The sequence below is a fragment of the Ptychodera flava genome, chromosome 15 (assembly GCF_041260155.1).
Source record: "Ptychodera flava strain L36383 chromosome 15, AS_Pfla_20210202, whole genome shotgun sequence".
Classification (NCBI taxonomy): domain Eukaryota; kingdom Metazoa; phylum Hemichordata; class Enteropneusta; family Ptychoderidae; genus Ptychodera; species Ptychodera flava.
In genome coordinates this window covers 28,853,505-28,997,683 of record NC_091942.1, presented here as the reverse complement: position 1 = coordinate 28,997,683, position 144,179 = coordinate 28,853,505, and the positions used below count along the sequence as shown (strand labels likewise).

Genomic DNA, 144,179 nt, shown 5'->3' with positions numbered 1-144,179 from the left:
TTTTGCTTTGACGTCATCAGGTGGATTAGGGGCAAGCTGTCGGCTAGAGCCAGGATCCACAACAACCCCTCTCACGCTTGAGAAAAACATTGAGAAAGATGAAAAGAGTACTTCTCAGTTTGCCCGTCTCTCGCCTTTGTCCACTGACTCAATAACTTTATGGTTGACCGTAGGGCTTGGTGTGTTTTTGGGTCGTTGGATGCCCTGTCACGTGACACGAGGAGGGGCGACCTCTTCTTTGCAGCTGTTTCAGTTGTCTATTATTTACTGCCCAGACTACACCGGATGTGAATGAATGGGCGGAAAATATCGAATCCACGAATGACGTTTTGCTTTCAAAAAGAGGTATTTACTATTCCAAAGGAGAGCACAGGGCACATTCGAGTGACGTTGTAAAAATGTGGCCATCTTGCTTGTATTTGTGTGTATGTCAAAAGCTACACGACCAGAAGCTCGCCCTTGCAACGCTCACTACCACCATCCGCCTTCAAAATTCGCAATCTGGCGGATAGTGGTTTTCGAAGTTTCGTAATACTTATCAATATTTTGGATACACGGTTCAACACTATGACCGTGTACTATTCTCAATATTCTGTATCGACTTGGTACACCTTTGTAGTTTGTTTAAATTAAACATCCAGCTTTTTTCTTGAAATCACTTCGGTCGAGACAGATCAGTCGGATATATTTTTGAGTTGATGCCCTAGAATTAAAACACCACACCTTGATTATAATGCTCAGTGAATCTTCATTTGTATCTTGTATCAATTCTCTTTAGCCTAATATGAAAATTTGCCAGTTTCTAAATAATTGTTGTCTAGTTAGACCTGTTCGTGTCGTTGATGTCACTTTGAAGTCCATAGGCAGCGTTGGTCCAGTGAGCCTCGAAGAGCTTGCAGCCTGTATCAGACTTAGTACAGGGATTTAGCATATACTGACTGTCCTTATTTCAAAACCAAGTCATGTTTCCTATAGTTCAGAAACACTGCATATCCTAAACAAGACACTTGGCCCTTTGGGCTGTCTGGAGATCGGATCGAATAATGGACGAAATATTTTGAAATGAGGCCACCACGTGAGCCCTACTTGTTGATATAGATTTCGGTCATTATTTGTGTTGGGTAAATTCAGACGTTTTGGGACAGTGCGTTGCTGCATTCTAATTATTGTTTCTATGTGTAAACCATAGGGGAAAGAAATCAGTCCCTGGGGTGGGGAGGGAGGGTTTTTTGTGCAACGGTTTACCTTATTTGATTTTATTAATTTTGACTGTGATATTTCAAATAAAGAGTTCAACTCCACACCGTCTGACTGTTTTCTTTATTGCTACAAGAAGCCTAATTTTATTATTTTGACTTTGATATTTCAAATAAAGATTTCAACTCCACACCGTCTGACAGCTTTATATATTACCGACAAGTCCTTATCTCCTCTCCAACTTGTGTATACACCACTGCAATTGCTCCTAAAACATTGCCAACTTGCTAATCCGCTGTCCGTATCAGCGGATTAAGTGATTGAGTCAACACCACAGCCGTCCCACACGCATTAAAATATTATTTTACTACGTGTGTGACGGCTGTGGTGTTGACTCAATCAATTAATCCGCTGATACGGACAGCGGATTAGCAAGTTGGCAATGTTTTCGGAGCAATTACAGTGGTGTATACACAAGTTGGAGAGGAGATAAGGACTTGTCGGTAATATATAAAGCAGTCAGACGGTGTGGAGTTGAACTCTTTATTTGAAATATCACAGTCAAAATTAATAAAATCAAATAAGGTAAACCGTTGCACAAAAAAAACCTCCTCCCCACCCCAGGGTCCTTTCATCTGTTCCCTGTGGTGTAAACCGCAGTTATCATCTCTACATCGTGAAACAATTGTTAAAGCATTAAACTTTTCGAAATAAGTGTTACATGCAGAGCCGTTCGGACTGGCAGAAGTTCAGAGAAATACGCATGCTCAGTAGTGTTTCAGCCTGACTGGTGGTGTGTATAAGCTTGAGCTTCAAAATTAGGTCAGGGTGTGGTTACAGAATCTTGACAGAATGCAGTTAACGGCCACTATCTACTGGAAAGGATGCAAGGATAACGATACAATTTATATTTCGTTTATATGGAAGAGAATGAAACCCGTCGGGCGCTTATATTCGACTTTTTACAAATGTTTCCTTCGTAACAATATTCTGACGCAGTGTTTCAAGCAAGAAAGAAGATTCAATTCGGAGAAAACAACCTGTATATACCAGTGTTTAATTTTTTGTATTTTTCTACTTTAAACAACTTTAAAGCATTTTATCTGATTATTTCATGCCATTGTGTGCTGTCAAACACCATAACCCGATGATCGATATACGATAAATATGTATACATTGAAATTTCATAATATTATTACCTGGTTCAAGAAACTCCGTAGGGAAATCTGTACATAGAAGATCATCAAGCATTCAACATGCATTATTTGAACTTGTAATGTATACCACGTGTAGAAGGCTATGTAATAAATGGTTCTTGCCATTCCAATACCTGAAACGGGTCTTCGTTTGTCTGTTATTTATAGAACAATCTCGTTTATAGTTAGTGATATTTTAATTTGTTTGATGTCTAATGATGCTCATAAATAATAGTAAACATTAATAGCAGCATTAAATCTTGCTTTGCGGAAAAAAAAACCAGGAAAAAGTCAAGGTTGATTCTTCACATGACTATTTTCCCTCTTCGAGACACTGTCTTGGATTCACCTCTACTATGCACGGCTTTCATCGTTTGTTTCTCTACGAGAAGTAATGTCAAGGGGATTTACTTGAATTACAACATTATTACATATAAAATACGTAGAAACAAACTTATATTTCAGTATTCAATCAGTTATTTTTTTTACTTCGTAATTAAAGTGAGTTTGACGGCCGGCCTGCGAACACTAAATAAATACAGTAAAATATAAACTGCAATCGGAGAGCAATCCAATAAGAAAAATATAATGGTCACAGAGTAGTTAATTTTATCGTTGAAAAACGACCCTTTTAGCTCGTTCTCAGAAGTATATTAAAGGTAGTATCTGCGACAATGTAGGTAATATTTTGTCTCAGACAGAGATTATTGATTGAACTTGAAAAATGCGCAAAGGAGCAGAAAAGGCTTTTACCTAAATCATTCACATAATTCATATACAGTCATAATGGTTATTATATTGCACTTTGAATTCCCTTGGGGATGCGCCATAAAATGCAGTTAGAGGCGTAGGGTTGTCGGAATTAGAATATGTAAATTTGTTGTCACCACTTTCCTTCTGTTTGGCATGACTTCCCGGAGGCGGTAGAGCATGCGCACTCTTCGTTGTAAAATCCAATTACAAGGGCGAAGCATACTTTATGAATACTTTGCAACCAACATGGCACACCGCTTCACTCGAGGACGCTAAGGCAGGCGTGATGTCATTGTCCGAAAGAACAGAATGTGACAGAACGTGGATTCGCTAATTAGATTAGTTTTCATGAAATTAACTCTTTTCATCAGTACCGAGCTAATTACCGAATAACGTAGCGGGTGGCGAGTATAAAATGCAAAATGAACAGGAGAACATGCCAATGCATAGGTAATTGCATCTGAAATCATCATGATGGGTTAATTAAATCGCTGAGAAATTTAATAGAAAATATTAACAAAATTTTCAAATAGAAGATAATTAAGTTTTATATAGTACGTTTATTGACGTAAAGACCTTGATTGCCGTATTCCCGATGAAAGTGCTCTCTCTCTCTCTCTCTCTCTCTCTCTCTCTCTCTCTCTCTCTCTCTCTCTCTCTCTCTCTCTCTCTCTCGTTTTTATCGATTGTCACGGTTCAATAGGATAAATGTCTTAGCATCAATTCAAAGTAATTAAATTCTGATCGCTTATTTTTTTATATTTTGACAAAAGTCCCTCCCGAACAAACAATGTTTCATCGGACATCTCACGATTCTATATACTCTATTTTCTGATGTATTAATAATGTATAAATAGATAGCCTGGACAGTGGTATTTCTGTCGTGAAATGTTAGGCCGGGAAGGTAAACGAGCGGCAATCGACCAACAAAATAACATAATCTTTACATCGTTGATTTTCTTGAAAGTTCGAACTAATTACACGCTCTGGAAAAGTGTTTGCGGCTTCAATACTTTAAGTGATGCGACATTTTCACCAGGCACGTTCATTGCCAAGGCCGCAGATCACTGCTGGAGGAACCACTGATAATGTAAATATGAAAAAGAAACAAAGTGTGCACGGAGTTTTCAAAATGTGAGCAATCTGATGAAACAATTCGTGAGCAAAAAGTTCTACAGTGCAACGAGACAGTATAGCGCCCTCCACGGTTCCAACTTCTTCTCTTCCTGCTTTTGTAAACGTACTCCCGTATTTTCAATTTGCTCTATAAAATCATGTTGCTTCTTCAGATAAGAATTTTATTATTTCACCGGGATGAAAAATTCAGTGATTTTCTTAGCTTGAGCGGTGTTAATGTCATTTTGGGTACTTTGCAGGTATTTCAAAATTATGCGATTGAAATGAGCTGGCAGTTGGGACAATTACTCCGGTACAGCTCACTACAGTGCTTTTCGAATCTTTTTTGAAATCGCTTTTAAAGGTCACAAAATTAATAAAAATAAAATACATAAACATCATGAACGATTGGGTATGAATCTATTGGTTATGGATACGGAATAAGAAACCCACCGGCTTCTGGCATAAGTCCAGCAACAGGTAGTTCAGGTGAATAACAGTGAGGACCTTTGAGGTGTTATATCTCCATTGGTTGCTTGGTTTCAACTTTAATTTGAAATGTTTTTTAAAGATAATTGTCCGTTTGAATCAAAGTGTACACCGTTGTGAAAGATGGCTGTAGCATTCTGTGGTAATATAGGTAGTAAATGATCGTGGAAATAGTAGCAATGAGCATAAATTTCTGCAAAAAAAAACCACTGGGGGCGCTATTTCGTAACGGACTCAAAATTTCCGTGGACATGCCCCTAAGGGAAATTAATGTGGCCCTGTGCCTTCTGATTTCAAAACAATGAGTCTTTAATGTGACGACAAAATTAAACCTTATGATAAAAGAAATTTGTACGATCAATTGCACAATTTAGCATGTACTCTCGGAGAATCCTTTGCTGATATGTGGAAATTAAATCTCAACGAAAACCTTTTGCCAAATTTTTTTAATTTTCTGTTCACTTGACACTTTTGGCTGTCATTTCAGAAGGAGAAAAAATCATCAATATGTATGTCGCCTAGGGAGAAAAGTTCATCGCATATCTGGGGACGTCAGCTTTTAGGACACTCAACTCACTAGAAACTAACCACTGGCCAGGGAACTCATGAAAGTGTTAATTGCCGCTAATGATTTGTATTGAAACTTACACTGGTATGTTATTAACTGATCGTGAATAGTGTATTGTGAGAGGACCTGCCACCATTGTCCCTCGGACAGCTGAGGAGTTCAATAACATGGAGGAACGACTCGGATCTGATTGGAATGATCGCTACGTCCAGGGAGAAAAAGTTTTACTAAGCTTATGTTTGTGTCGTTACATTGTCAGCCAACTTTTATCGTTCCCTTCCATTGTACACAGGGGGAATTAACTTTGAAGCCCCCTCTATTAGAAGAAAATTGCTCTCTACAATGATATTTTCTTTACATGTTGTATTTGTTTTGCTGTGTCCTAAAGCAACCATCCGTAGGCCTATATGCTATAGATAGCAACTCTTTAAAATTGAAACTGCCTAAATTTGGCAATAAGTTCCATTGGAAAGACACACAAAAGAACAATCTTAGCGGTGAAAACATCGTATTAAAATTACAGGTTTATTCTATGTTAGTCTCAAAACTGCCCGTGTTGTATAGTTTGAACACGGTCCCTCTACCAGTTTTGTTACTAGTTTGAAGTATTACACATTAAAGCTCCCTGTGTTCTCCAACTTCATCTTTTTGCGATCCCATTTTGTCTCCACGCCCTGCCGGTAATTCAGTTTGTTCCCTCGATTTTTTAAACCGAATCTATCATATAGTTTGGAAGAAGACTTCAACTGCACTGTAATAAAATATTTCACATACTTATGAAGAGCGCCCTCAATAATGTGCCCTTTGTCGAAATCCGAAGATTGGCGAATGTTTGCCGAAGGTACAGCTGATGATTAATGCTCCGAAATGAACCAGGTATGAGTCATCACCAGTCACCACGTTGTTATGAATGAAACGGTTGTAAAGCTTGCACATTGCTGAAAAACGGGGAACAAGTCTTGTAAAAATTCTAAATCCCGACCAAACCGTTGAGAGTTTTGGGGAGAAAGTAGAAGGAGGCGCTTTGAAACGTACGTCATATCCGGTGGGGGACACCCTTCGCTGACTCACTGCGTACCCGGAACCAAAAGTGCGAACAGAGGGCTGTGGCTCAAAGACGAAGGTTGCTACGTTTTACAGTCCTGCCGGTTTTTAAGGTCGTTTAAAATTCTCGGACGACTGAAAGCTCGACTGATCAATATACACTTGGAGTTAAGTATCATCTGTGTCAAATGTGACCCGCGGATGACAGTTTTTCCAACCGGACCCGGTCTTGTCATTTCGTCCGGTTGACAAGTGCAAATATCGTGCAGCAGTGACATATCACTGAACGCAGTACCCAAGTTGTTTCCCCCAATCCGGGCATCTACCCGTGATCGGCGAGGTTTATTCCTGCCCAGGTCAGCAGGTTTTGCGCCTCAGTCAGCAGAATTTCTGTACCGGTAGTAGCACAGCGATTTGACCTGGGCGTTCGTCATGTCTGCCGGTAGGACAGGTAAGTCACACGTCACACGACGCGATGTTGTTCATTTCACCGCAACGACGACCCTGACCCCAACATGCAACACAGAACAATGTCAACTGATTATGGTGCTGTCTTTCGTTTTCGATTTTTCAAGGAGTTCCTTCGCCGTTTTGTTTTTGGCAGGTATGAAAGGTGTGGTATCAAGACTATTAGTTGTTAAATTGTAGGGGCACAGTTCGTTGAATTCCTAGAGTCTAACCACGATCCAGTTAATTAGCCAATCAATGAATCATCTACATGTACTTTATCTTACAGACCATCATCGTTTAGATCATGGACTACGGTCTATGTTTAGATCAATTTGTCAACTACAACAATGTACAAGCATAGAGGTACCAGGTACCTCCATGGCACAAGATATCCATTTGTACCGCCATGGTATGTTGAAATCGCTCACACATAAACAGACAGTTGATAACAACAATTTGCACAACTCTCAATGGAGTTGAACTTCGTTTTGATGCACAGCAGTATTCCCGACCTTTCCGTTTCAAAACGTTGAACATACTCCATTTTGTTTGAAGGGCAGGGACCAAGCACGGTCAATCTGACAAGTGAGCGATGGTAACGATTATATGGGAAACCCCACAGAAGTGTCAAGTAGTGCAGTTGACCACTCCTCGTGATAACCAGTTTAGTATAGCAGTACATAGCTGTTCCTAGATTACATAATATTATTGATATGCTCTCAAGAGAGGGTATTCTGTCCTGAGTTCACTATAACACGCAAGGCATTGAAATATAGCTGTACAGAATTCTACATCGTAGGACACCTGAGAAATATTTTAAACCAGGCATCTAACTTCCCCAATGTTTTCAAGAGTTACTTGGTTGTGTGCCAGACATCATTTCATTTCTTGGCCGTCTCTCAACCAGAAACCTTTGGAATTTCCTATCTCCTGGTGTCCATGAAGTATTGTAAAGAAAAAAATAGATGTAGACATATATCTACCATTAGCATTTTCCCCCACAAACCCATTTGCTTGTACTGGAATCCCCAGTATTTACATTATACAATGGTTTGATCAAACTGATAGAGATAAATTTTATCACTGGACTGACCTGTTTTGACAAATAAATTTTGTGTCATTGTGGCAGGGCTTTGTAACACATCAATTTAATAGTTAATAGATTAAATAAATAGTTACAAATCAATGTGAAACTTCAGCCCAGTATTTGGCATTGAAAAAAGAACGGCAACCTACTGTTTTGAAAAGAGAAAAATTGTATGGACAAATACAGTACATTTAGGGAATGACCTAGAGGAGAAGATGTAGGTCCCTCTCGGAAACTATTTTCTTGGAAGATGATCATACATTCTTGGATTATTAACTGAACATTAGGACATTGTTACAAAAATCACTGAAAATTTTGTAATAAGTGTCCAGTAAGGTACATGTAGATTGGCCTGTTTCAATTCTCAAAGAAAGTGTTTTATGACATACATCATAATATACGCAGCTAAAAGTTTTATTGAAAAATGAAAGGGTATCTGTGATGATTTGAGTCAAGTATGAGGATACATGTACATGTATGATGGTCGACCAATGGTCAAATTTAGTATTTCTGAGTACAGTGGGTTGTCATTTTCAGGTAGGAGTTCACCCTTTTATCGCCATGGTTGGGCCCAAACCCATTGCCATTGAGTGTGAGTTTGGGCCAGTTTACAGGGAATCGGGGATGAAACGGTTGAAAAATCGACCTTCAAACTAACAATATCCCAAATAAACTTCTCTATATGGCGTGCCCCCTTCAGTGTCTACATTTTGCAATAAATTTTTTCTTAAAGAATCTCCTGAAGTCTCAATCTTTTCCCTTGTTTCAATGAAGCACAAAGCAAAACATATAAATTTCAATGTAATACATAGTGAGAACTACCGGTAGATGAAGTTGATGGCATCCTCAAACAGAGATTAAATCTTATTCTTAGTGAATACATTTGCATGAATGTTAAAACTTCCTTAGGTACATTATGTCGGAACTGGCAACCACTTGTTACTCACATTCTACCAAGAAACCTTGGTCGTTCAACTGATGTTGACAAGATTAATGAAGCCTGTGTACATTAACCCTTTGCTCAAATCAACAAAGCTTTATTCATTCAAAGTCTGTTGTGGAAATCTAGGACAGTGTAGGGCAGCAGTCGGGAAATTATGGCCACACAATGTGAAGTTGTTTTATGTGTTTTACGAGAGTTGTATAGATCATGTTTTTGTTGGCGCTATCAGTTTGGTGTTTGGTCCCACCGTATGTTGGCAACTGTTGTTCTGAAGGGCATTGGTGATAAATGATCCATTGTAGTTAACTCTCATGGACCATGATTATCTTTATAGTGGTAAACTGTTACTTATTTTGCTGTTTAAAAGTATATATATTTCAATTTCATATCAACTCTCTGACTGCATGTAAGTTTCGCTGATTTACAATTTTCGTTTTACTCACAAGGAATACCTACTGCTCTGTAGCAGTCAATTTATCATACGCATTTCCTGAAAATATGGAGAAGTTAAAAAGATATCGATCATCTCTCCTGTGACTGTTTCTTCTACACCAGGACAAAGTCCATCATTGTAGACAGAGACTGCACCTTTTTTGACAAATATGCAACTTAATTTCGTCAGAATTGTGTGACTGTTGTCACTTGTGATAAAAACCGAGCTGTGCAGTGTGGCTGATTTTATTATAGTTTATCACATTTATCCATTAATACTGTGAGCATTTTTTAAGATTACTGTGAAATAAAAAAAAATAGATAGCAAAATTTCAAGATCGATAGCATGGTACACATAGTCATTAGTGGCAGCGTGATTCAAAAAGTGATTTTAAGTGTACAGTGGGTATGTCTGATTTATGTGGAAGTCCAGATATTTAAAATGTAAAATTTTCAGTCACAAAGTGAAACAAACAAACCTGTAGCCACACCAGAACTGAAACTGACAAAGTTGTCAATTTTGTGGACGAGAACCTTTTTATTGTGCTCAGTGTCGTTTTGTGCATTTAAATGTTGTCGGGGGTAACTAGCAACTGATTGGTTCTGAATTACCAGGATAAAAGATTTATAAGGGTGAGGTCAGGCCTGCCCTCTGTACATTGTATGGTGTCGTGAAGTGGGTCACCTGACCTGATAATACCTGCTGCACGCTGCTGAGGCAACCTGACTTTCCCTGTGTATGTCAGCTGTTGTAAATGCATAGATATCCAGGAAGGGTCACCTCTCACCTTTCAACTTTGATATGCATTAATAATGGATAGATGTAGGCTGACTTCTCTGTGATTGGTAAATTTGTTTATGGATTTATGCATTTTTTTTGTATCATTCTTTTCAGGGAGGCGAAAGCCGGCTAAATTACCAGGATTCAGGTTTGATCAAGTCCAAATCGACCAACCCCCAAGGTAAGACACTGTCTCTGAAACTTTTCAGTAGTTGGTCAGGAAGAGGTTGGCTTGATAAGTGATTCTCAGAAAGAAGGAAGTGGGAATTGGGTGAATGAGTCTGAATCATAGGCCGGCTTAATACTTTATCTTCGGCGGTGCTTTTCAACTTCTCAAGTACACATACAATCAGACTTTCCCTGATTGATTGGCTGATTGTAGATTTGTTTTTCATAGCTACATTATACATCCATGATGAAGTATGTTCCATGGATGAATAGAGTTTTTAATAAAATAGATGTGCATCCATTATGAAAGGGGCGATTTTTTTTATCATGATCGTAAGTCAAGAAGCTATTTAACAAGAGAGGGCCAGAGTGCACTGTTATGACTCAGTATCTCACAGTGATGACTCAGGTGCTAGGTACTGCAGTCACTTACTAACTTCAGTTATTGTAAATACGGAGACAATTTGAGTCGCTGCCGTCATAAATCTTGTAGATTGTGTTGTAATAGTGTGTTTTCCAATACCGTGCTTTACAATTTAATGTGCAAGTTGTTGGTTACAGTTTAATATCAGGGCTTGTTGGAATGGTGTAGAATTACTGTAGTGACGGGATTTTTATCAAAATATGACCCATTTACAGGAGATGCACAAAGCATGTAAAATCTAGTAACCTTTGAATTGTTGATAACATCTGCCATTGCTCAAGATTTCACTAATCACATATTTTAAACGATTCTGGTCCAACGAAATCACATTTCTTTTTTCCACCTTTGTTTTTGGTTATATGTATTGTTCAGCATTTTTCTAGTCTTTGTAATTATATCTGTGACGTTTCTGGATATATTTGATTGAGCAAATAATAAGTTGGAAGGGTACAAAATTTGTGCATAATTATTGCAGTAGCAGCTTGTCTCAAAGCTGTAACCCTCATATTTCGAATCCCTGTCTGTTAGCTTTCCCTTACATGATAGTTCTAGCAGTGATCATTGTAAATGCTACAGGGGCAAGGCAAGCCACCACGACACAAAAAACCTGTATAAGCAAGACTAGCATGTCAAAATTTAAACTGAAAAGCGAGAGTCATAGATGGGATATCATGTTATGAATTACAATTTGTTTAAGCCTCAACAAATCTATAAAATAATTCATTAACGTTTTGAATGGATTACAAGCAGTGTACTGGACTTTTTGAAAACACCCACATATAACTTGTTGATGAGGAAATGACATTGTTACATCATGTCAAGGCCAAACTTTTGTACAGCATGTGATCACACAGCTATTAGGACACAGTGACCCCTTTTGTGTCATTGGCAATGAAAATTTCCAATGTCATTCTTGATGAATGTTGTGGTGACCAGTACATATAAACAAAACAAAACAAATGGAGTTGTGTTGTACCAGTACTGTATTCAAATCCAGTTTCATTTCTGACCGACGTTATATGTCACTTCTTATTCTTGACAGACCCCCAGAAAACCTTCCAGCAGAGAACAAGACAACGCTCACAATAGGGGGCAAAGAGTTCATGGTCAAGGCAGATGACCTTGTGCATATTAGTGAACTAGGGCAGGGTGCATACGGCTATGTGGAGAAGGTCAAACATGGGCCAAGTGGGACTTTGATGGCTGTGAAGGTGAGACAAACCATTGTATTGCTACTTGTATTCTGTCAACGTCATAAACTGCTCATGCAATGTTTAAATATGGGTTTCCACCCAAATACATTTGTTTATCTCTTTTTAATTTAAGCAGAATTAGGAATCTGTGGCGAACTTTGTGTAGCTACTAGACTTTTCAGTTTGCATCACATTCTTTATAACTTAAGTGGTAAACTTGCTAGGTCCTCCGATTGTACCAGTATCAGTCTTAGTCTTGTAATAATATTTATGCTGTACATCTTACGTATTTGACCTTCAAAAGACTGCAGCAATGTAGAAATATTCCCTTCATTTGGTCAGTGTGTCTCAAAATAGATACTTTGATTATCTCTCCCCTCTAATTGGGTCTTGGATAATAAATACACTTACACATGACATACAAAATTCATTGCGTTCAGTAAGGGAGGGTGTATGACCTTTATACAAATCAGTACTATGTTCCAGGATTACGCCATGGCTACCATGAAATTTACAACACTCAATCACTGTTCAGATTTTATGAAATGCACAACATTCAATCACTGTTGATATTTTGTGCTGAAATGTTTGTTTTCAAAAATCTGTCAGCAGTTTCAACTTCCAACAACCAATTTTAGCATTTTGTCATGTTTGGCATAAGATCATATCAGAATTTCATTGTCAAGTATTTACATTTAAATATTTTTTTTTTTTTTTTGGGGGGGGGGAGAGAGAGGGTTTGTTGTCAGTAGCAGTGAGGTTTGTTTGCCATGCATATAATTTAATTATCCAAGGTCACCAATAATCATCCACATTTTCAATAGCTGCAATCTGTGCAATGCAGTTTACAAGAGAGTACATGATTTTTTAACAAAAATTGTTTCCAAATAACCGTACTAATGAGATTGTAAAAGATTGAAGTAAACATGCCATATTGCGTATTTGCAGGATCTGTATCCCTAAACTGATCTCAGAAATGGTGACTTTTTACGGTTTGTTAATCTTGCAGAGAATCAGAGCTCAAGTGAACAGTACAGAGGACAAGCGTATTGTGATGGACATGGATGTAGCGATGCGTAGCTCTGACTGTCCATATACTGTTACTTTTTATGGTGCTATGTTCCAAGAGGTAAGGGAATGTGTATGTACGTAGAGCCATCCTTTCAATGCTCTAGTATGGTACAACCCCTATTGTTTTCTGTGCCCGAGATGAACATTCAAGTTCACCGACAAAGATGGGGAGTGACAAGACTACATTAGGCATCTGTGTAGGTCATCAGCTCATGACTTTATTATGTGGTAATTGTGTCTGCATCACAGGAGAACTTTATTTCTGATTATCATGCTTTGTTTTTTCACTGCACGGAGGAAAGATGCAGGAAAGTTGCATCCCCTGAATGCAGATTACTGTTGAAATCTTTTCTCTCATAACAAGTGTGCCCATTTTGTTAAAGAACTTTAACAATATAGACACATCAAGAGGATTTAGGATAATGGTTTCACATCTTGTTTCTTTTATAGAACAATTGAAAAGTGTCAGTGGTTATTGTAATTAATTTAGGATTATTTACTTTGTGTTCACAACTCATCATGCTGTCTTAAGCATGGACAGTGTATGTTTGAAGTACTAGACTTTTTGAAGAGTGATTGGTTATCAGTAATATTTCAAATATTTGTCAAAGTTTTGCTCAAAAGAGGATGCAGTAGGAAAACGGGAAGCACAGGAATATCAGTGAAATTCCCTCTTTGCTCTTGTTTGCCTGTCCTTGGAGAAAAGGATTTTTGAAAAGAAACGGTGAAAATAGGGGAACTTTTTCAATGATTAATGGGCCATGAATCATGTCAAAGGGCTAATTGGAGTTGGTTTTGTCAAATAAAAAAATATACACAGGTACAGAAGTTTCATGCAACCTGACACTTTGGTTTCTGAACCAAACAGTTCGGTATTTCTCTTTGAGCTTTTACATGGAACTACTTGGAGTGTTTAAAGAGGAAATGGAACCAAGCTAGACACTGATTTATACATCCGTACACACGTCTAGGTCCTCTTTCATAGAATCAGAGAGACATTCTGGAAAACCCACTCCTGCTGTCATAATTTTAATGAGGCCACCTTTTTTTTTTATCAAATTTAATGTTGTTGAGTGTCTATGTCATCCTCATCACAGCTCTGAAAATAAAAGACATTCGAATTTCAGATTTTTCAAAAATTAAAGATGCATATTCAGGCTATGGATGGGCATCAAACAGATAACTTATCAATCAAATAGACTTTGTGTAAGAGTTTGATATGCAGGTCTGCATTATAGCCAGTACTGTGTTTCCTCTGGATTCTGAAATGTTTTAGTAAATTTACGAATTGGGTATTGAAACTTTTCGTAAATTTTGAAATTCATAAGTAAAGTTAACCGTTCCAATACGGAATATCATTCAATCAAATGCAAATTAAGTACAACATGTGCTTAGACAGAACTATTTTGAGGTTTTGGGGCCTTCAGCTCTCAATAAACTAGCTGCTTCCTTGCATTCGTATATTTACGAATCAACAATGAAAAAGTTAGTAAATCATCTAAAAAATTAGTAATTTTACGAATTTGAGAGTGGCAGAGGAAACACAGCAGTATAAACTGTCAACCCTCCCCATTCCTGGGAGAAAAAAAAATTAAAGTAATGGTCAAACAGATTTTGTTATAGCAGTACTTAATTTTGAGATGTATTTCATCAAAAGGTGCTGCTTTTTTAGCATTGTTCACATTTATCTTTTGGTTCTTTTATATTATGATTGTATTAGATTAACCAGGGTGCTGGATTTTGCGAACACCTAACACAGAAAATCTAAAATTCCTTGATCCACAAAAAGGACAATATTCTAAATTACAGTATAATAAGTTCCATTGGCTGTTACTAGTAGTATTTTTGTTCTATTTGTAAAATACAGTGTCTTTATCTAATCCCAAAGCCGTGTCAATATGCGTGATGTCATCAACTCATCTTGTACATGTGTGTAATTGTTATCGTCAACAGCTTCATTTTAGTCCAGAATATAATTCCGTTATCAACAGTGACATTGCGAGTTGTACAAAATGTGTTAGCTAGAACATGGACATCCATGGCTAGAACAATACTGTACATGTACATAATTTGTATATCAGCACACTTCAGAAAGATGACAAAATTACACTGTTCTGTAAAACAAAGATGATGAAAATATTGTGAAAAGTTGCAGCTTATTGTCTGTAAGTAGCTACCTCCCCAACCCACCCCATTCAATTTATACCAGTACTGGTATATTGGTAGACTCGATCATACCATTATAGGCAACTGCTTTGTATGGAGATACTGTAGGCAATGTGCGTTATGGCCTACATGTACAACATTTGCATAAAAGTGTATCCTGATTTCTCAAACACTAGCTGATGTCCTTTTACACAAATGTTGTAGGCCACACTGCATGTTGCCAATCCTCCGCACAAACTAGTTGCCTAAAAATATATCAACTAGCATTTGAGAAATCAGGATAAAGTTTGCATCCTGAGAGAATTATTGCCCAGTGAGTAATTTGTAAAACATGCTGGCTAGATTCATGAAAGACTTCACTGTACATGTTAAGTCAGCAATCAGTCATTTCTTATCGGTCGGTCTCTTGTTATATGGCTAAGTGTTTCATGGCCATGCCATCTGTGTGTTAATATTTCACAATGCATAAAATTTTTTGTACCCCGTTGTCTTTTTTCCTCAGGGTGATGTGTGGATATGCATGGAATTGCTAGATACATCCCTCGATAAATTTTACAAGAAAGTGTATGAGAAGAATGAGACAATTCCAGAAGACATCCTTGGATACATCGCGTATTCTGTGAGTTACTGAAATATTTGGCCAGGTGTTCCATGATCGTACAATATGTTACTGCTCAATTTGTGATTTAATTACCCTGTTATGTTTCTATACAGATAAAGGTACATTGTACATGTAGAATGTGTGCCCCAGGGACAAATATTTGAACTATCAAATTATCACAAAGCTTTCCTATTCTACCTCTTGTGGGGGCTCATTTTAAAGCTTTTGGAGTGAGAAAAAATTTTCACTGTCCTAGCTTTTTGAGAATCAAAACTTGTATTTTTCCCAGTTGGGTTAACACAGGGGTGGCAGCAAGTTTGAATTTCAAATATTGGTAAATGTTCAGTAATTTGTTTCTCTAGTACCAAACTTGCATGGTAACCCCTGATATTAATATATAAATGATATTTGATTTGTTAAGAGAAGAGAAGAAAGTTTCATTTAGGAAAGTTTAAGCACAAGACAGTTCAAGTCTTTGACTTTTAAAGTATGTGCTCCTTTAATTAAAATTTACCCACATGAAACCTTAATATTGCTGTGTTCATGAAACTCTGTGCATAATTTCCTGTGATCATAACAAATAAAAGAGGTGTGCTACGTGCGTTATTAGGTAATTAAGGACTGTAAGGCTCACAACTTTGATATTTAGAAGACAAACCAAAGTCACATTAGTCATGCAATAAAAATCTGTTTGTGTCCTCCGGTACATGTGTAATCTTACCATACACGGAATGCACATCTCATAAAACTATCCAGCCATTCATTGTAAAATATTGCTTGGACATTGTCAGTGCGTAAATAAACAGAGTAACCAATGTCAGGCTGGCAAAATAATCCATTATTTATTTGGTGACATTTGAAATACGGGGACAGTTTTTTTTTGTAATCCACTTCATCCTAGGGTCATTGATCATTATCAGGTCAGTCTGTGAAATGGAATCCAGTCAAGCATAAATTCCCATATTCTGTTGTATGTTTTAAATGTCTTGACCGTTTGAAGACCCCGAAAACATGCACAAACATTATTTTCACTGACCCGCCTTTCAAAGATGTACACAAACGTGGTGATCTTTACTGGCTTGACCTTTCAGTAATAGTGTACGTCACAGCGCAGTGGTGGTTATAACCAGTGATCTAAAGGGTACCTTGAGATTATGGTTTTCAATGACATTATGTTAAATGATTTAATAGGAAATAATGGACCCCCTAGGCCCAGAGTTTATGGACAACCTGAAAAAAATATAGAAATAAGTGATTGTTTCTATGTATAATTTGTTATCAAAATTTATTGTCTTCTACCGGGGTATAAGCACTTCATTTGTCATTCATTGAGTTACATTAACAAGTGTAATAATGTGCCGTGAAATACAGAAGCTTTTAATTTTTTGCAAAAATCTTCACTACACACAAAGAATGGAAAAAACCTACCAGATGCCAATGTAACACAGTGCATGTACCAGTAATGTTACATCTGATAAGCTGATAAAAAAATTTTCTTGACACAAGACTGCAACTGTTTCGCCACATTCATATTATTTGTGCATTATGAAGTTTTTTCTACCTTTCAGTTGCGAAATGGGGCGACGGATGAATAGAGATTTTTCAACAAATGTGCATCAGTTGATGTGTGATTCAAGGTCAAAGTGTCAGCGCTTTCATATGGTTCAAAAGTTGACACCAATTTTGGCAGAATAAAGTCTGCAGCAAATACAAAAATAAAATGAAAGTATTGAAATACAGAGTCATCAACTGGCTTGCATCTGATTCAAGATCAAAAATGTAAAGTGTTGGGGTGGTTCAAAAGTTCACATGAATTCCAGCAGTGTGAGCTCTGAGAAAGGAACAGACACAAAGTGAAATCATTCAATATTAGATTATAATATTAAATATTAAATTAATTTAGTCTGAAGTTTCTAAAGTGTTTTCTAAATATTGACATAATAGTGTGTTCAGATAGCAATTTGTCATGAATAGAAACTTTATCTTGAAATTTGTGAAAAATATTTAAAAAATCATTGTGAATACGTAGGATGACTTTAGGAAATACTTGACAGTGGACCGGCTGTGTCATACTTCAACCCCTTCACAGGTAATATTTTGTGTAGTCTTTCCACTTTGCAGTGGCATAGTTGGATTCCACCACTGGCAAATGGGGATTGTATGGGATTGTGAAACCAGTATAGCCTATCGGCTGACACTACGGTGTACAGACTGTGGCGTCAAATTTTCATCATCCTGTTTGAACTTTTCCCTCCGTAGATTGTCAAAGCCTTACACTACCTACAGACTCAACTGAGAGTCATTCACAGGGACGTCAAACCATCCAATGTACTCATCGACAGACAAGGACATGTGAAAATGTGCGACTTCGGAATTAGTGGCCATCTTGTAGATTCGGTGGCCAAGACGATGGATGCTGGCTGTAAACCCTACATGGCGGTGAGTTGACACACAAATTTCATGTCAGTGTAAAGCTATCTCCGGTTCTGTTGACTAGATTTTTTGAAAGTTCCAGTACACAGCTACATTTCAGGGTTAATATCGTATAGTATGTCAGTTTGTCAAAGTGCTATATGGTGTTCCAGTAATAGAACAAAGAGAAATGTCGCTGGTGTTTTAAAGGCATTCATGTTTTGTTATCACAGGTAGAATTTTGTTCATATAACCCTTTGAGCACCGAAGTCTCTTTTTGTCGCCTTTATCATTTAATACATCACTCAATTTTTTTCTAAATTTTGCTAGAATTTTGATAAAATTCAGTAGCCAATGAAATGTGATGTCCATTTGGTCCAAAATAATGAAAAAAATTGCAGAAAAATTTATAAAATTGGTAAAATGTTGCACTAAAATTTTTGTGAGAAAAATTACAACACTCACAAGGTTAAACTGGTATTCAACCTGACATTTTTGTCATTCACAAATGCCAACGGTGCAACTGACTTACCCTACTGGCAAGAATATTATCCCTGTTCTCAAACTGAAAGTATGCCACTCAATGACAATGCAACAGCAAGATTAGATTCTGTCAGTACACAGGTCAAAGGTTATGCTTTCATCTGTGTGTGAGTTTTTGTGTAGGGGTTATGTAGGCGTACCGTTTCAATGCCCCAGCTTATAAAAATGAGGAACTTTCAATCACTTGATTACCGTAGTACTGATCGCACTGTAAATTACGGGGCCATATGTCTCGTACACGTTCCTCACATCATACAGCTGAATATTTAGACATTTCAATCCCGAATTTCAATAGGGGGAAGTGGGGCTAGATCTTCAGAAAATCGTCATTACTGAATTACAGTAGTTACACCCACTGTGTTGTGGAATCTACTTTAATCCTGACACGAACCTAGTACAATAGTGTTTGAAATAGTTGTATAAGATGTGGAAATTGGAATGTCCAATAGTAATTCATCACTTCCTCTTTTTTAACTCTCTGACCGTTTATACAGATAAGGGCTTTCAAGCTATTTTGTGATGCATTTCAGGAACAATGTGTTAGAAATTATGACTTGTGGTGATAATAAAAATAATGGCATTCAGTATCAAGGTCAAGACTACAATCTCATGTCACACACTCGCTGCAGTACAGAAGCTTGAAGCTTTGCCCGGAGATGTTGGTCCGATGGCAAACCTGGTATTGCCATCTGACCCACAACCCTAGACAATATCTCAAGCTACTGTACTACAGCACTTTCACATACATGACACACTCAGTCTTTTTCACTCACAACAAGAAAAAACCCAAGGCCTTGACTGGAAAAAAATAATGATCAACACTGCAGAAGGTTAATTTCCATTTTTAGCTACTATAGACTATAGTCTATAGAAGCTATTGGGATGGGTATCCGTCCGGCGTCAGTCTGTATGTATGTATGACATTGGCCCTATGTTTACTCATGTTCTGAATGTTACCAAAGAAATTGGAGGAATGTAAATGTTCATAATTTAACATGTTAATTTTTGACCCCCAGCCTGAGCGGATTGATCCTGAGATTACGCGGATGAGAAAGGGTACGACATCAAGTCAGACGTCTGGAGTCTTGGCATAACCATGGTGAGTTTTTAACTGCATTTTACACCTATGTCTGATCATTGAATGTAGTCAAGGTTGTTGGTGCCTTGAAAATAGAAGACTTAAACTTCTGCCAAAGTTTCTCAAGTAAACTTTCAACAATTCTTTTTCAAAATCAAGAATATAAATCTGGAGTCACTTGAAAAATTTTGATATAAAAGAAACAAATTATTTACCAGTATTTCAAATTCATTTCAAAATGTTAACAATGTTATCTCTTTAGGGGAAAAATTCCTGATATTCACAAAACCAAACTAGCGGAAATTTTTTTATATATTGAAGGCCAAAAATATATTGTAAAACTTTCAGAGTCTGAATATTTGTCCCCAAACGCATTCTACCTGAATTTCACCCAGTAATGTATAACAGACCCAACCAAGTAAAGATCCCTTACATAGAACATACATAAGGATGATTTTCACTGACTTTGCTTATTAGTATTCATATAGAGATTCATATTTTGTACTGACTTTACCTGGTAGCAATAACTCTGTCTCAGGGTTATTTGTGACAGTGATGTTGTGGCTACTTTTATTGTTGCTGATCTTAAGAAGTATAAAAAGGTCATACTTGTTAATACCAGGTTGATATGTAGCTATTGTGAGATGCAGAGTTGTATCGTTTGTATTTGGAATTTTGTCATCAAAGAGTATTTCAACTCGGTTTATCAATCTGTTGCTGATATTTTGATCAGATTTTCATGCAGGACACGTTGGTTAGTACTTTTATTATCTCTTTCAACCCTGACCCAGACCCCTCATGACCCATGGCTTCACACAGAAATTTACCCCCAAATAGTGTTCAGAGGGGGGGGGTTAAATAGACAAAGAGGCTGGTTAGGTCTGACTCATTTCAAGTGTCTTCTACAAGTACATGCCATTGAGTGAATGACTGTTATAGCAAATACTAACCTTAGTGTAAAGGACAGCATTGGTATATTGGACTCTTATATCATGTATGATCAACCGTTGCTTGAGTTCATTGTAGATTTTGAAAATGTATTTTGTGACAATAGGAAAACATACCAATATTGTTTCTTTGTCCTGAGCAGCTTTTGTGCCAGGTGAAATACAGCCATTATCATGTGTTTTGGACATCATGTCTTGTCTTTACCAACGGAAATTCGTAACTACGATATTCAGTAATGTTTGAACCAATTGGAAAATGGAAAGTATTATAATATTGATAGAGCTACATGTCACAGATTTAAGATAAAATTCCAGCACGGAGTTGTTCAACGTACCCATCTTTTTCCTTTCTTACACAGTTATCTTTTTTTCAATTTCCAGGTTGAATTGGCGACAGGGAAGTTTCCCTACGAGTCATGGGGCACACCGTTTGCCCAGCTGAAACAAGTCGTGAAGGAACCGTCGCCCAAACTGCCAGACGGCCAGTTCTCCGACAACTTTGTCGATTTCATCGATCTATGGTGAGTCTGAAACCGTTTATGCCTTCTTTGTGAGAGATTGTATGTTTTGAAAGCAATGTTAAATTTCATGACTCTGCAACATGTGTCCATGTTGGACATCTAGCATTTTTGTGTAAACAATAGAAGTGTGATACTGGCGTGGGTTGGCTCATATACTAAGACAGTTTAGGACTGAAATGTCAAATGAGATTGTCACTTTTCAATCACTTTGTAGTACAGTGAAATCATTCCCAAAACCCATTCATTTTTAATTGTTATTTTTAAATTCAACTCAGTACTATTACACCTGCTAAATTCCCTCCAATCTGTGATACCGAAATTAGACTCATCAAAACTTTCCACTTATCTTTTTACTGCAGCCTCAAGAAAAACTTCCGTGAGAGACCAACATATCCAAGCTTGATGGTAAGTTTCTGCTGAATTAACGATATATCAAACATGAAAAATTGACTGCAAGGTTATCAACCGTGAAACAATTTAATCACATGCTAAATAATTAGTCTATAGAGAACACTGTGCTGAGAAAAGTACTTAATGTGCCGTCAGCCGTCAACTCCCATTTTATGCTCAGATCAATAGATCGACAATCAACTTCTTGTCGTATGATAGACCTGTTTAATAATACTGTTGAAACTGCATGATAAAAAATGAACAGAGGACAAGTGGATCGTATTCCAAGACTGCTGAGGGTCAGTAACTGTATCCTTTGATGATATTTTTCACTACTTTTGTTTTGTATGTCAACTGTACTTCTTGTAAGTTGTACCCCCAAAAAAATGTCCAAATACTGACTATTTAGCTTGTCAACACAGCGTCTATAAATTGAAAATGCTATGCTGCTCACGTTTGAATTCTAATCCTATCAGAATTCACTTGTCAACAAAATCTATGCAGTTTCAACATGTACAGAACAGGGTTTACACACTGAATAATGTGTACCGGTATATATTACCACGCTTTGGGGAAGTGAACAGGTAGTTGACGTTCAAAATCAACAAACTTGACAGCTTCTGGCCCTATAATGTATATGCTGGCCTCATGACACAAATCAGCAAACCAAACAACAGTGATTAAACATACCAGTGTTACAAGAAACTTGGCTCAGAGTACGTGAATCCATACAACAGCACCCTCAAACATCAAGGTACCTGGCACTCTTGTTTTGCGAATGGAGTACATTACTTAAGGTTCCAAGACAAGAAATTGACCATTTTAAACCAACAATTCTCTAGTGTTTAATAAGCTCAGAACCCCCGTCAATTGTATATTTTCGGAAAGCCTGGATATAGGGGAACATTTTGGGTCACAATCGTTTACATAACTATCACGTGACAGGTAATTTGCATAACCTTTCAAAAATCGGTTTCCCTATGTTTTATTTCAATGCTTTGAGATATATGGCTTAAATTTGTGTGAGTGCAAGCTGTCCTAAGGGTCTTTAAAAGTGTGTCTCAGAAATTTTTTAAACCTTCTTAAACAATTTTATGCCAGAAAAACTTCCAGGGCAGTGAATTTAACCGTAGTTGATTTCTTTAAAATTGTTTTAAAAAAAAACTAAGCAAGATATAAAAAATCTGAGACATACTTTGGAAGAGCGTTGTCACAGCTTGCATTCCAGCAAGTTTGAGTCAGATACTTCAGACAAAACATAGGGAAAACCGTTTTTGAAAGGTTTGCAAATTACTGTGTCACGTGATAGTTATGTAAACAATGGTGACACTGTGGTAACCAAATTGTTCCAGATTAAAAAGGTCAAATTTCTTGTCTTGGAACCTTAAATGACCTTTCATGAACATTGAGTCATAGGGTCCTGAGTAGATAGAAAGTTAGCAGTGATAATATTTGATTTCATGCATTTGGTGGAATTTAAATATTTGTTCAATTCTTCACTAAATATTCATTTCACGTTTATAATGAATCAAAATTTGTAATTTTACCAATATTTTTTTTTCTTCCTTACAGGAACATAGCTTCATTAAACCATACGAGACAAGGACCCCGGAAGTTGCTAGCTATGTACAGAGAATCCTACCAGCAGAATAGAAGACAAGACAAGACTTGGATGTACAGGACACGACGTTGACGACTTTTTAAAGGAACTACGACTACCATGACAACACATTTAACCTTGAGTTTCTAAGTTTACAGGGATTTTTTAAAAGCATGAACCAGTGTATTTTAGGGTTTGAACAGCAATCCAGGGTAAAGACAATTGAGTTCCCATGCAAGGTTCCAATATTTAAAAAAAAATGATTGGAGGAAAGAATGTATGAATGCACATTTTCAAGATGGCTGCCATCTGTCAAGGAAAATAGGCAGTTGTAAATCTTGGAAAATGGTGACTACTGTGATATCAACAGGTGGTGTTTATCATAAATAATGCTACTATCACCAAGATTTGGAAAGACTCCACAATTTAAAATGGGAGGTGTAACGTTATACACGGAAATGGGAGGAAGTGGCAGAGAATAAGGGATTGTTTAAGGACAGCCTTACGGACAATCATCCATGTTAATCATGTGGTTGCAAATTCATGCTGTCAATTTCAATGGTGTACATTTATCGAAAGAGAGATATCATTTTCCAGTGGTATACATTTACTCAGTAGGACACAATGTCTATGAATATGAATCTTTGCCCAAATAATAATGAAAGACAGTAAATTTTTTTTAAAGAATGTAATGTAAGAAGATGTAAAGAGACACTCTTTGCAGTTAATTGCATGTGTTCCAGTGAGCATGTGTTATCCATAAATCTGCATGCCATTTATGTGCATGTCCCTGTAGTACCAAGATGTAGACGGAACATCCAGTGAAACCTAGTTTAAGTGATTCGTGTATTACTCAGTATGAACTTAGACTTGATCTGATAACAAGAAAATTTGTTCACTGGAGGGTGATTTCCGAGTAACTATTGACTTCAGTCTTTGAATTGCTGCAGGTACTACTCAGAAAATAGGTTCCATAATTATCGTCACCAATGTGTAAATACACTGTCCAGTTTCTAACACTAGACCAAAAGTAAAATGCATGACCTGCTGGTCCAACATTAACATCAGAGGTGCACAGTCTGTACAAACTTGCAGAGTTTTTATGCCAAAGGTTTTGTGGGGTACAACTCAGGATCATTATTTTCTTTCATAAATCAGGGGCAAATACATTAAAATTGACTCCCCTGTAGCGTCTTCAGAGGTGAAATGGCTGTATTTATTATCATGTTGACCCTTGACCTATAGTAACCATGGTAGCATCATCCTGTGCCACTCCCAAGGGTAATTTGTATTTCAATACCTCTATTCTTTTGTTAATGTCACATAAGACTGCTTGATGTATGGGTGAAAGTCAATTCTGGACAAAATATGCAATGATTTTTTAACTGAGGTTCGAAATAAGTATTTTTATATATAAGCTAGAACTGAGAGACACGGTAAGAATTTTTTTTCAAATAAGCAATAGAGTAAGGAAATGCCAAAAAAGTAGCAGAGATTAGGTGTCTTCCGACAGTGCAAATTAACAAAATCAGGTCAATTTCCTTGTCTATATTCAAGAACTATTGCGTTTTTTTGTATCTTTTGAAGTGGATTATAACCAAGAAAATGAGAAATATTTTCATCTGCAACGTGTACTTCATGTTAATTGAATAGGAATTTTGGATGCACTGTATCCTATGTAATGGACCTTTGTTAAGTAGCTACTGTCATGTAGCAAAATGTCATTATGGCGTTCCATATTTCTTTGTCTTTATTTAGTGCTAATATCATGTGAGAAGGAAATTAGTTTTCAGTTAAAGTAGTGAAAGCTGTTTTAAATAAAGTCACATATTGAACAGAGCATGTTTGAATGTTTTTTTTATTGTATTGTTGTGTTTTTGTGGATCTTGTCTCTGAGAAACTGGTCTTTCCTCCTTTCTCTCTCTCTCTCTCTCTCTCTCTCTCTCTCTCTCTCTCTCTCTCTCTCTTGCAACTTGGGCTCACTTTCTCTCTCAGCGTTTCAATATGTAAATGTTTGGAAGTGTCAGATCTGTCTGGGATGGAGATTCTCTCTTTACCTCCACCTGTCTTTGTTGCTGACGATATTTTGGTGCTTTCCACCAGACTGCATGAGCAGTACATTGTAGCTTGCCGCTTGTGGATTTATGATCATGTGGTGTCACTAAGTAGTGAAACAACTGGTTGAGTAAGTTATCGTCTGAGACTTTTAATACCTTCAGCAAGCCGAGAATATATCAGACAATGCCCTCGCTCACGATAAATACCAAATGATCCTTTGTTACAGACATGAAAAAAGTTGGTTTTTAATATTGGCTGAAAAGTGCAACTGCTTTCCATATTTTCTGTCATATTAATTCAGTATAGGGATGGCTACTTATATACCACTTGAAACTTCCGGAAAATTATAATATGCTTGCTCCCACACTCTATTATCATTTTCATCTACATTCAAACGTCCAAAGAACATGAACTGGTTTATAACTACACAATGAAAATCAATGAAACTCCTTTAAAAAGGGCTGTACTTTCGGAGTACTTGAATAGCCTGATTAGATGAAACAGCATCTCACACTTCAAACTGTGGTGGCGCTGTACATGAGGCTGATTTAAACTGTCAAAACTAATACCAAAGATAAGATGGAACAGCATCGCACACTTCAAGGTGTGGTGGCGCTGTACACGAGGCTTACATAAAAGCATAGACAGTAGCACTGATTACCTCAGTTCCAATCATCATTATACCAAGAGGTTTCTATCACTTTCCTCATACATCTAACACATTTTCTCAGTAATAATTCAAATATTTTTTTCCTGTCATATCATATAATTAAAATGGAAAAATTATGCTGAATAACGTATTCAAGCCACTTTCCACCACCATGATAGTAAACAGGTGAAGTGAGGTTGTTTGTGCGCTTTTCTTATGCCTTGATCAATACTTTGATTAACATCTTAGAACACAAATGCTTGGTAACAAACATGCAATGCTGCTTTTTGCTGCACAAGCAAGTATAAACCAGTTTTCCTACATTTATGACCATATTTTGGCCAATATACCTGAACAGATGTCACTCATAGATGGAGCCAAAGGTTTAGTGTGGTAAGTGTGAAAACAACAGAATTTCACCACAAAATTATTCTAAATTTGCATCATTGACCTTGCTGATGAACATAAGACACGTGCCAAAAATTGCGGGTCAACAAAATTTTCTTTTCCTGGAGATGAACAAAATTTCTCTCTGTGGACAGTTTTGAAAGTTCTTGACAATGGCCTCAGGCAAAGTAACAAAAGTGTAAACAAACAAATACTAACGACAAACAGACAAGAGAAATGAGAAACTGAAATGAAACAACAAACAAGGTGACAATACATTTGTTGATCAGCAGTCTATCAATTGCCTCACTACAGACATTTGTCATCTATTTTACAATTTCTTTGCATGTATTTATGCTGGTTTAAACTCCTTGTCTAATTTCTATTAAACTTCTCATTTCCTTTGCACGTTGTTTGTCATTTTGTTTACTTGTTTGTAATACAAGCAGACGTCCAATTGTTTGTTTTCTTGAAAAGTCATTATATTGTTCCACACAAAGAAGCATGGAAAGAGCAGTTAACAGTGCATCTTCAGCCTTCACGCATCGTCGTAAACCACGCGCCTCTTTACGGCAACAGCCAAGCGCTTCTTGATTTTTGCGTAGGTCAGCGGAGCGGAAATTATACTGTGGCTTGCAAGAATGCCCTCATGAGGCAGCTGATGACAACAGCAGTGACATGATTTCTGACATCTGCATGAAATACAGTTCTCATCAGCAAATGACTGAATAGTAAAGTGTAGTCAAATGATAGTCTTGCCGCAGTCTGCCCAGTCGCTAGGCTTTTCTTGGCAGACCAGTTGCATGTAGCAGTGGACTCCACTATCGTGTTCACCCCATGATCTACGCGAAAGCCTCCCAGTAAGGGATCGTTCAGTTTTTACGGCCGGGGGGGGCGGCAAAATCTTGTCACCGGTGTTCAAAAAAATGATGACCCCCCCTGCATTTTTCGCGAAAAAATGATGACCCCCCTTTGTCAGACGAAAAAATTTGATGACCCCCCCCCCCCCCCACTGAAAAATAGCCAAAACCCATATGTCAAATTTACCCGCACGGTTTGGATTTGATCTCCGGTACGCGGCGCACTTTATTCGTGTAGCAGAGATGCCAGTGTACAAACTTTTCAGCCACATCCATGCAAACGTCTGTTAATTAGGACGACTGTAAGGCAATTTTTAACTTCATTTCCATAGACAACTTATGTCCATGGACATTGTATAAAGTAAACTTCATTGGAGTGGTTCGCCAAAGGCAGCCCTCCGGTTAAGAGGGTCATGGGCCATTACGTAAAGTCAACCTTATTCTAGTGGGCAACCAAAGGTGGCCCACTGGTAAAAAGAGGGTCGATCATGGCCATTGCATGAAGTAACTTTACTGAACAGGGCCGCTGAAGGCGTCCGGCTGTTAAGATGGTCATGGGGTATTACAATAAAGTCAATTTATTGTAGTGGGCCGCCGCAGGCGGCCCGCCAGTAAAGAGGGTCGATCATGGCCATTGCATGAAGTAAACCTAATTGGAGTGGGCCGCCAAAGGCGTCTGCCCGCTAAGAGGGTCATGGGTAATACATAAAGTATATTTATTGTATTGGGCCACCGAAGGCGGCCCGCCGGTAAAGAGGGTCAATCATGGCCATGGCATAAAGTGGACTTTATTGTAGGTATTATGTTTTTGAAAATGTGGTGACCCCCCTTTCCTACCAGTGAAAAAGTGATGACCCCCCCTTCTTGGATTCCGAAATTATGATGACCCCCCCCCCTGGATTTTGCCGGGCCCCCCCGTAAAAACTGAACGGTCCCTAATGGGTTGACCAGTTGATTTCGGGGGGGGGGGGCTGGAGGAAATGGGGTTATGGCAACATTTTTTTTCACTCATCCTGACAGTATTTTATTTTTCCAAAGGTTACTTTGAGAAAATTGTTTTGTCCAGTAGCGTCAAAGTTATTTTTCACATAAAACAAAATCGCTGACTGTCAAACATGGTATCATCATTCCAACTTTTCCCCACACAGAAACTGGGCAGTTTGGATTATTCATACCTATCTTAATCCTACTGTTCGTAATGTTTATGTCGTAAACACATCTATCGCACACTTTTAACACCTTTCCCGGGTTCTTGAACCCGGTTGGTCAAAATTGGCTGTTCTGGCCTTTTTGATCACCGTGCCTCTTAAAATGCTTGGATAGTTGACTTGGAAAACAAATTAACATCAAAAGTTTCATTAGCAAACACCGGAGACATCATGAGACACGAACAATCGCAACAACACCAATTCAAAGAAAAGTCAAATTGGACTCCACGAACAGCAAAAAATACAAAAACCTGAAAGCTATCTGAAGCTGCTAAACTCGCACTTCTAGAGATACCCTTTCAAACAAGGAAACAAAACATGTCGCGTGCCCAAAGAATCGCGATAAACCACCTAACAAACAGGAGACAAATTACCATAAAAACCCTTCGACAAGGGTCGGGTTTTGTCTTTGTCAACACAAAAGATTACGTACACAAATGCGAAAGGCAATTACGCAACACTAAGTATTATACACAACTAGCCAGTGACGACACAGAACAAACAGTAAACAAAGTACACGAACTATTAAACAAAATGTACGAGAACAAACACATCGATCATGATACTTGTAAGTATCTTGATCCAGAAAACATAAAATCCGTACCCCGCAGTGGTACTTATTGCCTAAAAATTCACAAACCTCGGCAAAATAGTTAAGAAAAAGTTGCCCGTACAAAATTAAAAGTTCGCGGTGGAGAAATAAAATATCTTACAAATATGAAACATATTGTCTAGAAAAATTAGAGTTTATATTCAAAAGTAATAGAGTTCCGTGGCGTGTAGGGGCCACCGTACCATTGCTAGTCAAGACGAAGGTAGCAGCTCCCTATCACAACACTTTACCAGGTCCAAAAGTTGTTCGATAAAACAAGGAAAGCAAAAATTCTTTGAAATCCATGGTGATTTACGAAATTTAGTAGGTGACATAACAAACTATCATCACAATACTAAAACTTCTACATCGCATATTGTTTTGCTGAAATCTGGACTACAAATACCAATTTCTGTCAGTGCCTGTAGTACGATACGAATACAAAATTAACTTCAGCATCGTCAGGAGCTCGGTGGCTGGACCTCAAAGGCCCGGGGGGGGGGGGGTACTTCCATTACTTGCCAATATGTATACGTGCCGCCCAATGGGGGGGGGGGGGTATTTCAGCAACTTGGTCTAAAATGGGGTATCAATTCACTAGTAAACCAGGGTCTAAAATGGGGTCGATTTTTGAGTGCCACACAAGAACAAATTCCAACTGTCAGTTCCCGTCTTCCTAGCACAGGGTTTTCAGTGAGCTGCACTCAATAAGCATCGATATCTTTTTGTGTGGCAGGGGAACCATTAAAGAGACCCCCTGGCTTTAGCCAAAATAAATGTAGACTTTGTTTTAAAACACTGTCACTAATTGGTCAGAATTCCAAATATGGAAGAATTTTGCTCAATAGAAAATATCGAAACAAAGTGGCTCTACTACTACTCTCATAACAGGTCGACCATGGGAAAACTAGCAGTGCCTTATTGAAGTACGGCGACGCTGCTTGTAGGCCTAGTTTGGAATTTTAAAAACCACCAGTTTATGGAAGACCGGTCACGACATGCGACATGCGAGTTTTTAAAACTGCGATCTGCGGTTAGGGTTAGGGTTAGGGGTTAGGGTAGGGGTTAGGGTTAGGGTTAGAGGTTAGGTTTTCTCTGGTAAAAAGCCTTACTTCGCTCTCAACCCTGGAGGTTAGGCCAAGGGAGGGAAAAATTGTAACGGCATAACTTAGGGTTAGTTAGCGTTAGGGGTTAGGGTTAGGGTTAGGGTAGGATTAGGTCGCAGATCACAGTTTAAAGACGCAGGTCGTATGTCGCAGGTCGTGACCGGTCTTCCATACATGTCTGAGTCCTAACGTGGCCGCTATTTCTCTCACGGTGTATTCATTGTACTAGAAGTATGCAGAAATAAGCTCGTCTCTACCTCTGTAATCCATCGTTAGGAGGAGAACGAAATGACATGTATGCAAACGCCATATTAGTTTTGCAACTCGCATGTCGCAGTTTAAGAACTCCCAGGTCGCAGTTTAAAAAAAACTCGCATGTCGCATGTCGTGACCGGTCTTCCATAACTATTATAGAACATGCTGTCACAGTCCGACTGTGATGCTATACACAAATTTTACCTTAATTACCCAGAATGCATTGCGACATGCTTATGACGTCATCGCTCAGCTCGTACGGGTTTTACGGGCATTTCTTGTGTGTTTATTTATTTATTTTTTATTTTGCATTGCTCAACTATCATATTGCGTTCAGCTATTAATAATTCTAGCTTTCTTACGCTTTGTTTTTTGTTGCTTTTTGATTTTATTTTCTCTAAATACTCGCCATACGTGGCTATACTGTTTCGCCCGAATGCTAATGAGATAACAATGGCGGCGGTACGATCGCTTCGCTCGCATAGAGAGAGAAAAGTAGGCTTTCCGTAATTTTACAAGCGCGGCTGGGCACATCGTGTACCTAGGCGAGGTGGGTGTGCTCGAAAACGAAGATCAATGCAAAATTTGGATTCAAAATCGGCTGTTTTGGCGGAGAAACTGCCCGCCGTATTTCTGAGGAGCCACCAGCGGTTTTTCCTATATCAGTCTGCGAGGCCGTTTAACGCCGGTAACACAGCCCTGCCTGCCATGCAGAGCTAGGCATTCATAGTCAACTGTCTGTCACCGCACCGGCGCGGCATGCGTTGGCTGCACATAAAAGCACTGGGTACACGGGCTTGTTGTTTATTTGTGTCTGTTTGTTTGTGTGTATGTTTGTGTTTGTTTATTTGTTATTTTTAATAAAATAACAGCGAAAAGCTGTTTTGTTAATATTTGTCAATAAAGAGCAGTTTATTTGTTTATTTGTTTGTTTGTTTATTTATTTGTTTGTTTGTTGATACGTATTTCCGATGGTTAGGGTTAGGGTTAGGGTTAGGGTTAGGCTTAAGTTAGGGTTAGGGTTAGGGTTAGGCTTATTCACTCCCTAGAGGGAGTGAATAAGCCTAACCCTAACCCTAACCCTAACTTAAGCCTAACCCTAGGCTAACCCTAACCCTAACTTAAGCCTAACCCTAACCCTAACCCTAACCCTAACTTAAGCCTAACCCTAACCCTAACCATCGGAAATACGTATCAACAAACAAACAAACAAACAAATAAATAAACAAACAAATAAACTGCTCTTTATTGACAAATATTAACAAAACAGCTTTTCGCTGTTATTTTATTAAAAATAACAAATAGGCCTAAACAAACACAAACATACACACAAACAAACAGACACAAATAAACAACAAGACCGTGTACCCTGTGATAAAAGCAGCCCAACTTTCCAAGATCAAACGGTCAGTATCTTGTGAAAACAGCGACATAGCAATGGAAATTGTTTTAGTCTGTGCTTTTAACCAAATGAAAATGCATGTGGCCTCGGTTTTCAATTTCAACGGCCTAGGTCCGATGTTTTCTCTCGTCTGATCATCGTCGTAAACTACGCGCTTCTTTACGGCAACAACTCAGCGCTACCCGTCAAGCGATTGATTTTTGCGTAGGTCAGCGGAGCGAAAATTATTGCTCTGGCTCGCGAGAATGTCGTCTGATATACATTTCCATGCGTTGTCTCTCCCGTTATGCATTGCGTTCTCACCGTATTATATGTAGGCATTTGTAATCTGTGGACTGCCTTGCTTTTAGTTGTATTATGGTGTTTACTGCTAGCAGCCCTAACTATAGGTACGTGCTTGAATATTAAAATCCAAAGCACTCTTTCATTCTGCACCTATCTTTGTCACACATTCTCTTGTTTCTTCTGCTGCTCTGGTCTCTGGAACTTCGCTTTTGCTTAATTTTGTGAGGCAGGGCCGGTCACCCTGTTTTCAAAGTTTGGTAATGGGGTCACCCTGTTTTGTAAAGTTGGAATAGAGGAGTCAGCCGCTTTTGGACGTCGGCAAAATATCATTCACCCCCCCCCCTGCCAAAGAAAGTGACCAGTCCCTTATGACAGGCCATTGCTGCAACAGACACAGAGTTCACATCGAGACCACGCACGCGTGCATGTGCATCGAGACAGCATCGAGACATTATCCCCAACGAGAGCGCCCTCTATGTGTGTCTTGACCAAGAGTGCACCCTCGGCCCTCCATTCAGACTACTGGTACAGTCAAGATGACTCTCTGGCACAACACTTTACCAGGTCCCAAAGTTGTTCGATGAAACAACAAGGAAAGCAAAATTCTTTGAAATCTATGGTAATTTACGAAATTTGGTAGGTCACATTACAAACTATATTATCACAATACTAAAACCTCTGCATCGCATATTTTTTTACTAAAATCTGGACTACAAATACCAATACTACTATCAGCTTAGCGCCTCCAGTACGATACAACTACTAAACAGAATACGAATACGAAAATAACCTCAGCATCTTCACAGGATCTAGGAGCTTTGTGGCCATGGCTGGACTTCGAAGGCAAAGCAGTAACAGTACACTTCAACATAGGGCGAGCAGAATGTCAATCTGCACTCTGTTGTGATATCAATCATGTATTACTGATGGTACGGATGCGACCAATCTGATTTTACCGCAATATACGATAGCCTAAGACCGACCAATCACCAGACTTCGGATTTAATCGGATTTTGTTCAACCCAGCTGTATCGTGTCTGAGATTGGAAAACATGGCCATGCAGTGATCAACTGTTGAACTTTTTTGCTGATAAAGGTATCAGTCAATTCTGTCATTATCGTTAATATATAACACAGTGTCTTGTGGCGAGTATCGAACCCCCGGTTGCATGGCATGTCAAATTCCGCTCAGTGCGCCTACACGCTCCATAGACATGTGTACCGGTACATGTCCCCACTACACAAAAGTGATATGCCCGAAGAGACATATGTACACACATCTCCGGGACACATCTATGGAGCGCAGAGTGCAGCAGGCGCAGGCTAGGCGCTAGACGATTATGATCGAACAACAAGTGACTGGGGTGTTTAATTAATATGTACAATTTGTTTCATTAGTACAGTGACAGGATATCAGGAATTTATGTTTCATTTATATGGCATGTTTTACTTTAGGTGAAGCATTACAGACTTCTGACCAGAGAGATGAAGTTGTCAAATTTTTGCAATCGACTAGTAACAGAATACTTCAGGATTATCAAGATGATTCACTTTCTGTTAATGGTGAGTTATATGTCATTTAACTTTTGAATATTTTTATTTTGACTCTGTGTACATTTAATCAATGTAATTATGACAACGTACTTTTTAGTCATACTGTGTATTTTACATGTGGTCACCAAAGTGTTAAGGATTGGGGTTCCTCTAACTTACAATCAATCAATCTTGCAATACTTAGATATGCCTGGCCTGATTTCATTCTAACTTGGTTCAAGGACAATGATATATTATTCCCCAATATTTTCGATCGTTCAACAAATGATAAGACGTGTGACGTTATGATTGTGTCACCACGAGTTGAAGAAGTTGGTGACACGGTGAATACTTTCGTTAGTATTTCCTGAGCTAAATGAAGAAAGATAGGAAGAATATTCTTATCACATACACAAGCCAAGAATATGTTGGTTTTTGTAAAATAAATGTAGATTTCTTAAACATTTTGGAGCTTTAACTTTTATACTTCATTTGGAATAATAAGAATGCACCATTGGCAAACTGTCAAGACTTCAACTGGTCATTTAAGTGAGCAAGTTGAGACAGGAATGTATGGTAATTGGTATGAGTATGAGCTAAATGTCAGTCATTATCTCAGTTGTCCATGCACCTCTTACAAAGTTATACTCAAATGCAAAGATAGTATAGGCTCAGAAATTTACCTTGGACAATGATAAGGTATTTTTCAGGAACAAAAATCAACTGAATTCCAATGTCATGGACACTTATACATAAACCAGGCCATGCTCAAAACTCATTCTCATGCTTACGGAACCATTCTAACACAACTGTTTAATGTTTCTGAAAATTATTCATGTACATCATGTATTTCTTTTGAAAAATACAGGGTTTTACACCCATGTGAAGACTTTGTTCAAGTTGGTGACATTTAAAAACCAGATATGAATTGAAAATGCTCACGTGTTTCATTATATATTGCATTTATGTGCAAATTTTAACCTTTGCCACATGTTTGCAACTTCATTGAAAGTGTTATGATCAACATAATGAACAATATTCACCTTAGATCAATTCTAAAGGTCATTAAGTATTCAAATATGTAATTAGCTGAAATAAAAATAGTTAATTTTTCTGAGTAATGTCATTGTATCGCCGCTTAATATAGCATGTGTAATTGCCTTTGGTCAAGTCCTTCAAGCTATATGCCAAACTGTGAAAGCTTATTAGATATGCAAGTTATAAATTAGTTGACATGAAAATGCAAAATGACTTTCAATTTTGTTATAACCTGGTATAATCATCAATGTACATAGCATGTTTTGCCAACTTTGATCAAGTAAATCCCAGTATATATCCCTAATTAGGAAAGTTCATTACATATGCATATTAGGAATTGGCTGCAGTAAAATGTTTAATGACTTTCAATAATATTATATCATAGTTTCTTTAATGTACATAGCAAGTTTCATGTATTTTGGTCAAGTCAATTCAAATATAAATCCCTAATTTCAAAAGTTTATTTAATATGTACATCGGGAGTTGGATGAAGTAAAAGTGCTTAATGACTTTCAAGAATATTGTATCATACTGGTAGTATCTTCAATATATTGTATGTAGCAAGTTTCATTAGCTATGGTCTAATCAATTCAGATATACTAGTATATCCCTAATAAGGAAAGTTCATTAAATATGCATGTTAGGAATTGGCTGAAGTATAAATGCTTAATGACTTTCAAGAATATTTTATCATAGTATCTTTAATATACATACCAAGTTTTGTCAATTTTAATCGAGCCAATTCAGATATATATCCCTCATTAGGAAAGTTTATTAAATATGCAAATTAGCAGTTATCTTTCATGTCAACCCTAAATATCTTTCATGACTGATACATTTTGGTGTGATCAACATTTGTAGCAAATCTCATCAGATTGTGTTCAGTCATTCTCAATATATATGTTTTTTTCTAAAATCATTAATTATGCAAATGATCAAAAAGTAAGCAAGCCACACCCACCAAAAACTAATCAGTTCTTGCCATTTACAAACTGAATGGCAGTGAATCTATGTATTTGATTCTGATCTGACGAGCCGTTTTTGAGATATCAAGCCCACAGACAGACAGACACACACACACACATAGACACAGACAGACAGACAGACATCGCTGCGACATATGCTCATGTGTGTAAACACGTGAGCAAAAAATCATTTTCAAAGTTTCCCTTGTTTCGCTTCTATTTCAAATAAACCTACTTGAAATTTGGTAGCCCACATCAGGTTTTCCTTGTGATCAAATTCATTATGAGTTAGCGCAACTAACAGTGAGGTAGTTTCTGATGGATTCACTGATTTGGCACCCTTGCACTAACTATACCAGCAGCAAGATTGGCTGTGTACACAGTGATGTACAGCAAATACAAAATGAGAATCAAGGAGAATGCATGCTATTTGTAACCATGTTGTGTTTGATCTAGAGTGCGCCATTGCGCATTTTGCGCAAAAAAATCAGCTTTGGCGCTATTTTCACAGGCCATTGCGCCATTTCGGGCGCAATAATTAAAGGCCGGCGCCCGGCAGTTTGTTTTTGCCAGGCCACTATGTTTTACGCCCATGCTCTACGACAACACGAGGATTTACCGTAACGTGGTATATATTCAATCACGACATTTTGCGACAATGACGTAAGTTGGGATGACGTCTTTGACGGGACGTGTGCAGAAGGCCATGCGTAGCTATGCCAGCGGCTGCAGGCTGTACAATGGTTACTATGCCGTGACTATATCTGTAAAGCCGTCGGGTTGTCTCCTCACCCACGCCCGATGATGAAGGAGGTACAAGGATGGAAGGGTCAGAAACTGACATGCAGACCGATGCTGCCGGTTCGCAACACAACCGCATCCCGCAGGTGAATACAGTTTTGGAATTTTACCGTTGACTTCGATATGTAAGCTTAGACTGTAGTACGTTATGATCAAATAGCAAGCAATACGGTATACTATTTTACACAATGGAGTGGCCGGAACTGGTATTCAGTGCATGGTGTTGTGGACGCTAGTTTCTGACATTTCTTGGGTTGATCAAAATATCCGAGTGGTAGGAATGGTTATGTTTGTAAACTGGCTGCGAGTTTCCAAGGACAAGTCACTAATGATTATTTATTCGTTTGGCAGTGACTCGCATACCAGGGTGGTAGCAACGTGGGTTTCCAGTCGTACAAAAACGTTTAGATATTTCATATTTCTGTCATCAAACAAATATAGAGAAGAGAGTGTGTTTTTTTTGTCTCGGTTTAAGTTTTCTCTAGTATACGTAAATCTAGTATTTTACAGGTTTGATAATTTATCGTTTTCAACTTCTTACTGTGAACCCCCAAATTTTATTTTAGTCCTTTACTCTAAAACTTGAAATTTTTAAGAAATATAAGATAAAGGACACACTCTCAAATCTAAGTTTATTATTTCTCTGGATACCGAAATGTAGTATTTAACATTTTTAATAGGTTATTTTTTTAATTTATTTACCCCTCTTTTTATTTTATTCCTTTACACTTTACTGAAAATTAATTCAGAAATGTTACATGTTAGGGTGAAATCAGGTATTGCATTTCAGTGTTTACAGCTCAATAAAAAAAATAAATCCTATTTTCTTCTCTCAGGTGAAGTGGCTGTCACAATGGCACTGGCTGTACTATGGACATGATGGATGGTAGCTGATGGTACATGTCTGCAATAAAATATATGCATAATCATCAGTATTGAGTTGAGAAAATGGTCAAAATTTGAAAAAAAACGAATAAAACTGTGTTATTAAATGTTGACTCACCTGTACATCTGTCCTTTTGTAGAGATCCTTCTTGGGGGTGAACTGCCAGTCACTTCAGTCACTTCATTTTTTAGCTCACATTTGGTTATACCAATGTGAGTTTATCGTATAGGCTGAAGTCGATGGCGTCTGTATGTATGTATGTATGTATGTATGTATGTACGTACAGTATGTCCGTCAACATCAAAAACACGCAAACTGCTGCACGTTTCAGCTTGGTATTTGGTGTGTTGATGTACCCTGGCAATAGATGGGATTTTGTTCAAATGAAGTCTGCATTGCCAAAATTATGCAAATGAGCTTACAAAATGTGAAAATGGTTAAGAATTAATAACTCAAGAACCGCTTTTTTGATTGCTTTGAAAATTTGTGTGCAAGTACCTTAGGTGAACCTTATACAGTTTTATGAATATTGTGAAGATATCCTTAATTTTGTATTTTTGCTGAATTTTTTTGTGATTTTTCTCATTTTCAGTAAAAATTCTTCTTCTCTGAAACCGCCAGCCCAATCGCTCTCAAATTTTGGTTGACTCTTTGCAAGGGTGTTACTCTTCTAATTTGTTGAAATTATGACAAAATTGGGAAAATTACTATTTTGGAGCAATTTTGTCATTTTTGGTCAAAAAATCCTAAACAGTATTTCCTTTTTAAAACCCCTGGACAGACAGCTTTCATATTTGGTACACAGACGTACAGAGATGACAATAGTTCGATATGTGGAAATTGTCCTGAAACATTAAAAATTTGTATTTTTACGACAATATTGTCATTTTTGGTCAAGAAAACTTTATCTCAAAATTACTTGTTTGATAGCTTTGTAATTTGGTATAAAGTCCCATGTTTGATAGCTTTGTAATTTGGTATAGAGTCCCGAAAGATGTTATGAGATAAATTTTCTGCTCAAAGTGTTGGGAAACCCCCAAATTTGTATATTTTAGGTAATTTTCTCAGTTTTTGACCTTAAATGACCTACACCAACCCAGGATATGTTGTGTGACAATTTTGAAGGCTGTGAACATAATTTTGTCATATTTGGTATCAATTTGTAGGAAACTTTGATCCAGAAAACAAAGCTGAGGTGATTTTTTTCATTTTGGACCAATTTTTGCAACTTTTTTATGTAAGACATACAAGAACTGATGAGAAATTTGGATCCAGGATAATTCCAGATGTTGTAATCACCGCCCACAGTAGAGACATTTCACTATCTGTAACTAACTTAAGTGCTGTTCACATTAGAATGATAACACTCATGGCATTAATTAAAAATCTCAAAGGTTGTAAATGTACTTCCTGTCATTTGGTCTTATGTAATACCAAGGGATGGAACATTTGATATTCAGGAGGGGGTAGGGTCTAGAAGATTGATGATGTAGCATTACTTTTTTACCAGATCCCTTGTGCATTTTTTGCCCACTCCCACCTTTTCTTTTAATCAAGCCTTCTCTGTTTTTTGTTGTTGACATTTGCTTATGTATTTAGGATCTGCTTCTCCCATTGCTATAGAAGTTGATATGCATGTTCCTAAAGATGACCTCCAGTACATGTACCTAAGTTGGAGACCTTATTTGCTTTTGTCATTCTTGTTTTTCCTGGTTTAAATATTTCTCAAATGGACCAATTCAAACCGAATGTGAGCACATAGTGTCCTTGACGGTATTTTTAGCTCATATTTGGTTTTATATATAAATACCAAAAAGAGCTTATATGATGAGTCTGAGTGGCGTCTGTGTCTGTATATTTGTGGGTATGTGCGGATGTATGTCCGTCACACACAAAGGCTCCCATACCGCCAAAGCTACCGTCTCAGTATTTGGTGTACAGGTAGATGTAGGGGTTTAGATGTGAATTTGTTCAAATGAACACATCAGTGTCAAAAATGTGCAAATGAGGTAAGAAAAAGGGAAATTCTGCAAATGTAGGAGTGGTGACATGCCAGCATGCTACTCCACTGAGCTTGAGTCATTTCCTGTCATTGTTTATGAACTGTTACATATTATTAACAGACCTGCTCAAACTAAGGGATGGACCATTAGATCTTGGGAGGGGGTGGTCACAATGAAATTGTGAACATTTTTTACAATTGTAAATTTCTAAATAAAATTTTTTTCAAAATGAGAAAAGCTGTGCTAATTTTTTTTTCTGAGTAAATTTTCAGATTTATAATTTATTTTAGTTCGATGCTGTCTGAGGATACAATGTACATCCATATCACTAGCGCAAATAAGATTGCGTGCTGTAACTACAACATACATATGGCCCAGTGATTTATATTGCTGATAGATTTCGCGAAATGTTGCAGATCATCTTTTGACAAGCTGAGAAGCTGTTTGCAAAAAATGTGGTGAAATTTCAATATTATTTGTGTTTTTAGGACAATTTTGCCCTTTTTTGATCAAAACATCTATTTCTCTGCAGCAGCGTGTCCAACTTTTGTCACTTCTTTTTCTGGTTTAAATATTTCTTGTTGTTTTTCTGGTTGTACTGTGCAGAATCCATTGTCATAACATTGAACGTAGAATTTTCCTGCACTGAACAGATAGAAACAACATTTATTGTTGATCCTTGGTACCCATACTGGTATGTACCAATTCTGATCAAATGTGAGCGACACCGTATAATTGCGGTATTTTTATTTATTATTAGGGACAGTAGCTGTCACTTTTAATAGGCTGCTTTCAGTGTTTTTATTCTGAGTATCAAAATGGTTTTTGTAATTCTTAAAAAGTCAAGTTTGTCAACAAAATCTGTATATCCACTCTATTTCCAGCAATATTTCTAGCAGTGGTATTGTTGACAATTTAATCTAAATTAAATTGTTAACAATAAGGGTTTACTTTACAACTAAAACATGTATAACTAAAACGTAGTTGACAAATTGAATGCTAGTGAAATAACTTGAAGTTCAATAGAAAACTGCCGTTGTTGGGTGGCACACAGAAAGAAAAATATCAATAGTTACAGCTACTGCACCTTTTTGTCAATTCCTTCAGCACAGTGGAATCTGTCTTTGCAAATGTTGCCTGGCAACCCAATCTATCCATTATAAGCCTTTTAAAAACAGTTAATTGCAATTTTAATTTGATTAATAATTTGATTAATAATAACCACTTTTTATCCGCTGGTTGGGATCAACAAGGGCCCTCTTTAAAAATTGCAAGGGGCCCACCATGGCCCCCTTTTTTTGCCAATGGCCCCTTTTTAGTCCCCACGGACACTGTCCGGGGGGACTTATAGGTTTGGTCATGTCCGTGCGTGCGTGTGTGCGTGCGTGCGTCCGTCGCGTGCGTGCGTGCGTGCGTGCGTGCGTCCTTCCGTTCACGCAGATATCTCAAAGACGCCTTGAGCGATTTGATTCAAACTTGGTACAAGGATTATCATCTATACCATACATATGCACGTCACTTTGTTTTACGATCCGATTCAAAATGGCCGTCTGGCAGCCATTTTGTTTCCTGTATTTGATGACGGTGCGTATGTTCACGCAAATTGCTCAGTGATTCTAAGAGCGATTCCATTCAAACTTGGTACATAGATTACTCTATATGTTATACATATGCACATTGATTTTTATTTTGATCTGGTCTAAAATGGCTGCGTGGCGGCCATTTTGTTGCCTATATTTTACGACTGTACGTTCGTTCACGTAAATTTCTCAGAGATGCCGGGCGCGATTGCATTGAAAGTTGGTACCTATATTAATCCTTATCACATATATGTGCACGCCGATTTTTGTAATGATTCGATCATAAATGGCTGTGTGACGGCCGTTTTCTTTCCTGTATTTGATATCCATCCACAGGGTCCCCAGGTATGATCCACAGGGGTTCCAGGATGAAATTAATACTAATGCTGTGTCTATGCATAGGGGCTCATGAATGCAGATATCTGAGATATTCCTGTGCCAATTCTTTTTAAACTTGGTACAAGGATACTACACTATGGCATACACATGCAGGTCTATTTATATTGGTGTGGCATGCATAATTAGGTCTAATTTGCATAATTCAAGATTAGAGCGCTGTTTCTGGTACAACTGTACCAAATTTGATGAAACTTTGTGCAGATGGTTTTAGTCCCCACAGACACCATCCGGGGGACTTATAGGTCATGTCCGTGCGTGCGTGCGTGCGTCCGTTCACGCAGACATCTCAGAGATGCCTGGAGCGATTTCATTCAAACTTGTCACAAGGATTACTTCATATGTCATACAGATGCATGTCGATTTGTTTTGTGGTACGATCCAATATGGCTGTCGTGTGGCCATTTTATTACGATTTTTTCATGTATAGAGCCATTACTCAGGCATGTTTCAACTGATTTTATTCAAAGTTGGTACAAGGACATATACCGATGACATAGATATGCACACCAATTTGTTTTGTGATGCAATCCAATATGGCTGCCTTACGGCCATTTTTTTTCAATTTCTTTCATGTACAGAGCCATAACTCAGGCATTTCTCAACCGATTTTATTCAAAGTTGGTACAAGGACATTGACCTATGTCATACATATGCACGTCAATTTGTTTTGTGATACAATCCAATATGGCTGCTAGGCGGCCATTTTATTACGATTTTTCATGTACGGAGCATTACTCAGGCATGTTTCAACAGATTGTATTCAAAGTTGGTACAAGGACATTGACCTATGTCATACATATGCACATTGATTTGTTTTGTGATACGATCCAATAAGGCCGCCATGTGGCCATTTTATTACGATTTTTTCATGTCCTGAACTACAGCTCAGACATGTATCAAGCGAATTTATTCTAAAGTATTTTTATCTCAGACCTAATGAAGAGGACTCTATCCTCTCTGAAGACCTGTAATCAAAGTACCCATTAACAAGTGGGGACTGTGTCATCAACGATGACTTGTTTCCAAGGGAGTGAGCCCACAACGGCCCTATTTTTGAAGTCCTAGATCAAACACTGACCATGTTGTATGGAAGCCACTAGTACGCTATGCAGTGAGCAAATGGCATCTGGTTAAAGGCATTTTAAAGTTGTCGTAGAGGGCAGAGCACCGAGTAGGCAATTGGCAGATTCAGCAGACGATCTGTCATTTGATCAAACAGACTACCCAGCCCACAAACACCTGTGCATCTAGTTCATATATCAACAGCATTTTCAAACTGATGGTTGACCATTGTTAATCATGTGAGATTACCAGAGTAAAGTCAAATTCAGACAAAAGATGTGTTCATTTACACAACAACTGGCAGCGGTAAATCACTGATGTTCGAAGTTGCCCCAATTTGTTTGGATTTTCATTGTGTCAGACACGTAAAAATCAGGCTAAAATTGTAATAATTATAGTATCCCCACTTTTTGCTCTGATGAAGTAGCAAGTCCAGAAATTGAATGAAAAAGGTCTGAAAGCTGTGTACATCAAAACCAATAAGGTTTGACCAGCGAAGTGAAAGGCGGGTTCAGTTAAATGTTGTTAAGTCCTGAAAGCAACATTAGTCTCTTTTTAGCCCCACAAGCAACCCAGAGATGTTTTCACGCATTTTTGGTGACACATCAGAAGTTGTACTGACATTTGTGGAAATAACAGACACCAGGTTGCGCATTTTACATGCGCTCAGGTCATGGAAGTGCATTATTACTTTTTCCAGATTGTTATTTTGTATTTCTGTATTGTGTAATTTCTTTCCATATTGAACTATCTTTAGACAGTTTACTGTAGCTAAAAATTTTTTGACTGATCATTCATATATTTAGTTATTCTTGGGTCCGTATCCCACCCCATGACGCTACAATCATCTACATGACATGTACTTCTTGCCAACAACTCCATGCCAACTACCAATTACCTGACCTGGCCATGTACACTGGAGGAGCTACAGCCTTATTGGCATGATTTTTTTTCTATTAGCGATTTAATAATTTGCATTATTGCTGAACAGTCTCAATTTAGTCATATTTAACTTGACCAAAGTTGATAAAAGACGTGAGAGTATAAATAATACAGACATATAAGGTACCGGTAGTAGTGAAAGACATGTTGCATTGTTACGTCAGCTAATTGTTAATTTGCTTATTTAATCCCTTTTCACAGTTTGGCATATGAAGCTTGAAAGTCAGTGTCAAAAGTGATTATTTAAACTTGCTATGTTTAGTGATGGTGTGTAATGAGCTGTCAGCAGTGAAAATAATTTTGCGTTTTCATTTTACAGCAAATTAGAAATTCATATACTTAAGAATATTTCCAGTTCCAATTATTATTATTATGAACATTGGTCATAAGTTTAATCTTAACAATTTTAATGAAAGTTGCAAACTTCGAGCTATAATGTCAGAGAAAAGTGTCAGTTTACAGAAAACTTTTAGATATACTGAAACATAAAGAAGAATATTTAGTTCATATTTAGGCTGCATTCACAAACACCTTGGGGAGGAGGGGGCGCAGGAGATTCCCCAAAAAAGTTCTGAGATTTTTTGAATGCCTGTCTAACAAACCTGCAGTGTCTGCAAGCCCCCCTCCCTTATGACTTGCTATAATTTTGAAAAACCCCCCCCCCCAAAAAAAAGGAAGGCAAAATGTGGCCGATATAGTGCTTCGTCCAAAGATATCGAATCATAATACATAGAGTCTATTGGGCAAACAATTAACATTTGTCCGATAAAAACAAGTTACCGGTATATCTCTACGGTACATTTATACGTGTATGGTAATTCATGTAAATGTACTTTGCTTAAAGTAGCAGGTAAAAAGTGCATGTCTGTACAAAAAAATTTGATTTTTGATTTGATCAATATGTTACATGTAAATTCACTATACCAGTACATTGTAGTCTGCAAGAAAACTATAAACGAGTATTTTCCAATATAAAAACTAGCAATATCTGTTCATCTATAGATGTTTGATAACTGACATGAATGTAATTGATTGGCATTTAGTGTTAACATGTGCATGTGTGTACAAGAAATTTGATTTTGGAATTTCGCAGAAAATGTGATCCACTATACATGGGAATCTATGATAAAACTGAATGATTTTTTCCCAATTTAATGTAAAACTTGCAATATTTGAGCATATATGGACCCCGAATAACTGAAATAATGTACTTGATAAGTAAAGGATGGTTACATGTGCATATCTGTACAAGAAATTTGATTTTGGAATAATTTCACTGAAAATGTTCAATGATCCACCATACATGGGAGTCTATGATAAAATTGTGAATAATTGTTTCCCAATGTAAAACTTGCAATATTTGTGCATATACAGACCCTGAATAATTGACATAATTGTACTTTATAAGTAATGGGTGGTTACATGTGCATATGTGTACAAGAAATTTGATTTTGAAATTTCATTGAAATGTTGATCCACTATACATTGTAGTCTATGAGGAAACTATGAATAATTTTTTCAATACAAAACTTGGTAAATCTTTTTGTTTATATATACTTGATTATTGATATTGGTGTACTTGATTCAGACTTATAGAGGTTACAAGTGCATGTGTTTGCAAGAAATTTGATTTTGGAATTATACTGAAAGTGTTGATTCACTATACATTGTATGCTATAAGTGTGGAAACTACGAATAACACATACATGTAGGTTATCATCTCCCAAATTGTTATTCAAAGGTTGTTTGACCTGAAGCTTCCAGATGTTATTGACGACACTACCGGTATGCACTATAGAGTTTGTATTCTGTCAAAGTACTCAAAAAATAAAAATGTACATACAGCAACATGAATGTTTAACACTGACCAAGACCCCATGTATTGTCAATGGGAGAATGTTATCAAATAAGCCCAAATTGTTATTTAAAGGTTAAGTTGAAACTTTTAGTCATTATAGAGGCCGAAAGGCACACCGAAAATGGAAATGGCAGGAAAAGAAAATGCCAGAAGGAATTTGAAAAGGAATTTGATATTCAATAAATTTTCAAGTTCCCTCTTTGCAATGTCAATTTTTTCCAGATATCCCCCCTCGCATGTTGTAAATTTTTTCAAGTCCCCACTGAAATCTCCTGCAACCCCCCTCCAGCAGTGTTTGTGAATGCAGCCTCGGTGTTATAAGTTTTTCATGTCCAGAGCCATTAACCAGACAGGCGTGACCCATTACATATAAATGTTAATACCAGTACAAGGACTTTCAGTATACTTTGACATGCATGCTGGGTATGTAAGCCAGACATGTTGAAATAGATCAATTTCAATCAATCTTGGCATTAGGACAATGTACTATGATGTACATTTACATTTGTGTTGCAAATGATGAATGTCAAGTGTTTTAACACAAGCCAGACTTTGCGATACACTTTTCATATGTCAGAATGCCTGAAACAAAATGTCAACAAAGTCATAAGCATTTCAGCATTATGTGATTTGTTATCATTGTTTCACACTGTGTATCTGGAGAGACAATGGCCAATTTTAAATTTTACTCTGATCTCAAAGTGTAACCAGGAACACATTGTCAGTGATTCACCAATCATAGAAAAGAACTTATACAATCCAAACAGGGATCAACACTTCCCATAAACAGTTAATTAAGTGGGGACAATGCCATCCATGATTACCAGCTGAAACTTTCACACATCAAATAGGATATGTGGTATTTTCATATTTAATTTAGATCACTGTCTTTCTCCCTTCAGCTGTGTCAGATATTAAAGGTCATTGTTGTTCACATGGAAACAGCCCTGGAGATAAGGAGCATCACCCCTTGAGAGTAGAGCTGTATTCAAAGATAGTAGACTCTGGCAAAGTATATGGGAAAACATCTATCAGATCAAATTGTCATCAAGAATGCAAAGAATGTGATAGTGCATTCAGAGATCAATGCACACTGAAGATTCATATGATGAGCCACACAGGTGAAAAGCCATTTGTACCGATATATAAAGAATGTGATAAAACATTTAAACAGCTATCCTCAATGAACAGGCACATGTAAACCCACTCAGCTGAAAGACCATTTGAATGCAAAGAATGTGGTAAAACATTTAGCCGTCAATGCCATCTGAAGATTCATATGATGATCCACACAGATGAAAGGCCATTGGTGTGCAAAGAATGTGGTGGAACATTTAAAGAGCTATCCTCACTGAAGAGTCACATGCAAACCCACTCAGCTAAAAGGACATTTGAATGCAAAGAATGTGGTAAAACATTTAGACATCAATGCGAACTGAAGATTCATATGATGATCCATACAGGTGAAAAGCCATTTGAATGCAAAGAATGTGGTAAAACATTTAGACGTCAATGGAATTTGAAGATTCATATGATGATCCACACAGGTGAAAAGCCATTTGAATGCAAAGAATGTGGTAAAACATTTAGCTGTCAAGACTATCTGAAGAATCATATGATGATCCACACAGATGAAAAGCCATTTGTGTGCAAAGAATGTGGTAAAACATTTAGACGTCAATACCATCTGAAGATTCATATGATGATCCACACAGGTGAAAAGCCATTTGTATGCAAAGAATGTGGTAAAAAATTTAGACATCAATGCTATCTGAAGATTCATATGATGATCCACACAGGTGAAAAGCCATTTGTGTGCAAAGAATGTGGTAAAACATTTAGTTGTCAAAAGGATCTGAAGAATCATATGATGATCCACACAGGTGAAAAGCCATTTGCATGCAAAGAATGCGGTAAAGCATTTAGACGTCAATACCATCTGAAGATTCATATGATGATCCACACAGGTGAAATGCCATTGGTGTGCAAAGAATGTGGTAAAACATTTAAAGAGCTATCCTCGCTGAAGAGTCATATGCAAACCCACTCAGCTAAAAGGACATTTGAATGCAAAGAATGTGGTAAAACGTTTATATATCAATCCTCGCTGAAGAGTCACATGAAAACCCACTCAGCTGAAAGACCATTTGAATGCAAGGAATGTGGTAAAACTTTAAACATAAATACTCACTGAAGAAACATACAAGAATCCACATATGAAGGCCATTTTTATGCAAATAATGTGGTGAAACGTTTAGACATCAAAGCCATCTGGAATGCCACATCAGAATCCACACAGATGAAAGACTATTTTGAATCAAAGAATGTTCTGAAACATTTATTTATCGATTTCAACTTATGAGACACTTTAGAATCCACACAAGTGCATGGCCATTTCAATGCAAGTAATGTACTGGTAGCAACACATACCGAAGCTAGGCACATGAGAACCCACTCTGCTGAAAGACCTTTTGATTGCAAGAGTGTGGTAAAATATATAGACATCAACCCACCCTGTAGTATTGTATGAAACTTCACACAGCTGAAAGGCCATTTAGATGTACAGAATGTTATGGCACCTATAATCGTAAGGACAGTTTGAAGAGTGACATGAAACCCCTCAGCTCTAAGACCATTTGAATGCAAAGAATGTGGTAAAACATTAAAACATCAACTCACACTGAGGAATCATATGAAAATCCACACAGCTGAAAGACCATTTGGTTGCAAATAATGTAGTAAAACATTTAAACGTCAACAGTCACTGAAAAATCGTATGAGAATCTACTCTGGTGAAAGGCCATTTGTATGGAAAGAATGTGATAAAACAATTCAACCTCAAAGTGCTCTGAAATACCTCATCACAATCCACACAGGTGAAAAACCATTTGAATGTAAATAATGTGGTAAATCATTTGGACATGTAGGCCATTTGAAGGACCATATGGGATTGCACTCCGGCAAAAACAATTTGGATGCAAAGAATATTTTAAACATTTATTTATCAATTCCAACATGTTAGACACTTATCGGCATAGCGGTAATTGTTGGTACACTGAAACCCCAATATACATGGGGAAACCGCTGGGAATATCCCTATGTCGCAAAGAGATTAGCTGGCAGCACTATCGCTATGTGCATGAAGTTTGGCAGACCATCTTTCAGTCTGTTTATCAAACACTGTTGTGTATCACTGTGTATCACCACGTCTGCGGTAAATTTCATTGATTTCCTATTTTCCTGAAGTTTTGGTGACCGTTTCGCATGAATGACAATTAACTCACACTTTCTCCAACTTGAACAGCCCTGGGAATCAACTCGCCCGAATCCAACTCGCCCGTTGTTTGAGAGTACATGTTTGTACCGCCTACCTTGTTAACTCCGCTGTCAGCGACGCGGAGCTTATCAAATAGGTTGATTTTCCGTCGTCGTCCGTCAACAATTGCCTTCTCCTCTGAAACCGCAAGTCCAATTGCTTTGAAATTTTATATGCAGTTCACTTGGGGTGACCTCACTTAAGTTTGTTCAAATTGTGGTGATATTTGCATATTTATATTTTTGGGGCATTTTTTGGTGTTTTTGGTAAAAAAATCTTCTTCTCTGAAACCGCTTGTCCGATTGCTTTTAAATTTGATATGCAGTTTACTGAGGGTGACTTCAGTCAGATTTTTTCAAATCGTGGTGAAATTTGCATATTTGTATTTTTAAGGCAATTTTTGTCATTTTTGGTAAAAAAATCTTTAAAAATCTTCTTCTTCAAAACTTCAAGTCAGATAGCTTTGATATTTGGTACATATGTCCCTAGGGATGATCTATTTCAGATTTGTTCAAATTGTGCAGAAATATGCAAATTTGCATTTTTAAGGCAATTTTTGCCATTTTTGGTCAAAAAATGTTTTTTTAGCTCATATTTGGTTTTATATATAAATATCAAAAAGAGCTTATATGATGAGTCTAAGTGGCGTCTGTATATTTGTGGGCATGTGCGGATGTATGTCCGTCACACACAAAGGCTCCCATACCGCCAAAGCTACCGTCTCAGTATTTGGTGTACAGGTAGATGTAGGGCTTGAGATGTGAATTTGTTCAAATGAACACATCAGTGTCAAAAATGTGCAAATGAGGTAAGAAAAAGCGAAATTCTGAAACAGGCTTGAAACAGGCTTACTCCCCTGACTTGAGTCATTTCCTGTCATTGTTTATGAACTGTTACATATTAACAGACCTGCTCAAACCATAGACAGTAGAGGGGAGGAAGACCGTCAGTAGAGGGGAGGAAGACCGTCTATGGTCAAACTAAGGGGGGCTATGTATGCTATGCATGTTGCTAAAGTTCTCCAGTACCTAAAGTTTCAGACCTTAATTACTTTTGTCATTCTTGCTTTTCTGGTTTAAATATTTCTTGTTGTTTTTCTGGTTGTACTGTGCAGCAATCATTGTCATAACATCAACGTAGAATTTTCCTGCACTGAACAGATAGAAACAACATTTATTGTTGATCTTTGGTACCCATACTGGTATATACCAATTCTGATCAAATTTGAGCGACACCGTATAATTGCGGTATTTTTTCAAAAAGTACTGGTCTGATAGTTTTGAAATTTGGTATACAGGTTCCTATAGATGAACTTAGTAATATGTATTGAATTTCTGATGAAATCTGTAATTTTGTATTTTTTGGGGCAATTTTTGCCATTTTTGGTCAAAAAATGTGTATTTCCAAAATTGCTCATCTGATAGCTTTGAAATTTGGTATACAGGTTCCTACAGATCACCTTAATGATATTTATTGAAATTATGATGAAATCTGCAATTTTGTAATTTTGGGGCAATTTTTGCCATTTTTGGTCAAAAAGTGTGTTTCTCAAAAAGTACTGTTCTGATAGCTTTGAAATTTGGTATACAGGTTTCTACAGATGAGCTAAGTAATATATGAGGTATGTAAGGGTAGCTCAAACCCCCAACTGGGACCGCCAACTGGGACTCCCAGTTGGCTTAAAATGCACTCTGTGACCGGTCCCAGAAGCGAACTGGGACCAGTCCCAGTTGGCCTCTAGGACCGGTCCCAGTTCGCTTCTGGGACCGGTCCCAGAAGCGTACTAGCTCAACGTAACTGGGACCAATATGATTGCGGAGAAACACACTTGTATCGAATGAACTGTACCATGGAGGTAAAGTACCTCCATGCTGTAATGATGAAACCATAATATTAATGGGAAAGAAGTTTCCCTTCCCACTATATGCCTTTTGTAGCAATTTTATGCACTTGTTTTATTCATATTCTCTGTGCTGTTGTGAAAATTATGTATGTTTTTTGAGTGGGAAAGCTAACATCTCCCTTTTTCATGTAGGACAGTCAGGTCTCATTTCAATTCTGGGACTCGTAGCTACATAGAGCTATGACAGACATACAGACTGAAATAGAAAACACTGAGACAGCATATCAAAACCCTTTGTCTTAAAATGTAATGGGACTATTATCACCTCATTGATGTCTATTTTTCCTCGCATAACAATGAAATGATTCTGCTGTACCAGTACATGCATGCACTGATGGTTGCCCCTCTCCTATTTATGTCTATCTGTTCAGAAATATAACTAGGTCCAAATTAAGATATCAGTCATATACTGCAAGTGAATTGCAATTCTATTAAAACACAGCGGGTTTTCGTTAAATGTTTTGTTTGCTGTTTATAATGTAATGAAAGCCTTGATGAGTTAATTGCTAGTCTTTCACAGTTATTTTCATCTCCTTTTTCATCTGATTCAGTACACAGTCTCTCTATCAACGTGATCCGTGCAGTAAGATTTCAACACACACCATAGCACAGGACATACCAGTGCTAAAAATGAGTACATCGCAGTAAGGCCAATGTAATCAAAGTCTTTGTTTAGCGCCCACTCAAATGTTTCGAAACATGAGCGGGAAGGCAGTACTAAAACACATACAAGAAAATCAAAACGCACGTTATATTTTCTTGATTATTTCCATGTAACAACATAAGTGTCTATACAAAAATCATCAGAAATTTCCTTTCATTGTGATCATCATAAGTTATACTACAAGATGTGAAATTTTGTAAACAGGAAAGCTACTCAGTAAAATCCTATTCAAGCCATTAGCAGTAGAAAAAACCCTAGTATGTGCACACAGATGCAAAACAAAGAATTAAATTACTTTTGCCTTTAGTAGTTGGGATCTATTAAATGTCGCTTATACCTACGATTATGGCAGGGTAAAAAGATGAAAACATTAACAGATTGTTAATATGAAGTACCAGTAACTGGGTTTTTTCATAGTGGTCCCACTTCACAAATTGGATGTGTCCCTGAAGTTTACTGGGACTGATCCTGGAGGCCAACTAGGACCGCGGTCCTAGAGATAATTTTGAAGCCAACTGGGACTGGTCCTGGAAGCCAACTGGGACTGGTCCCAGAGGCGAACTGGGACCGGTCCCAGAAGCGAACTGGGACCGGTCCCAGAAGCGAACTGGGACCGGTCGCAGAGTGCATTTTAAGCCAACTGGGAGTCCCATGTTGGCGGTCCCAGTTAGGGTTTTGAGCTACCCTTACATACCTGAATATATATTGAATTTCTGATGAAATCTGTAATTTTGTATTTTTGGGGCAATGTTGCCATTTTTGGTCAGAAAGTTTCAGTCCTAAAAAACTGCTCATCGGATAGCTTTGGTTGCGGGATGACCTGATGTGATATATTCAAAGTATGATGAAATTGTGTATTTTTGCAGCTTATTTTAGCCACTTTTTTCTGGCCATTGCATTGAGCTATCAAAGATTTCCACCTTCTTCATCAACATGTGTCAAAAATAGTTACTCTCTACATAAACACAGCGGAGCTATATCGGCCGCTAGGTCGCTTGTGTTATTCTATGCACCCTCTGTTATCAATTTAGTCTATAAATATCAATTAATGGATGGTAGAATCGAGACTGTGTATGATTTTATCAATTGGAACAAAAAATATTTAGATTGATTAAATAACACAATCATATTTTAAGCATTTTCTTCAACTTTAGAAAATCAGTCATCACCTTTCCTTGACATTGCCATTTTCGTTTGAAAATGCTGTTTCCATAGTCGATGTGAATGCTCAAAGGTTTGCCTCAGCCGTACTGACTGAGAGACGGCTCCTTCTTTAGCTATATTTCACAGTTTTGAAAAGATATCGCCAACTATTCCTTTCAGTGCACAGTGCAGGTCTGTCTACGTTTGCAGGAAAAAGCTATTGTTGCCTTGCCCAACATATTGAATTCGGGCGAGCTGAAATTTGGCCAGTCACGAGTGGTTTGAAAAGGTACCCGTTTTGCACTGGGTAGATTAGAAGCGAAAGGTAGATTATCAACACCATTGATGACATGCCTTTTTTCTCACTGTTTTGTGTCATTTCTCTGTATTTTTTCGGTGATGGCAATAGTAATTTCGTGTCAGCTTATCGTGGCGATTTGATGTAGTTCTGAGAATTCGAAGTACGAAACGTCACTGCCTCCCAGCCAGGCCGCGGGAGACTAGACAACACATTTTCAAACTTTGGGTCAAACCAAGTTTACTTTCTCGATTGGATACGTTGAAGTCAAAATACAAACTTTGCCATCAGTTAGCGATTAAAAGCTGCAACATTTCAGCGTTCTTTGCAATTGATGGTGTGACTGTCCTTTTTCATTTTACATTTCTTGAGAAAACTACTATGTGCCCACTTCAATCAGATACCCCTATAAATAATGATATCATCCGTATGACACCCAAATACCGTAAATGTGACTGAACAGTGAAGTACCAGTATGTCTTCTTGTGTCATGTCAAGGCCGAGTCTCTTACAGGGTGTAGGAGATGACACCGACTTTGCCTCTGAGCCGAAGTTGTCAGAAATATGTCCAAGAAAAAAGGTCTGGCTTTATTTACAGTTTACTATATTCTTCAAAAACATGAATGCCGTTGATGACAGCTGTAGAGGTTATGGCTGACAGTTGAAAAACTTTGTATGTGACACTGATTCCGCCATGCCGCGGGGAAGCAGCAATGACTATCCACACTTACAGTAATTTCAACTTGATAATCAGCCCTGAAACCGTTGGAATTCCAAACCTTGTCTGTAGTAGTTCTCACAGAATTTTACTGCGACATGTTGGATAACGGAACGCCGAAACCTGGAAGTTTTACATGTAGTAACTTTTTAGAAACAACCGGTACATCGGTGCATGGCCGATAAAATACACACCAGTACCATATTATTTACACAACTATCTATTCTCACTGTCACTCTAAGAATACGCATCTACTTTAAACCGGTCGGCAAATCAGTTTCTTCAAAAAGAGATTATAAATTTAGAGACTTTGAATTTCACTCAAGGAAACCGTCGGTTAGATGGAAAATTGTCGAAGTACGTGCTCGAGGTAAGATGACATGGCACAATGGGTGTAAAACATGAAAAAGTTCATGTACGTCATATTGGAAAGATATGTACATTGTAAACCTCAATGTAAGCTGATCACTTTATAAAAACAAAAGTTAAACAAACAGATGTCACCACAATGCCAGGCGCAAATTACAGTTTTTGTGAGATAGTGGTAATGACGGCATTTATGATGACAATGCCTGTACAACAAAATCAAGCCAAACGATAGCAATTATACCTCCATGACAGTACCTACCGTTTTCTCTCCTGACCTTTTTCTTCATTTTAGAGGGAAAGTCTGTTGAATTTGGTTGCTTCAACATGTTCCTTGTCAATGGACTTTACCGCAGCAATTCAACAAAGACTGCACGTAGCAAAAGCAATGTAACTTTACTCATAAGAAGTTAATCCTTTATTGTACTGTTGTTCATGCAAAATAAACGGCCTCTGCTATAGTGTTTTGTCCAGGAGACACCACATGTGCACCCCGCAGTGTTTTCGATACACAAACTGCCAGATGATCTGATGCACTAGCAATACTGTCGGCTAATCACTTGGCGATACAGGGATATTCCCATCGGTTTCCCTATCTATACAGGGACTTCGGTGTACCAGCAATTATCAAAATGGCAGTAAGAATCCACACAAATGAATGGCAGTTTGAATGCAATTTGAATTTTCAAAACAACTGGATGAGCAGTTTCAGAGATTTTCTAACAAAAAACGTGAAAATTGCAGCCAAAACACTATGGTAATATTAAAATTTCACCACAGTTTGAACAAGTCACGTAAAGAAGCCTGCATACAAAGTTTCCACCAAATCTGATCCCAGGATTACAGAATTTAAGCTGTTTGCAGGATTTTGCCCTTTTGCACTTCATTTGCATATTTTTGATATAAACATGTTCTTTTGAAGAAATTCAAATCTCTACCCCTGAGTATACCTGTAAACCAAAGTACTAAGGTGGGAGGATGGTAAGTGCTGAGGTTTTTGAGTTTTTTATGCGCATGGACATACATATGTATGTATAATCTCTTTGGTATATACATATACCAAATGTGAGCTAAAAACTATCAGGTGTCTCAGCTAATGTCACAGAGTCTGAGAATATTTGTGAAAAGATGTTGTACCATTCATCCAAGTAGATATTATTTTAAGGTCCCATGCACTATTCTTTTCAAGTTTCCAAAAGGCTTCACAATATGGATTTTAATAGTAATTAGGAGCTCTATGCTTTGGTTTATCAGCAGCGAGTCTATGATAAAATTGTGAATTTTTTTTTCCAATAAAAAACTTGTTATACTTGTGCATATACAGATATTGTATAATTAACATAATTTTACTTGATTAGAATATGATAGTTAAAGGTGTATGTTATGTGTACGAGAAATCTGATTTTGGAATTTCACTGAAAATTTTCATCAACTATACATGGGACTAAGAGTGAACTGTAAATAATTTTTTTCCAATACAAAAATAAGTAAACCTGTGTATTTATGTACTCTCGATTATTAATATTAATGTACTTGATTAGACTAGGATGGTAACAAATGAATGTGTTTGCCAGAAATTGGATTTTGGAATTACACTGAAATGTAGATTCACTGTACATGGGAGTCTATGAGGAAACTATGAATATTTTTTTTCAATACAAAAATAGGTAAATCTGTGTATTTATGTACTCTCGATTATTAATGTACTTGATTAGACAAGGATTGTTACAAATGGATATGTGTGCAAAAAATAAGGGACCTTGAAATGGAATCATTGGAAGACGATCTTTGTCTTGAGAATGTAAATACTGCATATCAGATTTTCTGTGTAAAATTTTGTGACACCATTTCAAAACATGCACCACTAAAGTCTGAGGGTAAAAATAAGACAATGAAGAATAAGCCTTGGTGTACAGGGTAAATTCGTAAGTTAATACGTATGAAACACAATTTATATATCAAATTAATTAAGAATAATTTTAAGGAACCTTTCTTGAGTAATTATCAGACATGTAGAAATACTTTAGCAAATATTTTAAAAATAGCCAAAAAGTGTTATTTTGCAAATCTTCCACTGGCCAATAAGAGTAACACAAAAGAAATGTGGGGCGTTATCATTGAAATATTGGGTAAACAAACTTACAAGAAACTCAAAGTTCCAAATCAAATCACTGCTACTTCTGAAGGTCATACAGTAATATTTTCCCAGCTGAATGAGATGGTAGAGCATTTTAATGATTTTTTTGTTCAAATTGGTGAAAATCTTCCTAGCAAAATAGATATTGCTGCTGGCACAAATTTCACAACTAATCTGCACAGTCCAGTTCAGCATTCTTTTTTTCTTCACCCTGTAACTGAAAGTGATGTTGTCAATACCATTGCATCTCTTGATACCCGTAAGGCGACTGGCCATGACTACATAAATTTAAGGTTTGTAAAAGATGCAATTTCTGAAATATCTAAGCCACTCAGACTCTGTCATATCATAAATTTGTCATTTTTAACTGGGGAATTTCCAAATGACTTAGAGTTGTTAAGGGTCATACCAATATACAAAAAAACTGATGCAGATGATGTGAGTAATTAGAGACCTGTTTCCATATTACCAGTCAACAGCAAAATTTTTGAAAAGATTGTAAACAAACAGATGCTATATTTTTTTGATCAGAATAATATTTTATATGAATACCAATATGGATTTCGCAAAAATTATAGCACAAAATTATAATTAATTAGCTTATCTCAATGTCTTTTAGAAGAAATTGACAAAGGTAATATTACAACTGGTATCTTTATAGACTTCTCAAAAGCCTTTGACACTATAAAGCATGATATTCTGTTGTCTAAGTTAGAGTACTATGGTGTCAGAGGCTTACCTTTCCGGTGGATTCAGAATTACTTGTCTTCTAGAAGTCAGTTTGTCAGCATCAGTGGTGTACATTCTAGTAAAAAATCTATTTCATGCAGCGTTCCCCAGGGATCAATCCTAGGGCCTACTTTGTTTCTTATTTATATTAATGATTTCCCTTGTTCCTCTGATGTTCTAGATTTTAGACTGTATGCCGATGACTCAAATCTATTTCATACAGTACAAAATACTTGCACACTGGACTTGAGCCCAGTTTCTAGCTATTTATCCGATGTGATTTATTGGTATGATGCTAACAGGCTGACAATAAACTCGAAAAAAACTAAGTATGCAATCATATACAGTAATAGAAAAGACTGTTTGTGATGGGTCACTCCGAATGAAAAATGAAATACTAGAAAGAGTGGACTGTGCATCTCTTGAAGGGGTAACTATAGATAGCAATTTATCATGGAAACATCACATTGTACAAGTCAGAATGAAAATCAGTAAGTTAACAGGTGTGTTCTTAAAATTACGTCATGTAGTACTGCTTTTAACGCTTGTATTGCTACACAATTCCTTTGTTCTATCCCAAATAATGTATGGCTTGGAAGTCTGGGGAAATACTCATCCTACTTATCTGAATGATATTTTTCTGGTCCAAAAAAAATGGTTTGTATAATGACCTTCAGTGATTATAGCGCAAACACTTCACCACTTTTTAAGAAACTTGGTATTTTAGATATTTTTAAGCAACATAAATTACAGCTTGCAGTTATTGTACATGATGCTTTAAATCATAGACTTACAGATGCTTTTAAGGATTTTTCCTTCCGATTCGACATACATATAGACTATATAGTACAAGACAAAGTGTTCGTAAGGATTTAGCCATACCAAAAATTAGACATAAGGCAGGTGAGTTTACTGTAAAGTATGCTGCAACAAAGGTCTGGAATGATATACCCAGTTGAAAAATACCGAGCAGATATTGCTTTAAATTGGAATATAGAAATTATCTTCAGAACATCTCACCACCCATTAATTAATGTACATTGAATCCTTGGTTTTCATTTTCACAAATATCTATTTTGCAAATTTTGAAATGATTTGTGTTTAACTGTCAAAGTATATTTCATATACATCATTTTGCTTTTTTTGCCTTCCTCAAAGCTGTACGTCTCAATACTGAGCTATTGATTTAAAGGTTAATTTGCACATTCTATGTAATTTCAGTCTTAACAGTCAGCCCATACTGTGAATTTGTCAAACAATCAGGTACTTGGGAATGAACCTGATTAGTTGCTAGACAACTATTTTTCACTCTCGTTTTCCCAGGCATGTCATGATACTATCTTTATGTGACTGTTTTTGTTAGTCAGTTTTTGTTCACACTTTGGAATGGGAATAAAGCATTATTATTATTATTATTATTATTATTATTATTATTATTAAGTCAAGATGTTCATGTGACAGATAATTATACTTTTGTTCAGATTTACAGTTGAATAACTTCAGAGAATGAAATCATGCAACGAATCCTTTTTATCTCCCAGAGTATTTCTGAACACTGAAACTGCAATTTGACAGAATGGATACTTATGAAAATTAAGTGCCCCCCCCCCCCCCCCCCCCCCCCCCCCCCCCCCCCGGGCTGTTTTGAAAAATACATACCCCCCCCCCCCCCCTCCCTGCAGTTTTCAAATTTGAGGTGGCCCACCCCCGGCCATATTAACTGAATGTCCCTTTGAGGGTTTAGCTGATGGTTAAATATCTGACAAACTGAAATAACACCACAGCTATCATCATGGACAAATTGCCAAAAAAAAGTCTATATCTCAAAACTATGTAAACAAACACAGAAAGTGAGTGTGAATGTACATATTGCACTGTGCATGATAGACAGGAATCACTGCTTGGTCACCCATGCAGAGAGTAACTATATTACCATACTTTGAGATGAGTGACTTTGAGATGAGTGAAGTGAGTGGAATGCTACAGTCATCAAAGGTTGTCCTTCTTGCATGATCAATAGCATCCAAGCATAACTTTTGTGGTGTAGAGATGGTGGGTCCAGCATGAAAGAAACGGCATGAGTCAAATTTTAGTTGCTATATACTTTTAATCAGAATGATACCACACACATATCTTGGAAAAAAAGACAATATGGTGAGTACAAGACAGAAAGAATGAAAGATAGTGTTTTCAAAATAGATCTTTGGTCAAATGACAAATTTCATCAAGTTAATATATTTGTTCAAGAACTATTTGATACTGAACACTGACAATTACAGAAGGTAGAAAATCTGCAAATATATCGGAAAGATCTCATAAATAATCTTGTACTTTTCGTGAAGAAATCTACACTCGTGTTGACAAAAATTTGTCGATAAAGAAAGTTGACAAGTTAACATAGGGGAAATATCTGTTATGAAGCAGATATTATATACTTTTCTCTCCAGGCTTGGAGTAAGAAACTATTTTTTCTCAACAGCATATGAGAATTATTGTGCACCAAATTCTAAGACATTGGAAATGTTTTTCTATCTCTCTGCCTTCATTTGCTATTTACATTATTTTTTTATAAAAATATGATCGGTCTTGATGCTTCTAATACTGTCTCATCATGCAGAATACATTAAACGTTTGAAAGGTACAGTGGTTCTTGATCACATGAAGTTAACAGAATACCATGTCTTGATACACATTTGATTCGGTAGTCCTTCATGAACACATGGTTGTCTATCATGCAGTAGCAAGGTAGATATTTGTATGAGCATTCGCCATGTTTACTGATATCACAGCAGGCAAACAAGCAAGCCTGTCAGATACAGACCTCCTACTTGTATGTATGTGATGATCGAGTTTGTACAAAAGTAAAATATCAGTAAACATGTTGATTTATGCACAAAGTCTTCCAGTACCGATCCTACTTACTTTTCTCTGATGAGGAAAAATTCATGCACCCCTAACTGTGAATCCACAGTCTTGACATTCCTCTATAAAGCTTTTCATCAGATTGTCTTTTCAACACCTGTAAGTCAAACTTTTAAGACACTGGAAGAGTTCTAATCCATCGCAGTATATCAGAAAGTCCTTTTTCATTATTAAGGACCCAAACTAAAATTTTTCGCACATTCAAATCCAAAACTTTTGCATAGTGCTTCACACATATTTTGTGGCTTTCTTATTACTTTTAAGAAGAGCAGTTGAAAATTCTCAATAACATAAGACTTCCTAAAATGTTTGCACTTTTATATCTCAGCAGGCTGTAGAATTAGAGCTCTTCCAAATCTATTTGCTTGATGCAAAGTCTTGGCGTCCACTCAAGAGTTCATGCTAATGGTGTCACTTATGTCTTTTAATGATATCGCCTGATCTTAATATTTCTCATGATGTGCCTTAACACATTTGTGCTCATTTTGTTTTTTCATTTTTTCCAGTACACATTCCAAAGATTCAACTCTTCACTTGTACATTGCTGTACAAAGATGAAGCTATGTACATTATATCCTGAAAGCAATAGCGCTGATTGCAATTTCAGATTTGTTACTAAATATAGCTGCATGCGCACAACATCAGACAATGCTGTCTAAAATTCGGACAAATATTGTTGTTGTATGCACAGCTGTTGTTGCAGCTTGTAGTCTGAGCCACAAATTCATACAAATAAGTGTGACTTTTATTACATGCCTCGTATATCGAACGTCGCGCGCTCCATAGGATTCAATGATAACTCGCCGATGACGTTGCGGGTCGCATAGTCATCACTGGACTGAAAGTGAACCGGAACTATTTTCAACTTGAAAACTTTTGGATGTAAAAGTCTTGAAATCCCATGTTTTGCACAGAAAATTCGGTTTTTGGAAAATTTCGCATAAAAATATTGATAAACAGCATAACAGTAGTTTAAATATATCAATGCGCCATTCGATGATGAAAATTGTTCTATTTTTAACAGTTTTTTGTCTAAAATGAAAATAAAGCATTTGACTATAATTTGCCGATAAACGTAAATATTTTTGGTGCAAATTGAGTAGGAGAGGCATATAATAAAAACATTATAGCCCGAACAAGGGACTAAGTACCCTCGGGCAGGAGACCATTTGCCCTCCTTACGTCAGGCAAATGGTCACCTACCCTCGGGCACAAACTCCAATGTTTGGGCTATAATATATATTAGTAGCCATTGTAACACTTAAAGGTTTTATTTTTGTCATTTATGCAGAATTGCGGACAGATATTTATTTATGCATATTAATGAGAAACATGACAAAAATTGCGATCAGCGCTATTGGTCAGCACCCCAATGACTACTGTTCAGTATAAGATGAAGGCAGACTGACAGACTGCGGTCAATATTCTTGCAACAGGAATGTATAAACCCTTTCCGCGATCATCCAATGTAGCAGAAATCTTGTTCCCTTCACCATGCTTATGAATATCAAGCATTATTAAACACAATGTCCACACAAAGTGAACGGGCAAATAGTTACAGAGAAAAGCTTCCACAATTATTAGTGGTGATATTGAGTAACCAGAGGTACTATACGAGAACTTGTAGGATTTCCATATGTTGATAAGAAGTGGAAATGAAGAAAGATTTCAGGCAATGACTACTTATTGTGTACACAGACAAAAAAGAAAATATGATCACATACACTTGATTAGGAACAGAATTACATATACACATTCCGTGAAAGAAGAAGTTAAAAACAGAAGAAAGTGTTCAAAATAGAAGAACGTGAATATCATACAAATATGATAAAATATAGATTGTGATTATACCAGATGAATATACTTTTATCTATGAAGAATACAAAGTAACAGATATGTGACTCATAACACATGAACTTCACCTGAAAAAAGTCACTTCCACGAAAAAAGAGAGATACATTCATTTATGTTTTCCATGTACACTGGATCTGTACAGGGATATGGCTTGAGTAAGATCAGTGATGTTCAGGCTTAATAATGCAGATACCAGTCCCTACGAAGTATGGTGAAAGTTACCCCCCTCTATACTACACAATGTATTTCAGAAGTCTACCACAGCCTGGTAGTTTTGATGAGAGTTGACAAGGGCGTTCAGAAGGATAAGACAATGTTATGTTCAGTTACTACAATATCACACTCATCCCTCTCTAAAATATGCGTTTGAATCAATTTCTTTATGTGTGCAAGTTACATGTCACATAAAACCACTTTGGTGCTATTTGAAGTTAACTGTACTTCATATCTCTCTTAAAATTGTTGGACCCTTTGTAAAAACAGCAATCAGAAGCTTGGCATGTTTTTAATGCAGCACTCAAACTTTACCAATGACTTTCCTTTTTCCTACAAGTTTATTTAATAAGTGGTACATCAATGAGAAGTTTCGGGCGCATACAGCTGTGTCGTGTTTCATGTTACTAACATTAGCAAACTTCACTGTAAAGTTCTGTTCAAAGTTAATATACTGCTAAAATCAAGTCAGTTGCCTTTATACAGCAGAACTATTGTCACCCCTATTTTGCCCAGTTAGCATGGTGCTAGCAAGCTGACATTTCACCAGCCTATCTGCAAGTCCTCTTCTATTATCCTGCTCACCCCTAATGCCTTGCAAAAAGCTACACAAATCACCATTGATAACAATGGATTTGGACTCAACCATTGTGGTGCAAGGGTTAAGGCAGCCTGCACTGCCAGCAAAATGCCCTATGCTCATTTACTTTTTCCCCCTCCCCCAACCTTTGGAATATATTTACACGTTCTATCAAATCGATACCTCCCAAACAAGTAGCAAAATACATTCGAGCTATCTATCTACACTAATCAAACATGAATAAAAAGGTATCAAATGTCAAATCTAAAACTTCTTTCAAAGGCTATGAAAAATGACATAGGATATAATATATTCATACATCTTTAGAATATTTTTGTTAAATGTTGCACCCTCTTGACAGTAATTCAAAATGGCTTCTTACAAATTTTTTATGAAAAAAAACCACCATGGAACAATAACAGCGTTATATCAAACAGTCACATTAAAAAAATTCTTCGTGAATAAATATCTTATTGTTATCTGCTTGGCAGTCCCTAAGATGACTTGTCATTAAATCTCTCTTACTGGTCACTACGGTTACTTATGACAGGCCATGGTCATGGTGATGATGATGTTGTTAGTTATTTACACTATATATTAAAACTACAACAGAGACAGTTCACAAGTGCAGGACAAGAGATGTTATCCTCAGTGAGAGCGCCCTCTAAGTCTGCCCCAAGATGGAGGCCCTCTGTGGTGCGTCTGAAACGGCTGGAGATAGTCCCATACAGTTTCCCTAATGCACACTGAAGTGCTGTGTATGATGGCTAAACTAGCATACAGCCTTTCCTGCACTTACATGCACGATAACAAAAGTAAGCTGCTCTCTCAGTTCATCAATACATTCTACAAACTGACATATAAAACGCCACCTGTGCACAAACTTGTTGATGCTACATGCTTCACAACACCAAAATTTCCATTGTGGAAAAGGGAAAACCCTATACTTGCATACTAGAGTAACATAAGTTCTAGGACACAACAGCTGCAGGAGGAAAAAAAAAGTCTGAAAAAATGTATTGATTTAAAATGTATGTACATCAGTCTCTTTTTTTACTGAAGGAATCGTTCAGTATGCTTTCTTATCAGTACTGTCTATATCTAAACACATGTAAACATTGAAATCCATAAAAATAGATCATTCCCATTTCATTTTTTCGGGTTCTGGTTCACAATTGGAGCTGCAAAGTTTGAAATAATTATGCAAAGAGCAGATTTGCGTAGATGAGTGCTATTACTATACCAGCTACCAAGGAAAAAAGGCCACCATATTTACAGTATTTTTCCGTAATGAGATCATCAGAGGCCCACACAGGTTTTAAAAAGAGCATTGCATCACCACTAACACAAAAAAAATTAAAATCATGAAATTTGAGCTTCACTTGTTAAAATTTTGTGTTAAATTACATTTGAAAAACAAAATGTCACCAGCAAGCATTTAAATCATCCAGCACGGTCTATGCAGACGCTGCCTTCTTTGATTCAACCAACACTTAAAAAATAAAATTGCACTGTCATATTTTTTTTCTGAAAAATATTTTCTGGATACTTTGTGGAAACTCTGAAGTTATGTTTTAACAAATTAAGACAACTGAGCTTATTTCCAAAAACAAGCCAGGATCTCTACATATGTTTAAGTTGTAGTGAGGAAACAATTATCTGGTTATACTTGGGAATACTTTTATGAAATGTTGAATATGTATAAGTGAAATGGTGGTGTATTTTTTTTCTGTCGTCTTATTAATAGATTTTGGTTTCAACAAAGTCAAAGTACTAGTTGCACATTGTGCCATCAAGGCTTGATTACTAAACCAAGACATAACCCTCAACCACAGTAAGCGGTTGGTTGGTTTTATTTTTCACCGGTAACATCTAAAACCTTTCCCTTAGTAAAATGGTTTAATACTAACTGCAAGGTTGAGTACACAGGCTATATACACAGCATTTAGAACCAGGTGACTAGACCAGACATTGTACCAAAGATCAGAATGCATCAGTTTGACCATAACATTTTGCTTACAACAATGAAATTGTCAATTAAGCCGAGAAAACAAAAGGATTGCAACATATCAGCACAAGCAAGGTACACAGATTATGTATTTAATTTCCAGGAAGCAAGACATTTTCAAAGGTCTTAGTACTTGTTCATCTATGCTGATCTTTGATTCAATGTTGAAATCTATTGTATAAAACCTAACGAAAAAGTTAGAGTCAGTGAGTTGGATCATGTTGATAACTGCTGATGGCAAGCCTATACAGCTAGGTGACTTGAAAGTTGGCAAAGTCCCCATCCACTTGTTATTCAAGTTTCAAGGATGAACACACCAACTTTCTCTTCAGAAGTCGGTCGTCCTTGATGAAGACGTGCCATAGCGCATCAGGATAGGCTTGGGTTTTCATCGTACTGACGATACTGCTCTGATTGGACAGGGTGATACTGGAATACAAGAAAGACATAAATAAATCATTTTTGAAGTCCTGTACTGTATGGAAAAGTACATTAAAATGCCCAGATGACCCCTTCTACAAGGAACAAACAAACAGTAACACTGCATAATTAATGGAAGACTGCTTTCAAAGCAGCTGTGCATTTTTTGTCCTAAGCTCAATTCAAAACTCAGTCATCATTTGGTCTAACTCTGGGTGGACCTATCTATAGGGAAAATGGGGGCTGAAAGGGCTTGGAGCACATCCAAATATACTCTTTGTAATGGCACGGTGGGATGTTCTGCTGTACTGCAGGCAGCCTTGTAGTGTATTTGGTCTGCTTAGTAGCGTACTTGGTCTGAAATTAATAAACATTCACCATTCATAGGAAGTTATCCTTATTGACTTTGCATATTAAAATAATGTTGATAATACATCTTGTACATATAAATGCTATCATTTCATACTTGTAGTATTCAATGGGGAACCTTTCTCATCTGTTTGCAGCCAACAAAAGTAAACGGAAAACTGTTACAGTGTTACAGTATACTACACCATCCTATAGTTGTCACAAAAGCTGTATAAATTAGGGTAAAACCTGGCTGTTGGGACATCCTTGAGAAAAGTGAATCGTCCCTAAGCAACATGAGTCCACAAGCTAGAATGTGCCTTCGTGACAGTTTTTTTGGCCACTTACATATTCCAAATATTTTATTAGTCTTCTGCTTTTATGTTGACTCAGTTTGAAGGCCAAGGAGAAACTTAAGGCATGTTTTACCTTGATGCAGAGGTATCAGTATGGGCAGTTTTTTGTCTATATTCCAATACTTACTGCTGGCGGTGGAGAGCCTCGGATCAGCGGCAGTGTGTGTTCGCCATTCGGCTGTGCTGGGGCATCATGGTACCTGTTGGTCCTGGCGGTGATGTCATTGTTGGGTCGGGTGTGACTAGTAATCTCCATGCTATCTCTGCCAGTGCTGCTGGAAGTAACCCAATACAGTGATGTGAAAGGGTAAAAATGTTACAAATTATAGTTGCAGCTCTAAACGGTGCCTTGTATAAGTTTATCACATGGTGTGTATTCTGAAACAGCACACTGCTCTTGACCCTATTATCATGCTCAAGGATACAAGCCAGCACTTAACAGATAAAAATCATCTTACTTTTAATTCTGCACTGACAACCAAATTTACCAAACTTTTAAGGTAGTTTGCGCCTTGAAAGAGAATGTCTTAATCTTTTGTTCAAACTTTCCTTCTATAAATTAACTTTCAACGATTCTCTTACCAAATAAAGAAATATCTGGGGTCACCATGCAATATTTTGGTACTACAGAAACAAATGACCTAATATTTAGTGATATTTGAAATCAAAATGGCTGCCATCCCTATGTCAACTCTACGGAGAACAGTAAAATTTTTGATATTCTTCTTACACCAAGAGTTTTAAAATGAGCCCCCACAAGCTGTTGACCAGGAAATTATTGAAAAACCTTAACAGCCTGAAAATCTGTCCCTTTGGTGCAATCTACCTTGAGTCACACAGCAGAAGCATCTCCTGCTTGCATTAAATTATAAAAACAAAGCATAAAGCAAAGTGTGGTCATTCTTGATACAAAGCTAACAATTATTGATAGACTTAGATACATAGCTACAAAATAATTGAATAATCATGGATAAATATATCCTACTCATACATACAAACCGTGTCTTTCATACTAAGGTTATCCTAAAACTAAATTTACACATACTGGATATTCTGACAAAATCACATCAACCTAAACTTAAAGCACTTCATAAAATATTCAGTCAATAAAAATACATACCATTATGCTAACTATGCAATATTATTCAAGCGGCAAATATGAAGTTGAGAATGGTTTAGATGATGACCAAAACATTTACAATATAAATAGAGACTTTTTTTAGTTTTCACTGATAAATTTTCATTGGTGAAATATTTTTGTCGACAGACAAACAATGAATGGACAGCAAACCATCAGATATACAAGACTGACTCTGTACAGTATGTGACACAGTCCCTATTGTGTCTCTGCCTGTGACCTGGTTTGTACACAGGTGACAAAGGTGTGACACACACATTGATTGACACATAACAAAAGACCAGTTGATTGTCAATCCTGACTCACCTCAATGAGTTGATTTCAGCAGCATCTTGTGGTTCAGGTGATCTCAGAATAGCCGGCATGGTGGTGTTGTTGCTGTAGTAGTTCTCAAGATACGGGGCGGAGTCGTCTTGGGGTTTGGGAAAGTATGGATCGGTTTTGTCTACCTTGTAATAGTCTTTCCTGTAAAGAACAACGGACAGGATCACTATTGGTGGAGGGTGTGGAGGGGCTGGGGGATTGGGTGCAAAAGGGAACAGGGTGTAGGAATTCAGGGACGCCCCCTACCCCCAATCACTTCCCAACTACTCAGCAAGGTAAAGATGCATGAATCTATAAGAAAATCTATTCACATAGCTATTACTTACTTGTTGACTAGTTTCCTCCAAGCACACGATCCAACCAACACTAAGACAGTGAACATCAGTCCTCCTACCAGGGTACACAACAGCAGCAATGTCAGACCATGTCTGAAGAGAGAAACAAAATGACATAATACTCCACTACGTTTCTGCCCTTGCTTTTGGCTGTGGAATAAGTGTGAGAGATGACGGTAAGTGATCTTCATCACTGAAAGATGTTCATCACCAGTGAATATATAAACTGACATATGTACAGATCAGAAACAACATGCTGTTCTCCACGTCGATCCACTGCGTAAATATCACCACTGTATGTAGTGAGGTAGATCGGTCATGACAACAAACTACAAATAGCACACGCTTGAAATGGCACAGACATAACACATATCATGCCTTGATGGCAAAAATGCTCTCAGGTAATGCAAGTGATTTTAAGCTTATACAAGGGAAATTTTACCAACAATAAACAAGCTATTCTTTAAATATTATGAATATTCACATCTTCAAAGATTATGCAAGGATGTATGAATCTCCTGTATCCGGTAATCCTGTGTCCATCAACACTTCTTGACCTCTAGCCCACTTAATGATTTATTTTCTCTGCCAGTGTTTTGTTTCTTTAAGTGCCAATGTGATTCAGTGATGCACATGACAAACTATGCTGCTTTCAATATCAATTCTGTGAGACTTGACATATACACCAAAACTTGTAGCTTGAAACTAAACTTCATGTTTGAGTTTCTGACAAGCCAGGATAATGATACATTGATATGCATTGAGCTATCATACATGGAAACGTTTTTGGTAAATGCTCTGTCAGTGTCATTCCTGCACTCGCCATCAAAACACATTTTAAAATTTACAAGGATATATTACCTGCAATTTCTGACGTATTTTCTGTCATTTTTGCTCTGTTTGTACAAATACACTTTCTTACTCTACCTATCAGATTAGGTTGAAATGCCTAATGTTCAACTTTGTCAACACAGCCTGTATATCAAATGTTATTATAAAGAAATGAATTCCAGTCTGGACTAGAATTCATCTGTCAAAAGCGTTGATCACAATTTCAGGTTCGTCACTAAATATAGCTGCACGCGTGCAAGCATTGACAACGCTGCCTAAAGTTCAGACAAATTTTGTTGTTACATGCGCAGCTAGATGTTACCATCCATTGTAACACTTGCAGGTTTTATTTTCACTTGCAGGTTTTATTTTCATCGTGCATCATTTATTTTTGAATATAAATGAAAGAAAAATGATGTCATTTGCAATCAGTGCTATAGCAACATAGCATATTTCACACACTGTGTGTTTGCAAGGATAACACTTTGTAATTCAAAACCCTTTTGCAGAAGGCAGATAAAAATGTACTTGTCTTCCAGAACAAAAATGATGAAAATTTTGTCAAGAGTTACAGTTTTTGGCCCTGTACAAGACGATGGGATCATTTTGGAACAGCACTGACAAAGGTACTTACAATATGTCGTGACAGACGCCAGTCAGGGCTTGTAGGTATTCTTCATGTATGACATCACAGTTGACAAATGTTTGTAAATCGTGTAGCGCAATCTCTGTCTGGTTCAGACCCCGGTCTATCACATGTACCACACTCTAGATTGAAATAGATGAAACATCAAGACAAATCTCAAACACAACATAATGCATACAGTTTCTGATTTCACACAAATGTTGGTCTGGTATACGTCAACATTCTCATGCAAATCTTTGCTTGGCTGATGTTGGTATAATAGAAAGACTGACAATGGACATCTGCAGAAATTGTCAAACAGCGTATGTGTGCTTACCATAGCTTTGGGATAGTCATCACTGGCGAGTTTTTCCACTCTTTTCAAGTTGGCCTGTGCCTCATCCAAGCTCACTTGACACTGTTCCAGAAACTAACAAGAGAGAGGATATGAAAGAACATTACACACAGGTATCTCAAATTAAAATCTTGCAATTTCTCAAAATTCTACAAGCAGTTTTGCCATTAAAGAGGAATGAGACACAATGAAATTGAAAGCTAAAGAATGAAATAATTCATTATTTTTCGGGTTTTTTCATAAAAATATTGCATAAAGATATTACTGACATCCTGATAACTCATGGCCATGCAAGAATTCCATCATGCTCATTTGTATAAACTCAACTCATGAGGGCGCTATAAAGAATACAATCTCCACTGCAAGTTCCCCAAAGTATGTGCTTGATAAATTCTGTACTCACATCTTCAAATGGGTGATAAGAGCTTGGATAACAATATAGATAGTATTCCATGATTTCTGTCAGGAGGAAAGAAGGAAAAATAATTTCAGCATGCTCCGTAGGTAATAACAACAACAGTGAAATAAGGCTGTCTTGCTGGTTAGAAAACTGCTTTTTTTTCTACAATGTAATTTGTTTCTGCTGAGAAAAATGCATGGTTATTGGGTCGATATCATACACAAAACAGATCATTATTCATCCCACACCTGTGAATTTGTTATTCTTCACTGAAATTGATATGGTCTTCGGTGTAAGCTACGCGTCGGATATCTATTACTTTTCTGTGTCTAGAGGGACGGTGTTTGGCCCTTTATACTTGGACTGAACACCTGCACGTCTCTCTCATTCTTGAGGTTTAACACAATCTATCAACTTACAAGACAAATAAACCAAGGCAGTTGCTCTGGCACTGCTTATCAAGATAATGGGTGAATTACCTGATGCAATTTGAAATATGGGATGATTTACATAAATATTGAGATACTTTGAGACCCTTCCAACAAATCTCACTGAATAGTTCCATAGTGACATACAAATGTAATGTAACCTTATTTGTTTTAATTTTCTGCTTTCGAAGAATAAAGACAAGACTTTGACACATCATCTTTTATTTTTGGCTCAAAATTTAAAACACTGTGTAACAGTGCCATATGCAGTGGACTTGTGTTTGTGGATCTTAAACATAAATTCTACTGCACGCTGATGAGGACACAAAAAATGAAGCCAAAAAAACCAGGCATTCAGATATCTGCTGATCAGTGTGACATCAATGCAGCAACTGCACAAGTCATGCCTTGATGCCGACTTTTTTCCATCTGTTGTCATAGCAACGGTGTTGCTGTGCGCAGCGCCAGACGGCAGAGAGAGGAAGAGACACAGCGGTGCAAAATAATATCGGCTTGATGGCTCCTGGGTAATTATCTCTCAGTTATTTTGCTGTTCCAGTATCGCTCTCGCTGTCATTACAGGGGACGCTATTTGCCAAAGAAAAAGGGCCCATCACTAATGATGAACTCTTGGCGACACAGATGCACAGATGAATGCATTCGACGCAGTTTGAATTCTGCAGGTGGGCAGTCACTATTTGCATCAGGAATTTTACAAACAGCATTAAAAATAACACTTTAATTGCCTCAAAACAACCGAAAACTGATGTCGTATTTTTCCATAAATAATTGAACGCCCCCTAGTGAAAAGACAATCATCACCCTGGTAATCAAACTCTAATTTCCATCCTAACTCGCTTACTTCATTTTTCATCATTAGAGAATATTAAATTCCTCACAGCCTTGGGTAATAAACAGCACTAGACATTCATTATAATTTTTATAGCTAAGATGCAAATTTACGAGGGAGCCTGGTAAGATGAGTGTCTCAGGGTGTTCTCACAGCTCTGCTACAGACAAAAAACCCCTGCACAGCTGTTTCTTGAACTGAATGTTTCTATATGCCACCTGGGAGATCAGTATTGTTCAGATATATGTGAAAATACTGAGGATAATGACAGTGTCATCGTTGCAGGTGGCACTTTCAGCATCCACATGTGCCAATGATGCTCCGTCGTACAGGGCAACAACAATCAACATCGATCACCTTGACACAATTCTGGTGGTCATAACCGCCCTATAATCCAATATTCCTCATTTGATAATGCAAGAACAGTGCTATTAAAATCTTGATCTGACTGCGCAATAACCTCATTATCTGACTATACCCTGGCATGTCAATTTACACGCTTTCAAGATTCTTCGGGGCGATAACATCATTATCTGACCTTCTCATTTCCACTGGGTACGAACAGTATCATAATTGTACTCTTTTAATCCTTCAGGGCGATAATGTTCTTATTCCCCTAACATTGTTCACTATTCCACAAATAAATGTCCAGTACTGTCTTTTTTTCACATGTGCATTTACATTTTTATGAGATATAATATTATTCTCTTTTAAACTTGACATGTCAATAACACTGCTCTCTTTTTCAATTACGACACAAGTTATAATATCTCCCAATCAATGTTATTATCACGAGTTTATCATCATACTTCAGACAGGTTTATCATCGTACTGCAAACAGGGCAGTAAAAGGTATTATCTTGCTCCTTTTAAATGTATAACATTCATCACTACGTCGTATCTTTTTTTCCACCATACTGTGTTTTTACAATGCATTCTGAAAAAGACGAAGGTGAAATTGCAAGTTCGGTTGCATACAGCTGGAATGGTTGAGCCGATTGTATACTGAACCCCCTAGCTTTGCGTTTCCTCTTTTGGAGGCCAGGCAAAAATTCTTTTTCGGCAATCTGAAAGTGATAAAAGCATCAGCGATGCATAACTATGGGTAAATTAAGGTGAGAATTCATCTCATCAATTTGAGGCAACCTTTGTCATGAACATCATTTCAAGGACAGAAGCCTTTGTGGTGGTGTAATTTCAATTTTTGATGTACCCAGACTCAGTACCCTGGATGAACAACTCTACATGTAATACACCTATCAAAATTATGACAGAGTCATTCCGTACTACACTAAGAGTAGCTTGTCTATTCTTGGAGAGCTCACAGGGAATAGACTAACAAGTTGTCCCATTCCATGTAATGATACAAAATACATTAACTACTCTGATCTTCTATAAAATTGTACGCCTTCAATAGGTATTGGGACATTTCAATGTTATACGATATGCATCAATCGGTCTCAACAAACACTGGTACAAAAGTAATCTTTGTAGAGAGTTACCGGTATACGAATGACAAAAATATCTGCTTGATGAGAACAATTGTGCTGGTTCTATTTTATAGGTCACTGCATATTTAAAACAATAGCCCTGTATTGTATACTTTAAAACCAGCTCTCCACGACTGAAAGCGCTGCATTAACTTTATCCTAATTAATTAATGTTTTCATAATGGATTAAACATACTGCTGGCACTGGCTTGTGGATGTTATGATCACAGAGCAAAATGTTCACATACATCCGTTCGTAAACTTGTGATGGACATCGTTCACTCTCAAGGGGTCCTCATGCAGAACAAATGCATCAAACATAATACACTGCATAGGAAATAAATTGATTAAGCCATCACACCAGGAGAAGTGTTTCCAACATCTCACGGCCCGTCCATAGACATGTGATGCCAAGCAAAACACAGACTGCCTGCAGACAAAATGTCCACGTACAGAGACACATCATTCTGCGTTGAGGACCTTTAAACTGAGTTGTAACCCATCAAGAGAATGTTGGTAATTTATCTTATCTGTATGGAGGAACAGGTGACAGTGATTAGGATCATGACCTCTGACCCGTTTCAAGTGTACGCCACCGAGATTAGGGTCACAACCTCTGACCCATTTCATGTGTACTCCACTGATTTTATGACTGCAAGCTTGAATATTGGTATTTCACCATTAATGTCTGAGTCTATATTCTCCATATTCTCAGAGGAACATTCACTTATTGGCACACGTGTTGATGAATTATCCTATTAAAACAGTTCACACCGCTGTCATGATATTTTATGTGCAGTTTACACACATCTAATTTGCAGAAGATGATCTCCGACCCGTCTTTCTGAAGCAGTAATTCCTCTTGATAATTACCATATTTTGTAACCAACTTACATACTCTCCATTCAACCTGCTGCCATATTTACTAAAATATTTAGTTAAACTTTTATTTACTTATTTGTTTAGATTTTCATTGTAGTTGTGACGCTTTTCAATGTTTTCTATCAATAGTTGTTTAGGTGTTCAGCTGATGGTAAAAATGTTTATTACTTTTTTCAATTTTTATTCTCCCCATTTTTGACAGAAGCAGACAACACGGTGGAAATGAAGCCAGCCAATGAGCAATGTTTCTGATCTGGAGATCATTGGACAATATCATCGACATCACCAGGCTACGAAAAGAATCCTGTCAAATTTCAGTTTCTGTCGTTATACATCATGTGTAGAAAGGATTTATATAGAGTTCATACCTTCATCTACTGGCATGACTGCTTTCTGACTTAGGATGTAAGTGTCTGGTTCCATGCAGAAATCACTGAGACCCTGTGAATGACAAAAGATAGAGGAAAAATTCAACATTTGACATGGCAGAAATTAGGCCAAAAAAATAATAGGTTTGTATCTGGTCATTGACATGTGGCAAAAATGATGCGGTGACGCGATTTTTTAAAATTCTTTTTATTTTTGGTTGAATTTGATGCATTTTTGCCTTTCTTCCAAAGGGGCAAATGAAAAGCAGGAAAAAAAATAGTTGACGCGCACACTTTGAAGTGATGCAGGTGTTGACCAGAAACAAATCAATTTTTTTTTGCCTCATGGAAACCATATGGGTGTATTGTCAATAAATTGACACCTCTGAGGCTGCAAAAATCACAAACTGTAAAAGATTTGAGCTAATGCGCAGTGTATTGAAAGCTTTCAGCCAATTGGTTGGCTGAACTTTATCGCTTTCATTAAATATTTTCCAGTCAGATAGGGTGTAGCCCTAGTTTCAGATGCCATAAGTTGCTGTAAATAATGACAATGTACCTATCAGATTTGACCTTCTAAGCTGTTGCTCACTACCAGAAAGTTTGTGTGCAATGAAAGGTAAATATTCAAAATGGTACGAAAGAATTAATTTTCACACCAAAAAACAATAATTAATAAAATATTTCACTATTTTCACGATAAGGAAAATTAATATGAACATGAACAGCATTTATTAATTAATAATCTGTATTAAAGCCTGTTGCTAGGAGACAGCCAACTAGGTCACTATCTGAGAGTGTCTCTACTTCTTAGTAGGTTGTGATGTCACTCAGGGATTTCATGTTGAGACTCAGTAAACTGACTGACTTAATCAGTCCACGGATCTCTGTATTAATGATGTCAACATTGTTTTCCTGGTGTTCTGTGTATTAAACACAAACACAGTTGCGCCATCAATCATGTTAAATCGTTGTAAGTCACACTTGCTGTGCAATTAATGAGCTGTAATCTTTGACTTTACCACACAGACTTTTAGCCGGAAATGACTAAAAGATTTCTATATTTATTTTACTATCATAAATCATGCATTTCTAAACCGTCTGACATCAAACAAAACAACACTGTGTCCTTGGATTTTATGAGGGCATTACATTTTTAAAGGGACACAAGATACATTACTCTTGATAATTTTTTTGGTGAATTTGTTGAGTCAATCAACAATTTTCTCTTTTTCATAAGAGCATACCCTAGCATATCATGTAAGTGTGACTTGTCATCCAATTCCAAGGCAGTATCATTAGGATATTTCAATAAACAGATTCAAGGGAAAATGAGCTGTTTAACTTTTTTGCAGACATTTTCACTTTTGTCAAGGAGATTATAACAGTTATTTTCTTCTCTCAATAAAAATTGACAATATGACAATATGGAATAACGGGCGACGCGCTGACAATTAACGTTTATTTGTGGGCAAGGGCGAGAGAAAGCCAAAAATTAACGGGCGAGGCTTGCCGAGCCCGTTAATTTGGCTTTCCTCGAGCCCGCGCCCACAAATAAACGTTAATGGTCAGAGCGGAGTCTGTTATTTCCATTATATTATCAGCAAACCAAAGAAACCGTCAAAACTTCTGAAATTTCAGGAGCGAACGACAACCGGGGCCCCAGAAACTGAGCAATACACGACGCACTGTCACGCGCGCTGTAAAAAATTTGGCAAATCCGGAGATGTTTTCAGAAAAAAGTATCTCAACTTGACCTACAAGTGCTCCATTTATGATTGATTATGATTTACGTTTGAGCTGTAAAGTTACGATACTTTGAGATGTTAATCTTATTATTCATATTCACGGCATGTAAACAACATTACTGTGTATTTGTGGTCAGTCACGTGGTTCAGCTCGACCATCAAAATGCGACGGGCAGGGCATGGTAATATAATATAAACTATAGGCCTTCGGTTGGACACTCAAATTTTTTGTTATACTTTGTACAATGTCACTGCTGACCAATGAATTCTAGTCTTGACTAAAATTCATTTGTTGGCAATGACATTGGATATCACATACACAGGATACAAAGGAAAGGATAAGTTGATGTGAGGCATTTTGATGTGATTTTGGGAGTAGGATAACAAATTGTATTTTACAAGCGGAGCAAAACACTGGAAAATTCAGTTACAACTATAGTACAGCAATACTGCTCATCCACTGTACTTCTGAGCAATATGCAGTGTTTATGCACTGGCACAACCACTGATAATGCATGGAGCACAATGACACGATGTTCTGCCATGCAATGCAGTAAATTTACAAATTATGTCTACATCCAAGGTCTGTTGTGCCTTCATGGTGAGCACTTTAAATGCATGTTGAATTGCAATGCTTGTTATCATTCGAAGATGGCCTTGGCAGCTAGCACTGACAATAAAACTACTGATAGTGTTACTGATAGACAGGAAAGACAGAGGTCGATGAACCACACCGTACAACCTTATCAATCCAAAACAGAGCTGATTAGGAGGAGAGGGCAGTGAACTTCAATCCTGTTGATAAACCGTAAACAAGTCTTTGAACAAAACACCATTATTTGTTTTGAGCTGTTCTACTATTACAAGCAGGCAGTTTCAAATTAAAATTAATTCGCGTATTCTATATTTCTAACAACTAAAAGAAAACCATATATTTATGGTACTGTGTCAATATTTTACAAAGATAACAATTTTTAATGGAGCGAATTCAGATATCATCCACTCCCTTGCAAAAGTGATGGAAAGGACCCCTTCCTTTTAAAGTGACCAAACCATGAAAAAAACACACATGATTGTTTTTTAACAAAAGCAATATCTATCACTACTGAATTTAAAGGTCAAAATATTACAAGTCTGGGCCATATGTACAGAAGGATTGGTGCTGTGACCTGACATAATTTAAGTTTCACAAATGAATATACAAAATGCCTCACTGTATCTTGGGGAATGCCCAGATGACATATTTAGAAATGGCCGCCTGAGTGCTGCAATAAAATTTAGCAGGCTTTCCATTTTTATAGCATCTGCAGTTTCAAAAATAGAAGAAACACTAACCACAGCACGGCAACAAAGACTTGGACACACACACACTCAGACCACAGGCATGTAGAGGACATTGAAGGCCAAAATTCTAACATCAGTCGATAAAGAACATTTCCAATTGAGAACAGAATGTAGAAAAACTCTCCATTTCAGTGGAATTTAATCTGTCACAGCATTCTGTAAATATATCTCGGAGTTCACGTCTGGATGTAAAGAATGCCGTCTACTGATGGATTATGAGGAAGTAAAATGCAAGAGTAGAGAAGTGGCGGAATGGGAGATGTCGTCACTTTTCACTTAATATCCTCTACTTCTTCCCTTCATTTTATTACTTTTATGTCCGTGCCTGGGGATTAGTAGAGAATCAGCTGAACAATAAACTTCCTTTACCATTATTTCTTTGTTTACATTGATAGCGAAATTTGCAGCTCTGAGCAACAAAGATTAATCATAGGCCCATATTACAAAGGCCTTGATATATTTGATGCACAATGGATGAAGCATGTGGGCTTGCAATAGTTGAGAACTTGACACAGCAGGGAAGTTGGATATTTAGTCGGATGATTATCCACTGATGGAGGGGGTGGTATGCAAAAACACATTTGGATGAAAATGTAATTCCATAAAACTATGAGACCCTAATGCAAGACACCTGGTAAATTATTTCAGAAAGTAGACATAATTTGTCTTCTAGGTCAAGTCAATCAACTTAAATTTAGGAAGTAGAAATTTTCACAACAAATATTTTACCTGTACACAACAAGTGACATTTTGAATGTCTGGGAATTTCAGAAGCTAAAGTTGTGCTGCACTCTCATTTAGTGACTGATAGTTTGCAAAATTCATTTTGCAGTCACAAATCAAACGTAATTTTTTATCTGAAAAACTTATTACACATCACAAAGGGAAGATATTTTTGACATTAAGCACCCTTTACCTGAGGACAGCACTGAATATTTGCAAACAAGGCCAAGTTGGATAGGTATCACTTCCATAACATTTGGATACAGTCACTGCTGTATACTTTATCTATAATAATCATTATGAGACTGCCACCAGACAGCCACACTGAATCGTATCACAAAGTCAATCAGGACATGCATGTGAAAGCTATTGTGTGTTGTTTTTACACAAAGGTTAACAGAGAAATCGATGTATTCATGTTGAATAATAATTAACACACCTGGCAGCTGCATCTGATCAGCGTGCATGTACTGGTACTATGCCATTGCATACTATTCCTATGCTAAGTTGGGAGAAATCAGCTATAGCCGGTTTGGCTGCAATTTTAGATGGATTTTCTAGAATTTTTGTCCAATTCATAAAATATGGTTTCTGATACTCTTTCCAAAGTCACGTCCACTTGCCCATACTTCACCATGTTAATACAACCTGAATGTGCGTAATCTTCAATGTTATGTTGACAACTAAACTCCAGTCCAGACCAGAATTTATTTGTCAACAATAACACTACCTACTGTATTTGTTGGTGAAGCTAGTCGATGTATTTTTACATATGTGATGAAGAAGAAACTTTAAAACAAAACATAATGAAAATATTATCAAAAACTACTGTTATGGTTCCTTTTATTGGCCTGCTGGAAAATTTCCCCTACTTAGTAAGAATAACAGTATTGATCAAGAAAGTTTTCTTTTGACTGGGAAAAGAAATTTGGTGAATTTTAGAATTCCCTCACAGAATACCCCATTTCGTGAGCCCTTTATTGACCTTAAATCCCAATATTTTTGAAGAATTGTGCTAATAAAACTTCAAAATTTTACTGAAAGGAGAAATCAGTTTTTGCTTGAAAAGAATTAATGGGGGCAATTCAGTACAGAATTCAGGCAATATTGGTGAGCTTTAAAGAGTTCAAGATCAAACTGCTTGATTCTTTCTTTGATAATGAAAATGCCAGGATGTTAAGGTCATGTGGAGGTCATGAAATTAATCGACTAATGTTGCTAACCTTTACGAACACATTGATAAGTATGTTTCCCTCTGTGGTGTTTAGGAGACAAAATGTACAAAAACACTTTGACATTCAAAATTAACATGGACAGGAGAGAAAAATAATGTTGAGTTGCCATAACACGTTTCACAATCAAGGTTTTGATGAGCACGGCATCAGCCAGCGTTTGCATGTCATAAAAGAAGACAGGAAAACAAACACATGCATCCTCTTACACAAACTCATATCCAGATGAGAATCTCACAGCTTTCATCTTTCTGTTTGCAACATAAAATCCTCACACAAAAAAATCTCCCCTGTAACCATGGTAGCAGATGCGCACATAGAGCTGTAAAAACAAGCTGTCAAATCCCCTCTTCAGCCACAGCAAATAAATTATCATGTCTTTTTTGTTTTGCAATCTTACCAGCACGAGAAAGATCTCAGCTCCTAATGTTGTCCAGCATATGATAAGGGTTATCAGTCCCAGAACAGCCGCCCTGTCAATGAAATTGAAAGCCAGTCATTAAATCCATTGAACGTGGGACAATGTAGTGCTTATCATGTTTTACAAACTGTGTTTGTGCAGAATATATCTGTATGCAGTCTGTGTATTATAACTGGAGGGTCTGTTTGATTTTTATTTTGGCAAAGGGATGCATGTTTCCAGGTGCCCTTGTATTACAGGAAATGATGTCATTGTTGTGTGTTTCTCACCACGCTTCCTTGAACCTATAGGTAGGACAATGTGAACACATTTTGTCAATAGTTGCTGTATCTCTGGTCATGCAGTCATGTTTCTTGTCTTAGGTGGGCTTAATTCATCAACAAAGACTTACTGAGAGTTCCTTTTACAAGCAGATTCAGATCTTTACATCGGCACGATTAATGTCTTTGTTTTATATATAGCTGTACGCCTGAACAAATTTACTGTTTGCCTGAACCTTATACCATTGTGGAAATGTTACATACTTGCCATGTTCAACAACATCAAATTTCGTCTTGTTTTCTTTTGTTTTATTTTGTTTTGTTTGTGTCAGAGAACAAGAGTATATCGATGTAAAACAGCAAGGCTAAGACAGTCACTCGTAGGAAGTGTTCAGCATGTTTATCTTACATAGAAGGTATTTAACTCTTGATATAAAACTGCAAATAATCAAAGCGGAGTCAAAAATCAGGCATCTTTACTCCTTGGGCAGACATGTGACCATAAATCAAGTGAAGAATGTGTGGACAGACAGTAAGTAAATTATTGTCCATCTCCTGATATGCAACAACACAGAGTTACGACCAGGGCACCAAATAAGGCCACTCATGTGATACCATCAGACATCGACAGTTCAGTTTTCAAGTGGTTCCACTGGAAAATTGCTCTTTTAACGATTGTCATATATGCTGTGCTATGTTGATGATAGGTCTGAAGTACAGGCAACCTTATCTGTCCGGATCCGCTATTATTGGACTATCCCTCTTTTTAGTCCCCACGGACACCGTCCGGGGGGACTTATAGGTTTGGTCATGTCCGTGCGTGCGTCCGTGCGTGCGTGCGTCCGTGCGTGCGTGCGTCCGTCCGTCCGTTCACGCAGATATCTCAGAGATGCCTGGAGCGATTTCATTCAAACTTGGTACAAGGATTACTTCATATGTCATACAGATGCACGTAGATTTGTTTTGTGATGCGATCCAATATGGCTGCCAGGCGGCCATTTTATTATGATTTTTTCATGTACAGAGCCATAACTCAGGCATGTTTCAACTGATTTTATTCAAAGTTGGTACAAGGACATTGACCAATGTCATAGATATGCACGTCAATTTTTTTTGTGATACGATCCAATATGGCCGCCATGCAGCCATTTTGTTACGATTTTTTCATGTACAGAGCCATTACTCAGGCATGTTTCAACAGATTTTATTCAAAGTTGGTACAAGGACATTGACCAATGTCATAGCTATACACATCAATTTGTTTTGTGATACGATCCAATATGGCCGCTCTGCGGCCATTTTGTTACGATTTTTTCATGTACAGAGCCATAACTCAGGCATGTTTCAACAGATTTTATTCAAACTTGGTACAAGGATATTGACCTATGTCATGCACATGCACATTGATTTGTTTTGTGATACTATCCAATATGGCCGCCGTGTGGCCATTTTATTACATTTTTTCATGTCCAGAACCATAACTCAGACATGTATCAAGTGAATTTATTCAAAGTTGGTACAAGGAGATTGACCAATGTCATACATATGCACATTAATTTGTTTTGTGATACGATCCGATATGGCCACCGTGTGCCATTTTATTACGATTTTTCCATGTCCTGAACTACAACTCACACATGTATCGAGCGAATTTATTCAAAAGTATTTTTATCACAGACCTAATGAAGAGGACTCTATCCTCTCTGAGGACCTGTAATCAAAGTACCCATTAACAAGTGGGGACTGTGTCATCAACGATGACTTGTTAAACTGAAACCCTGGTCTAAAGAGAAGGACACAAATATTCACATAACCTAGAAGCAGCGTATAGGCTAGGCTCAATTCATAAAATGTAAAACACTATTGCCTGTAACTTTTGATGTCTTTTCTTTTCCTTTTCTTTTCCAAAATCATGTTCTACATGTCTAGTTTTCAACTTTCCACCACAGCCTATATGTGTCCAACGCTAACTCAGTTGTGATCTGGACTAGCAGTCACTTATCAGCAGTACTGAGCACAAATGCACTGTTATCAAGAATAATACCCTGTATTTACGTAGGCTTTCCGAAGAAGAAGAAAACGCCCTTTCTGAAAATATTATCAAACGTTATAGCCATGTTTCTTCAAATGTGTATAAAGCCCCTTTGGGGCTCACATCAAATCAGATGTCATGTCTGCTACTCTCAGAATGATTTGTTTGTCTGGGTGCTTGACAACCTCATGTATTTCATCTCTGATAAAATACCATAGCAACGCACGTGTCTAAATCATCATTATCAGCTGGGTATCTGTTTAATGATGTGTGTCTTGGCAAATGCACGCTTTTCTACTCGGCTTTGGAACAATAACTTTCCGTGTTATTTGAATGGAGGTATTAAAAGTTGGTACATCAGTACCTGCTCTTCTGGTTCCAGTTATGGAGATCAATCAGTGGTGATAGATGTCACAGTGTGTCGACTGACACTGGAAGCCTCGCAAATCTCTCTCATAATCTCCCTATTTCTATTATATATGTATGGAGCAAACATTACCTATGGGAAATAATGGGGTTAAACTACAGCCTGGAGACAAGAAGGGTTGATAGCCTTATCAATACCATCTTCCTGCCGGTGGTATCTGTTGCTCTATGGTTCACTGACTGGGTTCCAGTTCTTATCAAAGCCAAAATTTGGCACAACTTTAGAAACGTTTTGCATGAACACTATTTTTAGAAAAAAGCTTCCTGAGTTTATAACAACATCTCTAAACTGATTAGTTTATTTAAGTTAATAGATAAATAAATAAATAAGTAAATATAATAGATAAAGTGTAGCTAGATATGTGACTATCTGACATACACTTGATGGGACAGTGTAGCTTCACATACTTCTCACAAGAGGCCAAAAATTGAAATTGGTGGCATCATTTTTCGCACACTACCAGCACCACAAACAATGACCTTGGAACCAACAATATCTTTGTATAGAAAGCTGAATTTTTTTATCTTATTTACTTTCTGGATGAGATGAGCATTTGAAATTCTGGTCCGGAATTTGAAATATTCCGATTCAAATTTCTAACTCGAGATCATTCCAAAATGGAATTTCTAATTTGGAAGTAATTCTCACATTACATTAAAATTTCTATCTTGCTCCATTCCCATATCCATTAAAGTTTTTATCGTACGCTAAGGGGTAGAACCACCTTCCAGAGTGCTGAGGTTTTCTCTGGGCAACAAAGACATGCCACCTGCTCATATGTGTTCAAGGCGTTTTGGGTTGATCTCTACTCAGACAGACAAAATGAGGATGTAAAATTTACGAGGCTAATTTACGTTCAAGTTTCTCTTTATTGCAAATTTTAATTTCTTTCTGTGAGAACTCACTACTCTGTGTATGATTTACAATGTATTTCATGACTTCATAGTTGTGTAAGTGCGAATGCGTGTGAACCTGTGTGATGTCTGTAAGTATATAGTTGACGATCAATCTCCGCCATTAGTGAAACAACCTCACTCTGTGTCACCCTGTAAGTGCTGCAGTGATGTTTGTCCACTTTGTCGGAGGTTGTGAGATCATGAATAATTGCACACTCTACAGAAAATCTGGGCGTCCGAAAATATAGTGTTTAAATAGCCTGTTCCATTTTCATGCTACTCAACACCGTCAATTTGCATAAATTACGACGGGAACTTTGTGACTACCCATCACAAATAACGAATTTAGTGCCAAAGCGAATGTACTTTTCAGTAAATATATCACGCATTGAGGAAGCTTGATATATTTTGCAAAGACTACTAGGAAACAGCCCCGTTTGCCATTCCCCTGTAACCATGGTATTCTGTAAGTACAGTGCACCTCTCGTGACCCTGTCACCCCAAAGTTCCCTGTGTAATGGGCCAAACACTTTATCGAAGACAAAAAGGATGTAAATCAAATTAAGGTGCTATGGGCTACCCAGCTCATGATGAACAAGAACACCTGAAATGGTTAAAATGTCAATATGTACTTCAAAGTTTCGATAAACTTTGTGAGTGTAAGTGTCTGTGTGTGCGCGTGCGTGCGTGCATGTGTCTCTCTCTGTATATTTGTGTGTGCATGCGTGCGTGCATGGGTGTGTGTGTGTGATACTTGCATCAAGTTATGAACTTGGGCATATTGTAAGAATTACGAATTTACACTTGAGTGGTGAGACATCTCTTTGTCCGAACAGACAGTGACAAGGTGAGAAGCCAACCAGTCATAGAGTTACAGTAGAATCCAAAGATGCCCATCAGGTTGGTGACCCAGATTCAACAGTTGCCTGAGACAACATTAGGAACAAAAAGTCATCGTTGATGACACAGTCCCCACTTGTTATGGGTAGTTTTGATTACAGGTCCTCAGAGAGGATAGAGTCCTCTTCATTAGGTCTGTGATAAAAATACTTTTGAATGAATTCGCTTGATACATGTCTGACTTATGGTTCAGGACATGAAAAAATCGTAACAAAATGGTCGCACAGTGGCCATATTGGATCGCATCACAAAACAAATTTATGTGCATAGCTATGACATTGGTCGATGTCCTTTTACCAACTTTGAATAAAATTGGTCGAAACATGCGGATATGCCTGAGAAATGGCTCTGTACGTGAAAAAATCGTAATAAAATGGCCGCCTGGCGGCCATATTGGATCGTATCACAAAACAGATTGACGTACATATGTATGACATAGGTCAATGTCTTTGTACCAACTTTGAATAAAATCGGTTGAGATATGCCTGAGTTATGGCTCTGTACATGAAAAAAATCGTAATAAAATGGCCACACAGCGGCCATTTGGATCGTATCACAAAACAAATTGCCGTGCACAGCTATGACATTGGTCAACGTCCTTGTACCAACTTTGAATAAAATCGGTTGGAACATGTCTGAGTTATGGCTCTGTACATGAAAAAATCGTAATAAAATGGCCGCCTGGCGGCCATATTGGATCGTATCACAAAACAAATTGACGTGCATATCTATGACATTGGTCAATGTCCTTGTACCAACTCTGAATAAAATCGGTCGAAACATGCCTGAGTAATGGCTCTGTACATGAAAAAATCGTAATAAAATGGCCGCCTGGCGGCCATATTGGATTGTATCACAAAACAAATTGACGTGCATATCTATGACATTGGTCGATGTCCTTGTACCAACTTTGAATAAAATCGGTTGAAACATGCCTGAGTTATGGCTCTATACATGAAAAAATCGTAATAAAATGGCCGCCTGGCGGCCATATTGGATCGTATCACAAAACAAATTGACGTGCATCTGTATGACATATGAAGTAATCCTTGTACCAAGTTTGAATGAAGTCGCTCCAGGCATCTCAGAGATATCTGCGTGAACGGACGGACGGACGGACGCACGCACGGACGGACGCACGCACGGACGCACGCACGGACATGACCAAACCTATAAGTCCCCCCGGACGGTGTCCGTGGGGACAAAAAATAGCTTACAGTTCTCTGTTGCTGACTTTAATGAGGTACAGATACTTACAGGAAGAGAAGGCACCTGGATGTCTTGCCCACTCCGATAAACACCATGATGCAGACAAGCGCCTCCCAGCACAAGACGATGATAGTCGTCAGCCATCTGAAGGGATACAAAAAAAAACCAGACAATGTCACAAACATTTCTCATATGCTTCAATGCTTGATTGGGTCCATCAATTTTGAATGAGTCTGATAACGCTGCGTGCGTGCATCCCTCCTTTAAGAACACCAGCGATTAACCTTTCAGGGCGGGGAACCATCTTACCTTCAGGGCTGTGCCTGGATGCATTTGAAATACTTTATTTCCAAGATTTACGAGTTTCGTCTTGAAGGAGATTACAAACTCGGTTTAAAGGAAGAAGAAGAGAGTAGATAACAAGACGCAATATACATTGTACATGGCCAATGGTAATTTTCCCTAATACCTAGCGATTGCAATGTTTTGAGGTTGTTGATGCCATTACAGATATGCTGCAGAAGCACTCGGTTCTAAGTACGCTGCAAACTTAGGCAAGGCAATTATCCATTCTGTGATCTTCTGCAATTAATGACAAAATGTGACAGTGATTGCAGCGAGTAACCACATTAGGAGCCCCCTTTGCTGTTTTCCCCAAGCAGTGTCTATTGAACCCACTTTCATACTTAGCAAACTCAACAGGATGGTTTTATTGCTCTGCCGTTTGCTGTTAGTTTCACACTGCTGAACACTTCTTCCAAATTAATGTGTATTTGCACTTTTGCACAGGATAAAAATAAATCTGATGTACCCTGTGAACTAGATGTGCCATCATGACTGAAGAATACTGAACTGTCAGCTTCACTGCTGGCAGGCAACAGCTTAGATTCATTTCGGAAACATCGAGGATGAGGTGTTCAATTGTAGCCAGACACCCAGACAAATTGACTGGCTATTCTCAATGCTTGGCAAGATTTTTCTGCCAAGCTTGTAGTCAATGAAGGGGTTATTTTCTCTGCATCACTCAATTTTTCTCGTAAACTTTACATGACAACTTGTCTTGTTTTTGGAAATACTTAGAACACCTAAAGTTTAGCAAAAGAGGCAAAAGTTCACTGAAATACCACAGGGAGTTGCAAAACTTCACTGAGATACTATGGGGTCAGAAAAACTTGCCTGTAGAATTCGTATGTATCCACTGATAAAATGGACAAATCAAGAGTGACATCTTCTAACTCATTTTGTACATTGATGATGCTGTCGGCCGCATTCTCTATCTTTGTCATCATATCTTTGGTAAGGTCCTGTAGTTTCTTTTGTACCGTGGCATTGCTACCTGGTTGCTTGAACACAGCCTGTAGGTCTTCCACTTCCTGGGTCATGTCATCGCTCAGAGTTCTGTCGATTATTTCCACCTGCCCAAAGAAAGGATGTTAAATTATGCTTAAATTTTGACAAGGGGAACAGCCAAACTTGCTCCCATGGGGATTACAGTAGCTGAAAACATTTTTGTCCAATTTCAAGTGCTTCTGTGGGCAAATGTCTTCTTTTTGCTAATTGTTTACAAGTGGAAGGAAAAGGAAACTGTCTTGCTCAGACATTAAAATGCGTCGCCTGTTCATGTTAAAAATTTGATATCCTACGGTTTTGCATTCATGTACATTATATGGTAAGGTCACCTTCCGGTGGAAATGAAAAAATAATTTTTTTGAATTATCCAATGATATCCTTTCCATGCTCTAAATAAATAATGCTATGACAACAGATTATGAACTGTGAAAAATTAATTGAACAGCATTTTTATGCTAAATAGCTTACATTATTAAATGTTAAAACTTTATTGACAATGTTACTGTATTTTGAACTAGTTCACGGTTTTAAATTATAGTCAATAAATGTAGGTCCATCAGATCCTCTCTTTCCAAACTTTCACCCTCCTACAACATATTTGCCAGCCATTCAGTTTAATCTGACATTGCCTGAGTTGCTACCAGGTAATTCCTGGATAAATTTCACTTAATAGGCTACCTTCGTCTCGATGTCATCCAGCGTGCTATTTGCTTCTTCAGTGGCGACAGCAAACTTCTCGACTCCCTTTGCAATCACCTGGTTGCCATAGAGACCAACAGCAATGGCTCCCCTAGGATGACAGAAAATAACAGCAATACAGCCCAATGAGAAACAGATATCTTCCCCCGCAAGGCTTTCATTATCAGTCTGTGTGCATATGATGGGTTTCACCTTCGGCAGTATTACCGACGCTCACAAAGTGATTTTGACAATGACTGGCAATACTATGCCCAGTAATTGCACGGCTCCTTTAAGGAGCTTCTATTCAGAACACTCGTACACCCAATGAGCAGTAAAGGAAATTTAGATGGTATATTTGATCACCAAGTTTTATGTCCCGAGGCAAATATTACTGACAACTATTACATTGCTCACTGGGGATAACATCTGCGAACATTTCTTTAGCTATAAGTAAGATATAAAAATTCTCTGTTCTTAAATTATTAACCGGGATGATATCACAAAAGACACAAAGGCAGTTATACGGAGACAGGTCGGCAACATTCAATCTGCCTGACAAGGCTATATTTCAACAGAACAAATTGAATAAGCCCCCCTGTGTTAGAAGCATTAGAAATGCTATTATTCACACCATATTACAGGTCTCACCATCTCCCACTATAAATCATTCTGGACTAATATCTCTGCCGAGCTGGAAACTCGGAGTGGAGTGCACACCTATTTCAAACTGCTCCGTTGCATCTGTAAATAGGCACTGGAGGGTTTGACCGTGGTTCAGACTGTTCCTTGAACAAAAACTCCTTTTAATAGGATTAAAATGTCATGGTTTACATCATACAGCATCCCAACTCTGAATTACAAAGAGGGAACTAGTTTCCATGGAGACCAATTTCTCTAATCCACAGGGGGGAGGTACACACACAATGCACACGCTTGCAGAATACTTTCAATTATTGATAGTGATTTTCTGATTTTGATTCGTTGCTGTCATTGAAAAAATGCAAACTATCAGAGATGAAAATAAAAATACTTGTACATCTATATGTACATTCTCTCTTACAAAGGTGGGATCCCACAAATTCTTTTCATATGTGAAGACAGACATCAACAGTAAATACATGTCTATATGATCTCAGAGCCTGATTGAGGAAATTCAAGGCATACAAGCCATCAACGACCGATGCATCTACGGATCACAACGATACATTAATACTTTACGCAAATGCCATGAATGCAGAATTCAGTGTGCAAACAGTCTCACATCTTCAAACATTCCGAGCTCACATATACAGGATGAAATACATCTAAGCAGGAAAATTGCCACGGTGAAAACCGGAACAATAGTGCACCACTTGTCCTGTGTGTCAGGGCATGATCCATATAGACCTTATTACCGAAATACTCCTGTCTTAATGCCAAATGAGTGTCTTTTATTCTAGTAAATACCCCGGGTATTTCAGAGAGGCGTGCAAAGCAGCTTATTCTTTAAAATTGCCTGTTGCCCTGACAACAGTCTGCTGAGGTCTGCAGAAACTTCAAAATGACAAAATCCACCCACAGGGGATGTTCGCCGACATGCATATTTGATACACTATCTGAACCACTGCATAGCCATACCAATTTATACAGATTCAACACAAAGGGCTACTTTTCTAAAGATTAGGATATACTGTATTCAGCAATTTATTATTTCAAAATGTTCACTGAGCGACTATCTCGACATAAATGATGTCGTTTTTTAAAAATATTTTATACTCATCTCAGCTACAGATCTACCCTATGACTGAAAGAGTAAGTTGTTTTCCTCAGACAATATAAACACATCCACAAGTGTACAATTACATACAAAGGGGGAAATAAATAGTTGTAGACTGAACTGTTGAAAATATTAACCTTTTCGTGGTTATTTAGCTTTTGTTTACTTCGATAAATCTGACCTTATGAGTTTCTTGTAAATGTAATCCTCTTCCCTGTTAGGCAATCCCATAATACAACATAACACAACCAATAGACTGTATGCAATGCTACGGATCTACCAGCATTACACATTATGTCATGTTTTCCTTAGCGGTAATGTGGAATCCACTTTGGAGGCAAATTTTAACCTGTCTACCCCTGATTTCCTGTAAAGAGGTCCAAATCACCATTGACAACAACAGATTTGGGTCAAACCATGGTGGTGAAAGGGTAATATAATTAACCTTTCTTATCAGGATGTGTATTATTTGAACTGACACATACATGTACTGTATCTTCTGAACACCATTTCCGTTTATTTTATTCGAGTTGGCAGGTTTTTTTGTTATTCCCAATATAGCACATTGAAATTCTGAATAAAAAACTTCTTGGCACAGTATCTTCTTGTTACAATTTCATCCTGGGGGAGACAGGATGTCAGTTCTGGATGATTCATATACATGCACAACAAAGTAACTTCTTCAGGAAGAAAAATGTCCATTTACAACACTGCAGGTTCCTGGATTTGACTTTCAAATGACATTTGAGTACTGTATGACACCATGTACACTGAAATGTAGTGCAAATAATGGAAAAATTACCATAAAACATTTTTTTCACATTTGCATATCATTTACAACCTTTTCAGTTAGATGCATTGCCTGATGCATGATACATGTTTACCTACGTTTCCATCGGCACTGTGCTGAGAACTTCTATAACTGTTCTCCCCTATGAGGTCTAGTCACTTTTTAATACTGTGAATCACCTTCTCTCACAAAGCATAGAGTGACTAGCACCATCGTTTCACTGTGGTTGACATTCACTTCATTCATTTGAATGTAACATTCTATCAACAGCTTTTGATTTGAAATATCGCGCTTGATTGTGAACTGTATAGCCTTGTGGATGTCAAACTGTTTCCACTGAGTCTCTCCATTTATCAGAACAAAACATCAAAATCACCAAATTTCATTTCATCTTTACATTTATTATCTTCATCCACATCATCATAACCATTGTCAAGGTGCTTTCGTTAAGGCCAGTGCCCTAGTAAGTAATACAGGGATTCCTCCTGTCATACCAATGCAATCTTATCAGGGGATAAGAGAAACGATAGGGGGGGTTCATGAATTATTCACTTATGTACAGAAATCACAGCAAAAACACTGTCGTCATTATCACGATTATGATCATCATATTCATCATCATCATCATCATCATTGTCACCATCATCATCATCATCATCATCATTGTCACCATCATCACGTTCATCATTGCCAACATCGTGACCACCACCATCATCACCATCATCATTGTCATCATCACCATCATCATCGTCATCACCATCATCATCATCTTCCCGTTACTTCGCCACATCATTGTTGCTGACTCAGGCACTTTGTCATGTGATGAGCATGGATTAATCTATATACCATCATTTCCCACATTATTAGAGGACGTCAGATTATCTGAACACAACCATCATCATTAGAAATACCTATTGTCTATGACCTCATTACAAATAAAGGTCAGCATTGTACAAAGGTTTTATTTGACCTTCCAGCCCCCTTGCATGGCACGTTTTTTTTTCTACTGATAGCATGTACAGATAACCAAATCACAGAGAGGAGAGCGGAAGGGCTGCTCTACTTAGTCTCTGTCAAAGTACTGAGGCGTACGCATATATAGGATTAAAGGTCTGCAATTTGCTGGAACATGTTTCTGCCCACATTGCTAGGCTTGTTTAATAGCTGCACTTATCACAGCTTTGGGAAGAACACGTACATCATCTTAAGGCAGCACCCTCTTAGTGATAGTGATGGTACTGAGAAGAGAAAGTATACTCAAATGCTTTTCTTTCCAAAAGTCTAACAGAGCTACAGAACAAGTATACTAGTCCGAATACACAGCTTAAAATACTCTGGTTGAAACAAAGCCTTCTATAGTGGTGCAAGGGGGCAGGAGCATGTACAGATTAAAACTTCTGCAATGGCAGATTCTCTATACTAGTGTCTGGCAACCATTACTACATAACCTGTCTGGCTTTCAGTAACTTTGAACCAGGACAGCAACCCCCTGAAACAATCTGAATACTGCACCATTGAGGTTTGTCACCATTGATCGTTAAATGCTGTAACATGAGGTCACAGAGGCAACACTGCACACAGGATGGTGTATCCCAAGTGTGTAATAAATTGATCAGAACAGAACTGCCACAGTACACAGTAACCCTGCTCAGTTTATTTATATGAGGGCCACACAACTAGCTTAAGCTGATTTACAAAAATAATTTAATGGCAATATCACTGGATCTGTTAGTACTCAAATAACTTCACTAGTGTAAGATCATCTCAAAGTTTTGACAACTACACTGTACTTTGTATGTAAATGATTCTGAGATACTTTCACTTTCCTTTTGTTTTTCTTATGCACGATGGTTGCCAGCTGATAGTGGTGATTAGCGTATGATGCACAATAAACATAGGTCTAGAAACATACACATGTAGGTCTCCGCTAAACGACCAAAAAATGTAAACTTTGTGTTAGATGATCCAGTGTTCTCCCTGAATAAGGTAACAGGGGCGTGGCGCCCTCTTGTAAATTCCGAGCGCCCCCTTGCCAGAAATGAAAAGATTTATTTTTTTGAAAATAAAACAATAAAATGTACGGGGAAAAAAAGTTGACAGTAATTTACAAGCAAAATGCGAGCGTGAGCGTCGATCCTGCAGACTGCAAACGTAATTCTCATCGATCTTGCAAATCTCGCGAGTTTGTGATGTCATCCGAGATCATAAGCCCATGTGCAACTCATCGAAGGCAGCCATATTTGCATGGCTCAGTCCGTAACGTTACGTTAGCCACGGTCCCTCCATAGGGACCGTGCATTAGGTAACCGACTTAGCTGAGTAAACATGGCAAGGAGCTTGAGGGTAACCAAGGACAGCAGAGTACACTGAAGTTTTTATAGGAGGTTAGAATTTCGTTTGTGTATTCCTTCCAAAAGCAAAACAACCTAATTTTAGGCTCGGTCGGACTTGTATCAGGATGAGAACACGTGAGTGTTATGGTGATAATTTTGCCATCGATGAATAAATGTATGTCTCTAGACTCGCTATGTTTTCGTTTGTAATAAAAGTTATGGAACACTGTTTCAGATCTCTTTTCCTTTGAGTTTTTTGTACGAAAAAAATCTGAAAAAAATGCTCCCCAAACCTGAGTGTTATGGTGATAATTTTGACATCGATGAATAAATGTATGTCTCTCGCTACGTTTTCGTTTTCAAAAAATGAAATCTTCATAATTGAAATCAGTGAACTGTAATAAAAGTTATGGTACACTGTCTCAGATCTCCTTTCCTTTGAGTTTTTTATACGGAAAAAATCTGAAAAAAATACTCCCAAGTGCCACCAAATGACACCATTTTAATCGCTGTTTTTCAAGAGCTCCAACGGCAGGAGGGGGGACACCCCCCTCCTGACCTCCCCCCGCGACCGCTTAGGCGGTCGCTTGTGGTGCTTCGCACCACGTCTTCGCCCTCTTCTCAAAAAATCCTGGGGAGAACACTGTGATCACATTTGCAATGCCAATTCTGGAGAAAATGGTGGATAGCAACAATAAATTTAAACAGTGGAATACTGTATATTCAGCTGTAAAATGAGGCAAGACAAGGCTGAGCTGTCTTGATCCAAAACTAGGAACTTTTAACACAATATAAAACTAGAAAATAATAGTGCATTACAGTTATTGGACATGAAAGATGGGTCAAACTTAGCACAGAAAGGATGTATGTGCAAACATAGTCTCCAAAGTGTACAAAAACCGAATACTGTACATGAACCCCTAGAGAGCCAGCTGGCGATAACACTGAAGGAGGAACTGTGGTTTACATACTACAATCTCTATCAACACTGAATATGCACATTTCCTGTATGACTTTGTTTATTTTCAGTTTGTGTCAATCATGACGATGACTCAGGTAAAATTTCAATAGAATGTGTCATTTCAAAAGTGCGTTTATGATTAAACTCCGTGAGTGTAGTGTGTAAGAAGAGTCTACATTCACACTTTCTTTTCCTTCTCTCTCTCACGACATCAGCACAGCTTTCAGGTGAGGACTAGAACCACGGTGATTCAATAAATCATCATTGACTCATCTTGTATTAAATTATACACTGATTGCCAGCACTAATGTGATCAAATGAAGTCATAGCAACACTCTCATAACCCTGAATACACCAGGGCACATCCCTATAACTCTCCTTTACGCAGAGCATGGCGTCTGAATGCTTAACACAAAGCCAAACTTCTAGCCACGTAAACTGAACTAATGTCTGGTCAGCCAGGCTCTAAAAACCACACATCTCAAGGGTGTGTGTACTACACATGTGCAATTCTGATCCTACACATTTGGATTTGTAATGCACATAGTTCCAACCAGAATATGCCATGAAAGATCAAATCTGGGGAGGCAGTAGAAATATTACACAGCCTCCTAAATGTTATTCACATGTTCCAAATATGCTAACATTCCATTTCATACATAGTGTTAGCAAATCGCTATGGAGCAGTTGCTTGCAAAGAATCTTAGTCACCAAACAACTGTCCATGACATCTTTACCGTTACTTGTACATGGCGTTGTACTCTGTCCTATATGTTGACACCCTCGCCCTTGACCTTGAACGCTATCCTTTAGGGTCAGCATACATGTACCAATACAGACCTTGTCACAGAATATTGTGACCCATTTGGAAGACACGACCCCATCAATGTAAGTCAGGTGCTATGAACCTTTAACCATAATTTTTTCTGCTCACTTACAGCTGAAAAAATTTTAAAGTGTGAGAATTTATGGCCACACAGCATACAGCAACAGAAAACCATTTTCATGCTCAGATACCTCAATCACTACTACAAAGACATGGTTTTATAGTTGGCAAAATACATGTATTAACAGTCTCTGATACTTATTTGATGTTGTACATAGATGTCCAATCATCATCTATTGTTATTGTGAAAAAAAGGTATCTGCAAAGTTCTTCTATTTTTCCAGTACAAAAATGTTATTCTGTGACTGTAGCAGTCACGATGTGAATGTGAAACATGCATCAACAAATATTCAAGAACGGCCCTGCACAAGATTTTGTTCCTTTTGAATTTTACTCATCTTAAAAAGTCATCCTTAGCCTCAGTTATTTTCAGAAGAGAAGTTGTTTCACCAAAATGTCACTGATGGTAATCTTGCCCTAACGCAATGAGATGAAAACTTGACAACAATACACTGGGTACATGTATACACATCAAAGTCTATCTCAGACGCAAATTTGACTTCAACTGCTCTTTCTTGAACATTACAGGTTTACATGTATGGAACTGATGTCTATACCAGTTATTATAAAGCTACATACTGCTTCTCTGTAAATTTGCTACTCTTGTGAGAAGGGGTATTTTTAAGCAGAAGTAAAAAGGGCATAAAATTTACACTGTTCACCCTAATTCCCTGTGAACAGGTCTGCAGTCACCATTAATAACAATGGGTTTGGGCCATACCATAATGGTATAGGGGTTAAACAATGGCCAGCTCATGGGATTCTTAACAGCATAGGTTACAGTAGTTCTAATCTCGTCCACTCACAGTTACTCTTGAAGGGATTTCTGCTGGCTGGATCGCCGCGGGCAAAGTTCATCAGCGGTACATTACCGTGATAAAATTTTGCAATGGCTGATCAAAACATGCTGTAAAATTCAATTTTCCCTCAGTCATCTGTGATATTTATGAGCAAGGGACAGAGGAGACAGCTGGCTGTGCAGGGTATCAGACGGAACCCATTTACGACACATCGAACTGAAGGAAAATTCATCTGCTACAAAGCCCTCGGGTAATAAACAAACTAATAACTGAGCAAGAAGTTCCAAATTGATGCTTAAGCTATGTAGAGCGTCGCATACTTTCGTGACAAGAAGATCACCGAGAAAAGCCTCAGTCTAAGATGGAAAATCATCAAGCATATCTCGTCCGCTGAGCAATGCTGTCACATTAAACAGTTTGTGTGATGTTATTTGCGATGGCTGACAAGAATAGAAATTCAATTCAATTGTGGTTTTGCTGCTGCGTGACTACTTGGGCTTTGTGAGCGCTGGACATTTAGGCTATTCAGCCACCGCGTATTCCACAAATGCAGATCATGAGATACATATAGTAATTAGGTTTACTGCTAGCAAAAAGCTATTGCAGAAAGTGAAATAACATCTGAGAGTCCACATGCAATATACATGTAGAAGCATGATGTTGTACGGTTTCAGTGAGCATTTGAATATTTGAGTATTAAAACTGTCACAGATTAAACTTGTTAATTCTTTGAAAAAGCTACACTTAATATCTTTAATACACGTGCATTACTAAAGATTATATTTTTTCTTCTTTAAAAAGATTCAAAAATATTCCCAGTATTACTGCACTGCTGAATACTATAACACATGTTAGCGCAACTCTCTTTCAATCATATTTGAATTAAACATTAGTATTTTTAGCAATGTGCCTTTTTATAGCCTCCAATTTATGGTTCATGCCAGTGCAAATCTATGTAACAGCCTGTCATATTGCTAAGTTCCTTTTACAACACAGCATAAGTAAATCCTTCCATAATACAGGTACTCTATGGTATACACTGTACTGCATTCTTTGTCGTAAAAATCAAACTGTGTGAAAGAAAAAATCCTGCCGTTAATCAGAGAAATACACCTTGTGAAAAAGACGTATACCTTTGCAAAATATTGAACTGTAAACTCTTAGTCCCTGTTTGACCTGATATGTAGGTTATACAAACAGAAAGTGTAGCATAATATTTTTTAAATGACGACCATAAACCTTCCTGGTGACATTGAATGTATATCCTTCTGACTGTACAGCGAGTGTCTGCACTCATCATACGGACTGGAAGAGTCTGCAGTGTCAAATTGGATGCTTGAACTGAGAAAAGGCTACACCAGTCACATTCCAGGCAGTGTGTGTAAAAAGCACAGCTGGTCTTTCCAATCAGAAGAACTGAAGCCCTAGGAGCCTTTCCTTCCACGTTCCCCTCCTGAGTAAATTACATGTAAACACATAGCAGTATGGAATGGACAGATGCATCATTAAAAACTGGAAAGTCCTGGCCAGATTGTGTCACCATGAAATCTGAGAGGTCTCGAGCCACCTGTGGCAACAACACATCCAGTGTGTATGCTAGCATTGAAGAAGGATGATGTTTAATCAGCTACAACTGGTCTAACAGACTATTACTGTTCTATCCCAGCTAGAAGAAGCTAGGATCTCTCCATTTCACAACAACCATTTCACAATGTGACAGTGAAAGCTTCTACAGCAAATATTTTATCTTTTTCACGGTGTTAGTCCTTGCCCTAATTCCAAAATACTGAGCCATGAGTGTTTTCCAACCCCAATACAATGGATATTTATGCTAAGTTCAGTGAAGAGAGAGGTGGTGAAGAGTGAGGGGTGACCTTAAATAAAGGGGAAGGGGGAATGGAGGGACCAAAAAACAAGGGGGGGGCCTTAAAATGAAGGAGGAGGTCAAGGGGAAGGGCTGGACCCTAAAACGAAGGGGCGAAAAGAATGGGGTGAGTTGTAACTGCCATAATATTAAACGCCCCAATAACTGTAACATTTTGGCAGCGTTTTCAGTATTTCTGTCGTGTGTATCAAATGCAGTTTCCCTATACATCTGTTATCCCTAAATTTAATGTTGATGTGCTCTGCATTCCATGTGTCAACACATTCTAGGTCTACGTGACACACACTGTTACTTTACACAATTGAACCTGCCTGGAAAAGTTAGAGTTACTTGGCCTTTAAACTCTATTGTGTTCACATACACCCAGAGAATCAAGGGTACAAGGGTTATATACCAATGAGCCCTTACAACAAAACATCATCTGTAAGTAACATCAGGTGGATTTCCTCCCCCTTGATATAATCTTTCACTAGGGAAATCTGATAAAATAACCAATGGACCGTAGCATTACAATTATTTTTCTGAGAGCAGTGATATGATTGGACGAGAAGCTTCCATCGTCCTCAGTACTTTCATTCCATGAATACATCAAGTCTGTGACTACAAAGGGTTTTACTGCGTTTACTAAGACACCTATGGGTATACCCTTCATATACATCTGTTTACATACATTACAGATATTGAATTTACCAAATTACATCCCCATTTATCATACATAATCTCTAGGGTTTCTGGAAGCACAGGCAGTAGTCTTGCTTTTACTGTCTGAGATGGAAGTTCTGCCATGCTGTTTTGTTGAAAGTGACATGGCGTTTTGTTAGCAGCTCTAAACAGAGTGGATGACTGGAAATCATCCACTAAAGCTAAGGGTACTGCCAACTGTAAAGTATTAACATCTTTGAGAGACACTTTGCTGTGTGTTAACATTTCAGTTTCTTCTCATCTCAATGCCTTTGAAGACTCATGACAATGAAATGAAATGGCTCATTTTCCAAGGCTGTCAGTGCAGAAAAACCAATGGTACATGTTTATTATGTATGTCCTAGTAACTATTTGCAATTTCTGGTATCTGCATATACTGTGTTACAATAAACTTGTAATTTGTGCTTAAACAGTATCATTACCTGGTAATTCAACCAAGAACATGACATTCAGCATGGTCTGAAAGCCATGGCCCAAGTGTCACCGCAAACCATGCTCCTTCAATCTGAATTTAAACACAGCTCCATGCAATCTAGAATCAAGCCATCATTTCCACGCTCTACAAAATCTAAGATTTCACCCTTTCACAACCATGGTTTGGCCCAAACCCATTGTTATCGATGGTGATTTTGGACCTGTTCACAGGCATTTGGGGGTGAACACATGAATGCATACGTGATCTGGCATCCATTTTGTCAATCAGCTGCTTGCATGTACCAAGAGAGATCAACATATTGTGGCAAGTGTTGAAAGGTGTAAATTCAATTTTGACACTTAGAGTCTGTGATACATTGGGAATGTTGTACTTACAGACACAGCAATGTGCAGCATACCAGCATGCATTTGTGACAGGGTATCTTCTCCTTTCCCTTGGGATTCTTACAGCAGCAACACCAGCAACAGAAGTAGATCAGGTAGAACATGAAGGAGAGGAACAGCCAGGCAATTGGTACGGCCGCCCATAATGTGATTGCCTGCAGGGAAAGAATTGACACAGAGAGGGGGGATTTATGTTAGTTGGGTGAATTGTTTTGGTTTTTTTTAAAAATACATGGATTTATAAATCAAACTATGAAAATGTACTATTGGTTTACAGATAACTTTTTGTTAGTGTCAGCAACACAAATACGTACCAGTTTACAGAACACACTGAGTAGAGTGAAAATATATTTAGAAATGACCTTTATGAAACTACACTTGGTTGACAAATAAGTTAAAAACTATCATACATTATGCGATGTATAGTTGAGGACAAATTAACTCATTTGTCATAAAAAAGCTTTTAAACCCTTAAAATAAACACATAAGACATTAATTGAATGATCATTTTATTTCAGAATTGGAGATGAGTGTAAAATATTAACAGTAAAACACACAGAATGAAAAGGCTAAGTATACTTCAAAAGTTATTACAAACATAGCACAGTGTCACTGTTTATCTTTTTGAGGTATAATGTTCACGAGAATTCTCAGCAAACACTAAGGAGATCTCCTTGCAAAGACAAGACAAGCCTTTTTAGGGTCAGGCATTAAGACTGATAAATGTCCCCCACTCTCTGCTACTTGAGAGATGAATTCGCCGGGACAGCATTATTACATGCGCATATGCACTACTTGAAATGTGACATATTAAGCGCATCCTCGAATCAATTTGTATAGGCATGTTGCCAAGGCAACAAGATGACAAACGCGAGAAGGCTACTTCGAGGAAAATCCAAATCTGATATCTTGAGCAAGCATGCCAGTTCTGCAACCTTTAATGATAACAATACTGAATACCGATAATTACATTTATTTTCTTTATTTCAGAAAAAAGCTCTGAGCTATTCAGTAAACTGTCACAGACACAAACATAGAAAACTCTACCTCCTTACCTCTACCTCGATTACCTGTAATAAGCCTCAGGCGTAGACGTACATGTAAGAGTATGTTTAAGTCAAATGAAAGATTTTGATCAAAGCTGGTACATATACCTTGCTGAAACCAACATGCAACCATAAAAGAACCCTGAGCATCATCACTGCAGTGACTTTTGAATGGTACTTTGTGACCTATGAATGACCTCTGATCAGGTCAATCTTGCCAGTAGTAATGTACTTTTCATCTGTCATTCAACAATTTTGTTTTCATCCCGTCCTATCCAAGTCAAACGCACAGTTCTTATGTACAGATTTCACATTTTTTGAAAATTATCACTGTTCCCTAAATTGATAGCAGTAAATGAGTGCAGCTTGCACTATATGGTGATTCCAGATCATAGGACAGCTGTTTCTGTATAATAATAATTTAAATTTCATGACAACTCAAAGACTAGGCAATTTTATTCAAGAAAATTCCCCCTAAAGAATTAGGGGAATCAAGAATTGAAGACAGAAAAAAAATGAATCACCAGCCCTTAAATTACAATATATTCTGTACTATTTTATTTATTTGTATGGATGTTAACATCTATCCATTTTTACATGATCATTGATTGACATTATGAAAAGGAAGTACAAATATTAAGCATTACCAGGTAAAGATCACAACGAATTTGAAAACCCTAGATTTCAATGTTATATAGGAGACAACTTGGAAACTATATTGTAAATTGACAATAGAAAAATACATGTACATGTACTGATGCTGTATTTAATGACTCAAAAGATACAGAAATATATTTTCAATGGTGAATCGTGAGACTAAGTAAATGTTCAATTCAACAGTCACGGCAAAGGCTGCCTGTATGAATTGAGTACAGGGTGGCAATGAATCATGTTCTGCCAGCGTTACTATTCAATTTTCATTCACAGTGGTCGAAATCATTGAAACGGATGAAGATTTCCACAGGCTCTATCACAATAAAGAGCAGAATTGATTCCTCTGAAATACCTCCTAATACTCATAATTGGCAATGTAATATTGATCCGCTTCCATCCACTCCATGCATCCTTTCACACGGTCCTAGTTTCAAAAATTGATTTTTTTTATCATTGATGATGCGATGTTAAAACCTCATTCCTGATATAGGCCTACAGAGAAATGATGCTGATGATATTTTCAATCATGACAACGCTGGATGCAGTAATGAAAGGAGATGGTGGTAATTCCCATCGTGATCACTACAAAACACTACACAGGCGCATTTATTTCCTTCAATAATCGGAGATTACATTCATCAGAACATGTTCAGCCAGCAGCACTCGAAATTTGCAAGCCAACAGAAATTTTGGGTGAATTGCCAATTCCCCGATTTTCCATATTTCCGAATTTGACCAATTTTGATACACAGTAGCTAGAACCTTATCTCATGGCACGTGTCTTACAGAAGATAGACAACACACAAATTTCCCGATTCATTGTTCCATTGTTCCAGTGTCTTTCCTGTTTCGGTTTAGAACACCAATTTTAACTTATGACTACACCGAAACCTGCAACTCTCTCTACTAGTGTATTCAATCAGTATCATTGGATCAGAAATGTGTGTATGCACAATGCTCATTACAGGTCAAAGGGTATACATGTCAAAGGTTTGAAACGGTCAACATCTATTTTTGAAGTCCTTGTCAGATTTGAATTCAAATTTATAGTACTAGGGCCAGACCTACTTTTGACAAGTAAATTTGTTTCTGGCTTGTCCGGACGAAAAAAGGAAAACAGCAGATGTGATTGTTTTGTTTGTTTAGTGAAGTTCATCATAATATTCTTACAATTTACATGTATTTTCAAATTTTGGAAATCAAAGCAGGAATGAAATGTTTCAAAGAGAAATATCAACCTTGGTGATGGAAACATTTTGAGTATTTATTCAAGGACTTGAATTGGCAGTATGCATTGTAACTTGACTGCATCAGGGAAACAGTTCATATGTGGTAGGTAAATTAAACACTGCAAAATGCTATACAGAAAACTGTCGCACAGAAATATGTGTGTCACTATGCAGTTCAAGTATATGCAAGTAAATATGGGATAATTTATAGCAGGACTGGTCAGTGTTGAGCCACTTGCAAAGAGGTTGGTATTTAGAAAACACTTGTATAATGAACAAGTTTGAATATGTATAATGAACAGTAACTGTTGGGCATGTCACCTACACATTCTTTATGAAACAAAGCAATGCTGACTCAAAATCACAAAATTTCACTAATAAATACTTGATTTTTCCATCATGAACCAAACATTGGCTTGTTCCAAAACTTACAAAGTGGCAAATCAAATTTCCGTATGAATGAACTCAATACTCATAATTTCCTCTGTATGAAAGACCGTACAAAACACTGAAGGTGATGCCCAGACGTAAACGAGAAATTATTCAAAAGGCATTAAAACATGAAGAGAGATAGCTGAACCTTTTGACAGATAATATCATTAACCATTAGATATATCTGACAGTCACCATTGGCATGACTACCAAAGAGATCCATATGGAAAACTCCAGATAAATATTAAACAGTAACTTGTCAATATATAGAAACACCCATTATGCATATTGTAACCTTCAAAAGTTACAAATGTGAGTGCTTTGATGGTCTGCCCCATACGGTCCACCTAAAATTAAAATTCAAAGCACACCATCTTTGCACCGACATTTCCCAGTATGCAAATTGTATGCAAAACAGCGAGCATTCATCGGGAAAAGAGACTAGCACCAACTTACACCAGACCTGTCGGGTTAAGTGGCAGTTAGAAGGATGAGAAAGTAGGATGCAGTCAGATGACGTACACTAGGCTGCCCTCTCCCATCCCATGATAATACATGTTTGGACCAAAATACACAGTGTCAGCAGATAAATCAAACTCTTCTTGTTTGAAGACTGCTGCGCTACCTACAGTCTTGTCCTCCGCCTGCATAAAATACAACACAACTGTTCTGTATCAAGCTGTTTATGGCAGAAACAAACGGTACCATAGACCTCTCATACTTTTCTGAAGTGGTCCCTTGAAATCAGGTTGGGCTTGTGTTGTTGAACTGGGCACAGATTGTTTTAAGACTTGAACCGTACCGAAAAACTGTCATGTCACCATAAAAAGTTGTTTACACAAGAACACAATGTCGGGGTGATTTTCAACTTTTGATGATTTCAACAACCTTTAGTAATATGTGGGGTATTAACGTGTATCTTTGACATTTAAATTCAACATGTACATTGACAATATTGCAAATCATCATGCATATCCCACAGCTGTACCTACCCGTACATGCTGCGACGAAATACATCAGGCGCGAATATGTAAATGAAATTATCACATTTAAAACTAGTCTCCTACACGTAGACGTACATAGGTCAGAGAATTGTTTGATAAGTATCTTAAATAAGCCGTATCAACTGATAAACTGTCCACTTACATCAGTATGGTTCACTGAATGAGCAAAGGCACAAATTACATCTGACAATAATGCGTGCGGGAGTTGAATGCTGGAGGAAATTTAGAAACTCAAAGATAGCCGGTACATATATAATATCTGTAATAAGAAGTGACACAAAAAATCACCAATTGGAATGCAAAGAAGGACATATCAAATGTATACTCATATCCTTTGATTTAAGGATTTATTTTTATAATTTCACGAAAACGTGGTGTACATTTTCATTAAAGATATCCATGCTAAGTACTGCATACATGAAGATTATGAACTGCTCAGATCTTTCATCCAAAATGTGCCACTTTTTGAAGGGTGGAAAAAAAAAAGGAGGAGGGTAGTGTAAGGAATGTGATCATCAATAACATAAATATTTCTACATGGCAGCGATGTATCTCCATCTAGATGTTTGAAATTTCCCCTCCAATGTGTAACATGTATTTATAGCAATTTTCAATTCGAAAGTCAATCAACATCCCAGTGTATCATATCATACAGCGTTTGATTTGTGCTGACATCCAGCACATGGGAGGGCAATAAGTTAATAATACACATAATTGTGTTGCTAAAAATATTGACCTCTGACCTGAGAGCTTTGTGAGGATTCCGCAGAGAAAAAATGTCATTTCCGACTGGCTCTACACATATCTTAGTCGCATCGTCACCCGACACATTTTTTTCAGCAAATGAAAAATGATGTCATTCATTTCCATAGGTTATCTATTCTATCTGAGCCGTACATGTCAGGGCTGTTCAGAGAGACGACTTGTCTAATGCAATTGAAGATGCTTTTTTTTATGAAATTTGTTAATCTGTTCAGGCAGCTAACATTGGCAAGAGCTGGAGATCTCTGCCACAGGTTTCAGGCAATATTGTTAACCTTAATTTCATAACTTTTATCCATTTATTTGTTTACTGTTCACCTGTCTCCTTTGATAAAACGATTCAATTGTATTTAATTAAATTGTGCATACAGACAGGAAGACAGCATACCAGCACATGTGTACCAATGCGGAGGCCAAGCATTAGAAATTCCTAAAGCATTAATTTTTCATGATACTTCTACGATCAAATTTTCAAAATGGTTTCAAATTCAGGTGGTTAATCTGTCAGAGCACAGTTGCATATGTAGAATGTTAGTTCAGAACTCTCGCCTCTACATTATTGTCCATTTTACTGAAAATTTATAAGAATACACTTTACATTCCAGGTTCACTTCTTATTTTCCTTTCCGTCAATTCACAACAGCTACAACAATGATAAGCACATTGTGTATTTTGCAGTATTTATTGTTCTGTTTGTGAAATACAATTTCTTCTTCTACTCTAAATAATCACCCTGCAATCTCTGGTGTTCAACTTGTCAACAGAACCTGTATGTAACATCTAACGTCATTCTGGAATAGTGATTCTCAGTACGGACTACAATTTATTTTGTCAACAACACAACTTTCCATATTGTGCACTCTGTGTTGTGTCTGGACAGAACCTCCTACTTCTACTTCACCATACTTTAGAGACAAGAAAAAGAAAACATAATTGTTTTCTGGAGCAAAAATAATGAAAATATTAATCAAAAAGGTACAGCTATTGTCCCTTTGAGAATGACGCACAATCAGTATGATCAACAGCACTGAAGGCATTTCCTTTTATGCCAACAAGAATTACACAGCCACGCAAGTTTGTCAATCACAAACTATGCAGAGATATAGACTCTTCTAAATTGACATTTCTTGCTTGTTATGCCACAAAGAAACCTGCCAGGAACACCTGATCCTCCAAAAACCACTTTCTCTCTCTCTTTGTTCAAGTAGCAGCTACGAGAGTCAGTAGTCCGTGATGAATACACAGAACTCTTTGCCTAGCAAACACAAACTGTATATTTTACTCTGAATATTCCGTACACACAACTATTGTTGGCTTGCCGGCAAATTGATTCTGATTGTACTGGTATGTGTCGTGCTGAGAGATAGCCCTGCTAATATTTGCACCACACTCAAGGCATAGTTTACAGACTGGCAACTAATTTGTATGGCTTCGCTTCACTGAGATATCGGCCTTGCAACACAAGCATTGATTCACATTTTTCCAAGAGTCTGCCGATATATCTTCAGAGGCGTAGTAAGAGGTGGGAAAATACACCTTTCACAGATCTAAAATTTATGAATAGAACTTTTGCTTTGATGCTTACGAACCGAGAGTCTGCTGTGCGCTGTAAAAAGATCAAACGATGGCCCACAAGTAGTAAATGTCAACCATCTAGAATTTTACAATTATTTTATGTTTACACAAACTGCGACGTTAAATTTAATGACACGTCAAGCCCTTACCTGCAAGTATCGTCCTCTCTCAAACAGACTACACTAAATTTTTTATCTGTGCACTGGAATAACAACTGATCCGTTGTTAGAAAAACAATGACACCGATATCACAAACTGTTTATTTGTCTGATAAATTTTATGTTCATGTGTACATAATTTGTATATACTTGCTATCTGATCCAGACACATAAAATTAGATGATGTGTTATATATGTAAATGCAAAGGGATGTGGACTTGGCAAATTCTAGTCTAAGATCCCACTGCTGTTTTCAAGGCACTGTGAACCCTCAAAAAGCTTTTCAAGAAGCCTAAAAAGTAACATAAAGTTTGTACTGTACACCAGGTACACACATATAGCATTACTATATCCAGTTGTTTGAAAAATATCTTTTCATCCCCAATATTGGTATAACCCTATTGATTTCCATGGCAAAGTTGGACCCCGCGGAGGTTAGTGGGGGTGGACAGGGTGAAATCTGTATTCTGTATTAGGATGAGTAGAGGAATGTGTATTCTGATGGCTGTGTGATGATAATAACATGTTCCAGTTCTGATCAAACATGCCATTGTGCAATATGTGACAATATCAGCATTCTGCAACATCTGAGAGTATCAAATCTGACTACAGACACACCGAGTTTCAGTGCCGACCCTGGAACAAAGAGGACTGGCTGGTCAAAGGTGTTTACGGAAAACATATATCATTTCTTGATCAAGGCTCCTCGTAAAACACACACAAAGGTTTCCTCGCTGTAAATAGTCCCAGACATTTGCCTACACAAGTTGGATAATCACAGGATTTCACCAGTAATTGAGAAGCTACTGTAAGGATTTTGAAAGAGGATATGGACAGTCGACATTTCACACATTTTTGTGGTTTCTTTTCAATATCACACTGGGTTTAAAACACAGAGCAGACTTTACCAGGACATTTTAAAGGGACCATAAACAATGTGCTTTTCCTCCATTTTGTAGCATCTTGGCTGGCAGGCATAAACAGAATACACAAAGGGGAGGGGGTTTTAAATTCTCTCATGAAACTCAGGATTCATTCACAAAATCCTGAGATGCGCAAACAATCCTTTGGAACACTTTCATCCTGGGTCAATGCGGCTAGGCCTATACAAAACAGTGAAAACAAACAGGTTTCAACCAAAGTACTGTAGCATGGCAAAGAGGTATCTGCCAAAAATAAAAGTTTTATAATAAGCGAATTTTCATCTGTCCTTATTCTGAAGTACAACCATTACAGTAACTTTGAAATTCGGAGAAACTATCACAGCATACATGTAGAAAGACACGTTTAAAATCGATCTCTGATGAATTTCATGTTTCCATATGTGTACCGGAATGATTTGACATCAAACTATGAGAATGTTTCTCATGATAATGTCAATTTGGCCGGTGGAGACGTGTCTGGCTGGAAAAAGAATGTGCCAATATCAATAGGAAGCCAGCTTTCCATTGGCATGTTTTAATCTGGCTGGCCTACAACACATGCATGGCATGCATTTGTATGGATTCACAGGGGACAGACTGGCAACATGCATGATTTCATTTACATAATGATACATTCACAGCACTGACTCCGTTGACTGAGCCATGCAAAGATAAGGCTTCGGCTACATCGGCACCTTCAGCATCATGAAAATATGACAGAGTCACCTCTAAGCATTTACATATTATCCATCACAATTTTGTTTGAAACGCTGCATTTCTTTTCTGAGCTACAAACTTCAGACAAACCGCTAGTGATATTGTTTGGGGACATTCTGTTGTAATGTGTGTTAGGCCAAAGTAATTAAATTCTTTGTTTTGCGTCCACTCAAAATGGGAAAAGGTACGCGTCTAAGCGGCTGAAAAACACACACAAGAAAATTAACACAATGTAATTTGATTGCAGCAAATGAAAAATTGTAACAAAATTTTAGTTCAGAAAAGCTAAGCGGTTATGTCCTAAAATTTCCTATTCAAATACACTGTGTGTGTTTTTCATGAAAACCTTAAAAACCTAAGCGGGTTGGGACGCAAAACAAAGAATTTAATTACTTTGGCCTTATTGTGATGTTACTCACACAGCCACTATCTACCAAGGTTACAAATGAAATTGACTGAGCCTGTGAAATTGATGTGTATTTCGAGTGAACCTCTGGACAGTGGAAGTGCACTGCTTGTGGCGGAAGAGTTTTCAAAGCTGTATAAAAGAAACAGACATCAACCGATTGGTTTTCCACAAAATTACATATACGTGAATGTACATGTATGTATCCCAGATATAGTTACTTAGTACATAGATGTGTAAATTAGCATGCCTGTATCAGTTATATGTATAATTACTACATGTTACTGACAGAACACAAATTTGTCTTGAATTTTCAGAAATACAACAGAAGAACAGCATCTATTGATCAATATAGATCACTTTTAATCACGGTATACCAAATATTTCATTTTCAGTGCCACAACAGTTAAAATGTCCTCCGCAAATTAATGAATCACAAAATGCAACATTCCAAAGTTGTCCTCGTCGTATTTACTGCCGTGGTGATCGATGAATAGGCAGATTTTGCCTTGACTTGTCGGTGACCCAACCAGAACACTTTAGAAAATCATTTTATTTCAAAACTTTTATGGAGCAGTATAAAAAACAAAGAAGTCCATTAAAGGATCACTTAAATCCAGATATATTGATTTTGTCATGTAACAGCGACTTTGAATCGGCCATAATAATATTCATTACAGTTTGCTCCAGCAATAAAGCCTTGATATCCATTATCTGTGTGAATGTAATGAGAGATCTGTCTCTTAATTCATGTCCTTGTCAGTCTGTCTGCCTTTCATGAATTCAATCATTCCTAATGCAGGACATCAGCTGGATAGAAGTGGTCAAACTTCACATCATGATCTTGTAGTTCTCTATTTTACGATTATTTTTATGTGTAGAAGAACTGCAAAATCAAATTTAAAGTGTATGTCCCGCATAAATTCAAAGTTAATTTTGCTTAAAAATGAGCCATGCTATATGATTTTGCCACCCCTACTTTATCAAATAAATGCATCACCCCAATGAAACGACGCGGTTAAATATTATTAAAGTGCAATATGTTGTGCGACTTTGAAGTTAGCTGCCATTCGGGTCGTTTCGGAATTCGCGGGCATTGCCACCGGAAATGACGTAACTAATAGAATGTACGAGTGAGTGTGTTCACCTCGGCCATAGCGAATGCTTACCGCTGTGGCTTCAACATGGTGAGGAGTTACGCCTTTGGTGGCTGAAGTAACTGCAGCCATTGTCAGTTTATTGCATTTTAGGATGATATATTTGCCGCATTTGACAAAATTACAAGAAAGGGTCGGAAAAGAGGCATTCAGACAAGCGTTTTCTGCGGTGCACATTTTCGAGTGCCGTGACTTAGAATAAACACGGTTCGGAAGCCAGATGTACGGTAAGATAGACTTTAATTCCTGGAGTTACTACATCGATTATGTAATCGCAATGCCGTACCAGTACGACCATTGTCACCAGAAAGCTTCGCGTGTATCATCATCAACTGTGGACAAGAGCGAGAACAGCAGCAAGACTGCGACAGGTTGCCCAAAACATGTCAAGGATGCGGGGGCCGCCGAGAAGTATGGCCGTGTTTACATCCCCAAGACTGATCGGCCGATTCAGATGCTTTACGAAAGTGATTGTAAATAAATAAATGAATACAAGTACTAGATCTCATGCATGTGTGACTCTATAATTAGTAACGTTAGGAGATATCTAATTTTATATTCCTAAAAAGTTTACGTATTGATTGACTGACTCTTTGCGAGACTGAACGATAGGTTGTGTAAAATACAGCACGGCGCTGCCAGTAAAGTGACACAGCGTGTAGCGAAGAAGTTTATACTATTGACGAAGCAGTCGCGTTGTCGTCATCTGTTCCCTTCTGCTCGACTAAGTCTCCCCTAAAATATTTTAGCTTCTTTGAGAATTTTGCAGTCATGAAACAATGAACGTTGTGCTTTATATCGCTGACACTTCATCAAGAAAAACCTGCGGAAGCGCAGCTGATCACTCCGTCAGAAATGGCCAGCTGAGCCGCCCGGCCTCGGGTGCCAGTGTGCCCGATATTTACATCATGTCAATGATGTAAATGATTTACATCATTTTTCTCTTCCCGAGAATTTGGCTAGACATGTCTTTACGGTCACATATTTTTAAAAGTGCCAATGTTCATGTGAGGTTTTATAACGCCAAACTGAAGATTTTGCGGCGAGAATACTACCTTTGGTGTTTATGCTAACATGACCCTCGACCTGTTCCACTTCCAGCTGTTGATAGGAAAGATGTGTGTTATGAACGGTGGACAATTTTCAACTTGATCTCTACTACATTTATCTACAAGCGTCATGGCGTAATTCTAATTTTTATATACATATTTTGAACGAGGCAATTTGTGTTGAGAAGTAATAATAAGGTGGGATGGCAACTCCAGACTTATATTTATATTTTGGTTAGCTTGTGGTTGTGTGTACAGTAGTGCACTGGTGTGTTTGACTGTGGTCACGGTGGGCTTGTCACTGACGCGACGGTCAACAAGAGTTCCGCTCTTGTTCTCGTTTAAGTTAAGGTTCCGACTGTTAAAATTGCAGGCCTGTAAAATTGCAGGCCTGTAAATTCTGAACAGCTTTGTCATATCTTCCGTGAAGATGACATTCTCAGTTGCGCCGCTTTCACTCATGAAATTATCACTATCTCCATAGTCAATGCACGAAGTCAACACCACCCGTTCCATTAGTGACGTCACAGCTACTTACGCCAAAACGGGGCGAGCTCGGCAATTTCCGGAAAATGTCGCCATGATGGAAATCGAAAGTGCAACTTTTCCCGTGTTTTCGTCGAAATAACATAATACAACCGTCTAAAAACCGCTCAAATAAGCTTCAGTTTGTGTTAAATGTTTGTTTTATTAATACCAATTTCATTGACAACCAGAACTAGAGTATACGCCCCAAGTCAAACGAAAAAGTCTCAAAATGTGGCAGGACTCACACTTTAAGGACACGCTCGTGTTCAAATAAAAGCTTGCGTCACTGGAAGAGTAGTTTCTTTGTCTACAACACAGCCTGGTATATGGTGATAACACTACAAGCTCCAACAGAACTATCGAGCAATGTATACATTTCCTTGTACAATTTTAGAGAGTCACTCTGACTGTAAAGTTATCTCTGTCAATAGTGTACGATTGTCCTTTTATACACCAAAGAAAGAGTACTAACAATTTTATCTGTGAGATGTTGAACACTTCACTTGTACGAAGTGATACTGGCCAATCTGATTAAAATCAGATGTAGAGTACGGCGACGTCTCTGTACTTGCGCGGTTTTCTCTTGCTGTCGCCTCTCGCGACCTTCTATGGGAGTTGGTCAGATGTAGTGAGAGGCGACAGCAAGAGAAAACCGCGCAAGTACAGAGACGTCGCCGTACTCTACATCTGATTTTAATCAGATTGTGATACTGGCATGAGTCAGTAACTTCCCCTGATGGGTGGAATATCACACTGATACATACAAACGGTTGCTGGTTGAACTGGATACTACGCGAAACTATTAGAAGTGCGACTGCAATGGACAACAATGTATTGTATGTCAGATACTGACACCAGACCAGATGAGGAACATTGGTAACCACAACACACTGAGAATGGTTTCATTCACACAATTGTTCAACACTCCAGTATAAGCCTATCAGCCTTGTACACATATGAACGTACACAATTATAGCACAAAATATCAGTAGCAAAGGCATTTTTGTTCCTATTCTAATACTCGAACCAGGAACTGTTCTTTTACGAACACAACTTTCTTTCCTTAAGAAAACCATCTTCATAATACTATTGAAACAACTTTCACTCGTTAAATCCTGCCTTTGTAAAATATGCCCTTGTTTTAAACTCAAAATTATGTAGTTTTGAATATGAAATGAGGGCTGTATACAAGAAACTATGCCTATATCCTGTTTTGAATGCCCTGTGACCTCTGTCGTAAATAAGAAAAGGTAATCACTTTGTGCCTTGTCTCTACTAATCCTTTACTAGTAATTAATCCTAATCCCGCCAGACAGTATCACATCCCAATCTGCAAAGTCAGAAAAAAGCTGTAATGAGCCAAATCTATGTGTATTTCACCTACATGTACATGTACATGTACATGGTAGCAGGTTTGGTCACTTAAAATCATATTTACAGCATCTAGGTATTCAGGGGCCTTCAAATACTGAAGTTTTTTTACTGGCTTTAATTATTCGACTTGGCCTGATGGTGACATATGACTTCGAGAAGGATTGGTTACACAGGACATGCAATAGGCTGGCAGTTACAAAGTCAAAAGCAATACACTAATTCAAGCATCTGCATTCCGATAAGTACAATTGTATAACAATTGTTCAAAACTTTACTCTAGGGTCTCTCTAGTGTTTCAGTTTGAAATCAAAGTCAGTTTTGGGAGACGAATGAGATTACAAAAAGCTCAGCAGTATTTTCCAAGAAGATCAAAAACCATCTGGTAGTTATAGTCTTGACACAGGAACTCAGGAAGTCAAATTAAATCATGACGAATTAGAAAACAAGCCATGAAAACTTGAAACACAAAGGATACGTCTAGCTCAGTAGTTTAAATCTCGACTGCTAATACATATTCAGCTAATTGATGCAGCCCAAGGCTTTTCCAGGTGCCTTGATTAAAATGCGACTCTTCCTCAAGCTTTGTGAAAACTGATATTTTGAATGGCACAAGATCTCTTTGTAAGTTTGTTTTCATTTCATATTGGCTGCCTGTTAGCTTCAGCACTGCATACATGCGTTGCAAATTTTCACTAAAAGACGTTTTGAAGAAACGTCCACAAAAGTCAGACTGTCAGTTTGACTTCAATAAACATCGGAGCGATTTTTGTTTCCGATGCAAATTCTTTACAGTGGCGGACACTGAAGAGCGGGTAAAAATAGAAAAGGCATACAAACCGCCACAGGACACTTGACGAAATCCTTTATGCACACAAATGAGAATAACCCTGAGCAAATGCGAATACTTTGCAAGCTAAGGAACTCCCTTGTCAAAACTCTGAAAAGACTTTCTTCCAAGGCTTGCTTTGAATGGTAAATGCAGGAAAAAGATTAATAACAGTCAGCCACTGCACGGCCAAGGACCCTATATAACTACATGTACGTTGCCATTCGCTGTCCTTGACCATTTTGCAATATGTCAGTTTGGCTGATGCATTCTGGGAGTTGCCTAGATGTGCCTTTTTCAATTTGTTCAAATTTCTACATATCATCATAGCATCTGAATCACTGGAAGAGTAAAACAGAATCTCTTTCATAACTGTATACTGAACAAGAATTATGAAAAAGTTCAAGAAACTGATGAGCAACCCCAGTTTGAGCTCTGCTATACATACATACTAGTCTAGAATTCATCCATCATATTTTACCCCGAAAATACTGAAAATACTGATGGATAGATCCTAGACTTGCATGTTAGTTCAGTAACTTTGCCTGTATGTATGTGAACTTGAAGCCTCGCTGTTCTGCAAGAGGCTGTCATGCATTTTACATCACTATGTAAGTGAAACCTGTCTCTGTATTTGAGAACTTTGTTCAGGTAATTAATGAAAATAATCTGCATTGGAACCTAGCGCCTCACACAATGTTAGTAATTACATGGTAATTTGAGCAATGTTAATACCAGTAATTGTGTTGACAGACCTCATTCCTGTACACATACCAACTCACGTCAAATATTTAATTATTACTTCATAAATTTGGAAACCAGTGGTCCCACCTGTGCTTTTTTCCCTCTAATGGCTGAGAGTCAACATTATGGAAGGTCAATGTTTATTATGACTCTTCATGAATTATTGATAAAATTTGTTCAAGTCTCTTGTTTTCATGGAGAAATTGTAATTTATCAAAACTGTTGCTGCTAGGCAGATATGAATAATTGATGTCCATTCATCATTGCATGTAATTATCTACAGAAATAAAATTTCAGTGTCATTCCTGTGCTGAAAGCTACGATATCAGTTACCACTGAGGGAATTATTTCATAAAAAACAAATCTACAATTCTGTACGTTGAGAAAAATATGCATGTCACTGTATGAGTGTCCAAACATGTGCATGTTAAAAAATATTACCCAGTACATTATGCCGAAATTGGTTACTTGAGGGTAATTACAAGTACCACCACAGTGAAGAACCTGGACAGGCTAAGAAAGCACAGAGGTCAAAGTCAGCGTATACTGCAGTCAAGTGTACGCTTTGTTACTTGCTAGTAAAAACGACTGCATACTGTATATTGCAAAAGGAAGCTCTAATCAAATTGAAGTATTTAACATTCGATGCATGTGTAGCACAAAACATTTGTGTTCCCATTGAGAAGTTTTCAATCACCATTAAACACTCTTCAAACACACTCTTGACTGAACACCGAGCATTTCGGCTCCATGCCCCTTTCAAGAAACGAGTTTATTTTTTGTTCTGCCCTACATGTACGACCCGCATTCCCGATTTCAGACCTGAAACAGAATTTCACATCTAAAACCTCATTATCTGAGTATTGCAATCTTTTGTCTATCGAGACCGTTACCAGTGACATCATATCTGAATCCTGCTCAGCATGGACAAGTAATTTCCTTTAGATTAATCCCTCTAATATAATAACAAAGTATGCCCTGGAACTGATAGTAATTTTCCCTATCTCTGGAAGAATGCTGGAACACATGGTTGGTTTCCAATATCAGACTCATTCCCTCTGACCAGCAAGGTACTGGCTCACTGAAAAGCAATAACTATCATAATCGCCGCGAATTCACGTCGGCATCGCTATGAACCTTGATTTGAATACTCATCAGACGATACGCCGCTCATTTGAATAATTATTTGACGCTTTGAAAATAAATGTGGTCTGATAATTTCCTGAGGGTGTGTGATTTGGGATCTGCTTAATATCCTTTACACAGTTCCAGTCTACATGACGTGAATGTCCGATGGGCAGAAGCCAATGCACGGATGATAGTGACATAATGAATTCCAGCTCGTTCTCATGTCACCACTTTTCACGCACAGAACTTTCAAAACCTGTCAAATTTGCAAAATGCGATCAACTCACGCTAACTTACTTATTGATAAAAGTGTGATTTCACCAATATCTTGCAAAGAAACAAAACCCTTCATTTACTACAGGCATTCTACGTTTTTTTTACTCATGTGGCACCGCATATCAATCAATCCCATATTGTAAAAGAAAGAAAACAAAATTGCCTGGGACAAAAGTATTATTGAAATTCCATTAGCATCATGAAAAGATGGACAGTAATGGAGAATTGCCTGCCTACAAACAATACAGGCTGCCATACATGATATGGAAATTTATTATTTATGATTTTTAGTTGGATGAACCTTGGGGACTGATTTCAGACTAAAAAATTCTTACAGACTATAACACTAAAAAACCCTTATAGACTACATGTACACTTTGTCAAGACTTACTTTTAACATTTGTAGAGAAGATTCAACCACCTTTCTGTAGAAATTCAAAATTTACAGCAATTTTTCCTCATGGAGTTGACACAGAGAATAGCTGGTATTTTTAATTGCAAATATTGGTAAATGTGAGGTAATTTTGTTCTATGAGTCAGACAAAATATTGCTGCATAAACTAAGATTTGATCATGTAAACCAAATGTTTACAGTTTCTTCAAACTAAATGTAAGGTAAAGATTAAAAGATTAAGTGTTTAGGTACATACAGCTGTATTACAGTACCTTAACTGCTGTTCCTACGGTGAATGCTGAATTTTTTTCTTTTCTAACCTTGAGCCGTAACTTTTGATATTTTTTCACTATTTTAATTTTGTATGGCAACAACAGTTTCTTGTTCTACTCCCCACAGCATGTTGAGATACGAAGTACAGGTATTCAGCTTGTCAACTCAGCCTGTGCATGGGTAAACTGCGTTGTTATTGTTGACAAGTGAATTCTGGTCTAGACTAGAATTTAAAACAGAACAATAACAGTTCACTGAGCTGTGTTGGCAAGCTAATAGTGTATGTACAAATGTCAGTTTAATTTCATGAACAACATGAATCAAAATGATCAATAGCATCTACATTCACCATGGCAACATAATTTATGTAATGCATGCCTGTGGTGATCAATTAGACTAAATAATTTAATTAATAATTAATAGGATGATCATGACATATATGTGGTATTTCAGACTTGTAATTGTCTCTGTATATTTTAATGGCATTTCCATTTTAAACACTACGGTAAAATTGCATTTTACTAGACAGATGCACGCACTGATGAGGTTACAATGACTAACTTGCGCGTTTTTATGAGCGTGATTACATAAAATGTCTCTGTAAGTAAAGTCTCTCTGCAGCTGAATGAAAAATGTGGAAAAATAAATGACACAAAGGTCATACTAGCCTTGACATCTGCTGGTATGTCTGGGTTCAAAAATACTGTCACCTTTTCTTTCATTTCCTACCGAGAGTTGCTCCAGATAAGATACCGCACTGGTCTGTGCCCAGGACACATCTGTACATCAATTGAAGGCATCATTGCATAGATATAATCAGATTCATCTTTGTGGCTATGGCTTACTGACTCTCCCGATAAGAAAATTTAGTTGTAAAGAACAGAATTATGGTGTTACAGGCATGTTTGCAGTGTACACAGCCTGTTATATTCCTGTAATGGATGAGGGATTGAGAGTAAGAGCCGCGTAATACCTGTAATTTTAACTCATTTTAACTCATCTGTTCTGCTAAATGACTTGCAGACTATACATGTGCACGTACATGTACACTACCTAGAGCTGTATACACGTCACAGCTCCTTTCAATCAATGGCTGATTTTCTAAATTTGCAAAACACTCCAAATGATTTGACTGACAATATTTGTGTTACACCTTATATATTTACTACACTACACTTGGTAGGTGTGAGAATGTTGTCACAAATGTTGAAGCCTTTATGATTCTGCAAATATTATAACACGGTGTGGCCACAGTAAACACACAGCATACTGTATTAGTATTTGATAAACTCTTGTAATGAACCCATTCTGGCTATAATTATGTTACACAGAAACTCCTTGAATTTTCATGTAGCAAACACACAATTGTGTTAGAGCATACAGCAGACGAAAAACTGTGAGCTCATATGTTTCATGGTGATGACCAACACATCAAAAATACAGTTCAATTAGAATTTTTTAACAATTCTGATCCAATGGAACCAACTTTTTGTTGGAGAAGCTTCAACTTTGAAGGCTACAGCGTACATTTTATCATAAGGCACTGATGGTGATAAAAATCGACTACTAATAAACACTATGATTTTGTATATTTGTATAAATTAGTGAGAGAAACAGACTTGTTCAGTTTGGTTTGTAATTGTATGTCAGTAACAAAGAGCCCAGGTGGGACTGTTGATGTAAGCCCCCATACTCCATTCATTTTCTCTGTCATTCCAAGCATAGGCTTTGTTTACACTGCCAAAATGCACATTTGGTATCAGTACTAATTAAGTCCACTTGATCAGCACTGAAACAGACAGACTGCTTTCCTTGTATCCCGTCCACACTGGCAATCCTCACGCTTCACTGCACACAATTAACCTCCCTCTTGTGAATATGCAACCTGAACATTGCCAACATGACATGTGGAGAAATCTGCCGGGAAGAACCACAAAAGGCTTCAAAACCATACTCTTCGCCTGTGCCTCACTCAGATGTACGTTGTACGATTTCCTGGCAGCTGCCGAATGATATTCACTCACAAGATGTCGTAAATGTCACCGGGCTTTAAAATATCATCAGGCCTGCCGGTTGAATATTGTGGCAGGGTGTATGTATTGTTTACAGCTTGCATGTAAAACCAGCTACAGCAAGGCACATGCACATCTTGTAGGTCAAGGTTACAGCTGGTGGTGAATTTTGCTGTCATTCCAAAACACAAGCATTGGCTTGAAGCAAATCATCTAAATTTTATGGAATATGGTGTGGCTGTAATTAAGGTAGCGACTCGGGTTCATTGTCACTTATTTTCAATCCTCATTTTCACAAAGAAGACGTGGTCACACACCCGACATGTGGTACTTTTTCTATCTGCTCGGTCACCGAAGAGTTCAGAAAATTTGTTAGTTTTTTCAAAACAGTGCGCATACGGCTGTTTTTACTCAAAAACACGTGTTTTTTAGTTTTTTTACTAAAAAAGTGTAAGTACAAATCTCCAATCGGCCTTGGTTATCTGTTTACGGCAATCGACGGCTGGGTATACTGGGCAAAAAACCGTGTCCCGGATTTTTGAAATTCGCTATTGTTTTCGCACAATGCACCTTCAAAGTGTCAACTTGACGTTTTTTGCATAAATTATCGGCCTTTGTTCACGTTTGTCAGGATATCTTCACGTTCCAGGCCCTTTATCGGAAATCTGAGACACGGTCTTTCAGATATATTCATTCACTGTCCACAGGTGAAAATCAGGCTAGTCTGTCCAGGCGCCGCCGACTTATACTTATTTGAATAATGTACGCACTGCCAAAAACGGAACTGAGGAAATCGACGATTTGTGTAAACGACCTATGCGTCACACATTGTGACCAAGAAGTCCGACTCGCGCACATATTTTCTGCGAATTTTCTTACACCAGGACTAAGTTGAAATATTGAGAGTCAGTTTTGGGAATTTGAATATGTTTAGGATTGCAGATCGTGTGAAAATAGAAAGAAATTATACACTGAACTGGCAAATGCTTAGTGCCAGCAGTGGGTGGTATTTACACAACAAACACAGAGGGGTAATTAGCGATTTAATCCATTTTGGAACGTTTAACTAGCATATTAACTGTATACTGTTGTCTCAACGGTTACAATCTGGTTACCAGAGTTCACAGTCAAGACGAAGACGTCGAAACTTGCGTAAAAAGTCTATCCGATCGAGACTTATGTGCTGTCGTCGCGCGATTGCGTCGGGCATTCACTTGTTCTTGACTCAAGATGTCTACTTCCTGTCTCGCGATCGGCAATTTATGCATGTTCTTTGTGAAATGTGATTGTCAAGTTCATGTTAGCGCCGACACTGTGCGAACGGGACGTCACTTGCTAGTTTTCCTACCTCAAGATGAGACGAACACACGTAACTCTTGACAACATAAAATGTCTGTCGTATTTTCTTAGCTTTTGCACTGCACTGCAAACTTGTCGCCCTCGTTACGACGGGAGAGATTGACTCGTGTTATTTTTCAAACTTTATTTATATGTGTTCTTGTACCGATTTTATCAAACTAATAATAATCACGCCGTAGCGTAGAACAGTGCAGGCTGTCATCGACAGCGTGTTCCGAGAGACAGAGTATCGACTAGTCTACAGTGGAGTCACTCGACTTGCGCAATACCAGCGCACACATAATTATTTCGAAGATTTTTACTTCTAGTCAAACTTTCGATGACTGACCTCACATAACAAAAATGCTAGTTTCAGCACTTCTAGAAGTTGAGCCGGGTTTGTTTTACGTTCAGTGTTGAGGTCCAGCTAGCAGCTGTGGAGTCTGCGGGTAATTGATAAGTTTAGACAACACGCACACAAGAATCATTTGTGAACCCTCGCAATTCACGTTTGACGTAATTTAATTTTTGGGTTATATTTAAAGAAAGAAAAGGCATGAAATAAAAAAAATATTCGCATTTCGTTTCGAAAAATTAGCAGATCGGTGAACTTGCTCTTGTGAATCTACATTATGTGTGTATGAACTCCTGCACTGGCTTGGGAAACTCCTTGACATAAATGTCGCGTGATGTCGGGTACGCGGTGTTGTTCAAGGTTTCTCAGCAGACACGAAAAGACTGCACGATAGAAAACTCGAGTTTAAAAATATAAAAGAACACGATACTAACACCAAGCATGTACAGCAAGAGTGATAAAATTATCGCAACTAACAGAAGTTTCATCTCGCTCAGGCTAATTTTTGGACTCGGGTATGTAATCAGCATAGCCTAATATGTTCGAAAAGCAGCGTGTCAAATACTTTCAAAGTTGTTTAACTGAGCACGTCTCCGTTATCGTCTGCGTCGTCGGCCAAACCTGACTCTTCACTGCATTCTTGATCGTTATTGCAGGGAGTATGAGCCAAAGTCGGATTGTTTTACATTTAAATCGACCTTTGCGCAAGTTGCCGTCTTTTTCAGGTCCGCTTTTGTGGACCTCGCTTGCTTTTTCGACGGTACGGAGCGCGAGCGCCGGCTTTGGTCTGCTCGACGTGTTTGCCGTACCGATACATGCGGAGTTCAAAACGCTGAGCATAACGTTGAAGCTAGCGCATGCGCACTATACCGCAAAGCCTATACATAATCTCTGCGTGTTTATCAAAGATATCGTGGTCGGTATCCGCGACCGTTAAGACAAAAGGGAAATAATGGCACGCGGTGTAGCTGATGATAGTTTGCATTTTAGTAATATTTCAGGAATTTCCCGGTACGATGTGACCCAACACCTTTCCCCAAAAGAAAGACCACGTTTCAGTGGTTCGAAATTTGAAATAAAAAAAAAATTGCTAAAATTGACCTTTGAACCTGAGTCGCATCGTTATTGTGACCTTGAATTTTTTTCAAGTCCAATTCAGATGAAAAAATAGGTAGTGATTAAAATATTGCTTCCATCTGGAAATTTCATGCAATCAACCTCATACAAAACTTGTAGTGATAAATGCAAGGTCAATATTAACATAACATATGACAAAGAGGGCAATATCAAGATTTACTGCCTGCCAAAGATATGGAACTTGCTTAATTAATACATGTACACACTGCAGCCTTTGGCTGTGACAGTATTTGTAGTAATGCACAGTGATGCATTATATTCATATTGCCCTTGCTCATAGCTAAGTTATAATCAATATAATGGTCACATCCTGGCTATGCAGCTAGAGGCTATGATTATAATCATGATATTGCCCTATCCATCATACATTTCTTGACTGATGACCTACACTTGTGTCAAAGTTTTACCAGTACAGTCCCTCCACTAACAGCAGAACTGTAGAGGGGCTGTGACTGGTACATGTAGTACACATACATGTACATGAGGCACTGTTCACACATGATTGAACACTTTACTTGTATCCAGCCCACCATTGGCACCACAAAAATCACTTGACAAGTGTAGAAATTATCAAATGCGAATCAGTGATAACACTGATTGAATCACAACTACATATTAAACGAAAACTCAGAGCAGACAAGATTTAATTAACCCAATGTCAAACACCTATACAAAGCTTCCTTTGATGATGGGGTCCAAGAAGGAGAGTCAATCAAACACATTACAACTATTGCAGTCTTTCAATGGCAGATAGAACTGTCACTGTCACGTGACTGTGTTTTAGCCAATCACATGTCTCACTGGAGAGACGTGACCATACAATTCCACCGACCGCTCCAGACATTGTCTTTTTCGAAAAAAGAAGTACACATATTCTTCGATATAGTTTCTTGTGTAACTTTTCATAACAACCAGCAACTGACGACAATTTTCACAATAACAGGAATGCTACACATTTACCGTTATATCACATTTCCTCCTGGCCATTATGTCAAGGAATTTACAAACACAAAGAAATATCCATATGATTCACTCACCCAGCAATCGATCTGAATTGTAGCTGTCTGTGGCATATGAATTAATTACGGGTTCTCACAATTAGGTGAAAGGAATTGCCCTCGTGATCGCCGCAGGTGAGGCTACATGTCATCAGGAATGTACAGTTGACAAATTCAACTTTGTATTGTAATGAAAATAAGACCCCCAGATGTCAGAAAGTTACTGGTCACTTTAGAATATTGCGTCCAAAGTATCACTGTGCATAGTATATTAAGTACAATGTATAATGTATGCTGAAACAGGCACTATAACGTGTAAATGTATAGGGACATGTGGATTCAGAAGTGTACAAGCACACAAGCATTATTTGGTCTCTTTTTCAGCCTGGTTGCACTTTGTCTCAATCTGACTACTACTTTAAGCCCAGTGTCTCACTCCCTGAGAGAGCGATACATTTCCAGTTGTAAGGTTAATAATCAAACAAGTTCTGAAATACACACAATCACATGCATGGTCATATTTTATAATGGACATACATGAGGCAATATTCTGGATTCCCATGGGTCAAATACGGCGTAGAAAATCCCATTACCGAAATTATTAATTACACACCATTAAAAGCTAAATATATTCTCCAAGGAGGTTACTCGATGACGGCTGCATTTTAGAAACTCACTTTTCTGCATTAACATGGATATCCACTCAGCAAAATCTAATCTTTGCCTCAGTTCAAGTTGCAAAAGCGACGGTAAATGAGGATATTTTTTGCCATTATTACCGGTGTAAACTAAATTTGCCAGTGAAATTACGTTATGAAAGCCTGGGGTCAGAAAGATATGTTGATAAATGTGATTGTGATGGCATTTGATTCTGTGGAGAGGAGACAGATGTGTTTGTGTCAATCCAGTTGCAACAACTATCCCGAGTACAGACAACTGGTCTATTCAGGTGACAACAATGCCACCGAAAGGTGTTAGGCTGGAGCCATAGGATATTTATGTTGTGGCTTTTTCAGGAGATGGATTTGCGTTTCCTCCTCTCCGCAGAGATATCTGCCTCTGTTTCAGTGTATCCCCTGGGACTGGGAGTACCCAATGCTATTCAGATTGGTTGAATTGAGAAACGGAATCTATTTTACTCTCTCGTCCTCTTTTTCTCCTTGGCCACCTGCTACACTGCTATTGCTGTAACAACCCATGGGCTGATTGCATATGAAGACATTTCACTAGTCTTTCGGGAAAAACACACTAGCTGCAACTTTCCACGATTTTCACTAGTTTTGTTTTTCATGTAAATGACAGTTTCTTGTTCTACTCCCCAAAGTGTGTTGAAATACACGGTATTCAGCCTGTAAACTCAGCCTGTACATGTGAAGACTGCATCGTCATACATGTACATGTATATGGTAGTTGACGGGTGAATTTTGGTCTAGGCACAGACTGCAAGCTAAATAGGAGACATTTCAATTTTCATCACGCTCCAGGGAGGAGTAGGACATTAATGATTAACTTGCACAGTTGACACACAAAACAAAAGTAGTGAAAAAATCATCAATAGTTAAAGCTACTGTCCCCTTAACCTTTCAGTTTCACCACTATGGTTTTAACCAATCACACCGTTTTCTAAAGTTGGATCGCTAGATAGGGAAATGGGGGTTAAAGGGTTATAAGTTATACCAAACAGAGTTTTTTTGTGGTCTTTGTTCAAGATATATATGTACTGACAAATTTATCAAAATGTGTAACCAGCTCCAAAGCCTGGGCAAGGCATGTTTCTGCGATGACATTTTGACTATGAAGTGAAATGTGATATTCTGAAGAATGACGCAAAAAGGCAATATCACAACCAATGTCTGTTGTTGTCTAACATTTGATGTCAAGTACTGTAACTGGATCAGGCACACGTACATGCATGATTTGCCACGTTTTCTGTAGTACTTCCTTATGTTCAAGGAAATAAGATGTTTTAATTTTGTATTTCATACACTGTGCATGTCCTCAAATGGTCAGTACACACTAATATGATGGTATGAAATTTCACAGTGATGTGCACTAATTTGCATTTTGACACGGGGCAGTCAACACCTGAATTCATCAATACTTTGCCATTGAAAAGCGCTAACACAGAATACAGAAATATAAAACACGTATTCAACTAAAAAACCAATAAAGGGAACAAAATACAGTGCTGATGGACCATAACATTGTACCGGAGTAACCTTTTAATTTTATTATCAAAGAAATCAATACACAGAGAGATTAACCAGCCTCACATCAATGATCAAACAATAGGTATCAGGAACAACACAGCAATCACAGTATTATGTAAAGTTTATGTATGAAATGTTCTTTGAGCGTCTTTGCGGTTTCAGGTCCCTTCAAATCACAACTTAGGATACATGTACAACAGTAGTCTCTCATACCCAGTGACTGGTTGGTTTATGGGGTCATGAACCAGTAGCTGGGCTGATGACTGTTACAGTAATGGGCCAACCAGGATATGTGCCATTGTATTTTAATTGGATCAGCGTGCTTAGCCAATTAGCACATCCTGCTCACTGTGGCCACAGAAGGGTGCTTGTGTGGCTACACAGGAAGTGGTTATACAGCTTTATTTACACGCACTCAAATCAGGCGTTGAGTTTCTGAAAGTTTTGGGGGTGTTGGCCGTTTATTAAACCCGCTGTCCCATTTCCTGATCATGATCCAAAATGTCATGTGCTCTGCGGGTGAGGTCAGGTCTACGCAAGGTGGCACAATGGCATAACTTTATCACTCTCCAGCCACGATTGACAACCGAAACTGAAAAAACACTAAATCAGCAATTCGATTGTGCACGCTTTTGATTAGATCACTGCTATTTTTAAAAGCAATTGTCACTTGCCCGGCTTAGAGTATCACTGGATATTGCAAGAGGGGGAGAAACTGTATACACATAAAGACGTAAAGTTCATTTCATCTGTTACCCCTCTCTTCCTGTGTAATGGTCTAACCACAACCATGTAAACAGACAGGTGATACCAAGGCCTTGTGTTGAAAGGGTTCACACTTGACCCATGGCAGTAAGTGAAATACCTGGCACAGACGGGGTACACATCACAGAGACAAACCTGTCTAAATTTTGCACCCAGGCATCAAATTTTTCAGCCTGCATCAAATCTCAACATTGTATGAACTTATCTCGGCAATCTGGTCTCTCTACAGAAGCACTATTTCAATTAGGGTGTTGACTACTAAAGTGGCTATTTCCACTAAAAGAATCGATAAGACCCATGCCCAGACAATGTGAGCTGTCAAAAGCTTGGAAACCCAAAACCCAAGGACCACTTGGTAAATTTCCAACGGATTTCAGTTGAGCAGTTTGTTGGCTGATCAGTAATACAGAGGTCTTTTCTTACTTGACAATTGTCGGGAGCGTAGACACATGCTTTTGCTTGAGAGTTTCTTTATGGAAAGTCAGCGAACGGAACTGATGTTTTGGCCATTTGAACAAGTATTTGCCACAACAAGCTAGCCACAGACACCCTAAGGGGATAAAAAGTAAAGTATTTTCTCCCCTCATGTATGGAACCTCCTCGTCAAGAGAAAAACAGATACATGTTTTTTTCTTTGTTTTGTCTTTTTCTCCTTTGTTTTTTATTGACAGAAGTTGTTTCATATACAAAGTATGATCTGGGAAATTTTGACATATTATGCCTGTGTAGGTTTGCTATTTGGACACTTCAACTTTTGAATTTCAACATTAATTTTGCATTCTGCACATGTTATATATTTCACACTGAACAGTTCTTATCAAAATTATGCGTAATTGCAAATATGCACTGAGATATACAGCAAAGCTACTTTTACGTGTAACAGCGTTCAAGCTGCAACACTGACAATCACATACAATTGGCTGCGTCTTTTGTGTTGAAAATGTGCTTTTATATCAATTAATGCCTCTATCAATATGCAGTGGTAAATTTTGGAAAAAGATCATGACTTCGGGATAGCTCTAAACTGCAACAAAGACGGTATTTCGAGTGTTTCAAAATCCACCACCAGGCAGCACGATCTATAATTCAGACTTTCAGCATAAAATGTTACCGTGCATTTAGATATTACTTGCCAAATCAATAGAACGCAGAAACGAGATTTTAACCAGCTGTGCAGTAAATACTGTTTCAAGGCAAGGGGGGAAAAAAAGAGAAAGAACGGGAAAAAGGATCCCGGCGAGTCATTAATGTGGAAGCCTTCAAACCTTTTAATCTCTATTCATTTCAGTGGAAATGTTTGTTGGACTTGCCCGAGGCAACACACTCAACTGCATCATGACTTTATTCATCTGTGCAGATTGTGTTCAACAGCGATTCATTCCACTTCCATCAACCCATCAAAGTTTCACCCCAGTGCGTGGCTCCGTTCCATGTTGTTTACACGGGACCACTTTAACCTCCTGTAACCCCTTATTTCCCAGTACTGTATGCCCAAATGTGACTCTCCATAGCAGCGGGGTTATACCGACTTGAATGAATGTAAAAAAGGTTTAAATGCTGTCCACTCATCCACTGTGCTCTCTCTGTGTCATGCTCTATTTCAACATCCCACTGTACGTGTGTGCTACTGCCCTAATTTGAAGAAATGCAAATATGCAGCGATGCATCAGTAGGTCTTTACACCTGCGGTTTAAATGGGCTGGACGTTTTACACTGACAATCAAAGGCCTTGCAATATATAATATCAGGTGATAACCTCAAGAAGTTTGACTATACAAGTGCTTCTTTTAGCATGAACTTACTTGAGAAATCAAGGTACAGGTATTTTAGCCTGTGTGGGAGGGGAAAGGAACTGGAATAAATTTTTCTCGGAACAGTGAAATTAGAGCCATACATGCACCCTGTTGACCCAGATCACAATCACAGAAACCACAACATGTTGGATACAGCTGCCACTGGAAACATTACATGACGGCAGGGGAAATCTCTTCACATCCTGAATGGGTCATGCAATACTCTGCTGCTGCTGTATACAGACCCGACTCAGAGGGACTAGCAGGTCGAAGAGACACCAGCTGATTTTGACCCTTCATAGATCCCAGAAGACAAGCATGCTGCACTGGCATCCGTCTACGAGCAGACAGCAACTCTGAAGTCAGTATCTCTTACAACTGACCCCATTAAAGGAATCCCTTGCTCTGTGGGAGTTAATACAATAAGCTGACATGGCGGTGTGCTGGAGATGGCTGCGGATACATTATATGATAACAATATCAGGTTAGGCATATGGCAATGCAGGCAAAATAGTGGGGATTTCCTTTACGGATAGATACAGTATGATATGCAGAACATTATCTGCCTGACTGTGGCTACTGAAACAAGTCATAGGAAATGGGTATTTCAAGCTCTACTTATAAATTCAGGTTGAGGATTGATATTGGTGTAGTTCTTGCAGTTTCAAACAAAATGCTTGAGTGGTTGCAATCCATTGTATCCATCAGGCTGGACATCTCAGTAGTTTGCACATGTTTAGTGTTGTCTGGGTAGCCACAACAGAGTGAAAATGGAAGAGCTACTATTGTTGCAATGCCCAAATTAACGGTTACTATAAAAACTTTACATACCTGAGCTACATCTGATCTGACATAATTATAAATACATTGTCTGCACTTTATTGGTTTAACATAACAGGGATGTAAAACTCAGAGTACAATAGAAGAATGAACAACCGCACCCAATGTAGGTTAACAGAGCACCGGTTGTTCTTTATTCCCTTCCTGGACACCAGCTACGTCAAATGGATAACCCCAACCTGGGATCCATCGCCCATACATTAAACATATCTGAAAAGTAAATCTTGTTTGCACTTTTGAAACCTAGACATCAGATTTAGAACAGAAGGACACCACACTGGACAAACATTTAATTACAAGTACCAGAGAAGGCAGAAGAAAGTGTGTGGCAATGTTGAGCTCACACAGGTCTGTGTGTACTCAGTAATCCAGTGTTTGTCATCGTGTAACCATGTCAGCCCATTAAATTTTCCAACAAAGCATCTGATTGAGATTAAGCTTGTACAGCGTCAACACAGAGATCCTCTCCTGCTGCCTGGTAGACTTTCATAAACAAACAAAAGTGAGCAACAGTCAATACTGTCCGATTAACAACACCATAATGATGAGCAAAACCAACCCTGGGTCTGAGAACAATGGGATAAGGGATATGCACGTAATAGAATTATCTCGTAAACCTTTGACTGAAGAGTACCAATTTACAACTAGTAAGCGCCCAGATCTCTATTGTTCTGTTAATCTTACAATTATGCACACTACTTCAACTTTAACCTCTACGATCTATGTGAAATACGATGACACAGAAGTACGTAACGGCAGTCCCAGCACGTGTGTCCTGAAACTTAGCAGCCTATTTATGGTATATTTCCAGCTAAACTTACAACTTGTCTTTTAATATCAGTGTATTCAGTTTCAATTGACCTGACTGAAATTGACTGTTTCGTTTTAAAGTGTCCCTTTTTTCAGAGAAATTGGAATGAGCGATACTCTACCAACATGAATGCTGGCACGTTTCTCACCAAAACACTGTTTTTCGCGGGGTCATGATTGTAATTTTCTAACGAGATGATAACCATTCTTGCATATTTGTGGTATTCGCTGATTATTCCTGGCATTTCATGTCGGCAAAGCTACGTGGAACTTTGCAGTAATGGAGCTATTTAATTAATGCTTGCTTCTATTCAATACCAACGAGAAAATATTTTGCAAGTTGTACCCTTATAGCCAAATTGCTAAGAAATTGAAAACAGAGATCCCAGATTTGAGGTCAACCTGTTTGCCAACCATTCTTTCACAGCAAAATTAAATCACCGCGCATCTCACAACTTGATGATTACACTGATAGCATGTTCGGTTGCTGCACACAACGAAACATCGGTGATTCCTGGACACTGATTGGTCTACCATGGATGAAAGCCTAGTTATGTTAATAAGGCATGACAACTGATATTATATTCACCCATATTTCATTTCTTCCCAGAATTCCATAGACGAATGGTATTAGACACTGTCGTTGGTTTTCACATTAAACCTAGCACTTCAACAGACAAAGCAAGCTGACAAAGCCCTAATACTTCAAAGCATGGTAGTGTCACAGTCCATAACAAATAAACTTTGTGTACAATCATTTTAAAATCATACATTTTCTGCTTTATCACAATATCAATTAAAAGATTATGACAAATTTTGTAATTAGGCTGACAGCATACATTGTAGATCTAGATTTTTCCTGGGTTCTAAACCTCAGAAAGCATATATAGTACAACAGTAATTAATTAAAGTAAAATTTTCTTCTGTACAACTGCTCGACAAAGTGTACAAAGAGCTGGGAAAATAGTATTCATGTGTGCATGTACCTATGAATGTGATAAGGACAAAACAAAATAATACTTTCATATAATTTTTACTGAAGACAAAAGACTGACTTTTTGACAAATAAAGGTCTATTCATCACAATAAAAATTGTTTGCCTTACAAATACAATTCCCATTTTATCTGGGGTATCTATCGTCTACTTTGAAACATTTTAGCAAGGCTAGCTAGTGAAATTATTTTCAAATGTGGTTGCGAACTCAGGTTATTGACACTGTGCATGTTTTTCATGCTATATTATTTCTTGGGACACACAAAGGATATGATGGATGTGATCAAATCGTCAGAAGAAAACCCACTAAACTTCCATGGCACATGGCTATTGCAGTGCAGTGTACAGTCTCCTTTCAAAAGAAACGGCATACAGTAATTAAATTTGTATAGACCTGGGTGTTTGTTTCTCATGCTTGTTTGCCCATGCGGTTCTGTGTCTGGAGTTTTCAAATGTTGTGATTTCGGAGAATGACAAATATATACACAGACATATACATATACCAGAATGTGCATGGAAATTATTGCATTTATGAAGACGAAAGATTCCAAAGCACCAAGCTACTACTGACAGCATTATGGAAAATATTGATATTCAACTAACATCTATAAAACACTAATTTGTTTCTGATGTCCATTTTAAAAACAGAAGATGTGGACATTCATAGTATTCTAGTTTCCGTGAAGAAGGCTCTGTAATACAACTTGAAGACAGTACATCATCGTAACATGACTATCTTGAAAAAGACACGAACTCAAAGGGCCAGGGAGTGCACAGACTGTTCGTCTGCATTTCAACATCAATATTTTTCCCTGTTTTTCAATGATAATGGAAGTTGGGACAAAACTTCAATGTGCGACATACAAAATTGAACTGAGTGTCAGCCTCAAAACTGTTGGTAAACTGGTAACATTTATCTTTTTGTATCAGACTGGAGGGAATACTGTCATCGCTTTAACCTTGGCGACATCATGTCGAGCAGTACACGGACAAAGAATGACTAGCTAGAGCAAGACCCCCCTCCCCCTTTAAAGTAAAGAAAGTCTAAAAGGTACTACTGCTGGCAACGGTCAGCCACTGTTGTGCCAATGAGAAATACTTTTAATCACGCCTGACACAAAAGCAGCCCATTGAAACCGTCGTCAGCCTTTTTGAAAATGAGCACTCTCAGACAGTCGTTCACATACGTCACTGTCCAGTATATTTGATGAAACACTGAACAATTGGAATGTCAACACTTATATGAGTCAACCAGAGCTTTCTTGGTTTAAAACAGACTAATTTCACTTTCACGTCGTATCTGTTCATAATTTTGAGAATATGAAGGTGAACTCGTGTGGCATCGGTTGTTTTTCTGTATTAAAAACCCTAAAATTTGCAAGAACTCGATTTGTATGCATTAAGTCAACTGTCAAGTGACGTTTCAAATTTTCTACTACATACCACCGTTAGACCTAACTTTAATTTCAAAGAGGGATTTCAATTAGCTTAGAGCTCATTCATTAACACTTAATTTGAAGTCTTTGTACTCTGATTTAAGTAGCTACAAAGTATTCCTATCACTTTCACTGACCTTGGGTTTCAATATTGGAATTGGACAATAGCTCTGAAAAACATTATACCATTCCGATGACCGGTAGAATGATTTTGTAACCACACTGTAAACACCGCGAACGAAACCATTGAATGAGACGTGTTAAACTAAATTAAACTAAATTTTGCCGCATTCTTTTCATCTGCCACTGTTAAAATTAAAAACAGCGAAAGTACAATGGAAACCAAATTAAACTGCGAACGCTAGATAACTACGCGTGTACTCGTAAACCAAGACTGTGTATCTAAATCCCACTGTTTATCTAGTATCTGAACATATCGTGTGGATACATCGCGTTGCTGCGCTGCGATGAGAGCACATGTACACGAAAGTGTGTTCCCAGAAGTCGATCAGCGGCCCCGTCAGCTGCTCGCCCTTCTAGATTCCTGCAATGCAGGGAAGGTTTAGAATGCGTCTAAAATGTTCCCATGAAAAGCTTGCAACCTACCTCCAAGTAATCGTACGAATCGGGTATGAATGTAGAGCTGGTATTGACGTCGGCGAAACCTTGCGATATCAACACTCGCGGCCAGCCGTTAAACCATTCTGCGACCCAAGAAGCGGTGTAGTTATATGTTTCCATTTTGTTTAGCGTCCTAGATAAGTCCTTGAGACAATTCAAAAGAGAACAAAGTTCCCTTTCCGTCAAGAAAAAAACACAAGTCTGACGAAAGGAGATATTTTCCTGAACTTGTTGACTATGTCACTCACACCGCCATTTTTTGCAGTTACAACTGAATATTCTCCGCTGTACCTAGCTGGGAGCTGCAAGCTGGTGGACGGATGCTGAAGTTATTTTCGTATTCGTTTTCGTATTCGTTTTCGTATTCGTATTCGTATTCGTATTGGAGTCACTGACAAAATTTTTTATTTTTAGTCCAAATTTCGTACGTATTATATAAAAGTTCTGTCTTTACAGAACTTAAGTGCTTTTTATATGACAATATATCAATACTTCAATATTTTAGAATGTAAGTTGAAAAAGATCCAATCTTTTTAGGCCCTAGATTGAAAGATATCGTTGCTATAATTAGAGGAGAGATTTTAAAAACAAACGGCCAGTACACAGGCACTCCTTAGCTGGGTAGTCTGTTGAATAGATCGATTTTCGGTTCGATCTATCGATCTCGTAGTCGATATGCGCGCCATTGTAACCAAAATACTCACTAGGTTACAGTGGCGGGCATACTGACCACGGGATCGATAGATCGAGCCGAAAATCGATCTATTTAGCAAACTACCAAGCTATTAGCGCCTGTGGGCCAGTAGTAGTCTTTGGAGGAAAGATTTTTTAAACAAACATCATTTTCGTATTCGTATTCGTATTCGTTTTCGTATTAACTGACATCATTAGTATCGATAATGGAAATTTAGCTGACCCGCCCAATTTGACGAGTTGTAAACTTAAAAGGTAATTTTCTTGTTTTAAACTGATATCTCTGAGAAAGTGATCATCATGATGCAGGCTCAACGTTATCGCATGCCCCTAAGTCGATGACATGCTATATTTAGACTGCTGTCGCAAAGAAAATATCATCTCATATGATGTGGGAAAGCGTCATAAAAGAAAACGAGATGAATAAAATGGTATCATAGGCCTATGTCCCGATCGGTACATTTGTTTCCCTAATAAGATTAAATTAATGTGTGAGCTGTTGCCAGAGTCTTTATTTCAGTAAGGCCCATCTCTTTTCTTTCGTTGCGTTTGCGTCAACTGTCATTGCCAGAACATGTTGATCAACTTGCGTTATGATAAGATACACCAGAATGCATGGAAATTAATTTGTATCGCGAAATATCGAGAAATACCTGTATTCTATGATAAATAGACTTCAGCTAGTCTAGTAGCTGTCGCAACTGGCTCGATCGGTTTCCGTCATTTGTTACTGTGCGATCCAGTTTTAGTGTTACGCAGTTTGCCCCGCTCTACAACTCCGTTCTGCAGGTCACTCCGAAAACTTTCAGCAGTACTATTTTGGGGGACCAATTAAGCCGCTAGCCGTAGATAGCTCCTTTTTTCAACAAAAACTCTGAATAGAAATGCAGCAACTATCAACTTTCGATAGATATTTTGTAGGCAAGAGAACAAAACTCAAACGTATATGCGCATTTAATCCTAGCTGTGATATCGCAGCGGTACTTGTGGCGTGTATCGAACTCGCTCGGGTCATTGAGGTCATCGCCACAGTCCCATCCATGGTCTGTTCTCTACTACCTCCATGGTTCTACATAATTGCAGTCGCTACCCGGCAGATTTGCCATGATATTTCAACAAAGTTGCTTGCTATTTAGATCTAGCTGAAAACAAAAACCTTTATGAAACAGGATAATCCAGTCCAAGCTTGATGAAATCGATGCTTTGATCTGCTTTCCAAGGGACGATTTCCGGAAATGGTCTAGCCGGTCACATGCCACTAACGCAAATATTCATTACGCACGTGAACGCATGAAACATGTTGCAGTTACTGGTTGCTTTTTTTCCCTTGTCAGCTATATTTTGATGACATTTTATGCTGAGATTATGATTGGTTCATTTGAAATGATGTGACAGCACTAAAACTGCTTCTGATACTTGATTGGATTGTAGTAAAATTTATCATTAAATTCATGGGATATTTTGACAGATCATTCAAGATAACATCAGCAGACACATTGGCAGCGCTGTGCAGAGGAGAGAACGCGCTCAAACCTTTGAGTAACTCCGCTCAACGGCTATGCTTATTCAATGCGTATTTTGGGGTCGTGGCCTTTCAGGACAATGCTCCGTGAACACTGAGCGAATATATGTTGTATTTGATCACGTATACGGTATGGAGAAATGTCTTGAAAAAAATTCAGTCGCAATCTCATAAAATTTGCTCGCCTATGCGACTGAAAATGGTCGCTACTTTGAGCCCTGATTGAATGTAATACATGAATTATCGGTCGGTCCGGTTTTATGTATAATATTGCTCACATCTTTACTCTGAAAGATAAACTACCTATTGTCATTGATTTCTGTTACTTTCTCCCCTGTAGCAGCACGTACAACTTTGTCGTAACTTGCAATTTTGTAATTTTTGCCTTACCGCACTCCCTGAGTTTCGTAAAGTATTGTATTGTATTGTTATTATAATTTATTTCAGGTCTACGTAGAGCCATATCAAAATCAAGTAAAATACTTGAAATACAAATTGTAAATGGATATGATCATTCTAAAGTGAGTCCAAAAGGATGACCGGATATAACAATTTTCATTTTTTTATTCAGATGGTTGTCCTAGACAAGTCCCCCGTTCATCATAGCTTTCAACAGTCATCCGTTTTGCAGCGCCTCACAAAAACTTGCCCTCCCCGCAAAACAATGGTACAGTCCAGGGCAGCTCCTTTGCATCCGCTCTCACGAGTCCCATTACTTGGCACTGACCACCTGATTTCGGGGTGCATCCAGCTGCCCGGTCAAGAGACATTGGCAAGCGAAGATGCTGCCTTACCAGATCCCAACCGATTTTAAGCATTTTTTTTCAAATAAAATGAAGTGAACAAAATTCTTTAAAATCTACAAATGCAAATTTATGTAAATTTAACCAATTTGGCAGATGAAATTACGAATCAAATTATCACAATATTTAAACCTCAGTAAATATCGTATATTGCACGTTTTATACCTGAAACCTGGACTAAAAATAACAATTTCTGTCAGTGACTCCAATACGAATACGAATACGAATACGAAAACGAATACGAAAACGAATACGAAAATAACTTCAGCATCGTAGCTGGTGGAGGGTTGCAAGGACCCTTTAGGTTGGTTAAAAAAGGCAAGCTGAACGGTCAAAGGTCGTATTCTATTTTTAGTTCCTGCCGACGTTGTTGTGGGATTGCACAAGAGACGGCAATATACGTTGATAAAAACTTTAAAAAGGTGCGTTTCTTGCATTCGGGTAGCGTTGTACGTTTTGAAACTTTTGCTCAGAGAAGGTAAGTCAGGCAATTTAGAGCGACATGTGTCCGTATATTGGCATTATTTGTCACACTAGGCCGATTTCAATTCAATTTTCACGAAAACACGTCAGTACAAGGTGGGTGTGTGGGCCGTTGTGTGTACACTGGTGAGTATCCTGACTTCTGCCACGGTTTTCAGCAATTTCCGGGATATATCATGGGATTTCCCATATACATCAACGATTCGTTTATGAGCGGGTTCATAAACGATCGAGTGATCTACTTTCGAAGTGACGAATTTCAAACATCCCGAAGCCATCACGACTCGGAGTGCACACACTGACACAGTGGTGTGTTTTGAAAATCTTTTGGTGTTCGATGACACCTGTTAGTTGCCCAACACCGTACTGCCAAACATAAAATAAAACATAAAATTCTGTTGAACAGTTTAAAATGTTTAGCTTATCAAGTCTTGTCGCCTATTTATTGCTGAGACAGGGCCGTGCACCCCGGGGGGGTCACTTCCATTACTTGCCTATATGTATACGTGCCGCCCAATGGGGTGGGTATTTCAGCAACTTGGTCTAAAATGGGGGTATCAATTCCACTGTAAACCAAGGTCTAAAATGGGGTTGATTTTTGAGTGCCACACAAGAACAAATTTCAACCGTCTGTTCCCGTCTCGCTCGCAGGGTTCTGAGCTGCACTTTATAAGCATCGATATCTTTTTCTGTGGCAGGGGAACCATTAAAGAGACCCCCTGGCTTACGCCAAAGTAAATATCGACTTGGTTGTCAAACACTGTCACTGATTGGTCAGAACTCCATATATGGAAGATTTTTGCCCAATAGAAAATACCCAAACAAAGTGGCTCCTAGTATTGATCATGACAGACAGGTCAACCATGGCCACATGAAGTAGTGTTGCTTTACAGATGAACAGCGAGGTTTGTTGTGATTGCAATTTCAAAAAAACCCACTAGTCAGACTGTAACTGCAGATAATTGATAATTTGTAGAAGCTTGACCAAAATTCGGTGAGGGTGAAAGACAAAATTTCTTTCATCAAATTTTTTTGGTATTTCCTTTTGGAAATCATGGTTTGGGCCAGCAACAACATAGTCCTAAACGTGGTACAGTGGTAGGCTTTGCCGGGGCAAATACTTGCTTTTTCCGTTTTAAAAATTTTGACGCTTTGACTTTTGACCTGGGTCAAAGGTCATAAAGGTCTAAAATGGGGTCCTAAAATAACGGGATTTTAGGTCTAAAATGGGCCCTGGGTTTTATACCTGCGGCCGCACACCCCTACCACTTCTCGAACAGGTACCCCCCCCCCCGGGGCCGTGCATAAAGGGTCCCATGGTCGGTTGACCCTGAGTGTTGACATTCAAGGGTCGACGTACGACACCTGATTCTAAAACTGTATTAGTTGTCATGTCGAGTGGCAACATCGCAGCTTATAATATAAGATTTTTATTCTTCAGACACAATTGTTACACGTCACGTCATGGCTGAAGGCACCAGCAATGCAGAAGAACAAAATCAGGAAATAGAAGCGTTGCAGTCAATATACGGAGCAGAGTTTGAGCGTCTCAGAAACGGTGATGGTTGCTACAGTAACAAGATCAGAATCTTACTTACAGATACAGGTGTCTCACTGACATTCTCTCTGAAAGGTAACACTCAGTGTTCTGACTCACCTTTATCTCACGTTTACTTTAAAAGGAAAGGCTAGGTCGTAGTAGCATATGAAATAGAAAAATAATACATTGTTATGAAAGTGGGTGAACTCTGAACCAAAGTGATGGAGGATCAGTGTCTGAACGCTAGTTGAAAGATAATGTTAGCCTCTGTTTACAGTGGACATATCATGATAACTTCAACAGACAAGATTGAGATGCACTACAGTCCAAGGAAACATGCAACCACTTCCTCAACTCACTGTGGCTACAAAACTAGGGCAGGATAACTACAAGTGTAATGATTATGGATTGCTTTTACAAATGTATAGCAAACTTAGTAAATAAATTGTGCCCAAAATGTATGGATATATTTCCCAGTCTGTATGGAAGTCTAAAATGCCCATAAAGCTATGATAGTATGAAGTACCCAATGCATGAAGATCTTCAAGTACCTAACATAGCTATAGTCAGCTGATTAACAACTAGTTTTCGATTTTAGCCATGTTTTATAAAGGGCATATAATGTAAACTAAACAAAAGCAGTAAATGTTTTCAAGGAAATATTAATTTAAAATCTAAAATTTAAAATTTAAAATCTTCCCCAACTCAATGGTGTTATGTTGTACGATGTGCATAAATTGAACAAAGCTGCCTCTAGAGGGCAGTATTTCTGTCGTTGCAAGTGTCTATATTATCTTTCTGGGGTTGCTGTTTGCCAATGCAGGAAAAGAAGATGTAAATGCATGTCAGGGAAATAGAACTCAACTGAGAAATGAACAACCGTTCACATCAAATTTTAAACTCAAAATTTATTGTCTCGTATTCGTGACTCCAACTTGTGAAATAATTAAATATGTACAATATCTAAAGTTGGAAAAGTCCAAGCAACTTATTTCCCATTGGCATTATGAGCTTTTATCGTGAGTTGATTCAGTGGGAGGCTTCGATCAATGCTTCATCAGAAGTTGATCGCTGCAATGGAAGGTTGTATATGTCTGTATGATCAATGATGTTACATCGGTAAATCCATGTACTGGCAAGATAAGATAATGTACTTGTGGAACATACTTTACAATTATCAATGATTGTGAATGGAAAGGTTGCTGTTTTCTTTGTCTTAGAAACAAGACATTTGTAGGTATTTATTGTTGATGTTTTGCTCTCATCAGCCATAGACAGTCGCTGGTCATTTGTACCAATAGATTATCTAGCTTGCAAATTGGCAGATAGAAGATTTTGTATACCATTGAAAGCGATGTGAGTTATTTATGGTAATCTGATAAGGGATGTTGTCACACATTTCACACTGTTGTAATATATTTCTTTTGTCCAATGTTGAACATTAGTATGGAAATCTTATGATATATTACTGTGTTTTGCAGATACTTACCCAGACTCTCCCCCTAGAGTTGAGATTGATGCTCAGGATAAAAGTGGCATTTCAAACGATTTGATGGACGAGCTCTGTGCAGGGATCTATGAAATTGCTAAACAGAACAAAGGCACGGCGATGATATACACACTGGTGCAGCATGCCAAAGATTGGCTTGACAGCAGAAGTGAGATATTCGGTATCACCATGGCAACAGATGCCGAGGAGCGAGAGGATGCAGCAGTGTGTCGGTTTTATTTAGAAGGAAAATGCAGATTCGGGGACAGATGTCGTAACAAACACCCAGGTGGAGATGCTGAAAGCGTCCAAGAAGTGAAGGAAGAAGAGCTCAAACCCGAAAAGAAGGACAAGAAAAGAGACGTTTCTGCCAATGATGAAGAAATAGATACAAAGAAACCTCCAATGAAAACAGCTGATGATGTCATTTCAAGAATATTATGGGATAAAAGTGTTCCTGCAAAGCATTTTTCTGTTGGTTACTTGGATAGGTTCTTGGGAATCATTGAAAATTCATTCAGTGCTTTCGACTGGACCAACCATTTGGCCTCGTTGGACCACCAAGTACTGGCCATCCCGAGGCACAGAATTCATTACTTTAAGTATAAAGACGTGATTGTGTGGGACAAAAACACCAGGCTGGATAATGTCTTTGGATCAACGGGCAGTGGTGTCACGATTAGCGATGTCATCGCTAAGTATAAAAAGTTACCCGGTAACAGTAATCATGAAGATCATGACAGTGATGATGATGATGAGGGAGACAGTGACATCGACGCACAGTGTGAGGGCGCTGCAGAAGTAGAGTTTGAGGTGTCTGATCAGCCCTCTGCAGTCTCATCTGCACAAAGACATGTCCGTAAGGATCCCAACAAACCAAATTACTTCCTAGCACTGCGAATAACAGATAAGGACATCTTGGCCGCTGTGCAACAAGTACAAGAGAAGATGGTAGAAACGGAACCTAGATTAGCCTCATGCTGTATTCCACCCACCAAACTCCACCTTACCATATGTACCATGAGAATAGACTCTGAAAGCCAAATGAAGACAGCATGTGGGGTCCTTAAAGACCTAAAACACGAAATTTCCCGTCTTCTACCTCCGGCCACGCTGCTTAAATTTGATGGACTCAACGTCTTCAGAGACAGGGTTCTGTACGCTGCCCCTCAGCCAGAACCAGCACTCTTGAAATTCTACGACCACATAACATCCCTCTTCAGGGCAGCTGGAGTCAACCTAGCCGGTACTAGGGACGAGTACACACCGCACATGACCATCGTCAAATTGACAAGATCTGTTGCCAAGCAACTAAGAAACCCATGCTTAGAAGAGGCAAGTTATTATGAATACCTGGATGACTATTTCGGAACCCAAGCCATTGAATCTTTACATCTTTGTTCAATGGGCAGTGGGCAGAGACACGATGGATTCTATCAGACAGCAATGAGTCTAGATGTGTATGATGAACAGTAAATTTGTAAAAAAATACTTCATATTTACTTCATACTTTGAATTTTTTATTTTGATACAAAGCGTTTTTCACAAAATGATATAAAATGCCCTTTCCTATTCATTTCCTTGTACTTACACATTTATACAGTCATTAAGCAATAAAACAGTTTCAGAAAACAGCATGCCAGTACAATGTATCTCAGTTTACTTTCTAAACTTGACATTCACACACTCTGACAAAAGAGGGCGCTATTTAACATTCGCGGCCTGAATCTCTATAAGAATGGACTATGCCCTTTCTGTGTCAGTTTTACTTACATTTTTCAACACTTCTTTGCATGCTTTCTTCTCATCACTTTTAATTTTAAGAATGATACTACATGTATTTCTTCTATAATATTCTTAAAGAAACCGACACAAATTGAATATTGGTGCTGCTAATGAGAGAATTTGTTTCGACATTTATCCTAATAACAAAACATGTTTTAAGTTTATCATGGTTGTCCAGAATGCTCATAGGTTTGACTCCATGTGGGTCATGTGTATGTATTGATTGGAGGGTCTTAGCACACCTTTGGAAAGCATTTAGCATTCACAATAGACGTGGTTCTAGTCTTTGAGTTGTGAATGTTTGAATGGGGTGAACGCGATGATTTGTGTTCTAATTTTCACGTGAAATGCATGAGTGGGGTGAACGCTATACAAGGGAGTTTCTCCCGGTGAATCCGGCAGAAACTAACTCACTACTGCGCAGACTGAAAGGTAACGCGTTCAATCACTTGGAAAACCTGGCCGTGGCTGCCAAAGTCCAAATAGGTTTGTATGAAATAGGAGAGACAAAAGAGAAACTATAAATTACAAATGATTTTTTTAATTCACCGACTTGAACATAGTTTACATTTGCAATGAATATTTTGATAGAAAAAGGCTAATTTCGTGACGTATTTTCTGAAGATGAAATTAAATGTAAGTTATGATGTCAGGATAGCACAGCAATAATAGAACCAATTGCTGTAATGAGAATGACATCAATGTATTTGCCCCAGGCGAATGTGATACATGCACACTGCAAAGAGGCCTTCGTTAGTAGGGGTGCAGTATGTTAACATTGTTAAAGGCCATGCTGTGTTTAAAACATCCGATTAATTAAAGGCATTTAAATTATTGAGAAATATATATATCTATGTGTGTGTTAACACACACAAATGGCCTCATATTATTTGTAGATAACAAATTGCAGTGTTGCAATCTGTTTATATATGAAGGAAAGAAAGCACAGTCAATTAATAATTTTATGTACAAAGGCTGTGCCATGCAATTTATTTAGTTTCTCATAAATACCTAGTATGTGTCTGTTTTGCGAATTATTTTAATTAAGACAAACATTATTTATGAAGAAATGCACACATACATGATATGAAATACACAATAGTAGCTGTAACACGCTTGGTGCATGTGAATCAGTTAGATCTTTTTGGACCTAAATTCAATACGTCGTTTGTCTGACTAATCCTAATGCAAGATATTGGTATAAACCAAATACAAGTTTTGGTTGCATTCCTCTTTTGAAGACGGAAAATGGCTAAAGGTGTACGTCGCACTCCTATTTTGTAGACGGAAAATGGCTATTTTGTGAAACAAATGTTATACATTGAACCACAGAGAGTTTCTTGAAATTTATGTTATTTAATGTTCTTGAGAGGGCAGGGGCATGTGGCAGTTAACCCCGGCGGTAAGTCATTTCAGTAATATTTAATTTCAATTTTATATATACATGTACAAACCATGTCGTCTATTTTGTGTAAATACCTTCTGGAGACCCCATTGTTGTTATAATTATGATTATTAATAATTTATGATTATCGTTAATAAAGTCCTATTTTACACATTGTAATCTACTTACGTAAATAACCCTCTGGAAACCCATATTTAGTTCATAATCTATGCAAAAATATACACGTGACACCATAACCCATGTACGGCGAAAGTTACTACACAGTGTATTTCATTTTGTTTACGTAAGCAGATTACAATGTGTAAAACATGGTTTGTAAAAAAGCAAGATTTTATTTTTCTGTAACGTTCATATTAATAGTTTATATTCATAATTAATTTTTGATCATAACAGGAAAAATCAACATAAATAATGTCTATTTGCTAATGTCGCTAGAAGACTTTCAGAAGTGTATGTAGGTGCGTTGTGATGACCGTTAGTAGCACTGGGGTCGTGAGTATCCAAGGATCCACATCTGCTCATTAATCAACGATCCTCCACGAAGTCTTGTGACCTTGATGTCTTACCATCGGACATTATCAAGAAATCTGTCAACACCCTCACACCTTTCTTAGTTGACTTTTTTAATTGCTCGCTCCGGACAGGCATTGTCCCAACTCACTTCAAATCCGCCATTATTCGGCCACTCCTGAAAAAACCGGACCTAGACAAAAACGTGCTGAAGAACTATAGACCGGTGTCAAATCTTACATTTCTTTCAAAAGTTCTTGAAAGAATTGTTGTGCAGCAACTACATAGCCATCTTACCAAGTTTGATCTGTTCTCAAAGCGCCAAAGTGCATACCGTCCTAACCACAGCACCGAAACAGCTCTATTGAGGGTCCATAATGACATCATGCGTGCCCTTAACGATAAAATGGACGTCATTCTCATCATGTTGGATTTGTCGGCTGCGTTCGATACGATCGATCATGACATTCTATTACACAGACTGCAATCAAGATTTGGCATAACTGGCATCGTTCTGTCCTGGTTCCGATCATATCTGTCAGATCGCAATCAGTGTGTCAAAGTCGGCAATGTAACATCGTCCAGTTCGACAATGAAGTATGGTGTGCCACAGGGATCGGTACTCGGGCCAATCCTTTTCACATTATATACATCACCTCTGGAGGATATCATCGAAGGCCATGGTCTGGATTGTATGATGTACGCAGACGACACCCAAGTCTATGTTATTTGTAGGCAACCGGATGACGTACTCACCTCTCTTCATGAATGTATCGACGATGTACGTAGCTGGATGAAGTCAAATCTACTCATTCTGAACGATGACAAAACTGAAGTTGTCCATTTCTCGTCACGCTTGAAATCTGATGCGACGGGACTATCTAGCCTAAGGATCGGCGACACTGATGTCATCCCTTCAAACTCTGTACGTAACCTTGGCACGATTTTAAACAGGAATGGTGCTATGTCTGATCATATAAACCACGTTTGTAGAAATGGCTACTACTCATTATATAGAATTGGCAAGATCCGTAACCTTCTCGATCAGGACACTACCGAGACATTGATCCACGCATTTGTAACATCTCAGTTAGATTATTGTAATAGTCTCTTGTATGGAATTAACAAAGATCAGCTTCACCGTTTGCAATCTCTTCAAAATGCCGCAGCACGTTTAGTCAGCCGTTCTCGCAAATTTGATCATATTACACCTGTACTAGTTGATTTACATTGGCTGCCTGTTGAAGCACGTATTAAGTTCAAGATTATGTTAATTACTTTTAAATTGGTTAGAGGCTTTGCACCTATGTATTTGACAGAGCTGATAGAGCAATATGTTCCTACCAGAGATCTCCGTTCTGCAGACAAGTTACGTCGAACTCCACCTCGCGGAAAGTTCAGTAAAGCGTACGGCCAGAGAGCCTTTTCAGCATGTGCGCCATCGTTGTGGAATATCTTGCCTGTAGAGATTCGTACTGCAAGAAATGTTGAGTCTTTTAAACGCGGTTTGAAAACCTATCTTTTTAATCTGTATTATCAGTGATTTGTTTATGCTTTGCGGTACATTTTCTTCACCGCAGGTCTGCTCGTGTGGTGCGTTTTTTTTCCCTGACACCTGTATTTTGTAAAATCGCTTTTTTTTTGTGGTGTTCTGTACAGCGCACTGTGACGTATGTGTAGTGCGTTTTTTTAAGAATTTTTAATAATAATAATAATAATAATAATAATAATTGATCTGCAATTGTTAAAAGCAAAGCAGCCTGAAGGTTGTCCCTCTGGCTTTATATTCAGTCTATCAATTATTGTAACGGGCTTTCGTCTAGAACGTCAATAATACTGATTAAGGCTTCCGTGTATCAGTTTATTAGCTTCTTCAAACGATCTGAAGGTCATCGTTTTGGAGCACACGCTTTAGTCTTGTCAACTCCGTCAATCATCCGATAAGGGTAACAAAACTCGTTATTCCGATTCGCATATTTTCACACAATAGGTCAATCCAGAAACATTTATGTATCTGTTCTTGACTCCTTGATAAAATCCTAAGCCAGCTTAAATACGGATATAAAGGTTTTAGTATTTTTGTCCTGCGACCTTGAAAATATTCTCCGGATTTCTATTCGTAAATTTAGCTATGAGTTCAACTTATCTTTCATTACTAACAGGCAAATTCCATGTATGCGATAGGATATATGGCTAAACTTTACGTGATATGATGGCAAAGTTCAGGAGTGACTGCATTCAACTTTATGGTAACATGGTTGTTCGCACATCAAATGAACGCACCCGTTGTCATTGTATATAATTTTAACGATATTGTACTGTTGTTTAAGTCTGTAAAATATGTCATGTCTTGAAACCTGTAGAAGCAGTGTAGAATACAATATACTGCCCGGGGCAGGTTTATTTTGTGGCAAGACAGGTGCAACACAAGAGTTACAGTGCCCGACGGGCGTAAATAATTGCCAGTTATGTTTGCTGAGATCAATGGTAAGGTATTGCCGGTCATACGGTATTCGAAACATTATTATCTGGGCAAGTACCATTTTGCTCGGGCATACAACTTTCAAAGTTGCCTGCCCTGATTTCCCAAAGACCCTACAGAAAACTGGTTTTCCCCAGAATTTCCTTAGCTCTGAAGAAAGATTGGTCAAGAAAATGTACATTCAAACCTTCTTCCACACAAAGCAGACCCGGAACATGTAGATCATATAATTCTTGGTTCTTCTGTAAAGTCTATAGAAAGGGAGTTTCATCTGAGACTATCTCTGTCGTTTTTCGTTTTCCATTCCGTTTCGTCTGGACTCGGGGATATTCAGCTCGGCTTTGCGTTCAGATACCGTTGATCTTTTCGGAGTAAGGGTGAACAAAGACTCGGAGTTCAAAGTCTACCACATCGACTTTATTTCGAGGCAGATGAGCTTTAACATACGAGAGAGAGAGAGAGAGAGAGAGAGAGAGAGAGAGAGAGAGAGAGAGAGAGAGAAATCCAGTTGTCGAAGCAAATACGTTTCCTCCAAGTGTCAAGTACGAAAATTTCTTCTGTATGGGCTTACCGACAGCGGGCAGTTTCTTTGTATGAAACAGTACTGACAACCAGTTATCCCTGACACTTCTAGTACTGACAACCAGTTATCCCTGACACTTCTAGTACTGACAACCAGTTATCCCTGACACTTCTAGTACTGACAACCAGTTATCCCTGACACTTCTAGTACTGACAACCAACTTATTTTGTGTAAAATAATAGTGATGACTGGAATACATAATTATTCAGAGATCTGCCTGGTAAATCTGCCTGGTAAACTCTCCAATATTGAAAGCAAACCACATGGTTTGGGCACGAGACAAACAATAGTAATGCCTTTTTAGGTATGGCTTCAATTGTGAAGTAGATATACGCATCGATAATTAAAATGTCCACCCAATCTTAAACATCAATTTAGCCATCGAAGCGATTATACCAACTATAATTTACACATCTCAATTAATCATGATACCGTCACGGTCGTTTATTGAGTTATATCTAAGACGCTCTCCGTAGGTGCTGCATTCAATTAGGTGTGCGTCTTTTCCCTGTGTTAATTAAACTTTGATTTAGATGAAGCTGTTTTTTTTCAAATTAACAATATTGCAATTTAATGCTCAGACAGTGTGATGTCAATGACCGCTGACTAGGCGTAGGAACCATTATGACAATGACGAAAATAGAGGGGGCATATACTCGTAAGGGGTGGACCATTTGATATCCTGGGGGGGGGCTTGGAAGATTGGTGGAGAGCCATTATTTTTTTCCCACGTGCTTCACCATGAATTATTTTTTTTCTACAGGGCATATGCTGGCAACTTTTTTTTCACTTTCCTTCTTCGAGATATATTTTTTAACCAAATTTCGGTACAATGTTTGTTTGCTTGGTTTTTCACACCCAGTAACAAGAGATGCTGTTCTATCGCTCACAGACTATATTCAAGAAACTACATAAAGATATGTAAATACATGTACATTTTTGATTCACTTTACAAAACATATTTGTAAAATCATGTACATTTATTGCATTTACTTGTCAGTGTTGTCCTTACATTGAAAGTAGCTGGGTAATTTAAGAAAGTAGATGGGTGGACTGCGAGGGAGCGAAGCGACTGAGTGGCGAGTGAGCGTAGCGAACGAGGGGGGGGGAGCGCGAGAGGGGGGTGTCCCCCCTCTCGCAAGGCGAAAAATGAAATTTTGGAGTGGAAATGGTTTTCTCTGGTGGCATCTGAGGTGACATTTACAGACTGAAACAGTACTTTTGTTGTGTGTCTTAGACGTGGCTCACATACAACAAAACAAACAAACATGATTTTGTTTTGTTTGTATTATTTATGACACACTTATGGTTTTATTTGCAGTGAAGATGTAACATTTAATCTTAAATCACCTGCTGTCTGCTCATTTCATTGCCCATTTCCCATTCTTCATTACCACATAGTAGTTTCCCCAAAACCATCAAACTCATTCAATTCTAATCAAAACACATTCGCTTTTGTTAAGAAAAAACATTGGTAAGATAATTCACTATAACAGTGTTCGCATTTACGAATAAAACATGCGTATATAGAAAACTCATAACAATGAAAAAATGTGTAGAGAGTCGATCCAATGCGTAATAATATTACGCATTGGATTGAGTCTCTACGCATTTTTTCATTGTTATGAGTTTTCTATACGCAAACGATAATAGTAAAATGTTTGC

The 144,179-nt window shown here is 37.9% G+C and overlaps 5 protein-coding genes and 1 long non-coding RNA gene across 10 annotated transcripts in view; 5 read left to right on the top strand and 1 right to left on the bottom strand.

The window, feature by feature from the left end:
• Positions 1–2,530, top strand: part of LOC139151805 (amiloride-sensitive sodium channel subunit alpha-like) — a 19,731-nt gene extending 17,201 nt beyond the window's left edge. Inside the window, exon 12 of the mRNA XM_070724800.1 lies at positions 1–2,530. This exon is cut by the window's left edge and continues 84 nt beyond it. Within this exon, the coding sequence (XP_070580901.1) occupies positions 1–81 (81 nt within the window). The 3' untranslated portion in view covers positions 82–2,530.
• Positions 2,531–6,383: 3,853 nt separating this feature from the next.
• Positions 6,384–25,009, top strand: LOC139151804 (dual specificity mitogen-activated protein kinase kinase 6-like). The gene is given in 11 exon segments (XM_070724799.1): positions 6,384–6,814; positions 10,171–10,237; positions 11,691–11,859; positions 12,851–12,970; positions 15,581–15,697; positions 17,939–18,118; positions 19,651–19,674; positions 19,677–19,733; positions 21,041–21,180; positions 21,540–21,585; positions 23,143–25,009. Coding segments are annotated over 11 exon segments (1,020 nt in total). The 5' UTR covers positions 6,384–6,795; the 3' UTR covers positions 23,224–25,009.
• Positions 25,010–32,838: 7,829 nt separating this feature from the next.
• LOC139151803 (uncharacterized) lies at positions 32,839–73,047 on the top strand. Its single transcript, XR_011556492.1, has 3 exons — positions 32,839–33,068; positions 33,428–33,535; positions 72,875–73,047. It is a non-coding gene; the product is annotated as an uncharacterized lncRNA (long non-coding RNA).
• LOC139151802 (zinc finger protein 846-like) lies at positions 46,134–47,401 on the top strand. Its single transcript, XM_070724798.1, has one exon. The coding sequence runs from the start codon at positions 46,319–46,321 to the stop codon at positions 47,231–47,233; it is 915 nt and encodes a 304-aa protein (XP_070580899.1). The 5' UTR covers positions 46,134–46,318; the 3' UTR covers positions 47,234–47,401.
• On the bottom strand, positions 58,401–132,818 carry LOC139151799 (protein tweety homolog 2-like). 5 transcript variants are annotated; one of them, XM_070724794.1, is made up of 15 exons: positions 132,501–132,818; positions 129,205–129,510; positions 97,247–97,410; positions 86,261–86,372; positions 85,409–85,647; positions 84,281–84,376; positions 78,488–78,560; positions 73,041–73,113; positions 69,026–69,081; positions 68,605–68,697; positions 68,277–68,410; positions 66,803–66,904; positions 66,459–66,617; positions 65,142–65,286; positions 58,401–64,319 (listed from the first exon to the last, which is right to left on the bottom strand). In XM_070724794.1, the coding sequence occupies exons 2-15, from the start codon at positions 129,337–129,339 to the stop codon at positions 64,260–64,262; spliced, it is 1,641 nt and encodes a 546-aa protein (XP_070580895.1). In that variant the 5' UTR covers positions 129,340–129,510; positions 132,501–132,818; the 3' UTR covers positions 58,401–64,259. The 5 variants fall into 5 exon arrangements, with proteins under 5 accessions (XP_070580895.1, XP_070580893.1, XP_070580894.1 ...); XM_070724792.1 differs by having other exon boundaries at positions 65,142–65,289; positions 132,501–132,559; XM_070724793.1 differs by lacking the exon at positions 132,501–132,818 and having other exon boundaries at positions 129,205–129,535.
• Positions 132,819–132,821: 3 nt separating this feature from the next.
• LOC139151801 (leukocyte receptor cluster member 9-like) lies at positions 132,822–137,385 on the top strand. Its single transcript, XM_070724796.1, has 3 exons — positions 132,822–132,846; positions 134,162–134,353; positions 135,742–137,385. The coding sequence occupies exons 2-3, from the start codon at positions 134,185–134,187 to the stop codon at positions 137,223–137,225; spliced, it is 1,653 nt and encodes a 550-aa protein (XP_070580897.1). The 5' UTR covers positions 132,822–132,846; positions 134,162–134,184; the 3' UTR covers positions 137,226–137,385.
• Positions 137,386–144,179: the final 6,794 nt, after the last annotated feature.

Excerpts from the sequence above, each read along its gene's own strand:
- LOC139151801 (XM_070724796.1), top strand. The coding sequence starts at position 134,185 with ATGGCTGAAGGCACCAGCAATGCAGAAGAACAAAATCAGGAAATAGAA. Across the intron at positions 134,354-135,741 it reads ACTGACATTCTCTCTGAAAG|ATACTTACCCAGACTCTCCC; the intron begins GTAACACTCAGT and ends TGTGTTTTGCAG.
- LOC139151802 (XM_070724798.1), top strand. The coding sequence starts at position 46,319 with ATGATGATCCACACAGATGAAAGGCCATTGGTGTGCAAAGAATGTGGT.
- LOC139151799 (XM_070724792.1), bottom strand. The coding sequence starts at position 129,339 with ATGGAAACATATAACTACACCGCTTCTTGGGTCGCAGAATGGTTTAAC. Across the intron at positions 73,114-78,487 it reads CTGAGATCTTTCTCGTGCTG|GGTCTCAGTGATTTCTGCAT; the intron begins GTAAGATTGCAA and ends TGTCATTCACAG. Across the intron at positions 64,320-65,141 it reads GAGGCTCTCCACCGCCAGCA|TATCACCCTGTCCAATCAGA; the intron begins GTAAGTATTGGA and ends CTTGTATTCCAG.